The 144,179-nt window shown below is 38.2% G+C and overlaps 5 protein-coding genes across 9 annotated transcripts; 3 read left to right on the forward strand and 2 right to left on the reverse strand.

Annotated features, from left to right (window-relative positions):
- Positions 1–455: 455 nt before the first annotated feature.
- Positions 456–25,054, forward strand: rheb (Ras homolog, mTORC1 binding). Its single transcript, XM_053493656.1, has 8 exons — positions 456–752; positions 9,210–9,281; positions 12,156–12,223; positions 12,916–12,998; positions 16,031–16,087; positions 16,228–16,275; positions 22,783–22,864; positions 24,717–25,054. The coding sequence occupies exons 1-8, from the start codon at positions 701–703 to the stop codon at positions 24,807–24,809; spliced, it is 555 nt and encodes a 184-aa protein (XP_053349631.1). The 5' UTR covers positions 456–700; the 3' UTR covers positions 24,810–25,054.
- A 3,693-nt stretch (positions 25,055–28,747) lies between these two features.
- On the forward strand, positions 28,748–31,279 carry crygn2 (crystallin, gamma N2). Its single transcript, XM_053495249.1, has 4 exons — positions 28,748–28,825; positions 29,367–29,615; positions 29,833–29,978; positions 30,999–31,279. Exons 1-4 carry the CDS (start codon positions 28,805–28,807, stop codon positions 31,132–31,134), a joined length of 552 nt encoding a protein of 183 aa, XP_053351224.1. The 5' UTR covers positions 28,748–28,804; the 3' UTR covers positions 31,135–31,279.
- Positions 31,280–31,523: 244 nt separating this feature from the next.
- Positions 31,524–43,372, reverse strand: nub1 (negative regulator of ubiquitin-like proteins 1). Of its 3 annotated transcripts, none has more exons than XM_053495202.1 (15): positions 43,286–43,372; positions 42,873–43,012; positions 40,783–40,938; positions 40,628–40,692; positions 40,463–40,527; positions 40,219–40,386; positions 39,511–39,599; positions 38,978–39,084; positions 38,680–38,866; positions 35,750–35,857; positions 35,455–35,607; positions 34,672–34,818; positions 34,450–34,527; positions 34,115–34,292; positions 31,524–32,263 (listed from the first exon to the last, which is right to left on the reverse strand). In XM_053495202.1, the coding sequence occupies exons 2-15, from the start codon at positions 42,987–42,989 to the stop codon at positions 32,103–32,105; spliced, it is 1,779 nt and encodes a 592-aa protein (XP_053351177.1). In that variant the 5' UTR covers positions 42,990–43,012; positions 43,286–43,372; the 3' UTR covers positions 31,524–32,102. The 3 variants fall into 3 exon arrangements, with proteins under 3 accessions (XP_053351177.1, XP_053351178.1, XP_053351176.1); XM_053495203.1 differs by lacking the exon at positions 43,286–43,372 and adding an exon at positions 43,242–43,260; XM_053495201.1 differs by lacking the exon at positions 43,286–43,372 and having other exon boundaries at positions 42,873–43,279.
- Positions 43,373–45,263: 1,891 nt separating this feature from the next.
- On the reverse strand, positions 45,264–52,084 carry LOC128520567 (uncharacterized protein C9orf152-like). The gene is made up of 4 exons (XM_053494863.1): positions 52,060–52,084; positions 51,419–51,482; positions 50,230–50,536; positions 45,264–46,761 (listed from the first exon to the last, which is right to left on the reverse strand). The coding sequence occupies exons 3-4, from the start codon at positions 50,465–50,467 to the stop codon at positions 46,226–46,228; spliced, it is 774 nt and encodes a 257-aa protein (XP_053350838.1). The 5' UTR covers positions 50,468–50,536; positions 51,419–51,482; positions 52,060–52,084; the 3' UTR covers positions 45,264–46,225.
- A 5,496-nt stretch (positions 52,085–57,580) lies between these two features.
- xylb (xylulokinase homolog (H. influenzae)) lies at positions 57,581–115,825 on the forward strand. Of its 3 annotated transcripts, XM_053493740.1 has the most exons (19): positions 57,581–57,681; positions 59,102–59,184; positions 59,287–59,356; positions 59,532–59,612; positions 59,695–59,781; positions 60,986–61,114; positions 61,224–61,289; positions 61,593–61,665; positions 62,651–62,769; positions 62,976–63,057; positions 66,672–66,712; positions 68,281–68,396; positions 74,985–75,100; positions 75,370–75,443; positions 79,642–79,738; positions 91,144–91,202; positions 95,790–95,877; positions 106,313–106,407; positions 115,153–115,825. In XM_053493740.1, the coding sequence occupies exons 1-19, from the start codon at positions 57,628–57,630 to the stop codon at positions 115,219–115,221; spliced, it is 1,599 nt and encodes a 532-aa protein (XP_053349715.1). In that variant the 5' UTR covers positions 57,581–57,627; the 3' UTR covers positions 115,222–115,825. The 3 variants fall into 3 exon arrangements, 2 of the variants coding, with proteins under 2 accessions (XP_053349715.1, XP_053349716.1); XR_008357881.1 differs by lacking the exon at positions 95,790–95,877 and having other exon boundaries at positions 115,153–115,167; XM_053493741.1 differs by lacking the exons at positions 91,144–91,202; positions 95,790–95,877; positions 106,313–106,407; positions 115,153–115,825 and adding an exon at positions 82,641–82,943.
- The last annotated feature ends 28,354 nt before the right edge of the window (positions 115,826–144,179 follow it).

Here is a 144,179-nt window from a genome sequence, read left to right on the forward strand (position 1 = left end):
TATTTTGACGTTTTAAGTAAACTCCATAATATTTTACACAATTACAGGTAAAATAATTAATATTTGTGTGATAGCAATCGACTCGTCAGGACAGTGAAGGGTTAAACTGCACTCAATGACCCTAACACTGCACAGGATTGGGAGCTCATTTTGGACTATGTCACAAGGTAAATATTTTAATATTTACTGCAGAATCAAATGCTTTGTTTACAACATAAGTACATTTTCTATCCATATCAACAACAATGATAATAAAAAGAATACTAAAAATGAGGTGTACGTTTATTGATGTACAGGCTACTGTAGTGTATCAATGACAACTCCGAGCGGCCAATGAGGTTGTCGCTAATGGAACCGAGGAGAGGGCCTGGTCCAATCGTGGCGCGAGGAGCGCAGAAAATCCCGCCTCTCAGGGTTCACGCAACCAATCAGACAGCGGCTTTCGTGAATAATTCACACTGGACTGCTCTGGGCAGTGACGCAGAGAAGGATACAGATGCTCGGGCACTTTTTGACGTTAAACTGTTAGAAATCCGCACCGCTCGGACGAAGCTCTGGTTGTTGTAGTTTTTTTTTTTTCCCTTTAACGTTAGGCGACATCGACGTGTCAGCCTGAGTAAATGTAAAAGCGTGCGCTGGTCAGGCGAAAGCGCTTCTTTATGTCGATAGTGGTGTGGTGTCGCTGATTAGGAGAATAAAGATGCCGCAGCCCAAATCTCGAAAAATCGCCGTGCTGGGCTACAGATCCGTGGGTAAGTGGAGAGCAAGGCGTCTGCTGTCTTGTGTCCGACGCCCTGCATCGGCTCTGCCCTGGGCTTAGCTGGAGGGCTAACGTCGCTAATTGTCAGTTGGGTTTTGCTAACGTTGGCTTACGCACCGCTTAATCGTGTCTGCAGTGTGTGAGCGCGCGCAAGTGTGTGTGTGTGTCCTCATTGATTCAGTGTGAAAGAGTTGTATGGCTCTCGTGACATGCTCTTACACACCGAACTAGCCATCTTTACCATATTTATTCACTTTATCTTTTTAATGCATATATACAATGATTTCAATCATTTAATCAGTTTGGTTAGTTGTATGCGTATGCGCGCGCTCGCTCGCTCGTGCGAGCGTGTAAATGGTACATTCCTAAAATAACTTCCAAGGATGCCATGATGTTGGTGACCTTGCATGAAAATGTTATTGTGCTTTCCTTCTTTTCTTTTCTATAAACCTGTGTATTTGTGCCAACACGCACCTGTGTAGCTCCTATCAGACATATATTATTCTCAACAAAGCAATATACTGTAGATTTAAAAACATATTTATGTACTATATATAGGCACAGTGGTGTAGTGGTTAGTATTGTGGCCTTGCACCTCAGGGTCTAGGGTTCGATTTCTCCCTCAGGTCAGAAGTTTGCATATTCTTCCTGTGCTTGGTGAGTTTCCTCCCATAATCCAAAGACATGCAGATTAGTTCAACTGGTGTTGCACCTAAATTGTATCTAGCGTGTGAATGTTGCTCGAAGGTCCTACTACAGTTGTAAAATGGGAATAAATACAACGGTAATCACTATTGGCTTCCACTAGTTGGACTCCAGAGGTCTCTAAATAGTGTGTGTATGTGTAATATATACACTCTCAATCCTGTAAAAGTTGCCGTAAACAAATGCTGATGTAACTTTTAATAATTCCTGCAGAAGGCATCACTGCAAGTAAAGTTGCAGCTCTCAGGGATAAAGTTAATTCAGAGTGTAACTGAATAGCATGACTAGGTTAGCTTTAATTCCACTCAAGCACGAGGTTTGTTTAGCTTCAGGGGTTATTTAGGTATAAAACTCATGAAAAGTTACCAGATGATGTCATGGATCATTTGCATATTCATAAAATTATGATAATATGCCTTTTTAAAACATTTTTTGAGTTTTATCAGAATAGAAGATGCACACACATTCTAAAGCAATTTACACACCCAATTGATAGAGCAATAACATTTCTGTCAAGAGCAAAATACGCATATAGTAGTTAACTGAGAAATAGCCATGATCTAAATGGTTATAAATAGAGTATTGTGCTTTTATAAGTTTATCCAGAAAATGACATATAAAAGATTGTAGGTGCTAGGGTGCATACAGTAGCCACCTTACAGCTCAAGGGTACTGGTTTTGATTAAGATAAGTATCTTACAGCAAATTATTTTGTTCACATATCTTGGTTGGGAAACTGGGGTCAGAGCACAGGGTCAGCCAGTATACAGCGGAGCACATGATAATATGTGCGTTTACATAACTTTTCTGACATGTGCAAAGTCGTCGTGCTTGCTGTGAAGCGTTTAATCTGATGCAAACATAACCGAAGAAAGAGAAAAAGTATTTGAGTTTAAGTTAGGCTTCCTATCTTTTGATAATCCTATTATCTGTGTTATGATTAGTTACAAGAATTCAGTCTTATCTATGATTGGTTAGAAGCTTCACGATGTATGAAATGGCGAGCCAATCAGTGCTTCTTCCCCAGCCATAGACTAAGTGGATAAGAGTAAAGACCGGTGGGAGAGAGTTGTTCTTACAGACATTGCAGATCACTAACGAAAGCTAAAATCCCTTCCTGAAAAACTCGACGGGTCACTTAATACGCAAACGGGGCAAACATTAGTTTGTATGTTTGTTGCAATTGCATGGCCAGTTGTGGCCTGTTCTCTTGTTACTCCACGACTAATCAAGCAGATAAATGGCCTGGTCGTGGTTTGGAGTGTTACATTTGCATTTGGTACCTGTTCATTCAAACTCTTAACATGGGGTCCAAAGAGGTGTGTATGCAAGTGAAGGAAGCTATTATTAGGCCGAAAAGAATCCCAAAATTAATTAATTGGTAAGCTCAGCAACAGTCGAAAGATCTGGAGGATTAAAGTGGATGTCTACTTAATGTTGTCCATGGTAAAGAAGGACCCTTTCACAACATCTAGTCCAGTCAACATCACTTTTGAAGAGGTAGGCGTGTCATTGTCGACGTCTACAGCCAAGAGACGGCATTATGACTTAAATACACAAGCTTCACGAGAAGGTGCAAACCACTAGTAATGCTCAAAAACAGGATGCCAGATTAGACTTTACCAGAAAACTCGCCAGATTCTGTGGCCTGAGGAAATTAAAACCAACTTGTACAAATATGATGGTAAGAGAAGAGAATGGAGATAAAAAGCAACAGCTCATGACCAAAAACATAATACGTCAACTGACAAAAATGTGCATGGCTGCCAATGTAACCGGGTCACTGGTGTTTATTGATGGCCAGACTGCTGATGATGGTAGTGGAAAGAATTCTGAGGTGTATAGGGCTACACTTTCTGCTCTGATTCAGCCAAATGCTGCACAGTTGATAGGATGCCACTTCATTTTGCTGATGCATAATGACTCAAAACATACCACGAAAGCTACCCAAGAGTTTCTCAAGGCAAAGGCATTATTTGGTTATTTTTCACTGGCCACTTCAGTCACCTGATCTCAACCCCATCTCCACATATTATTCAGTAGCTAAATATCGGGAATGACTGCAGTCAGGGCTATACATTTTGCAATAAAGGTAAGTTGGCATTAGGCTTCTGTACACTACCATGTTGAATTTGAAATGAAGCACTCAATATGTAAGTTAAGCACATATTTATGTTAATTTGTTCCATTATTTATGAACATGCCAAAGTGGGTGTGAATAAAAATGGCTGTCATTACTGAATGGTTAATGCCACAATTTGACTATAAGCTCTGCTTTGCTCACACCTATTTTATAATTCAATAATAGATTTATATTCCCATATTTATTTTATATGTATTTATTATAATTCCCAATATTTAGACTTTGAATTGATTATCAAAGGTTTACACCACGCCTTTTTTCCAGTTAAAATTCATGTAGATTGGGTCAGATCAGGTCAAACTGCTCCGACTGAAGTGTTCACATGATGCGTTTTTATTTTAACAGAACTGTTTTTCTATCAGTAGTGGAAAATTAGGGGCTATGAAATGCACCCTGTTCAAAAGTCGGAAGCTTTGTCACCATGCTGTTTCTGGTAAGGTTTTGTGTCGACAACACCATTGAAGCTCATTGAGTATTTTCTGGCATATGATCTGTCACACGCAGGGTGATGTGTGGGTTGTTGGCATCAGAATCAGTTCTGTAACAGGACAAATACATTTTGGATAGGAAAAATACATTTTGACCATTTCCATCCATATACATCCAACAACATACTTATAAACAGGATGACACACATCTGTTTGTCATTCATTTGTTTGATTATTTATATATTTATTAACTTCATTACCCACTGTTCCTGCTTGGGGTGCAGTGTATCACAAGGTGTGAGGTCTGTAATAGGATGCCAAATGCGAACACACTCGCACACTCACCTGAAACCTGCAGATTAGCGATTCTAGCTGCTAGTATATTTTTGGGTGGTTGGAGGAAACTGGAGAACCTGAACGAAACCCACAGAGAAAATCTCTGAAACTCCATACCAACGTAAGTGGAGCTAAAAATTAATTTGGAGGAAATGGAGCTGGGAGATTTGTGATGTGTGGGGCAGTCAAGGGAAAACCCTGCACACTGTTGAGTTCCTCAGCAAGAAGAAACTATAGTTGTCCTGTGAAGCATAGCAAAGCACCTCATTTTATCTGTATAATTTTTCCTTCCATACTGACTAATGTCCCAGTCCCAGTTATATAGAGACAACCCCACACAGTATGGTGCTGCCACCACCATGTCTGACTGTACAGACGGTTATAATAGGGTGATGTGCAGTTCCTGGTTTCCTGATTCCAAATAGTTTAATTGTTGTGTCATCAGGCCAGAGATTTTTGTTTCTCGTGGTCTTGGAGAGTCCTTCAGGTGCTTTTTGGCAAACACTCAGCCAGCTGTCATGTGCCTTTTAATGAGAAATGGTTTCTGTCTGGCCAGGCCTGATTGTTGAAGTGCTGCAGTGTCCTTCTGCACGTTTCTCCCATCTCCACAAGGAGACTCAGGGTTTCATTTATAGTGACCCCTAGGTTCTTGGTTTCCTCTCTGACTATGGCCCTTCATCCCTGATCACTCAGCTTAGCTTGGGTGGTCAGTTGGTTGTTCCAAATCTTTTCCATTTGAGAATGATGGAGGCTGTCGTGGTCCTGGGTGCCTTCAAGGCTCCAGAAAGTTTCTTGTATCCTTCCCAAGATTTGTGTCTTGACACATTTCTGTCTTATTAGTCTACAGATAATTATTTCGACCTCATGGATTTGTTTTCACCCTGACATACACAATCTACCATCAGACCTTATATCAACAGGTGTATGCCTTTCCTAATTACGTCCAATGAAGTCAGTAAGGCACAGGGGGACTCCAGTCAAGTTGTAAAAGCATCTCAAGGGCCGCTATAGGAGTAGGATGAGCTCAATTGCAAGTCTCGTAACTAAGGGTCTTAATATTTATGTAAATGGGATTTTTCAATCTTTATTTTTTTTTAATAAATTAACAAAACACTCCACACTCCTGTTTTTACTTTGTAATTGTGAAGTATTGCTTGTGGAATGATCAGGGGAAAAATATACATGAATATATGTTGTGTGTGTAACTTTCCATCGGCACTGTATATGCAGCACGGTCGCATTGCACCTTCAGGTCTTGGGTTTGAGTCAGGTCTGTGTGCATGGAGTTTGCATTTTCTCTCCATGCTTGGTGGGTTTTGCCCAGGGTTCACAGTTTCCTCCCACAGGCTAAATACCTGCAGACTAGGCTCATTGGCGTTCCCAAATTTCCTGTAGTGTGTGTGTGTGAATGTTGATCATGGCTGTACAAATGGGAATAAATACAGTGGTCATCATTGGCATTAACACTTCCTAGATGGATGGATGGATGGATGGATGGAAGTGGACTAAGTCCACATGTAGAAATGTAAACACCTATGCGGAAAAAAACAACAACAAAAAAACACCTTCATGAGCTTTACAAGTGATATTGAGTTCTGATGTAAGTCCCTTGTAAATGTTAGGATTAAGAGCTCAGTGGATCAATATGTTTAACAAAAAGCCCCAAATCAAATGCTTGGACTGTACTACTTCTTAAAATACATTGAAACTGTGTGTGTATGTTGTATATTACACACATCCAGAACTTCTGTAGTCCAACTAGGGACCGTGGAGTCCAGTGGTGACCATTGTATTGGTTTTCATTTTGTGGGACCGTAGTAGGACCTCTGGTCAACATTCACACACTTTCACACACTATAGGCAATTTTACTAACCACTAAGCCACCATGCCACTTACTGTATGTACACACTCATACAAATATATATATATATATATATATATATATATATATATATATATATAATATGTATGTTGTCGGTAGTCTTTCGGCTGCTCCCGCCAAGGGGTCACCGCAGCAGCCCAAGCGATCCGCACAACAACCTGGCACAGGTTTTTTTTTTTTTTACACCGGGTGCCCTTCCTGACACAACCCACACATGCATGCAAACCTTATATCCGGTCAGATCTCTTTTCAGGACTTCAGGTCAGTCCCAGTCACTTCACCACCCAGAAATTCCCACAAGCTGCAGTTGTTTTAGGGGTCTCGACATCGGTAGCTCCATGTGTGTTTGCTTTATTATATGTTCTTTTGTGTAATCTCTCTCCCACATCTGCTCTTTTTCCTGCACCGAGCAGTGAGAGCTCTGTGATCCTCCCTACCCACGCTGTCCCTGCTCCTATTTATAGCTGGAACCACGCATTAATTTCCATGCGTCTTCATTAAACCTGAGAGAGTTCAGAAACGCTCCTGTGTCTGTTTTCTCTGATTATGTTGTGTAAAGCTGTCTTGTGAAACCGTTAAGGCCGAGGCATTATATCAATGAAGTTACATAAGGAATTGTAGTATGTGAATCAAGCTTTTGTTTTAAAGGAGCAGTGTGGCATTTCTGAAGACGTCCTCTATCCGACATGTAAAGCACATTTGTGGAGCGTGTTGCATTTCTCTTGTTTACAGTACCTTACCTGTTTTACTTGTTGTGGTCAAACATACTTGTATGATACAGGATGTGAGGAAAGGGTGAGGCCAAGCATCACATCCTTTTAAATCACACTTTATACGTTTTTATTTTCTTTTAAATCAGTATATAAAGTAAAGCTTTGTGATGATCATTTCAAATGCACACATTTATTCTTTACTTGATGATCTACCTTTCTCAGTAAATACATTATTTTGGATAACATTGGATAAAAGTTGTGACACCAGTTTTCCATTATGTTTTAAATTCTCTTCAAGGCCTATAGCACATTGTGCCTTTTAAGCTCTGAAATATCTGGAGGTTGATCGCGGTTATATAACCCGCTAATAGATTCCAGCAGCATCCATTCGGACGAAGGGTGAAAATTAGCGTCGTCTTTCACTGAGCAGTGTGTTCCTGTGCGAGTAGTCACGTCGTCCTTTGGGCTTTTCCCGCTGAATGAGGGCTCGCATTTTACACATGCCGGCGGGATTGAGCGGTTGTTATAGCAACAGGCTGCGGTACATGTCAGCCCACACGCTCGGACATCTCGTGCTGCTGCTGCTGCTACTCCAGCTTTACACATCTTTACTACATACATACAAAAATAATAATAATATTAATCAGTTGTGCTAATATCAGGGCACTAGAATTTTAGATTTATGCAAATTTCACACATTTTTCTTAACCAATTGTTACAGGTTTGTTAATTAACATTTTCTACAGCCACAATCCAAACAAATTAGTTATTACTAATTACTCAAAGTTACCCGTATTACTCTCTGGACACGAGGCACCAGGGGACACCCTGGACGGGGTGCCAAGCCATTGCAGAAAACACAAGCACACACTCGCCGTGGAAAATTTGGAAACGCCATTTAGCCTGCCCTGCATGTTTTAGGACTGTGGGAGGAAACCAGATAAAAATGCACCAAACAAATAGAGAACATGTAAACTTCATGCACACAGATCTGAGCTGGGAATTAAATCCCGACCCTAGAATGAACTCCAGGCTTACTGAGACCATGGACAGGATAAGCTATGACACCAAGCCACCTAGAGATAAATGACTTAAACCCCAATAGCGAACAGAATATTAAATAAATAAGTAAAACACACGCACACACACACACAATAATATTAATAATGCTGTGGGATCATCGTTCATCTGTGATCCATCAGATCTCTTCCCATAGTTTGGCACGCACATGAATCACGGATTATATTGCAAAGTTTAATCATGGTGATGTGAAAGAGTTTTACTGTCCCTGTGCGCGCTTATATTTAGCCTTTATCACTGAACGAAAAGCTTATTTCTTTGCAAATTATTTTTCCGCCCGCTCAGACACTCATTCATGCATGCTCACATGCTCTATACTCTATGCTAAATAGCTAATGCTAATTATCTGCTCAAATATAATCAATTCCAGAGCTCATTCTGTGACTCAACAATTTCTGCATTCTTTCGCTAATTTTCCTTTCACTAAAATTAGCTCTATTTTGATCGGACATCGGATCGGATTTTGAGCCAAAGGTAATCAACATTACTGGAAAACACTCAATCTGGCAACACTGCTCGCTTAACTTTTCACATCCTGACTAAACTACCAAAACCAACGTCCTTTTAACAGTAATAAATGAGAAACTGACTTGGGAGATTTGTGATGCGTTACACTGCTAAATTGTTTAAAAAAATACTTAAAATACTCTTGCCTCTTTGTTGTCTTTCAAAATTGAGACTGCTGATACTGAACATCGCCTGAAATGCAAATGTAACCTCTTGTAGAGTACATGTTAATGGATATGTGTGCTATTGAGCAATATTATTATTCTAAATACATTATCGGTTTATACAATTTTATTCAGTTACATTTTTGTCTGCAATTAATTGATCAACAGTTTAATCGTTAACCTTTCTGTCCAGAATATATTATTTTAAACAGTTGTCTGATTCTGATTATATAATGTTCATATACATATGCTGTACCAATTTTGTAATGTCCTGTTAACATCTCGCTGAGTTTGTATGGGAACATGGCTGGGGTGCAGTAAGAAGTGGGTCAGTAATATACTGATATAGTATGAGCAGCGCTTGACATTTTTGTGGGCGTACATGAGCTGTAAATACTTCCTCTTTATGCCATGAGTACTGTAATGGATGCATGCAGTTAATATAATGCTGTCTATCATTTTCACATTTTTTTTTTTCTTCTTTTTGCAGGGAAGTCCTCTTTGACAATACAGTTTGTGGAAGGCCAGTTCGTGGACTCGTACGACCCGACTATAGAAAACAGTAAGTGCATTTCAGATCAATCCAGCAGACTGAGATGGAGTCAGAGGACAGAGAGCGGCCCTGTCGAGCGATTGCTCCCTGCTTCATTGTGTGTGTGTGTGTGTGTGTGTGTGTGTCCTATTAGTAGAATAAGATAATTAGACCTCATTTCTCTCCTTCAGCTGTCTGGTTTGATTTGTGTGCGAGCCTGTACAGAGGCTTTGGAGAGGCAGCAGGTAGATTTCTGTTCTCCGTTGCTGCAGTGTGAAGACGACGGCAGTGTGACACTCGGCTCTGTCAGAATCAGCACTTCTACTCCTCATTAGTGAGCAGGGAGGACGCTTACACAGCCGGCGATTTGCATGCAGTTCAGCGGCGGTACGGCAAGAGCCTGCCAAAGCACTACTCATCGCTGACACCTCGACTTTCAAAAGCCGTCTCGTATCTACGTACGCCACAGGCGTCGTCTTTTCACTGACATTTTTATTCAGCGTAGAACAACTGTAACAGAGCAGACAGAGAAACCAAGAGCCTACAGCGTGTTGTGTTGAGTTACTCGATACGAGTAGTGCGGTTTAGTAGGTTTCCTCCAAAAGGAAAAAACATCAGATTTATTTGTATTTACTTATATTTTTACAGCTTATTAAAGTTCTTTTGAAGTGTGCAGTAAATCTTATAAATCTTCTTCAGAGGCTGTCCATTTTGACTTTTTCACAAGAGTGACGCATTAGTATCAGGTGGCATATTTCCCTCTTATTAGCTTTACTTGTGTATTTTTACTGTTAATGTCGTGCTGGCTGACTCATCATGGATCTTTAACATCAGCCAGGACACAAATTGTTTTCTAACTAATGCTCAGTGCCAGTATCTGTGGTGTCGGTTGCTAAGAGGATGTCAGTAGGGGATCAGTGTCAGGTGCTGGCCAGTAAACAAAGCCTTGGTATCTTGACAAAAAAAATGAAAGAGGGAAAAAAAAACCTCTTTGGGCTCAGAGACAATGTATTCCGTATAGATCTGTGAAAAAGCCTTAAAAAATAAACTTGGTTCCGGTTTGATTTGAATGCCAGTGAACACATATAAGTCAAACTGACATCTTTGTGGCACCAGGGCGGCTCTTGCCCCTCAGGGCATGGTTACAGGGTTTTCCCATGGGTGCTCTAATGGATTGGGATATGGGAAGTTTGGAGGGCTGGTCACCAACTTTGGGCTCTTTGCAAACATTACTTCTCTTCATAATAAAACCTCGATTCTCCAAAACTGCAATAACAAGGGCGATCTAAAGAAAAACTCCCAATTAAATCCAAATGAAAACGAGTCCAACAGATTCTGCAGGAGTGTATCGGAGGCGTGAACCCCATTCTTCTAAAAGACAGTCCCTTTGGTGCTGGTGGCAGTTGAGAGCGCTGTCTTATACTGGACACGAATCAAATCAGCTAAAATAAAACAAAAGAGACAACACGCTGTAGGCTCTCGGTTTCTCTGTTTGCTCTGTTACAGTTGTTCTATGTGCAAAACTAAATCGCAGGAACACTGAATTACCCCCTGAGAATAGCAGTAGCGCTAGTTAATTGTGAGCTCACATATGTGGAAGAGGGCAGATTAGCCTGTGTAGGACGCTGCACACCAAAATAACAAAGTAGCCGGGTGTCAGAATTTAGCTAGCTGTTCTAGATGTCCTTTGGGTGTTCAGTCAGGTTCAGTCAGGTTACAGGGAAAGTAGAAGCATGCAGACAATCCATCAATAACTGACTGAATAATAAATCTTGCGTATTAGAGTTATTTTTTTGCAGGGTGTGTTGCTGGGATTTTAGATGTATGTGTGCATGAATAGCTTAATAAAACCTGGGTTTTTCTCCTCGAAGTCTCAATGTCAGATTCTTTCGTTCGTGTGTGGTGGCGGTAGTGTAGAGGACAGAAAAAGAGAATTTACAGTTGTGCTAAAAGAGCCATTTGAAATTTTTAGAGCCCTTGGCTGCTTGTTGTGAGCTTTAGCCCTAATGTTTTACTGATGCTCTTCGGATAGAGCAGTTAATTGTCCTTTATCTGTTCCATGCCTCCAAGCCTTGACACACTCTCCCTGTTCATTCCACGCTCGTTTGGAAGGTGGAGTAACTTTATTACTGTTGAGGAATGACCTCCTCCTCTCCTTCCTTGGTGATTTTATTTGCTTGTTTGACTTTGCGAGAGGAGGAGGAGGAGGAGGAGGAATAGAAGAAGAAAGAGGGTGGTAGAAAAGGTGCTTTGCTCTCAATGCGTCTGGATGCTTGAGTAATAGTTCTAGGCGTGCCGGCTCCGTGCTGAGCTATTTTCTTTCTCGACTCAGCGGCTCCGCTGTCCTCGGGGATCGCCCGTGTCCTCAAATTGCTGTGTGTAACTGTGTCTTAGATTTTAAGCCCCGTGAGAGTCAGGCTGCAGTGAGGTGCTGCACTCTTGCCGAGGGATTATCATCTCGGTGTCAGCGTGTATCAGTGCCAAACTTGCATTTACCTCGCTCGTACACCCGTTCTGTAAAATCTAGATATATTTTTTTTTTTGTAATACATCCTCATTTCCATTTTAAGTCTGATGTCTTGACAAATCAGCTTCTCTGCCTCGGGTCCTCAGCCTCTGTGACAGCTGCAGTCATAAATCGTGACTGTGTTGTGAGTTTGGGCGTCAGTTACAGAGAGCCCATAGAGGAAGTGAATGTTTTGAAACGCTGCTGGTCTGATACTGTTCTCTGCTCTCCTCGACGCCCAACCACACACACACCCCCCTTCCCATTTGTCCTTGTATTGATTCTCCCTGGAGTAGAAGCTGAGGCCTGCAGCGTGTTCAATCCTCTCATTCACTCACGCACACATTTCTATTTTTCTGCACCCACTGACACTTTTTGTTTTTTTCTTTTCTCTGCAGCATTTACTAAGATGATTACAGTCAATGGCCAAGAGTACCATCTGCAGCTGGTCGACACAGCAGGGCAGGTAGAACACAAGCACACACACGTGTGTATATATATATATACACTCACTCAAACACACAATTAGGCGCGGTTGCGCTGCAATAGAAGTAGCACAAGTGAGCGAGGGCGCACCTGGTCACTCCACAGTCTGTTATTCATAGCAAGTGCACGCTGTGACCCTTACATTCATAGCTTACATTAAAAGCAGGATTTTATGGTTTTGTTCTTTTTTTCTTTTTTTTTTTTGCTTTTCTGACACCTTCTCAAAGTCAGAAGGTCAGGTGATGAGACGATGATACTGAATTGCCCATTTTTAAGGTACTGAATGCAGGATGATTAGGAGAATTATTTATTATATATTTTCTTACTAAAAACACACATTTTCCAGTGTGAGTAGGTCAATGATGCAGGCAGGAGCCAGTGACATAGTTGGGAAGAAAATGTCTGGATGTGTACAAGCTCTGTGCATATGCACTGCGCTGCAGTGAGGGAGGATGAGCTCCATCTTGTACAATGATGTCGGTGATTTCCCAACCGCATCTTCATCCAGGCCTTTTATTCACAACACAGTATAAGAACAGCTATAAGGCTATAAAGTGATAACATCCTAGTGTTGGAATTGTATATATCCTGCAGAAAGCACAGATTTTTATTATGATTGCTGTTCCTGTGATGTTATGATTTACAGATTTTATTTTATTTTTCTCACCACAGGATGAGTACTCTATTTTCCCTCAGACTTATTCCATAGACATCAATGGTTACATCTTGGTGTATTCTGTTACGTCAAATAAAAGGTAGGTCGAAATACTATTTCTTATGTATTTTAACAGCTGTATGAAATTAAGGTGTACACATCGGTGAAATCGTAGATGTGAAAATCATGGCCTTATACTTGGAGGTTTTTTCCCCTCTTGTTTACATGGGTAGACAAATCAATAGCCAAATCAGTGATGCCTGGGATAGTCAGACTCTGTGTCTGGGTTTATTTTTTTTCATTTGCTCTTTTTTTAAGCATAACTTACTGCAATTGCTCCATACATTTCTATTAATATAATTTTCTCTACATAAAGAGCTCTTGCGCATGACGTCACATCTGATCCAGATCCAAACCAGCTGCCATTTAAATGTGCAGTTTTATGAACGACATGAAATCCGGTTATAAAAATGCTCATTGCTGAACAGTTGGTTTGCACGGGGATGCAACAAACTAACAGGCTTTAAGATCTTCCCAATAACAACAAGAAAAGAGATTTGTGATCATCACCCATCCTGTGAAAAGACAAGGTTAATCCTGGTCAAAGATGGCGCTAAATTCATGGGGTAAATTGGGCTAGGCTATCTGTTTTCATTAGCGTTATTAAACTTCTTAAAACATTTAGTTCGCATTTCCTATTATTTTAATTAGGTGTTTCCTCGAACCAAATTTTTTTCCTAGTTTCAAAACTTCCGCCCAACGGAAGTGCCAAAACTTACAGTTCCTTAAATCTCCACTGGGGGCTAGCTACCAAAGTGAGACAATCCACATAGATCCTCATGTTAAAATGTCCATCTTTACAAGGGAAATAAACATTTACAGTCTTGCACAATAAATTGTTTTAGATTTTCTATTCAACAACTGCACAGGGTTACATTTTAATGTACGCTTAATTATATTAAGTCATAAAATTATGCATAATTAGGAGTGTGACCAATTTAAGTGACAGCTGCATTGCATCACTTTAGCTAAACATCTTACTGGAATTGTTTTCATTTAACCTAATGCAAGAACTGTAGAAGTCGGCGCAGGACGAAGTGTAGGGTAAAGATGGAGTTCAGTCAAATGCAAATATTAGCATATACTGTGAATTAACAATAGCCACCATTTAACCGCATTGTAGTTATGCTAGCTAACCTGTGGTAACTGAGTTAAGTAGGAGTGTTTAAACCAACAGCCAGGCTGGCCATTTGCCCATGTAAAGATCAACCCCGGGGTGTCAGCTCCAGACAAGATGGCGACAACCAAGGCTCCCACAATTTCGCCTTATAACCACCATTTAGAAAACCTATGGGTAAGGGTTTGTCCTGTTCTTTTAATACAGCCTATGGCCTGTTACTTGTGAAACAGCACAGATACCAAAGTAACAATTGGATGGCAAGCTAGGGAGAGAAATGGACCAGAAACTGACATGTTTAAAAGCGGAACGTGAATTGTGCTGATCTGCTTAAACATTATTTCTGTTATCTGGTCTCTCGTCATGCCTTTAGTAAAATCTGTGAGGGTAAATTTAGAGAGTGATTCATCATTGCTTGGCTTGCCGGTTTCGTCTATGGCTGGCATGATTGCCTGAGAAAATGGCGGATGTTTTAATTGTGACTCACATAGCTGTAGAAATACTTATACTAGTAATTGTGATTTGTAAAATATTGCATGGATCTGAGAGAATCCTTATACAATCACCATGCAAGGATACGAGAACTGACAAGTCAAGTAGAATACTAAAGAGTGCAATGCAAAAACTGTTATAAGACTCTAATGCTGGCATAACACACACTGCTTTTTTACACAGTTATTTAGTCTTGCCGGTATTTATAACATGGTGTCACATACTTTAGAGGTTTGATTCGTCCATCCCTGGGCTGTTCAAAAACCTATGCTGTGGGAGGAGATGCATGGATATTTTTGAAGATTTAGTAGGAGGATTGAAATGTTATGCTTCACAGGTGTTATCCTCTTCTCCTGAAATTTTTACTTCATCATGAGCACTAATCGAGAATCAAACTTTGTCAAGATACTGATTTAATCACAGCACTTAGAGTGAAGCCCTAGTGGCAACATGAATAGCCTTTAGAGTCAGACCCTTTCAGGCTCAATGCACTGACTTCCTCAACTCCAGCTCCAAAACTCAATCAGAACAAAAAGTTCGAAAATGAGCTCAGAGCTGGTAACTCCGACACTGCTTTCAGTCATCAGTAGATGAAGTTAATCGTTTAGCCACTTAGTGCCATGCTTCTTGTGCAGTAGATATCAGAGGTGCTTAAGCATCATCAGACATCCCACAGAACCAAAATGCTCAAATGGTCAATCTTTCAGTTAGGACTATATTTTTATCATTTTAAAGGTTCAATCTAAATGATTAGGTTTCTGGATGGGATTATAAATGTTGGATTTATTACTCAATAAATCCAGGTATACCAAAGGACAGACAGTTAGCTAAAGTTTCATGAATACCTTTTAAAAAGGAAGGCAATAGGAAGCTTCTTTAAGCTTCTTTTAGCAATTCTTTATTGCTAAAAAGCTCTTTTTCCCCTGAAGTATTTGGAAGACCCCTAGTCTCTGGAACGACTGCTTTTGACATAAAACTGTCACATAACCCAGTCGCTTTGTCTCCCCTGGGCTTGTGTAATGAAGTCAAAGTTTTTCGTAGAGGAATGAAAAAATGACAGAACCCTGTTGCATGAATATGAGAACTGCAGAAACGTTAAACGGTATTAAATCATAAAGGTTTACTTCCTTCTGCAGGATGTTATTGTTGGATTTATGATTCGATGCTTATGTAAACAGGCTAACGCTAATACTTTTTTTACTTCCAGATATTCCTGATTTTATTGAGATCAGTTAGACATTAACAATGAGGCCAATTTCATCCATATTAGTGCAGAGCAGCATAAAGCCATGCATTAAGCAATAAGCACGATTGTTCTCATTGTGGAATTAAACACACAAGGGATTATTCAGGACCGTTGGATCATTTTGGAAGAACTCTCCCTAACAGGGATCTATGGCTTTCTGAATGTTTTCTGAAGAACCCCTGATTATTATACAAGTCATTTTTTCTTTCTCTTGCAGTTTTGAAGTAGTAAAAGTTATTCATGAAAAATTGCTGGATATGGTGGGAAAAGTGCAGTAAGTATATATTATTTTTCCTAGTAGTCATGTGACCTGCATCGGCGTAATAAAGACAATTGTCCTAGTTTCTTTTTAAGGTTTTGACATCATGAAGACTGATGAATACTAATATCATGCTCCTACTATCTTTCACACAGAGTACCAATTATGCTGGTGGGAAATAAAAAAGATCTCCATATGGAGCGGTAAGTAGTGCATGTGTTGTATTACAGGGAGTGCACAGTTATCCTGATATGATACTCTATTCACTGCCAGCTCGAATGGCCTAACCTAAAAACCTGTAATATAGTGACTGGCCCAATGAAAATACAAGTCACACCCACCGATCCTTTGTTAGACCACCTTTAACTTTTACTAAGACACATTTACAGCACAGTGGCATTGTTTTGATTACATTATGCAAGATCACAACATTTATTTCTGTTCATTGATGCTTGACTGGGATCTTGTGTTAATGACAGGAGAGTTGGACCACTACAATACGTCTTCTCCAGCATAGTCTCATCTCATAGTCTTTGGGTGAGGTTAAGGTCAGGACTTTGTGGTTACCGGTTCATGTGTGAAACACACTTTTATCATTTGAGTCCTGGAATTTGTCTGTGTCATCAGGAAAAAAACAAAAACATGCATCCGTAGATGTGATGCCCTGGTCATTCAGTACAATCAGGTTATCAGCTGACTTCATTTTATAACGTTGTTGAGCCTAGACTTGACCAACTAAAGCAAACTAAGATCGTAAAACTGCCTCCAGAGGCTCTTACAGTGGCCACTATGCTGATGATGGGTGCATCACGTCATGTGCTTCCCTTCGTACCCTGATGCACCCATCACTCCAGGTTTGGGTCACTCTGAGCTCATCAAGCCACATGACCTTTTTCAGATGCTCCAAAGCCCCATCTTTACACTCCCTAGCAAACTGAAGACTTTTTCTCATGAGTCTAATTAACAAGTGGCCGCACAGCTGTTTAGTCCCAGTGCTGTGAGTTCTCATCACATTGTGTGCATATAGAACCGCTTTTACTTTCACTATTAAACATAGCTGTGATTTTTACCGCTCTGTTAGACAGTTCTAAACCTAATTGCAGTTATTTCTGTAATCACCTTAGTTGTTGTCTTTTCTTAGTGCTCACCATCAAAAAATAGTCATATGATTTCCTCAATACTGATCGCAGTATATGAAGCACTGCATGGTTGTTTAAGAAATAAGAAGCTACGCAATGCAATAGCTAAAGTTAATGCCAGCTGAGACATATTAACCACTGCAGTAATTATACAGATAAATGCTCTTTTAACTATATTTGCTTAATTAAAGTCAAACAGCGACTTTATTGGCTAGGCAGTATATGTCCTGGTGTGATGTATAGACAGTAAGCTCATCTCGTAATGTGTAATGTAACTGCTGTATGTTGGCTATTAGTATTCATTGGGTTGATTTGGGTAATTTGCTTTAGGTATATTTGATACAATAATTTAGTGTGCATGAGAGATGAGAACTTGATAAAGTGTCTGTTTTTTTGTACCATGCACGTGAGCTGCTTCTGCAATCGAACCGGAAGTAGAACCGTGGTCCGTTCGTCAGGGACTACTTGTAGCGTAATTTTTTTCATCTGTAAACGAGGATTGGGAAACGGGCAATATTTTCGACAGCCTTGTTTTTTGTTTACCCTATTTGGGCTTTATTAATTTGTCTCTCATAAATAATGTGTTGCATTCGTGCTGATAGAACATACAGCTATTAAGTGTACTTTTTTACCTTGAATCTCAATCTAGCAATGTGTGTGTATTAATGTGCAGTATTTAAATGAATTCAGTTTAAATTTGTCAAGGTTCTGCTAATTAAACTTTCATGCTTATAAATTGCGGATAAACAGCTACTGTGAATGAATCACGGTAATAAATATTACCTTTTAACGCATAACTACTGGTGCTTTTGTTTCACGGTGGCTCTTCATGGTTTTGAATACTTGAAATATTAGTTTTGAATCACAATAAATAATTGTATGCGTTTTGTCCAGTCGTTTAATTTATTTATTTTTATCATTCATTTTAAAATTATGTTTTTTTATTTACTAATCAAGTCTATGAAAATGTGTGAAAACTCTCCACTGTCTTAATAAGCTGCCATCAGGTTTAATATATTATACACAAATGCATAGCTGCATTAAAAGATCTAAACTAAAAGCCACCAGTTTCTGAAAAACAGCCACGTCATTCATGCTATCAACCCCATGAGAAGAAGTCATGCACTTTTTCTTCACTTGTGTCCTCCCGTCTTCCACCATAACTGTTCGGTTTCTCATCAGCATACAGTTACATATAATATGGGTAAAAGGAATAAATAGGTCAATCTGAGTCATGGCTTCAGCGCTCGGAGCACACAGAGAAACACGCTGTGATGGTGCGCAATCAGCCAAGGAAAGATTTGCCGCATGATATTGCTGCATTGCTGCATGATATTCCGTATATTAGAGGGCTTTGTAAAGCTTTGTGTAGATCATGACCTTACTAAGGAAAGAGTTAAACGATTGTCTATTGAACATTCCATAAAGCTGAACTACAACATGGGCACAAACAGGAATTAAATTTGATGTTGCTTTGGCCATGCATGCCGTTCGAAAGGCTATGAAATCATGGGTAAAAAAATTTCCCCTCATTTAAGCAGACCGTTTCAGGCCAGGTTTGAGTCATCCAGGGTTTAGACAGTGGTGAAAACCTTACACCATGTTCCACACAAACTCAAACACTTCTCAGCATATCTGCCTGTGATTTCTTTTTTAGATACTGTTTACATTCCACTGCATTCATTTTTTCCCCCTTTCCTTTATTTCACACACAGTACGTGTAGCGCTTAGTATGATAAATAAGGGTCAAGCTTTTGCTGTAACACAGATCTCTAATGATGGTGTATTTAAGGGAAGGTAGTGCTGCAGTTGTGTAGTCAGCACCTACACCCCAGACACTCAAAAGCCTGACTGTCAGGATTTACATCCGTAATTCAACCTACAGTAATATCAGTGCAGAGGTCAGTGTTCAGTCATTTGCAGCTACTTTTGAAAAATGTGATGCACCAAAGGGTTTGTTTGGTGAAACAGGCTTAAAATGGATTTCAAGTTATTTTTGGTCTAGAGCTCAGAGTGCTGTAAAAGGCACTTATATAGATAAAGGTCTGTTTAGATCGTTTTGCATAATGCCTGGGGATTCTTACTGCAGTTCAAGGCAGCATGCTGTGAAAGGCACTTTACGCCCGCGCATAAGATTTGAAGATGTCCACTTACCACACATTCAGAGAAATATGAACGCTATAGTTGTTTAAAAATTGAAATGATTTGAATGAGTAATGTTATGTAATGTGACATTCTTGGAGGAGAGTGAGAGATTAAAGAGCTGACAGCTGCTCCTCTGCTTTGCTTCCTTTGTGGACATGGATACAGATCAGTGCGAGTGAAAAGGACAAGGTAGTTTAACTGGGTAAATGTGTCCCTCAGGATCCTGTAAATGATGGACTGAGAAACCAAGTTGCAGTGTGAGACTGGCTTGGAGCAAAACTGGCCAACGTTTGTATTTGTAAAAAAAAAAATGGTGTTTTTTATTTTTTTATTTTACAGGCCTAGCTAGAAAACTCCAAGAGGTGAACACCAATGAGACTAAACTCTGATATTGTAATGGAAAATCATTTATTTTTATTGAAAACTTCAGGCTTGAGGTAATTATTTCTTAAAAGTGTTAGAAATATTGTACAGCAGAATGGTTGAAGATAGGGATGTTATTGATTAACAACCAATCAATTAATAAGTAAAAAAAATACCCATAGGGTTTGTATTGCATTTTTTTTCATATTTACCTCACATCTATTAACTTGTACACCACAAGAGGGCAGACTTGCAGTTTAGGTGATGTGCAGTATTTGCGGTAAAGGTAGTTCTCAAATTACGAACGAGTTTTGTTCAGAGAGCACGCTCACAAGTCCAATTTGTTCTTAAGTCCAACAGAGTAAGTCTTGTACATCTTTGATACGAATATACAGTGGAACCTAATTTGCATAATTCGTTCCAGATGTGGGCTTGTATTCCAAAACACTCATAAACCAAGGTGAATTTTTCCATAAGAAATAGTAAAAACTTAAATTATTTGTTTCACAAAAAACAAACAAATTAACCTGCACTTTACCTTTAAAAAAAAGTTTTAAAAAAATCCAGACAGACGAGTGTTTCCGTTTATGCGCGCAGGCGCTGTTTGTGTCTGTTTAAGTGTGTGTGTGTGTGTGCTGTATGTGTGTGAATCTAAAGTAAGAGGACAGAAGGAATCAGCCCTCCCCATCTCCCCCTTCTCATCTTACAATAAACTTCTCTTCTCTCTAATTTGAATTTCACACACACACATTAATTGAAAGACTTTTTGTCTGAAAAATTAACTAGGAACATCACTGATGGGGGTAAAGGCGAGAGTGTGTATGTGTGTGAAAGGGCACGGTATCAAAATATGAGCACGCACACATGACAGGCTGAAATAGAGAGGGAGAAAATGGATCTTTAACCTCTCTAACTGGACTTTCTCTTGTTGTACACGCGCACTGTACACACACGCTTAGGTACTCGTAAACCAAGACTTGCTTGTTTTTTTAAAGTCAAAATTTATTAAAAATCATTGCTCGTCTTGCGGAACACTCGCAAACTGTGTTACTCGAATCCGAGGTTTCACTATACATTGTAAACCATACCAATTTACTTGACTAAATTTGTCCCTTTTCTCCCCACACTGCCATCATGTGGCCAGAAACTGTAATCACGCCTAAGGAAATTTGAAGTTTGTTTGTATTTGCGGAAATTTATAACTTGTAATGTTCGTAGGTCAGAGACTACCTGTAGTGTCTTTTTTTTTTTTTTTTTGTAAATGAAGATCGGGAAACAGCCAGTATTTTCAATAGCCTTGTTTTTATTTAACCTATCTGGGCTTTGTTAATTTGTCTTGTATGAATAATCTGTTTCATTTGTGCTGCTAGGAAATACAGCTGTTGGGGGAAAAAATGTGCATCTTGTTAGTGTTAATTGTTGAAGTTTCATCGATTATTTCTCGTTAATGTGTTTAACCATCGTTTAGGAAAAATGTTTATGATCTGAGATCATAGTTTAAGGTAAGGGTAAAAGGCTGCTGACTAGTGAAGTTGCTCAATCTGCAGTTAAACCGTAAAGGAAGTGTGTGTATGCGTTATCTATAAGCCATATAAGATCAATAGTGCCATTAGTGGTCTGTCAATAGGCATAGGCAGTCTCCCCCACACACACTGATACACTCAGCTTTATCTGGTCTCCAATCTTCAATCCAACTTCCAGCTGAGCATCCACACCCGCTTCTACACTCACAGAGATGTTACAGAACACTACTTCCTATTTCTTTATTAATATGTTACAATTCAATACGTACATCTGCAATTCACAACCACTTCACACACAAAAACAAGCTAAACTACTGGACTGTGTATTTATTTCTTAAAATAATGAATAAGAAAAGACGAAGATGCTTACACTCATTTAACTGTGCTCAGAACAATCTGACCATTCTTAGTATTCTGATGAGCATGCTTGATTTAACATCCTTTACAGGATCTAATTAGTAGGAAGTAGGAATGTACAGTTTAGATTCCCAGTTGGTTTAAAGCTTGTTGAACCGGGAAGAATGCATTCCTCTTACTAAGGAAATGTGTAGGTTAGAATAAAAATGTTTATTCTTCAGTTTTTTCACATGAAGCAAGTAAAACGTATGTGACTGGCTTCATCAATTCATATGACATTAGAGGAACTGCACTGAACTTTGGAAAATAGAGAGCTTCATTGTTAATTCCAGTTATATAGTGGTGGACAAAAAAAGGGAAATTCAGTGTTAGTGACTTTGTGATCTTTTTTTTAAAATAATGACAATCAATATAATAAGAATAATTAATATTTTATGCAATTAAAATTGCGATACAAAAATCAGTATTTAGTATGAAGTTCTTTATTCTTCAAAACCTGCTGGAGTCCCAGAGTACTAAACACGTCTTCAGTACTCTGGTGTCACTAATTCAGTCCATGTCTGCGTAATTGCTTCCTGGAGATCGTGTGCATGGTTTTATTCCTGCCTTCTTCACCATTGTCCAACAACTTTCTTTTGGGTTTACTTATAAAGATGACCCAGGCCATGGCTCCAGAAGCTGAATAATGGTGATGCAGGGAGAGCTATACAGTAATACATAGCATATACTTTCTTAATACTTTTGGCCATCACTATACAGTGTATAAGTATATAAGTAAAGCACAAAAGAAAGTAGCATTTGCTCTACAATCCCTAATATCACAAGTTTGCAACCATTCCTACTAAATGCAGCCAACAATCAGATACTTGAACATAAAGAAGCCATCTGACTGACGTTACAACTAATGCTTGCATCGTGTTTGCTCATATGCGTTGTTGCTTTATACATAGAAGACATTTATTAATCTATTAAAAAACTTGATAATATGTATTAGTTTCCAATCCCTCCCCAAAAAGCTCACAGAATCTCACAGCATTTTCATTCAGAAACTGGGGCAGCTAAGTGCAAATTCATAGAAATATGAATAGCCTGATTTCAGCCTTCAAGATTCTGAATCATTGTGTCCAGGAAAGTGTTCAATAAGTATCAGACTTTTAACCTTCAATAACCTCTCCTCCCTTAGTGTTATCAGCTGCGAAGAAGGAAAAGCGTTGGCAGAATCATGGAACGCAGCATTCATGGAGTCCTCTGCAAAAGAGAACCAGGTAATAAGCCATCTTCAGCACACACACACACACACACACACTGCCATATTTTCCTTTCATTTCTCAGATACCGTTCGCTGGCAGAAATCGGGTTCTTTTAAAGGTTTAAAATTTAACCCAGTTTCAAAGTTTCTGAAAGTATTCCCTCCTTTGCTGTTCTGTTAAAAGTTCATTTGACTTTCAGGTCTGATCTTTCGCTGTGGTCCCAAAAGACACACACACACACACACACACACACACACACACACACACAGATTGAGCAGAGAGCACTGGTGGATTGAGCTCAGCAAGAAGTGGCAGGAACTACTGATTTTTCTGATTCTGAACCAGCGTGAGTTCAGTTCTCTGTGTTTAATGAACGCTTAGTGGCACATCAGTCAAAGCTAAGGGCCCTTCCTGTCGTATGGGGTTCATTTTTTTACAGAAATGACTGGTTGCTATACCGTTGCTATGGCAGTGAGGTCATGTGGTGGCATAATGAGATGCACTGCAGAGGCAGAAGCAGAGAGAGTACCTCGGGGGAGAGTGCGTCTGGCTGTACATCACCCATGAAATGGCTATTAGTGCTTAGGATACTTATATTAGCTTGCATCCTAAATCTGTAGGGATATTGAACGCGTCAAGGCAAAACATATTTCATTCTTTTTAGTGAATTATAGTCATGTATTAAGAATTACACTACATGACTTGCCAAAATAATTACTTTTACGTATATCAAAGCGAATTAACTACACTTGGACATAAAATGGAAAAAAAAAAATGCTTTACGCGTGTACACACACGTAGTCACACTGTTATAGTAAACAGTACATGCATGCACGGATAATGACTATACGAGTGACGTACGCTCGCTGAGAGAGCATTGGAGATGATTATCCACAATCTCACAGCATTTGCTTTGTTGTGATCACGTGACAAAGCGCATATGTACTACAGTACTCGTGTATATCAAGATCTTGTAAAAAAATGTCTTGTCTTGCAGACCAAGCTACTTACAATCCAAGGTTCCACTGTATCTGCTTTTCTGTGTGTGGCAGTATTAGTAACTTTATGCACTTTAATATGTAATTACTGTTTGCACTTAAAAAAAAATTGCCAGCCCTGCAGTTTAGATTCTGTACTGATAATATCCTGTACTTTTTTACATTGTTAAATAAGGCCATTAAAAAAAATGTTTTCATTGCCACTGTTCCCCTGACATCCTTTTAGTTGCTGCATAAGAGTGACGGTGTCTTAATCTCAGTTTGCTCTTTGGGACTGTGGCATTACGAAAACTTAAACATCAGCAGAGTTTCAGATCTCTGAGAGATCATCTGTAGTGTTCTCCTCCTTCTGAGGACCAGAATCTCCCTGGAGAGCTAGTAACTCCACAGAGGGAGACAGTGCAGAGGTTCCTAATTGAATATCAGAGCCCCAGTTTCCATCCAACGGCAAGAAGAGGGTCACGGCGGCTTTGTCTCCGCGCTGGCTGTCGATGAGTCAGACCATAATCACACTACAGTTCATGTTTTCCATTGGTTCCCTTTTGAGATAAATTGCAGACACATGAATGCATTTTTTAACAGGGATGATTAGTTTATATTTAAAATGAAATTGGCATCATAAAGGATTTTGTAAAATTTTCCTTGAAGAGATTTGATGAAGTTTTCTGGGCTTTTTTTAATGAACTCTCAGCCTTTTATTGCTGCTAACCCGGCTGGAGTAAAGCTTTCCAATCACATTTTATGTCCATTTAAAAATGTCTAATGAGTTAGTATAAAGTCATTCATTCATTTTTATAAGCCGAATCTTATTTTTGTTTTGGTTATGTAAAGACATGACTAAGTGCTTCTCTCTGCGTCTCTCTCATCAGACTGCAGTCGAGGTGTTCAGGAGTATAATCCTGGAGGCGGAGAAGATGGACGGCGGAGCCCCACCAGGCCGGACAACCTGCTCGCTGATGTAGATTCGCACTCCCTGCCTGTCCTGACCACTGGAGGACACACATAGACCTTTCTGGAGAATGCTTTTTCAATCAGTCCTTCAGTTAGTTACGGGAACATGGGAATTTTTGGCTTAGATCAGGACGAGGTCAGGGGTTCGAGAATAAGGGTTTGGATTCGGTTTAACAGATAGAGTTAAGCACATCTTGCGATAAATTGTTCACCAGAAAAGTCTGTTTGTAGTCCACTACCACCCCCCCACCCCCCCTCCCCCCCACACACAACCCCCCCCCCCCCCCCCCGCCTCCTTACCACAACACTGGACACTGGGAAATCCCTCTACTTGAAGTGGCTAACTGCCTGTTTTCCTCTATAGAAATGTTGACTTTTCTTTTTAACTTCCTTTTTTTATACTTCATTTCATTTTAATTTTTGTTGTGTATTTAAAAAAAATAATTCCTTTGAAAGATACACTGACTCCTCCTCAGCTGCACTGCTCTCTTTATCCCTCTCTCTGTTTATCGTTTCTCTCTCTCCCTCCAGCCATCCCTTCTTTTCCACTACAAGCAAACCCTTATGAGATACTGAGCCTTACTTTCTCATCTCTCATCTCCCCTCATCTCTTTTCTACCTCCCTCTTTCCTCCCAAACCAATATCAATTTGTATATTGTATTTCTTAAACAGTAATAATGGCCAATAAAGTTTCCAGCATTCGTTCTCCTCTGTAATGAATGATGTTTAACCTTTTTTTTAATTATTATTGTGATCATTAAATGCAGCATTTTGTTTCACTACACCTCAAGTTCTTCCCTGTGCTGGTCTTTTATTTAAAAAAAAAAAAGTTACAGGGTTTAGCCAATAAATCTACTGTAGTTATATTGTTATATAATCTAATCTAATTTTATCAGTGGTGAGTTGGTTTAAGCAATAACATTTAAATTCATAAGGTGCTAAAGAGACTAATTTATTTTAAAAAGCTGGAGGAATCATGTATTTACGTTGTTGTTCCCTCTGTATTGTGTTTTGATTGACTCCGTTTCGATCTAGGATTTCAAATAGTTTGATTCTGGTTTAATAACATTTTGTACCATACCATGTTAAAAACCATCACCCATCCCAATTCTGAATAAATGTTTTGAGTTCTGTACTGTTGGAGCCGAGTCCTTCGCCCTGGAACCTGATACGGTGCGTCGCTTTTTCACTCCAAGCACGTGTAATTCAATAAGACTCTGCAGTGCATAGCAGCTAGTGTTCACGCAGAGTGCAAGGGAGTCCTGTCCACCCTGCCCTACTCCACCCAACACACACACTGCAGTGGTGTAGTTTCATACCACATATATTCTATACAAGAATTCCTATAAGCATTTATTCATTACTATATATCATGGGTGTTTGTGCGTGGTACACTGTGTCCTGTCCAGGGTGTATTCCTGCCTCATGTTTAGTGTTCCTAGGGAAAAAGAGCCCGGAATCAACTGTAACTACACTAACCAGAATAAAGCAATTACAGTATTTAAGATTATTGAATTTATTAATAAGCTATGTTTATACCACCTATTTCTTACTTAGATTTGTTTATCATGGCTAATCAGTGTATACATGTGTGTATACACTGTCGTCGAGGCCAGAAGCGAGGATGCCAGGGCACCAGGATGAGTCAGACAGGTCCAGAGGGCAGAGGGATCACTGGTAGCTCAGGAACGACACGTGTAAACATAACACAATCATGTTAAAAACCACTGACTCACAAATGAAGTGAATAACACTTGATTATCTAGTTACAATGGCACCCATTAAGGGGCCAGAGCATCTTCCAAACATCAGGTCTTACAGGGTGTTCACAGTATGCAGTGGTTCGTGCCAACTAAAAGTGTCCACTGGCAAAAGCAGCTACAGTGGGTTGAGCACATGAGCGTTAAGAAGTGGAAAAAGGTGGCCTGGTCTGATAAATCGTCTTTACTTCTGTATCATATCGATGGCCGTGTGTGTGTCCGTCCCCTTACCTGATGAAGAGATGGCACAAGGATGCACTATGGGAAGAAGGCAAGACGACTGAGGCAGTGTGGTTTCTAATCATCCCATGCACAGCACGACGTTCCATCCGATCCTCCAGCACTGCTCGGCCAGTCCCACATTCTCTCAGAAATCCATCTAGACTCTTTTCTGTTCTGGCACCGAGGTGGTGGCATGAACTTCCTCTAGATGTCCGTACAGCTGAGTCTCTGGTAAACTTTAAACACCCATTTAAGACATATCTATTTCTTCAGTCCTTGGGTTGATCTTTTTCTTCCCTTTTTCAGCAAAATAATGCTGAAACTTTTGTTAAAAGTAAACAAAATTGACAAATACGAACTGAAGAAAAGAATATGTTCTTTAGAACATATAGCATGTCGCCTTGCACCTCCAGGGTCCGGGTTCGATTCCCGGCTAGGCTCGATTCCCGTCTCTGTGTGCATGGAGTTTGCATGTTCTCCCCGTGTTTGGTGGGTTTCCTCCGGGCAGAGGTGTCAAGTAACGAAGTACAAATACGTCGTTACCTTACTTAAGTAGAAATTTTGGGTATCTATACTAAACATACCATTCTGACATGGTCACCTGCACATGACGTCACGTCACACACTCCAGCAAGGACGTTTGAATAAAATAGCATTTTTGGTTGATAAGATTGTGATAAGTAGACGAACATGTCTGTGATAGAGACGCGAAATGTCACAACCAAGCACCAGCAAGGAAGGTAACAGCACCAGGAAGGTAACAGGAATGAGATATATATATATAAAAAAAATTTATTCATCACTTGGATTAATCATTTATTCTGACAGCACTAATGTTTATTGTAGACAACCATACAGGGGTAATTGTTACTAAGCCTGCCCTGGGTACACTAATTTCTAGGATCTAATTTTCGTGTATGTTGCTTGGATGTACATTTACATTCCAATAAAGGTTACCGATGACATGCCCCTGAAGTTTGACTTTTTGTACCATTAAAATACTTATAGGCAACTGGTTCTTATATCTTCTTCTCCATAAAACATGTTAATGCTCAGTAGTACACATATATGGTTCTTTAATGTATTTGCATTGTACTAAAATTGCATTCTTTTTCAAATGCCATATACAGTATGCCAAATCACTATGGCTGTTAAAAAATACATAAAAAAAACGACACCACATTTTTCTTTTTTTTTTTATGAGGTGTTGGTGCAGTATATACAGTAGGCCCGTGGCACAGCCTAAGCTTTTATCCTTAATGCTTTCCCGCCTTATGTTACTTTTACTTTTATACTTTAAGTAGTTTTGAAACCAGTACTACCAGTACGCCTTCAGATGTCTTGTGAAGCTCATACTAGATAATTAATTGAACGTCACATTATTATTTTAAACCGAGCAAAATGAAGATTTGAAATAAGTATGTATATTTAAAAAAAAAAGTAAATAAATAAATAAATGAATAAGCCAACCATCTCCATAAACACAGCATCTGAGAGTTCCTGCAGCTGTTCAAGTGTGTGACGGCAATGGAAATAGAACAAAGTCAAGGAGAGAGGAAAGGTCAAGAGAATTAGAGCTGTGAGCTTTCCTGTTTCTTCTTTTGTTAACACTTCTTCTTTAACATCCCACCACCTGGTTTCCATGGTTACAAAGCGGACATAAACAATCAATTCATAAAGGTCAACAACAACCACAAGTAATAGGATATAGCAAGCAGCATCCTTACAGTCTGCATTGAGAGCTGTAAAGAGAATCCTGGCCTGTGCAAATGGCACAACGTCAAGCGAAGCAGAATCTATTGTTGATCTGGGCTGGGCCAAATCCCAGAATCAGCAGTGCTAAGAGTGAACAGGAAATGTCCACCAAGCAAAAGCCATAAGCCCTCCATTGTGGAGCCTTTGTTGGGCAAACATCGCGATACAGTGAGACACGCGACAACCCGTATATATTGGGGTGTCCAAATTTTTCACCGACGCACTTTCTTACGTGTGGGTCAAGTTGGACGCTATCCAGTGGGAAAAAATGTCACAGTATTCTGGAAAGGTAAGCATCCAGGCCAACCAAGAGCACATACATCCACACACGTGTCTCACACAGCATCCGAACACACCGACTTTTGTGAATCTGGGATTTTGGATTTGGCTGAACGGTTCCTGGAATGATTCACATTTTTCATATTCATGTGGGACGACATTATTGGAAAAATTAATATCATTGTAAAGAAACCGAATAACACATTATTTTCTATTGTGTCCTGATTGTGTTTCTTTCTGATGAGATTTAAAATATATTTTAGTTTTTTTGTACTATATTATATATATTATTATATATAATATAATATTAAATATATTCAACTTTTTTCATGTATGACAACGATTTAACTCCATTCACAATTATTTAGCCAAAAAAAAACTTTGGCTTATATGAGTGTCATACACTTGCATAAAACATTCTGTACAGCTATAAGTTGACTGCACAGTAGGATCATTTAGTTTTTTATTCCTACAATCTGACACTGTAAATGATATTTATATATTTTTTTTCTGACTTTAAATCCACCCTCCTTGCTGCTTCTCCCTCTCAGATCGTGTTTTATGAGGGAAGATGCTTCACTGGCAGGAAGCTGGAGGTGTACGGTGACTGCGATAACTTCCAGGACCGTGGCTTCATGAACAGGGTGAACTCCATCCGTGTGGAGAGCGGAGCCTGGATCTGCTACGACCACCCCGACTTCAAGGGCCAGCAGTACATCCTGGAGCGTGGAGAGTACCCGGAGTTGCCGCGCTGGAACTCCCATAACGACCACAAGGGCTCCTGCAGGCCTGTCAGGATGGTGAGAACTCCAGTGGACTGACTATCACACGCACACACACACAAAACTGCTGAGGTTAAAGCGATGGTGTGCTCTGACAGAGCGACCTTCACGTTCCTTAAATTTCTTCTTTAATACCATTAAAACCATGATTAAAAACAATATTAGTTTCTATATCGTTGTTCTAATTCATCTGGCACGATGTGTTCCACTCTAATGCACTGTTTATGCTGCACAGCATGGAGAGCACTACAGGATCGAGCTGTATGATGGAGGCAACTACTCAGGTCACTGTATGGAGCTGTGTGACGATTGTCCCTTCCTGCAGAGCTGTGGCTACGGCAGGCCCTGTGTCAACTCCGTCAGGGTGTTCGGAGACGGAGCGTAAGTGGCACTTCCTCGTCTTTAACATACACTTAAAGTGACTGATCTGTTATGTTGAATGTCTATTTGTTTTGAGGTACGAGGCTACTGAAATGTTCTGTACGCTTCTGCGTTTCATTCTCTAAATAGCCTGTAATTCATTGCACTCCATTAAACTCTTACAGCCAGATGCAGAAATCTCCCAAGTAATCGATAGGTAAAGTAAATAATGGAAGCTAGTCATTTATTTATTGTCTAAACCATCACAGCACTTTAATTGCACTAATATTTCTATTTAGTAGTCCGATAGACTAAACCTAGATTTAATGCCTTTTTACTATTTTTAAATAATAATGAATTAAATAACACTATGAAATAACACAAATGCAGTATTATGCAGTAACTAGGAATAGCATTAAACAATAAGGTTTTAAATGCTTGGCATCCTATTAACCAGCTTCATGAGGAGCTCTTTTCTCGATATAAGACAAACTCCTTGTCTGCGCAAAACTCACTCATCTTTTATACTGCTTAATCCTGTATTGAGGGTCCCAGGAGGCTTAGGGCACGAGGCGGGGTACACCCTGGACAGGGTGCCAATCCATCGCAGGGCACACATACATATACTTACACACTACGGGCAAATTGGAAACGCCAATTAGCCTAATCTGCAGGTCTTTGGACTGTGGAAGGTAACCAGAGTATCCGGAGGAAACCAAGCACATGCACACACACTGCACACAGAGACGGGAATCGGGCCTGGCCAGGAATCGAACCCGGAGCAACTTATTAAATTAGATATACATTCATACATGCACATTAATTTAAATATTTCTGTGTTTTCCCTTAGAAATCAATTCATATTTTTATTTATAAAAATTTTATAAGCAATCCAGTATCCAAAGCAATAACAGATTCTTTCCTCCACTTATTTATTTTCTTCCTCTTTAGGCTGGTCTTTAAACAGCTTAAACGGTAACCATATTCTTATTTGACCTGAACAATCTTTGCTTCTAACACTATATGTTTTTCTGTGTGAAGCTGGGTGATGTACGAGGAGCCTAACTTCCGTGGCCGTATGTACATCGTAGAGAGAGGAAACTACTGCAGCCACAATGAGTGGCAGGCCCAGACCCCCAACATCCAGTCCATCCGCAGGGTCGTCAACTACTTCTAAATCCTACATCTCTCTTCTCCTGTCCCCTCTTCATTTATACCTCCTTCTGCCAGGGCACAGACTGTTTTAATTCCCACTCATATAATGTGAAATAAGTTAATAATAATTAATAAACTAAGCACTACGACAAAAAAGACAGTATTTAATTAAACGTGTATCTGTGTCTCATTGTGCTGGATTAAATGAAATCATAGGAGCTGTTCCATATTAATACCACTATTTTACAAAATTATTATAACTTAACTTACAGACTTACATTTATAACAGACTCAATAGACTTTGAATAAACGTGATTTGGCTATTTGCAATGAATCAATAATATAATCAGTAAAATAAAATGGTGCTATTTAAATTAGTTTAAATACAATAAAATAAGTCAAGACACAAACTACAGGTCACTAATTAGTTTAATGGAATTAAATGAAAAGAAAATTTAATTCAAAACAATTGAATGGTAATTTCATTTCCAAACTTAATGAAAGCTAATTAAATAAAATTAAATTTAAAGGAGTGAATTGTTTATATTTAACACCATGCTCAGAAAGGCAAAGCTTTTCAATTTATTGCATGATAAACAAAACTTTAACAAAGTTAAAGATTTTCATTTCAACAGAAAACTAATAAAAATGCTCCTGAACACCTGCAATTTTCCAACACAAAACTCAAAAATCCTGCATTTAGCAGTGATAAATCAAATGCTTCATTTAAAAGTAAAGATAACTTCCAATAATAATAAACTATTTTTTTCCCTATTCTTGCAGCATCAATATCAGAAATAAGCTTTTCCTATAAAGTACTGTACAAGAAAAAGTGATCAGATCAAAACAAAAGTGCTTTTAAAATGGCTTCAATTATTGCCTTTTTATCCAGTGCTGATTCAGGCTGAGAGTTCTGATGCTGATGTTAGTGATGACCTTCCTCGCTAAACTGACCCCACGTGACTGGACAAAGCACATTCAAGCAGCATTTCAGCTGGATTGTGCAGAGCTCTTCTCCAGATAAGACTTAATTTGCGCAATGATCTCACTCTCCTCCTCCAGAGTCACATCCAAATAATCCTCTTCATGTCTTGGGATGTACTCCAAAACCTCATTCACCAGCTCAGCATCTGGGGGACTCGACCCGGATGCTGAAAACAGCAGCAGTATGTTTAATCCACAGTTTTAATGAACTTACTAGTCAAATCTGGGGTTTCTAATTAACCGAAACAGGTTTTGGTTAACCTTTTTTATTATTCTTAGGTAGAAATATTCTTAAATTAAATTTTATCCAGGTTTCCCCCCCCCCCCCCCACCTCAATGGAACCCTAAATTTCTTTTGGCCATTTCTTAGCAATTCTATATTACAAACAAGAAATTTCCGTAGTGCTTGGTCAGGAATTAAAGCAGTAATTTCCAAGTAATTGAGTAAAAACCTACAGTAATACCATTGTGGCATTCAAAGAAAAAAAAAAAAAGATGATCACAGGTAAAAACGCTTTCACCGTGGCTCTCACTAATGATCACAGCCATAATTGTATTTCTGGTGTCAAATTTGTGTTAAAAAAAAGGCACAGAGTAGCTTCATTGTCATTTACATTTCCATATATTTACCTTTTTAATTAAATCACTCATAACTGCACTCTTAGAGCAGTTGTTACAGCAGATAATACATGTGGTTCTCAACCCTGGTCCCAGAGGAACCCCTGTCTTACACATTTTAGTGTTTTCTCGGCTCCCAGTACGCATGATCTAACAAATCAGCTAAATTAATTGAAATGGGTATGACAGAGCAGTAAAATGAAAAGAACAGAAGGTTTTCCAGGACCAGGGGTGAGAACCATGGGTCTACATGATTTATTTTGTAAAAAGTCTAACGTCTGGCCCCCAGTTCATTGTCAGGTTAGTGTCTGTAGTATTTTGTCCAACATCTGCATTTTGTTTTTCCCTCCTTTTGTTTCACTAAATTGCCTCTACGAGCAAAGGTGTGTGTGTGTGTTTAAATGTCGGTGTACACGGCGTGCCGCAATGGACTTGTTGTTAATCCAGGGTGTATTCCCACTTCACACCTTAAACCCAGTGTTCCTGGGATACACACCCAACACACTCATTTTTATTTATGGCATTTAGGAGACACCCTTATCCAGAGCAACTTACGGTCATCTAATTATACATCAATCAGCCATAACATTTTGATGACCTATCTGATACCGAGTAGGTCTCCCCCTTTTGCAGTCAAAACAGTGATGCACTGCGGGTTCTGTTTTAAAGACGTTCTGACTAATGTGTCTAGCCATTACATTTTGACCCTTGTGAAAGTTTATCAAATCTTACGTTTGTCCATTTTTTTCTGCATTATGGATAAAATGTTCAGTTGCTGCTTTTTTTTTTTCCCCCACCAACTTGTTATGGCTAGAAAACTGGGTCAGAGCAACACTGACCAAAACTGCAGACTGGTCTTCAGTGGTCAAGACATACAAAAAGAGGTTAAAGAAAGGAAAACAAGTGAACTGACGACAAGGTCATGGGCCAAGGAAGAATCTACCCAATATTACGTGGGTGGTCATAATGTTATAGCTGATCGTTGTACATCAAAGCAGTCGTGGGTTAAGTGTCTTGCTCAAGTGTGGCACCTTGGTGGCGCTGGCGTTTAAACCCGTCACCTTCTTATCCCTAGATACAGATCTGCTTCTTATCCCTAGATACAGATCTGCTACCCCCCCTTCACACCATCCCTGACCAGGTCAAAGTATTTATACAAGTAGAAGGTGAAAGAATGTTACACCAACCCTACCAAGACAAGTTCCTGGTACAAGTAGGCACAAATACAATCTAAATAAAATATTTGTATTAGTCCTTCTCTTTAAATATAAGAATGTTTTCCTGAATCAACCTTTTTTATTTTTGGACACAAGAAAAGTGTTCAGTCAGTAGACTTTAACAAATTGTAATCGATCCCTAAAAATCATTTAATCCATAAAATCGATAAATGGTCTTCTGACCTGTGTCCTCTGATGAGGTGCTAGGCTCTTCTGATGAGGATGACTGAGATGGGGAGCGTAGCTCTGCAGGGATAACACCCTGATAGTCCAGAAGTAGCTGTGTGGCCTGACTGATATCATCTCCCATCAACCTCAGAGCCTCCTCCACTTCCTCCCTCTGGAAGCCCAGGTAAGCAAGCTACACTTGCACAGACAGACAAACAGAGAAATGAGATACTGTACACATAGTGTCTGCAAGGAGAAAAAAATAACCAGAACTTTTAACCAGACAGAGTGGAGAATTAGAAGGAGGTACTGTAGGTAGCCTTTAATCTTTCCTTTGGGGTGTTCATTACCTGATCCACTTTAGTCTGTCTGTCTGAGTCTGGCTGAGCGATCCCAGAGCTGCTTGCTTCAGATGAATCCAACAGATGCTATGAGAAAAAGAGAGAAGGTAAAAATAAAAAATAAAAAAAATCACGAATTGTAAGGTATTGAGAAATACCTTAACCCTAGTATATACACAAAATGTGGTGGTTTTGCTAAGTCATGGATATAATCTGCATGACGTTTCACACCCTATAAGCTTCATCCACATCTCCTCTAGTCTTATGGAGGGCCTGTGCTGCTGCTTTCTTGCTGAAGCCCAGCTCGACGAGGGTGTTGATGGCTTCCAGACGGTGCCTTCTCTTATTTCTCTCCCTCTGCTTTATCTCCTCCCGTTCCTACGAGAGTGCACCATAATTAAGTTTTAATTTGCAGATAGCTTCCTTAACTACAATCTGTACAGACAGCGACAGCTGGTCCAGCATACAGTAATGGGTCTTAGTCAAAACAAGCTAGGAGTGTATAGCATATGATATAAAACAAATTCAAAACATTCATACAGTATGTGTATATAGCATAACCGTTGTATATAATCATCTTTATTATTATACAGCAAAATATACATACTGCTTATTGTATATAATAATCATGTATATATAATTAGGGAAGGGCTATACTCACCCTGAGTTTAATTTAATTGCAGAATGGAAAATTAAGCGGAATTGATCAACCAAGTCATGTTTTGCTTGGGGATCAAATACTTATTTCCCGTACTGAAATGCAACTTAATTTATAACATTTGTATCATGTGCCTTTTCTGGATTTTTGGTTAATATTCTGTCTCAATCCTTTACCATAAACTTATGAAAAAAATTATAGACCCTTCATTTCTTTGTAAGTGGGCAAAAAGAAAAATCTGTAGGGGATCAAATACTTATTTCCCCCACTGTATATATGGGGAGTGAACACAATGGACACTCATGTTCAATTATTTTGTTTGTGTGTGTGTATTGTGTATGTGTGTTTTCTCTGACCTTTGTCCTGCATGTGATGTGGATCACGGCCGCCTCCACATTGCCTCTGCAGGCTCTCAATCCCAGGCGAGCATCCTGCTCTGAGAAGCCCATACTCATCAGCTGGGTCATCTTCTCTGGGTCCAGACACAGTTGATTATAGAGTTCCTCACCCTAGCACAAAGAGCCAGAAACAGTGATGAGCACAGCTTGTCGGAGATCAACAGCTACCCAGCATGCTAGCACAGCCGGGGGCGCCTGAACCAAAGAAAAATAATAAAAAGTAGAAAAAATAAATAATTATAATAATAATAACCTGCTTAAGTTTCTTAGCAGCTTGATCCCCATTGCCATCCAGGTACGCCAGCAGACTCTGAAGGATATACAGCCTGAGAAACAGAACTTCCTCTCCACCTGTATTTCCCTGGAAATCCAAAAAATCCAACATATTAAGAGATGATTTGATCAATGACATTTAAACTCATTTTAGATAATGGGAAATATTACACTTAGTTCAGTGTCATAGTGTAAAATGAATCTCCTAAAGAAGGAGTCAGCCATTCTAAACCAAAACTCTTTTAGTCAAGTTCAGCAAATATCATCTCCTTACAGTCTGCTAGCTGGCTGCTCTTGTGTGTAGGCTAAAACAAATTTTGTGCATCCCTAGCCCTAGTTCTGTAAACAAGAAAACAAAATAGAGCAGACCATGCCACATGACACTACTCAGCAATAAGCTGTGTATGTTTTCCTAGATAATGTTTTAAGTTATTAAAACTTTTAAAAAACAGTTTACTGTTTAGTGTTGCTTCCGTGGAAATGCGGCTCCAACAATGGAGCTTCTGAATTAGTACTGAAGAGTATGTTTTTGTTTGCCAGTTGACTTCATATCTCAAACTTTCTCCAGAATTAATGACTCCTAATAGAAATTTGTTCATTAATGGGAGGGTTGCGTTAGGAAGGGCATCCTTGGCGGGAGCAGATGAAAGAACAACAACATTAATAAGTATTCATTCACTTTAAATAGAACTTATAGATCATAAATGTAAAAAAACAAAAAAAAAAAAAACAGCCTATAATTTCCTAAAAGTGTGGGGGTAATCTTTTTTTTTTTTTTTTTTTTTTTAAAGAAGAAGAAAAAAGACAATTTATAATCGCATAGCTATTTACCCATTACTTCGTTAGAAGTTCTTTGAGAAAAGACATGGTTACAGCTTTTCAATAAAAAATTATTTTACTGCTCTATTATGCTCTCTAGTGGAATAATGGAAATTCTTTCCATTAAATAAAAACACATGATACACACACACATTTGTCACGATATACAAATTAGGGGCAGCAAAGGAGAGGCCATGGAAACGAATATTCAAGCGTTGTTCACTTTAACCTGGTTCTTCTGAACACAGTTATGAGAGTAAGATCTATTTTCATTTCTGTAATTATTCCCCTGAAAAACTGATGCACTTATCCCAGCATTTCACTAGAGCTTGGATACCATTAAGATAGAAAGATTTCCTGCTGCATGTCTGAAAAACTGGTCTCCAAGGAACTTCTTTAATGGCCCGAACATGTGAAAATGGCTTGGAGCGAGGTCAGGACTATGCAGGGGATATAGAAATAACTGTATGGTGGTGATGGTCAATGATTGTGTGCACAGTTCCCACAGACAAATGAATATCATCCACAAGTCAGCAACTAATCATTGATTAATTTTCATGGATCAGACATGCTACTAGCTGAATTTTCATGAGAATGGCTACAGTGGGCCCTCAGCCGCCTTAGCCAGAATCGCCATTCATGAACGTACATGCCTTCTTTAAAACGTTTACACCATACAAATATTTTATTGCGACAGAGCCATACTGTGACCTGTCATCTGTACTTTAAATGTCAACTGGTTATCAGCTGACTTTATCTTACGCCATCATTCACAAGAAATTTCATCACAAGTCACAAGGTTTGATTTGAAAACTCCTTGCAATGTGTAAATCCATCCATCCATCTAGGAACATCTGCAGTCCACCTAGAGGTTGTGGGGGTCAATAATGACCAATGTATTTACTTCCATTCTGTATGACCGCAGTAGGACCTCCGGTCAACGCCAATTGGGAAAACCAATTAGTCTAATTTGCATGTCTTTGGACTGTGTACCCGGAAGAAACCCACCAAGCACAGGGAGAACATGCCAACCCCATGTACACATAACCGACGTGGGAATTGAACCCAGGACCTGGAGGTGCAAGGACAGTGCTAATAACTAAGCCACCGTGCTGCCATTATGTAAATAAAATCCTAAAAACTGCACAGACCACTGTAACAAAAAGTTACACCTTTTGGTGTTAATCCTATGATAGAAAATAGTACTTTAAAAGCTTGTTATTTATATATATTACAAAAATGTTCCCCTGATGTTTCCCTGTAGTGGGCAGAGAATAATAAGAATTAAAACTGCTTATTTAAATTGAATTATTTTATTTAATATACATCTAAGGGCAGGTAATAAAATTAAATGTAAAACATTTTCTTCACACTTCTGAAAATCACCGGTTAATGGTATGTGCAATATAAACTCTTCAGACACAGGACTGTTTTCTTTTTTTTAGAGTAACAATTTTCAGTTATGTGTTATATTGTCATTGATGATGCATCTAAAAGTAGACACACAAATGTCTTTTCACATGGCGACCAGAAAAACTTAACATGAGTACCTGCTCATACTTTGCTGTGCTGCTCAAGTGGGCCAGTTGTTATATATTCTTTTTATTATTATTAATTTTTATTTGGTTCATATACACTGCCTGAAAAAAAAGATGCCAGTTCAGAAGGGTAAAATTATTGCGACGCATCAAAAAAGGAAACAAATAAGGATATTAGAAATGACTTAAACTGGGTTATGAACCCTTCAGTACAGTATCAAAAGCTGGTAATATAGTGCTGAAGAGTGAAATTTGTGGAAGAACTGTGGTTGGAAAAAAAGGAAATCACTTAAACACTTGTTAAAGTTGCATGGTAAATAAAAATAAAAAAAAATCAGGGACACTAAAATGAAGTCAGCTGATGACCTGAATGTACTGAATGACCAGGTTATCACATATATGCCTTTTTTTTCCCTGATGTCACACTTGAACTCATCATCACATTGTGTAACTTTTTTTTTGGGCCAGGCAGAGTATTCAGTTAATATATAGTGTTGTACACTGATCAGCCAGAACATCCTTATGCACTACAGAGAAGACAAAAGATAAAAACCTTGATTTTCAGCAATCTCTGCTGCTCTTCTCCATAACATTTGAGGAAGCAATTCTCAGCTCGCTGCAGTCTCTGTTTGCAATCATTCAGACAGGACAGCGCCTCCAGAGCACGGTAACACCACACGATGTCCAGCTGGAGCACTGCGAAGTTATCCACTGTGTTCAACAGCATAGAACAGCATTTTCTAGAAAAAAAAATGCAATATTTAATACTGAAAAACAGGATCCGTTTGTCAACCCTAACACTAATAGTATATGTGTTTATTTAATTATAAGGTAATGTAAGTGAGCAGTACTCGAACTGTGCATCTGCTTGAAGCAAGTGAGTGACAGCTGCATCGTATTCTTTCTTTTTCATTAAAGCTCTGCCTTTCTCATGGAAGCCCATGGCTAGGATGAGTGCCTAAAAAAAAAAAAACAGAGAAACACACAGCCAAAGCGAATTAGAAAAAAAAACAAAAAAAACAACGTACAGTGAAACCTTGGCTTACGAGCATAATTCGTTCCTGAAGTGGACTTGTGTGATACATGATACTCGGCACTCGTAAACCAAGACTTGCTCGTTTTCCAAGTCAAAATTTAAAAATCTTTGCCGTCTTGCGGAACACTCGCAAACTGCGTTACTCGCAATCCGAGGTTTCACTGTACATATTTCACTACAGTAAAGAACAGTGAGTTCTTAGCTAAAATTATAGAACCTAAACATTTACAGCACTGTTTAAATAGGTTGCAGGAAGGACATTATAATCTATTCTTGTCAGTAAGAGTATTGCCAAACATATTTGTTTAAGGCCACACAGTAAACACAGGACAGCTGAGACCCAGTCACCTTTTTCTCATGGAGAGGGATCGGGATGGGGTTGCCTTTCTGATCTGCAATCTCCAGAAAGGGTGTGGTCGCTGGATCCTCACTACCATCTAAAAAAAAAAAAAAAAAAAAAAAGCCAAGAAGCCAAGTATGTTAATAGACTATACCCTTGTATTTGATTTAGTTTTGTTTAGGTTAATTTATTTATACTCGAAGGTAAATTTGTTTTTGCAGTATTATAATAGTTGTGTCATCCATTCCTGACATACAATTTTAAAACACAGAAAACTTAATACAACGCAACAAAATAAGATTTTATTTAATCTAATTAAAAGACAGAAAGGACAACTGGTGTTGCAGACATTTTACCCTAAAATATACTTTAATGAGCCATTTATGAGTATGAATATCTGAACGGTATAGGGAAAAAATTGTGCTAAAATCACATGGTGACAATATTAATGCTTTTTTTAAGTTGAAATGCAGACTGAAGAATAAATAATTCCCATATATATAATATTATATTAACATTTTTACTGCCTTCAAAATTAAATGTTTTAAAATTTAAGTGACCAATCATTCAGGCTTATACCTTTAATCATAATATCTATAAAATCTATAAATTCCACCACATTAATATAAGAACAACTGCAGACACCACAGTGAATAAGGATACAATAGGAAATCATGAAATGAGAGAACATGACATTGATGTGTTCTCATTCTCACCTCTTTCTGAGAGAATCTCGAAACCTTTTTGAGTTCTCTGCACACTTTCATCATGCGAACGGTTCTTTTGTTCTTCTTCGATCATCGCTTTCTTCCCTTCAGGTTCACTCAACTTCAGCACCATGACTTTACTGTTGTTCTTCACGTTCTGTTCATCGAGTCGTTTTTCTGTAAGATGGGGAAAAAGTTCTCTAAATCTCATGCATCAAGATGCACACATTTATGAGGAAAGCGATATACGCACCTGGAAACAACATTTTCCCGTTCACAATTAGCTTTATGTATTTGAGTTCAAATTCCTCTTTGATCCTAAAAAAGGTCAAATAAAAATACTCATCAGAACACGCAAACATCTATGATTGCTGAAATTAGATATGGCAATGCTTTGTAAAGAGAAAGTTATGCTTACTTATTCATTAGATCCTGAGCGGTAATATCCAGTTTTGTTTCTAAGTAGTTTTTCTTTTTATTTCCCTATGCAATGACACACAGGATATACTATGACATATGGAATTTTATTTCAATTACAACGAACACTTTATACGTTATATTATATCTAATTACCTTTGGTAGAATGATCTCCAGAGTTGCAATATTTGTCTCCCTGTAGGTTTTGTTTCCTTTCCCTTTTTTCACAGCCTGTGATCTTATGGTTTCCAGGGCAATCGCTACTTCATGCTGGGGGAATCCCACCATCTGGGAATATCTAGCAGCAAGCTCCTGGAAAAATATTGCACATAAAAGTGAGTTTGTCCAGTCCAGGAGCACAAGATCATATACGTAGAACTTGCTTAGACAAAAGAAAAATAAATAAATAAATACAAATCAAACAAACAAATTTCATGATTTTTCTTAGACAATTATATATATTAGACAATTAAAAATACAATCAATTAGTAGTTAGTATTATGATACTCCAACATTGTTTCTACACACTTTGCTGTAAATGTACAGTTACAAAGTGTAGCCCATCTGTCATTACGTACAATTTGTCAGTCTCTCCCGGAAATTAATGGAAAGAGACCACGTTAGGACTTCTATTGATGTGGTGTTATTTGAGTGAGTGTTCCTTCATCTTCAGCGCAGTAGTGACACCAAACCGATGATTTATATAGTATATATTATTACAGTATATGTAATCTTTTTGTGTATTGGCACACAAACACACACAGCAGAACTGCTTACACCTCAATTACCCACACCTTATAAATACTCTCACACATATTTATTTTTATTTAGTATTTATTTACTTTTTACTGCTTTATTTGCTTATGTTGTGCAATGAGGGTGGAGATTTTATTGTTGTTGTTTTTTTTGGATTTTATTTCATTCTATATTCGGATTATTGTCTGCTTTTAGGGCGGCATTAGTCGTTAAAGTTGTATTCCCAGACAGGATTGATTCTTGCCTCTCTGTGCATATATAGTTTGCATGTTCTCCCCATGCTTGGTGGGTTTCCACCAGGTACTCCCACAGTCAAAGACATGCAGATTAGGCTAAATGGCATTCCTAAATTGCCCGTAGTGTGTGAATACGCGTTTGAGTTTGTGTATGTGTGTGTGCCCTGCAGTGAATTAACCCAAGGTGTACCGCGCCTTGTGCGCCAAGTCTCCTGGGATAGGCTCCAGGTCCCCTGCAACCCAGTACACAGGATTAAGCAGTTTAGAAGATGAAATGAGATGAGGTGAGATTGACTGCTTTTATAGTCTGTTTCTATATCTGATAAAGCTCCAACCAAAACTATCCAGCCAATAGTAGTGCTTGTGTAGATAGTAACCAACAGCGATCAGTTAACATAAACTCATTCATCTTTTATTTAGAGTATCCTGGCATGATTTGGGGAGCACGGATGGGACAGGAGAACCCAGAGAAGATCCATTTGGATGATACTCCACACAGACAATAACCAGACCCAGGAAACAAACCAAGACACAGGATTTTATGAGACAGCAATTTTATAAACGTAAATGCAGAAGGGAGATGTAGAGTCTATTTCTGTACAATCGCATGGTGGTGTAACAAGTGGACAACACCCACATACTCACACACACACCGCGTGTAAAATCCCCGACAGCACAGTAGTTTCAGTATCATTTCATAGATCATTCAATCCACTGTCTGGAAATTGTTTGGTAACTTTCTAGCAACAGGGCACGGTATGTGAAATGGAGAGGGTTCATCTGCAAAACTACACTGACTGTAAGACGGACAGGAAGCATTGTGCATCGCTCTAAATCCTTTGGCCGAATATTCAGGGGGTAAGAGGTTAGATACTGAGTACAAGTTAAAACATATTAGTGGAAAGTAGACAGATCTGGATTTGGGGCAATACAAACAAACAGGTTGAATTTAAGCAATAAGCAGTTTTATTTATCAGGTATAGAGGTATATCACATTCTGGGTATTAGGTATCTTGCTTTAAAAAACGTTATGATCAGGTGATACTTTTCAGCTAATTAGATGAGCTACAGTACATACAGTGAGTAAAGGTAAACCTTCAAAGTAATATAGATGGTAAAACAGAGAGAGAGAGAGAGAGAGAGAGAGAGTATAAGTCTTGGTAGATGAACTAATTTTAATGTGAACAGGAAATCAGACCCTGCTAACGGTGCATCTGTTTTGACTTTGGGAATTTTCCAGAAATTCTCTCTCACCTGTAGGTGTTCATGACCAGCTTCATGAGTCTCTGTAGTAAACGGCGGAGTCCAGAGCTGAATTTTGTCCTGTTTCAGCATAGTAACGAGCTTCGCCTGGATGTGTTCCTCGTCCATCGTTCACACTGAAGCACCTGTAACTAAATATTCAAGTGAAAACGAAAGCAGTAGTTATTACTGTGCCATCATATCCTGTAGGGACTTGAGGGGAATTCCTGCTCTATTCAGGGCAATAATAATAAACGTTCGCCTAACTGACACTGCTGACTCACGGAGGAGTCAGACAACGTTCGTGATTCGTTTCTTTTGCTAATAAATGCTTAATAACGTGTTCGTCGTTTTACACACTGAATTTTCACCCCCACGTACTGTTAATTATGAAGTTTTTTCCCCTCTCTGTGCCTGTACCTTACCGACTCTGTGTGCGTCACGTGACGTTGTTTTCTCCCGTCTCTACTTCCGGGATGTGTTCACAGCGCGCGCCCACGCACGTAGCTGCGCAGATTCTCGGCGGGGTTTTAAAGCAGGACTGCGCAGCACGATCCTTCCCTGTTTAAATGGGAATATATATATATATATATATATATATATATATATATATTTTTTTTTTTTTTTTTTTAAGTTTTATGACGCACCATCCACCATGATGAGTTGAACATCTTGAAAGACACCAATAGTTTGATGATAAACTGTACTGTATGCACTGAAATGTCCTGGCAGTATATATAGGCTGTAGCTACTGAAATTAATGCAAAACTTAATTAAATTTCTTTTTTTACATAGGTCATTTAGATTATGCTGCATGCTGGCGATTCCCGCCTTGAGGTCTCAGTGTGTGTGAATGGAGGTTCTATCTTCTCCCAGTGCTTGGTGGGTTTCCTCCATGTGCTCTGGCTTCCCACAGTTCAAAGGCAAGCAGATGATGATAACTAGAATTGCTCGCAGTGTGTGTATGAGAGTGTGAGTGTGTTGTACCAGCCTTGTGCCCCAAGGCCCCTGGGATAGGCTCTAGGCCCCCATGACCCTGTGCACAGTATAAGGCGGTACAGGTGATTGCAAGATAATATTGGTAGAGTAACTCTTCCTTTATTAAAGGTATTACTCATATTGGTAGAGTAACTCTTCCTTTATTGAAGGTATTACTCATATTGGTAAAGTAACTCTTCCTTTATTAAAGGTATTACTCAACAAAGTCTCCATCAAAAGCAATGTATTTGTGCCCAACTCTCGAATCCTCTCTAAAAATCCCTTTTGCCATAGTTGATGATCTCACCATACCACTGCACTACAGAGAGGTAATATATTTACAGCACTGACAAGAGCAATGTGCACAGATGGATGAAGAAGTTTAAAGAAGACCTGCACTGAAGACAAACTCCACAATGGGAGACCATCAACTGCGAGGATTCAAGAGCTGGGTTCATCGAAGGTGCAAATGCACAGCTTGTTACATATATTTAAGTAACCTTAATATTTATACAGGGAGATTCCTCACTGAACGTAATGATAGGCTGCGTCATCATAAGCTTTTATTTTACACTGTGATGTAACAGAAGCCAGCCAAAGGCATTGAAGTTAAGTTTATATATACAGCAACAGTACATACGATGGGGAATTAAGACCTGCCGAAACAATGTAATAGTACTCAAAGGTGTCAGGATCTGCCCAAGGGGTAACCTCTAGTTATTCATAAAGATTTTTTTTTGTCTTTACATGCATCACTACACATACCTGATCTTTATGGACGTATAAGTAAAATTTGCACCTAAAATAAAATCCAAATATATACGCAGATAGCATATATTTATAAACGTTGTCCGCACATACACTGTATGTACCAGTATGTTAACATGGCTTTGCATGATATAGATGACATGCAGGAATTTTTATTCATAATTGTAACGTGCCCAAGGTTAGACTTCATATCTACAATACTAGTTGGACCTACCCACCTGCTAGGTTGATATAAAAGTCACATGAATATTGAGCAATCTGTTCAGATTTAGGTTGTGTCCAGTAAATCTGTTTCAGAGTTTAGTACACATATGGACCAGTACCACATACAAACCAAGTAGTCCAGTTGCCATACTTTACCTTCCAAACAACTTAACCTGGACGACTGAGAATCTTCATTGTGATACTCATATGAAATTGGCCAAAATAATCAATTTCCAGAGTAATGTTTGATGTTTGCATGTTTAAATTAGTTAAATAATTACAGTACACTATCAAAGCAGAAGTTATGATTTAGGGCAACTTCAATTTTACATAATTCATGTGCAAATTATGTTCCAGGTCACAGTAGAGCAGATGATTCCCAGTATGAAATGCTTAAATGTGTGAAGTGTTGATAAATATTTGATCACTTGCATAGAAAGAAAAGCCACAAAATCTAATTTCAATTTAATTAAATTCAATAAAAATAAATTATACTCGCAGATATGTGGACATACAGTACACAGGACCCAACTGCATTTCAGTAATGTGATCCATAATCAAACGAGCTAATTATTATTCAGTTCTGTTGACATTGTGACCTTGAGCAAGGAAAACCCTCACTACAGTCGGTTAATATTAACTGCCTAGAGTAAAAAAAAAAAAAGGCACAAGCAAAATGTAAAACATTTTACATTTTTCAGCATGTCTACAGCATATAAGGCTTTCTGGAGGAAATGGGGAATCTCTGATACAAGAAAAGTTTTGCTTAAGTAATATGATGAACATGCATACAAGATATATACAACTCTTCATTCCAAAACATGGTTTATCAGAAGGTGAAGAGGTTAACAATAATTGAACTACCAGGTTGTGATTTTTATTTCCATCCCTTTCTTGATGGCTCTGTGTACACAATACTATTAAGCCAATAAAACACTAAAGCATGGAAGTACTGATCAAGTGAGCAGGTACTTGTGAATAAAAGACAAGATGATTCAGAGAAGTAAATCAGACTCACACACCCCTACAAACACTTGAGTAACAAATCAGCCTTTTTGAATAATAATCCTCTTGCATTAATGCATACTGAATTACTTGTGTAGATGCACATGCACAGTATAATACAACAAGTAAAAATTCTTTACACTGGTTGTTTTGTAATCAGACCACTATTATATTACAGCATATTAAAAATACATGTTTGGGTTATTTTGAAACCTGGAATGAACACATTTAAGTGATGACATCCACTCAGTCATTTTGATGAATGCAAGTAGACACAGGATGTACTATTTTATCGCTACAAGAAAGTTGTTATTGTACATGAAAATAATTTTGAAATGTCTATAAAAGCACTATTGCACAGCTCTTGGTGTTTTATTTTTTCTTGCTTTTTTTGCGTTTAACCCATGTTGTCAGAATGATGAGTAAAGCCCCAGCCTGCGTGCTGCCTCAGACTTCCTGGGACATTTGATCTGGGGGAAAGGGTAGTATGGACTCACGGGGGTATGAGTGGACTGGTAGCTCCCACTGCTCAACTGTCTGGTCAACGCTGCAGGTGCTGAGAACTTCCGGAAACCATCAGATCCACAATCCTCCTGCACTTTTTTGCTGAGATGATGTCTATTGCCATAACCTTCACAGTCTTCAGATAACTGATCACTTGAATCTGTGACCTCCACACTGTGCACGGTGTTATCTGTAGAGATTGATGTTGAGTCTCCAATGCTGGTCTTGTGGTTGCCGAGTTGAGCTTGTTTGGTGTCAGTAATCGAGTAAGTCCTGCGGTACATTCCTAGGTGTGTGCGCCACGTGGCATTGTCTGGGTCCCTGACAAAGTCAAATAGAGGTTCCTGGACAGAATCCTGCCTCGTAAGGGCATGTCGGATCTGTCGCATGGGAACCACATTGACCAGGGATTTGCCGGAGATCTCTTCATTGGTGGATGATGCTGGAGTCAAAAATAAGGTATAGAAAGATGTAATGAGAGGTTAGAGATCAGAATCAACAAGAAATTGTCCTTGGCCTAGAATGTACTGTTCAGTGTACATTTTAAATAGCATACTTTAAATCAATGAAAAGGCAAAGAAGGATTTAAATGCTATTATTATTGCAAGTAAAAGCAATTGGTCAAAGTATGTGTATCAAGATGTTAAACGTACAACAATTAATGAGTGTGGTTATTATAGGTTTTCAGGTTGGCTATGTTTTAGTTTTTATCCCCTACTAATTGTTTGTCTTTTAAACCTTCCATTTTTAGGTCTTTTTTGTAATTGCATGATGCAACTGATGTACATGATCCCATAATAACATGATATGTGCTTAAAATAAATCAAAGTAATTTAACATGCAAGATACTGTATGCTCTCCTAGTTAGCTAATAAGCATAACTGCAATCAATCAATCATCTTCTATACCGCTTTAACCTGTATTCTATTTCACGGGGGGCCTGGAGCCTATCCCAGGAGAATTAGGGCACGAGGCAGGGTACACCTTGGGACAGGGTGCCAATCCATCGCAGGGCACACATATACACTCATTCACACACTACAGGCAATTTGGGAATGCCAATTAGCCTAACCTGCACATCTTTGGACTGTGGGAGGAAACCGGAGTACCCAGAGGAAACCCACCAAGCACGGGGAGAACATGCAAACTCAATCAAATCCGGACTATGGAGGTGCAAGGCAACCACATAACTGCACATGTAGATTTAAACACTGCAATATTTCGGCTATAGCAACATGGCTTAAAGAAACACAATGTTTTGTTTCTTATTTAATCTAAAATAAATTTTCATTTACTTTCTTCCAGGATGCTTTAGACTTTACCATGTGCTATAATGTACAGTATATCCTTCTTTATGGGGGTTTGATCAATATTATGGGTCAGTCCTTCCCACTTCTGTTCCTGCACAGGCTTCCCTACTGCTGTAAACAGAACTGAGACTTAAAAAGTTTCAGAATGTACAGTACACAGCTATTCAACTGTAGCTCATATGCAACTGATATTTATACTGACACTATACAAACAATGAATATCAAAACTCCACACACATCTGTTGTTATGATATAAAAAAAATGTCTTATCATGTCAGTGCATTTTCCACTTTTTAATGAGATATAAATATACCAGCACCATTAAAGTGAAGAAAAAGTCGGGGAAAACAAAAAAGGAAAAGGAAAAACAATTATGACCTGGTTGCATAAGTGTGCACATCCCTTTATAATGGGACTGTCTTCAGAATTAACAAATCACATTCAAACTAGTGGTCAAAAGTAATTATCATAATATCAGTACTCATGTCATTAAGATAGTTATTCCGACTTACCCAAAATAAAGATCAGCTGTGTTTTTGGTTATAAAGGGAACATAAGACGTAGAAAGGAACACTGTGAAGGCCATCATCCACACGCAGAGAAAATGGGGCACCACAGTGAAGTTACCAAGAACAACATGACAAAAAAACTTATCATGGAGGCACTGAAGAGACAACATTAAATGCACTGCAGGAACAATTGGCAAGTAGAGCTAGAAAAACACATTTTAAAACCTAGTGGAAATCCTTCCCAGAAGAGCTGAGGTTATTATAACAACAAAGGGAGATGATAAGTGCATTTAGATACTCAGAATGCATTTATGGGTGTGGGTAGATTTTTGGCTATTGGAATGTACATAATACAACCCCAATCCATGTTGTAAAATGTGTTATATTGTGATAGGGTCAAGGCAGAAATTTGATGCAAATAATATACAAGATAGTTTATCAGCCAATGAATGCAGTAAAGTATGGTGGTGGCAGCATAAGCGGCTGCTTCTTTAGTAATGGAACTTGATTCATCAGAAAATCCTACAATCCTATTGTTAGACATTATTAGGATTATGCCAAATTTCACCTTCCAGCACAAAAAGGAGCCGAAGCACAAATTTTAAATTCAAGTCAAAAACTGACTCAGAGCCCATATCTATGCTATTGTATTGTAAACATGTGGAATGATGTGTAGAGGGCTGTTCCTTTATGATTACATAGATCTAGAGCATTGCTAACTGCCAAATCAAAATGTACTAAGTTGGTAATCTCTTAATTGAAAAGACAAAATGATGTGTGGCGACAGTCTGGCGTAATGGGTCACCACTGTGGCCTACTGAGGATTCAGTTCCCGCCTCAGGTCTGTGTGCGTGGAGTTTGAATGTTCTCCCTGTGCTTGGCGAGTTTCCTCCCACAGTCCAAAGACATACAGTACAGATCAGGTTAATTGCGATTCTAAAAATTGACTTGTGTGTGTGTGTGAGAGTGTGTGTGTGGCCTGCGATGGATTGGCAGCCTATCCAGTGAGTACCACACCTCACGCCCAGAGTCTCCTGGGATAGGCTCCAGGCCGCCAGAACCCTGTACATGATAAGCAGTATAGAAGGTAAACAAATGAATTAATTAATAAATTATGTGCATTACAAGTGCAAAGTGCTTTAACATGCATTCATTTAGGGGTGTGCACACTAATGTTAACAGATTCTTCCTTGCTTTTTCCTATTTGTTTTTCTCTTGAATCAACAGGCATGATGTGCAGACTTTTAGTATCCACTGTATTTCGTCCTGATGCTTGCATTTCTTTATTCTTTTTTATGCAAACTTGTCACGTTTTGCTCTTACTGCTGTTTATATTGGCACCTACACATCAAAGAAAGAGGGAACAATCCTTCAAGAGGACATTCTGAACCTAATGATAAACATTACATTCCTTTAAATGTGTAACTGGGTTAGTCACGAGTGTCTAGTGGCCTGGTCTTCAGGTATGATGTGTGATGTGTGATGGAGTAATGCATAAATGTATGGCAAATACACCAAGCAGGAACAACTCAGACATTTCTTAGGAAAAGTACTTTCTGGACGCCATTGCAGAGGAAAGAAATCTCACTAACAGACCTCTTTCAAAGTAACTAATCTTAAATTTAACTGAACAATGTATAACAGTTGTTATAAAATGCAACATTGTTATACTTTGTTACATTGTAACGTTCTAATCCATTTAAATTTTCATTACAGATAGAAGCTTATGACGTAATCTAACGACACTCGTTACAGCCTGCGGGTTTGAAACGCAGCTGAACACGTTACGGGATAAGATCCGGGTGTTCATCTGAGCACACCGAGTCTCCAAAAAGAAAAGAATATATATATATATATATATATATATATATATATATATATATATATATATATATAATAAACAAAACAAAAAAAAAACACTAAATTGTTTCTTGCTTCAAAATAGTTGAAACAAATGAACAGGATTCTTGATACACGGCTCCAGGAAATGAATCCGCACCTGCTACAATATGTGACACGACAGAAAGTTGCCAGGAGTATTAGTCACTCTTTCAAAAAAAAAAAACACAAAACAAAACTTTTTTTTTTTACCTTTGGCAAAACAAATCACCCTGGTCTCGCGTTTCTGCTTCTCCCTGATGGAGTTGTACTGCTCTTGTAACAGCGCGATGTCCATGCTGCTCGGCTGGGAGACGGCGTCCGTGTGTTCCTCCTGCTCCTGGCTCGCTTCCTCTCGGAACTGCGCCGACTTGAGGAGCCGATCGCACGGACACGGCCAGTGAGGGCAGCACGCAGACGCCATCCTGCCCACCCTGCACCCTGCTCTCATTTCACCACCTCTGATCCACTGCACACCAGCACCAGCACCAGCCCAGCTTGATTTTCACAGCTACCCTGACTGGATCCCCATACAGATACAGATAGAGTGTGCACATTGGCACTGCTGCTGTACAAATATACAGTACTGGCAAATAAAGGAGGGCAATTCAAGGTTGTGCTTTATTTAACAGGATTAAAATCATCACTATGCAAACCTTTATCATCATCAGTATTTGTACTGTCAAGTCTTTAAAGGAAAGCTCCACCCTGACCAAAACAACATTCTTATAAAAAAAAAGTTGTTTGTTTGTTTGGTATTTGGGATTCTGGTGCCAATTTGGAATTTGGTACCGTTTTGTTGTACTTTATTCTTGGCGAAAGTTAGTATATGTGTTACCCTTTCACGTCACATTCAGACATTTTTAGTACGCTTACAGTGGTGTTTATTAGGAGTTCCGGGAGTGGTGTGATTCTACCAGGTGCGTCCCAAAAGCAGCTCTCCACTCCACACTGCTAAATATATATATATGCACATAGTCTATTTGTCATAGAAGCAGCTTGTGAAAGTAGTTACAGCCGCCAATCAGAGAGCACTTTCCCTTATAAACACTCATACCAGGCCAGAAATCAAGGATTTTCAACAACAAAAACACAGCCACAAATATCTCATCTACGTCATTCAAAACAGGACAGACTTAACAGGACACTCTGTCTGTAGGCTACAGCACAACAATGAAATAACTCACTTACTTATTGTCTATACTGTACAGATCTATCCTGTGTACGTGGTTGTGGGGCCCTGGAGTCATTCCCAGGAGATTTAGGGCACAAGACGCGGTACAGCCTCAACAGGGTGCCAATCCATCACAGGGCGCACACACACACTATGGGCATCTTGGAAACACCAGTTTGCAAAATCTTTATGTTTTTGGACTGTGTGAAGAACCTGAAGTAAACCTACCAAGTACAGGAAGAACGTGCAAACTCCATGCACACAAAACCAAGGCTGGAACCGATCCTGGACCCTGGAGAAGCAAGACAACAGTGTTAACCACAACACCACCATGCTGGCACAAAGAGCAGCAAACATAATTCAACCATACAAAAAAAAGATACCATTAAATTAACAAGCCAAATATTAAGGAACCGTCATCCAGCCATCCCTTATTTATACAGCCTTTCCTGTGTAGGGTCACAGGGACGCCTGGAGCCTATCCAAGTGAACTTGGATAGGCTCAAGACACTCTGAACATGGTGCCAAATCAGTGTAGGGCACAAGCACACACACACACACACACACACACATACTGTAATCACACACTACAGGCAATTTGGAAACAGCAGTCAACATACTGTGCACGTCTTTGGATCTTTGGACAGTGGGAGGAAATTGGAGAATCTAGAGGAAACCCACCAACCATGGGGGGAACAGAAAAAAAATATCTAGGAAATATTAGCAATAAATAAAGCCACTCCGTTTCTGAAATGCTAGTATTAAGCCAGGAAGAAGACGTGACAAAACTACAACAGAGAACATAGAATTATGGCTTAATGGTCAGGTTTCCAGTTTTCTCCTAAAAAGAAAAGTGAAACCTCACTCACCATATTGCACTGATATTCAATGTCTTGGATTTTGAGTAAGATCCAGTGTCTAGAAGATAGATAAAAATATCAAACATTGGACTTCAAGTTTCAGAATAAAATACAGCCATGCAAGAGAATTATTCAAAGTTAAAGCAGACTTTGATCAGTCTCTAAGAAATGAGCACATTTCTGTTCATGGGTCCATTAGCATAAAAGCTTGGAACTTTATCTGTTGGAGCACTAATTTTAATTGGTGTTCCTATCAGCAGGTTGCAGGATAAAAATAAGACCGGAATGTCAATGAAGTAAAAAAAAAAAAACACACCATAAGTCGTTAACAGTTCAATGTTTTTTCATTTATTACTTTTTATTACTGTTAACTATCTGTCCAATTTAGATGTTGTCCAGATGCAGATTTAAATCCCTAATGAGCAGGCCAGAGTCAACATTACCATGTGATGATATGAGGAAGAACCTTTGTTAGGAACCAGACTCAAACAAGAACAGTTTTATGTGGATATCTGTTTGAGCTGGTGAGATCATCTTTGGCATATGGTAAATGCTTGTAGGTGGAAATAGTTTCTGAACCTCCAGTACACTGCAATTCAACCTTATAAAAAAAGCTGTTTTTGATCACCAAAGATGAAAATAACTTATAAGCTGATAAAGATGTGTTTATCCTAAGCTGGATTTTCCAGTATGATATATTATAATGGTCTTTATACCTGATTATTATAATGAATTATAGAATAAAATGTCCTTTAAGCTTTAGAGTAGCAGTGTTGACATAGCACTGTTGATGTAATGGGTGAGTCTGACAGTGACAGTTAGGCAATGCCACTTGTTCATATTAAATACAGTTAAAAGTTTGGTTAAAATTTGATCATTTCACATAACTACACATACAGAATTTCCTCTTTGATTGTTTTTTTAGGGGGGGGAACGTACTTCTTCAGAATCCTGTGTTCATGGTGTTTTGCTGTTGAACCCTTATTACAACACGGTGTGATCATTACACCAATTCAGTCAGCAGCCAGGCTCAAAGGTCTGCACCCCTGCTGACATGCTGTAGTACATTTACTTAAAAGTGAATTTATATGAATTTCCAATGACATACGGCAGTGGACAGGTGACAGGTGTTTATTTTTTTTAAGTCTAGACAAATATTGCTATGAATGAAAAATGACAGTGTCAGAAAGATTAGCAAAAAAAAAGAAAACAAACAGCAGAGAGGTAACCATGTTTTTTGATACAAGTGAAACAAATGTACATTACATTACACTCACAAAAATTAGATTGTTTCTATATTAATAGGTTTATTTAATATTCTAGCCCACTTAATTTGCAGTAGCGATGGGGAAAAAAAAAAGTTAAAACAATGTTAGCACATTGTATCTTTCTGCTTTAATAATTTCAAAGTAAGGGCACACAGTGTATGTTAATCTAGGTGATAATATGAGGGGTGTTCAAGTCAAACTGGGATTTTTGATCGTGCAGAGTAAAAACTATTTCTCTATATAATCCCTGCTACACTAATACATTTATCCCAGTGTTTCACTAGTGCTTGGTAACCATCAAGGTAGAAACATTTGGAAATCTCTTAAAGCAAGGTCAGGAATGTATGGAGGATATGGCAATAACTCTATACTGTACATTGTCACGTTTAGTGCTTGTTATTCTCTTAAACAGTTAATAATGAACAGAGTAGGTATAAACGGATCACTTTAGGTTACACATGCAGTTTCAAGGCATAACATGAAAAAATAGATGAAGTTTACATAACTTTTACCAAGGTAGATCATTTTCATACTTTATATGGCCAAATATTAAGTGAATATCTACATAATGAACATCCAACTTCAGAACTATGGGTATTAATACACAAGTGCTCCTCACTCATCTTCTATACCGCTTTATCCTGTATTCAGGGTCACAGGGACCAGGAGCCTATCCCAGGAGGCAGGGTACACCATGGATCCATCGCAGGACACACACATACCCATTCACACACTACAGGCAATTTGAGAACGTCAATTAGCCTAACCTACATGTTTTTGGAATGTGAGAGGAAAGCAGAGTACCCGGAGGAAACCCACCAAGCAAGGGGAGAACCTGCCACCTCCATGCACACAGAGACAGGAATCAAGCCTGGCAGGGAATTGAACCTGGACCCTGGAGGGCCAAAGCAACAGTTCTAACCACTACACCACCGTGCCGCCACAGGTGCTCCTGCTTTGTCTAATTATCTCAACTCCTGTAAAAAAAGATTGAAAAAGATGAAGTGTTTTCAGTGTTGTATTTGAGTTTAAAATAAATGTACTCTTATCTGTTAACACACATCCACTTGCACTTCCGGGAATTGTTAAAGGAAAGTTAAACACAGATTCTACTCAGGAGAAATGTGCTTGTCAGCACTTCTGAGGGGGCACAGTGGTTTAGAGGCAAGCACCATTGACTCCATGGGTGGGGGTTTAAATCTTGTCTCCGGTCTGTGTGCCTGAAGTTTGCATAGTCTCCCCAGTGTTTTGTGGGTTTCCTCCAAAGTCCAAAGATGTGTTGTTTTTTAAATTGTCCATAGTGCATCCCAGTTTGTGTTACAGAAAATAACTCAATTAATATATGAGCTCTTTGGACTGTCAACAGCAATGTTTATTGGTCACAGTCTTAAATAACAGTGTTGTGTGCAGGTTTTTAGATATAGAGGTTAGAGCTATACACTATATAGACAAAATTATTTGGCCAAACCTGTTAATTATTTAAATTCAGGTGTTTCAATCAGGCCCCTTATCCCCAGTGAAGGGCAATCTTAATGCTTCAGCATACCAGGACATCTTCAAGTTCAAATTCAAGTAGGCTTTATTGTCACTTCAACCATATACAGTTAGTACACAGTGAAACGAAACAACGTTCCTCCAGGACCAAGGTGCTACATGCAACATAAACTTACAACATAAATTAACAGAGAAGCTAAACTAGCTAACTAAGAGGTCTAGTTAGCTGGCTAGCAGAGACAAGACAGATAGTCCTAACATAAATTAACAAAAACTAACTAACTAAGGAAGACTATCTACAGGTTTTACAGACAACAGACAACATAAAGTGCACGTGCAAATATGCAAACGAGCAACAACAAAGTGACAGTGCGACAACAACGATATATCAGAACATAAAATATGGTGTTGAGGTAGTAAACACAGCAGCAAGAATTGAGGAATTAGTGCAAAAAGTAATAAATATTGTGCAAGAAAGAGATAAACAGTGAAGCATTTACAGATTTGTGTGTAAAGTAGTTTGGTGGTGTAGGTCAGTGTGTCTGCGCTTGTGTTGATTTGTCAGTCTAGTCTCAAAGTTTTGATGTATTGATGTTTTGATGTAGCTGAGTTAAGCTGAGTCATAATGTTTGTGTGTGTGTGTGTGTGTGTGTGTGTTTGTCAGTTCAGTCCCTTTTTGTTGAGGAGACGGATGGCTTGTGGGAAAAAAGCTGTTGCACAGTTTGGATGTGTGTGCCCGAATGCTTCGGTACCTTTTTCCAGAGGGCAGGAGTGTGAAGTGTGTGTGAGAGGGTGTGTCTGATCAGCCACAATGCTGGTGGCTTTGCGGATGCAGCGTGTGGTGTAGATGTCTTCAATAGAGGGGAGAGAGACCCCGATGATCTTCTCCGCTGTTCTCACTATCCGCTGTAGGGTTTTGCGGTCCGATATGGCACAATTCCCAAACCAGACAATGATGCAGCCGCTTAGGTTGCTCTCGATAGTTCCTCTATAGAAGGTGGTCAGGATCGGTGGTGGAAGCTGGGCCTTTTTCAGTCTTCTCAGAAAGAATAGACGCGGTTCTTGTGCAGGGAGCTGGTGTTGAGGGACCAGCTGAGGTCCTTCTCCAGGTGGACACCGAAGAATTTGGTGTTTTTCAAAATCTCCATAGAGGAGCCGTTGATTCTCTTCTCCTTTGTCTTGTCAACATTCAGAGACAGGTTGTTGTTGTTACACCAGTCCGTTAGCCTCTGCACTTCCTCTCTGTACGCTGACTCGTCGTTCTTGCTAATGAGACCCACCACGGTCGTGTCATCAGCGAACTTAATAATGTGATTCGAACTGTGTGTTGCTACACAGTCGTGAGTCAGCAGTGTGAACAGCAGGGGGCGGAGCACACAGTCTTGTGGGGCCCCAGTGCTCAGTGTGGTGGTGCTTGTGGTGCAGTTCCCGATCCGTACTGACTGAGGCCTTCCGGTCAGAAAGTCTAGGATCCAGTTGCAGAGGGAGGTGTTCAGGCCCAACAGGCTCAGCTTCCCGATCAGTTGTTGGGGGATGATAGTGTTGAATGCTGAGCTGAAATCTATGTACAGCATTCAAACGTATGTGTCCTTCTTGTCCAAGTGTGTGAGGGCAAGATGGAGTGTAGTGGAGATGGCATCGTCCGTTGAGCGGTTAGGACGGTACGCAAATTGCAGTGGGTCCAGTGAGGGGGACAGCAGGGTCTTGATGTGTCTCATGACAAGCCGCTCGAAGCAGTTCATGATGGTGGGTGTAAGTGCAAAGGGACGGTAGTCATTGAGACAGGACACAGTAGACTTCTTGGGCACGCGGACGATGGTGGTGGCTTTGAAGCACGTAGGAACGACGGCGCTGCTCAGAGAGATGTTGAAGATGTCGGTGAGAACATCTGCCAGCTGTTTAGCACATTCTCTGAGCACTCTGCCTGGGATGTTGTCTGGTCCAGCAGCTTTACGTGGGTTGACTCTGCGTAGAGTTTTCCTCACCTCAGCTGTAGTGAGACACAGCACCTTGTCGTTCGGAGAAGGGGTGGTCTTCCTCGCCGCCACGTCGTTCTGCCTGTGGAACCAAGCGTAGAAGTTGTTCAGCGCATTCGGGAGGGAGCCGTCACCGTCACAGGCAGGTGATGTCGTCCTGTAGTCCTGTAGTGAGTGATGGCTTGTAAGCCCTGCCACATGCGCCGTGTGTCGCCGCTGTCTATGAAGTGGTTATGGATTCTCTGGGCGTGTGCGCGCTTCGCCTCTCTGATGGCCCAAAAAAGTTTGGCCCTTGCTCTTCTAAGGGCCCTTGCTCTTCTAACTTGACTGGCCGACACAGAGTGTGTGTTACCTGACCTCAACCCTTTTGAGCACTTTTGTGATAAACTGGAGTAGAGATTGAGACAGGCCTTATTGTCCAATAGAAATCACCTTATAAATGCTCTGGACCCAAATTCACAAAAAAAAAACAAAAAAAAACACGTGGACAGCCTTCCAAGAAGAGTGGGAGCTGATATAGCTGCAAAAGGGAGACCAACTCAATATTAAAATACAGTATATGTATTTGGATATAATGTCATAGCAGGTATGTCCAATGGGTGACGTCACCTAATTATGCACACTACGTTTAGTGTGCATAATAAATAATAAATTAAAGAATATCCGATTTGATCATTGCCGCAAAATAAATATTTTTGATGGCATTTTAATGTTTTAGAAGTTTAAAAGTCTGGTGATGTCACAAAAGTTCGTGTGCTGTCACTTTAAGTGTGTGGTGTGTGTGCGCGCGCATGCATGCATGTGAACTTTTACCATTCTGCAAGACAACACCAGTGCGAATGGCTGAACTAACAGACTCGTACTACTTAGGATTTGACTTTAGCACCCAACAGGTAGTATCAAACTTTATGAATTATTCTTCCTTACTTAAAACGCGTAGCTCGCGCATGCAGGCTATCTAAACCAAATAAAAAGAAAACCATCCGAACGATTTTCTTCCTATCCGTATTCCGGGAAATCCCGCCTTCTCGCCTATGATTGGTCAGAGGGTAACACGTGACACGCGATCAGTCAATCACAACAAGGGGACACATTTTATGTCGTCAGCTGATTTTGATTTTAATTGAAGACAAAATGAATAAAACTTCTGTCTTTTTAGAACATAAGATAAAAAAAAAATCTCAAGCTTTAGCAAGAGCGGACTGCTCACGCCATGACGTCATATGGCTGATGTCATATTGGTCGGTCCTAATAAATCTCTACAATGGTTTAAGCTGTTAGCTAATTTAACACTTCGGGGAGACCAACCGGAATACAGGTGTAGAATAAAGTCTGGAACTGATTGGTAATCTCGATTGACATTTGGGGGATTGATATTAACATGCTGTGCTGCAAAGTGTATAACTTAAATAGCTAAATAGAGACTGTTATTTTATAGTATGTAAAGCTTTAAAAACCTAGAATTCACCAATCAGGATGTACAATCTTACTACTACTACTACTACTAATAATAATAATAATCATAATTCTAATAATAAAAATACTGTGTATGCAAATAAAACCACAAAATAATATTTTATACTTTATGTTTTGCAAGGAGATCACTAAAAAGCCATTTAAAATGAAAGGCAAAGAATGCCGTATGCTACTTTTATAAAGTTTAAGGTATTGTTTACATGAATATTATTTTATTGTGTTAATATTGTTTTCATGCATGCAGAATTTACAAAATGTTTACTTTGATCACATAATATTCGTGAGATTGATCTGGACCCCATCCACCTCATTCCCACCTCACGCCAAGTAATAGCTTGATGGCTGGATCCATGGACATTAATGTTATTTTATTAAAGTGAAGCAATGTACACTAACATTTTCTGTAAATTATTGCTTATTTCTTTTTTGTGCTATCTGATAATTTGGCCAGAGGGGTCCTGGGTCGAGGAGGTTGTCAATCCAGTTAATCAAAAATGTGTTCGATGTGTTTGTGGTCAGGGCTTCAGTTTTTCTCCACCATTCTTGGCACACCATGTCTTTATGGATCTCATTTTGCGCACAGGATCATTGTCAGATTTGGGTCCCTCAGTTATAGTGACGGTGAATCTTAAAGTTGACTTCTGTAGACGAAGAGATTCCATGCAAATGTGTGCGTTCACTTTTGTGGCAACAGTTTTGTTTGATTGTCTACAGGGTGTAATGATCAGGTGTCCACAAACTTCTGGCCACATAAAGTCAAAAAGATATTACGATATTCACCTTTAAACCTATTTGAACTGATATTTGAAACTATTGTCCTTTGCTGTTTTTTTAAAGCTGAAAGTCATTGCTATTGATGGAAAGCTTCAGGTTACTCACCAGAGCAATGTCCAGTTTGACAGTGACCTTCCAGAGTTCAGGTAGTCATGTTTGCCTTGTTGCTCACATCAGAATGAATTCTTTGCCTATAATAGTTACAGTATCGTGTTTAACTATATTTGTTCTGTACTTTTAACATATAGGACTCAGGGGGGAGTCCACATCCACGAGGACAGAGTGACCGTAACCTCTCCAGTGCTCATGTGGGTCAAGGTGGGGCAGCTTTAATGAAGCAGTTTGTTAAATGCATAAGATATATGCATGTACTGTAATATAAAATAGTTAACCTTTCTTTTCCATAATATTGCCCATTGCACATCAGTTCTTTTTTTAACTGTGCAAAGTTGATTTGCTGAGTTAAATAATCAATAAAGATTTGCAACTGCAGGCACTTGACATCCTTCTTGAGAAGATGACGAGTGCTGGATTTGACTTCTCTCGTGTGAAAGCTGTTTCAGGCAGCGGGCAGGTACGTCAAGCTCTTTTTGACTTTATGTACTGAAATACTTTAACAATGAATGAAGCCAATTTTCTCGATGTCTTCACTGAAGCAACATGGCAGTGTGTACTGGAAAAAGGGAGCGAGGAAAACTCTGCAGTGTCTGGATCCGGGAAGATGTTTACACGGCCTGCTGCAGGTACCAGCTGTTTTGATCAGTAACTCCACTGTGGAGATTTAATCTGATTTCCTTTTGAAAATTTTCAAGGGATCATCAATCATCTGTCCTGTCAGTCTTCGTTTATACTGTTACGAAACTGCGGCTGTTTAAGGTTTAAAGTAGGACCTTGTGATCCGGGAACATGTTTAACATGAGAGCAGAGGGCAGAACCTGAGCGAAGATAGAGAATGTAGTGTTAAATTTGGTCTTTTTGTTTGTATGAATAAAAGATGGGTTGTGATATGCATTCAAATTAATATAGATGTTTTTATTTCAAATACATTAAAAAAAATAATATAAACTTGGTAGCTAGGCAAAAAACATAAAGTTAAATCAAAAAAAAAAAACTTGAAATTAAAATTGTATTATTAAATAAAATGCACTTTAATATTTTTTCCCCTGAACATGTAATTGAGTTAAAGTACAAGTACCACTATTTAATTATTAAACTAAAATTATTAATTTAAATAGTACTAGATAAAAGGATTTGGATGTGTATATGAGGGGCGTTCAAGTCAAACCAGGACTTTTGATTGTGCAGAATAACAGAACATAGTTATGAGAGTAAAAACTACAGTACCTTTATTTCTCTATAATCCCCCGCAACACTAATGCACATTAGTGCATGATCAGACGTACACTGGTGCGTGATCAGACGGCCTCCTTCACGTCTGAAACGCTGGCCCACCAGGAACTTCTTTAACGGGCCAAGAATGTGGAAATGGCTGGGAGTGAGGTCAGGACTGTACTGGGAATTTTGGCAATAACTCCCTGACTTGCTGAGTTGCTGTAACGTGCAAATGGTGTTCGCGAATAATTGTGTGTACAGGTGGTGATAAGTTATCTGTCGATTTTCAAGGATCAGTGGGCTCTGCGCCACCGCGGCTGGGAATGTCACTTGACTTGAACGCCCCTCAAAAAAATGATACCAAAATAAATTGTACGTGAACATTTCCAAACACATACTTTTTTTCACAATGCATACATTTTATTAAGGACAACTTTAATCTTATATAAGCTTAGTATTTATCAGGATTTTTGTTAAAGCGATATGAACGCCGGTCTAGAATGTGTTACATCCAACCCTGTGTTTGTCTACACTGGTATCTGCCACTGTATTTCATTTTCAGCTTAGCTTTCATGACATCCTGATCAGTTTAACTGTTTAATGTCTCTATTATAGGATTGTTTTGCTGTCCAGGACAGTCCAGTGTGGATGGACTCCAGTACTGCAGAGCACTGTAAGAACCTTGAGTGTGCAGTAGGTGGTGCTCAACAACTCACTGATATGACTGGGTCCCGGGCCTATGAGGTGAGGATCTCTGTATTCAATACATTGTTTAGAATGTTTCATTCGTCTGATATTAGATTCGATCTGAAATCCTAAACCAGACTTAAACAAAGTGTATTAATGGTTTTAGCGCTTTACTGCAAATCAGATTGCCAAGATCTACCAGTTACAGCAGGACAGATACAATGAGACTGAGGTAAGTGTCTAAAAATTTAAAAATATTATAACTGCATTCACAAATATAGTGTATTTGTATATAGTCTTATATACTGTATATGTATACTGTATGGGGATTTTAAAGGTGGCACAAATGGAACGATTGTGATGGAGACTATGATGAGTGGTACCTCTTTATTGAGGAAGAGTTTCTCTACCACGTGTAATTTGAACAACCCATGTCAGTTATTAATAATTTTATGTCTGTTTTTACATTTCATTTCATACAGCCCTCGTATATATTAAATACAAAACAATTTTTTTTTATATTTGACTATTATAGAGAATCTCTCTGGTTAGTAGCTTTGCTGCATCTCTTTTTCTTGGTGATTATGCAGCTATTGACTACAGTGATGGTAAGTGAATGCAGGACTTTAATAATGATGATAATAATAAAAATTAATAATAATAATTAATATTACTGACCTGTTTTTTTCTACTCACATGCTTATTTTGGAACATTAATGCAATTATTCTTTTTTATACTACATATATTTTCTTGCAAGGTCAGAAATATTTTTTTTACATCTTGATCTGTGTTGCTCAGTTTTCTAGGTCATTATGATTTAATATTTATTTGAATTGGACGTTAAGGTCATGGTGATATGATGAAAAGAAGTTGGAGTGAGAATATTCTGTGCCGTTTTTATCCAGTACATTTCTGATTAGATTGCAGAAGCCTTGTTAGTTTTCCTCTATTTTAATCAGTGCCAGGAGGGAGAAGTGTGACGAGGGGTTCACCAGTGAGACACTAGAGACTCGTCTCATAAATGTTGAATAAATCTCTTACTAAATGTTTTACTAGATGAAAAAGTACATATTTTACTTCTACTATTTTACTACTTTTTAAACAAATGCTTACTATTAGGTTTGGCTTATTTGGAGTATTGATCATACAGCTTCCAGGGAATTAACTGTTACTTTAGAAATAATAATGTGTTAGAACAAGTGCATTGATATAAGCCTGGGATTGAAATGCCAGATGGGGCAGCCAGGACAATTGACAGAGCTGCTCTTGCAGTAAGGAACATTAGTTATTTTTCGTGAACCTTCCTGCCTTATTCTACGAAACCTCTAAATGTTTAAAAAAATTCTAGTTATCCGGTGTGCACCAGAAACTTTTTGCCGTACATCATATTATACTTTTTTTTTTTTGTCCCTTGATATTATTCATCCAGGATTTGGAAGTTTACATGGTTGATCATTGACCTCCTTCTTTTCACTTTATGCATTATTAAAAGAGAAAAACTGATGCAAGCATTTTACTCTGAAAGATTAGTGAGAGGTGTAAGTACGAGTCATTGTTCGGGTGCATACTGTAAGCGTTTGCTCTGATTTAAGGTTCAGGGATGAATTTAATGGACATCTTCAGTAAACAGTGGTCAGACACATGTCTAAGAGCCACTGCACCTCAGCTGGCAGAGAAGCTGGCTAACCCCAAGTCATCCACTACAGTTCTGGTATGATCTTCTTTCTTTGATCATCCTTCTATCGATCGATCAATCCATTTATCTTCGCTATAGTTGTTTATATATGAGCATGCTAAAAGCTGCCTCTGTAGCCTTTGCTGTGCTAGTGTTTTAAAGGTTGTAGCAAAAAGGACATCATTGTATCATATACTGTAAGATTGCTGTTTTTAATATTTAATATTAATTTCTCCTCCTAGGGCTCTCTTTCTCCTTATTTTGTCAAGCGATACGGGATGCCAGAAGATTGTAAAGTGGTGGCTTTCACTGGAGACAATCCTGGTAATGCTAAAATTACTACAGCACAGCATGCTTATTCTGTATTTCTAATTATAATAATATAGAAATATGCAGTATAAGCTTTAATCAGCCTAAACACGATGGAAACATGCTTTTTATCAGACTTCATAATTTTTGGCACCATCAATACATTACAGTACTGTACATGGCCATTTAGGTATAAAAACATCTGACGCCAAAACCATGGGCATTATACTTAAGTTGTTTCCCATTTGCTGCTATAACAGCCTCCATGTCTCTGAGAAGGCTTTCCATTACATTTTGAGTCATGGCTGCAAGGATTAATACTCATTTGGTCACTACTGCATAAGAAGTCAGAACTGAAACATCAGTTTCACGTCCGGTAATACCTTAGTGACCTGGGTGATCTCTAGCAAGACTGCCTGGTATAAAACTGGTGTTCCACTTCATCACAAAAGTATTCAGTGGGGTTGAGTTCAGGCCAGGGTACTGTGTAAGCAAGCTGCAGAAGTTTGCCCACACTGCCTCTCGGTAACTATCTTCAATCTCGCTTTGTGCACAGGGGCATCATCAAGATAGAGTAGGTTTTGGGCTGATAAGTGGGCTGAATGAAGGGAAATTGTAAGGCGATAAGGAATACGAAGCCATTTCCTACAATCATGATTTCGAATTTGTAGCAACAGTTTGGGGAAGATATACATGTGGGTGCATCAGGTGTCCACAAACATTTGGCCGTACAGTGTATGTTTAAAAAAAGTGATGACTAAAGATGATTTAGGTTAAATATCTAAATTACTGGAACTATTAAGAATAACAAAACGTGTTTCATTGTTATTGGCACCCTTTATTTGACCCTTTAAACAACAGTGCAACACTCCTATAATGCTTGATGAGATTGGAGAATGAAGGTGTCTTGGATACTTCTCAATTTATACTGATTGAGAGGTACTTCAGAGTTCTCAGCTCTTTCTTGTGAATACGCATGTTCAGGATTTTACTCTGGTTTAGGTCAGAGGACTGGATGCCTGTTTTTTGTGTTTCTGTGGCTTCGACTGTACAGTGTGTTTTAGATGTTTATTGTTCTGGAAGATACAACTGTAATCCAGTTGTAACCCTCTGGCAGAGGCAGCCAGATGTTTATTTCAAATCTTAAATTCTTCACTGAGATGACTTTTCCTAACTAATTCAGCTCATCATCACCGAACGTGGCGTTCATTCTGGTGCTGATTGTATGTGTGTCTCTTTGCAGAAATTATTTATAATGTGTGGTGGATAAGATCACCTTGTGTTTTAATCAAGCTCTTAGATCAAAATAGCATCCAAAAGAGGAGTGCAAAATACATACACACGTAGTTTCATATTAGGCATAGGATCAGAGCTGTTACTGAATAATGGGAGTATAAACTGGAAAGAACTGCAGTGTATCCCAGATATTTCAAATACAGTAAGATTCTTAGTCACTAGATGGCACTGAAGCTGCATTATACGCCCTGTCCTCCCCAAGCACGTTCTCTTGGAGGCTTCCTGTGAACAGCGTTGCCAGTTTGGGTGGTTTCCCATCCACCAGGGCTGTTTTTTTAATCACATTTGGCTGGTTTAAATGGCCTTGGGCTTGGAATGTAATTTTGGCTGCTTTTGTTGATTTTGTTTCATAAGAATGGAATTTAACACCCCCTCTATATTGTAGTAGTAGGTAGTAGTATTATTATTATTAATAATAAGAAGAAGAAGAATGAGAAGAAGAATCTTAAAGATGTTTAAAACCCAAATTTATTTTTTATAATTAAAGAGGTACATAATCTGTATAGTGATGTTACATTTAAATATGAGTGGCTCTAGGAGGTTTTTTTTTTAATAGTGACGTAGATGGATTTTAACCAGCATGAATGCAGCAGGTAAACCTTGGAGTCTTGGAGAGAGTAGAAGAATGAGGGATGTGATGTAAAGAGGGCATGTTCTCACTTATGGCCAAGCGCCTGACTTTCTCACCTCATTACTCCAGATTTTAATAGGTCCCCCTTCCCTAATTTGCAGTCATAACCATAAAACTAAGCCTTATGCCAGCCGTCATTTGTGTCTAGTCATTATGACAACTTACCCAGACTGCCAAAGAGCTTCACCTGTTTGTGATGGGTGTATTAGTGATGCATGCCATCACTGTGTATTGAAACAATAGTGTGTATTACAGTTACATTTAATTTACATCAAGGCATTTGGTACATATATATATATATATTTTGGTTAATCTTTCGGCTGCTCCCATTAAGTGGTGGCCACAGTGGACCATCTGATCTGCACAACAACTCTGCACAAGTCTGCCGGTGCCCTTTTTGGCGCAACCCTCCCATTTTATTCAGGCACTACATCTACTGGCTGGGGTTTGAGCAATGGCTAGGAATCGAACCAGAGCCTTCCACTTGGCAGGCGAGAAACCTACCACTGAGCCACCAATGGCCCTGCGGATAGATAGATATACACACACACACTATACTTGTATATATATTGGCGTTTCTGCCAAGGACTACCGAACCATTCTGGAGGACCATGTGCACGCAATGGTTCAAAGATTGTATCCTGAAGGCGGTGCCGTGTATCAGGATGATAATGCACCAATTAGTGGTTTGATGAACATGAAAGTGAAGTTGAACATCTCCCATGCCCTGCACAGTCACCAGATCTAAATATTATTATGCCACTTTAGGGTGTTTTGGAGGAGCGAGTCAGGAAACGTTTTTCCTCTACCAGTATCACCTGGGCTCTATTCTGCAAGACGAATGGCTCAAAATCCCTCTGGCCACTGTGCAGGACTTGTATCTGTCATTCTCAAGACGAATTGATGCTGTATTGGTCGCACACTATAGTAATGAATTATGGTCTAAAACTAGGCGTTTGTTTCATTGCCCAACCCCTGTACTGTATATGCGCTATACATACAGTTTGTGTATATATAATGTACAAACATCCTTAAGTATATATTCTATATATACACCATCAGCCATAACATTATGACCTCTGATAGGTGAGCTGTACAACATTGATCACAAACTACACAGAGCAGTAAGCATGGAGGAGGTGATTAATGGATGCAGGGCATTGCTCTTCAAGATGAGTTAAGGCACAGCGACAGCACTTTGAATGCTGGAAGTAAACATCTGTAGTCCAAAATGATTGAACAGCAGCATTCCTGCTTAGGGAATCATCAGTCTCAGATGCAGGAGGTTGCTGTATATAGTGAAAAGAGTAGGTGTAGAGCAAGTAATTAAATTTTTTTTATTTTTTACTAACCAAAATCAGCACTAACTACCTATGAGTAAACATTAACCAAATTTGTTTGGCCAACCAAATTGAACTAAGAAAAAGAATAGTAGCTGTGGTTTGAGCTATAAATCACAGCCCAGCTTACAACAACACTTTGTTTTACAGTACAGAGTCTGCTTGGCAACATCATTACTTTTTTCTGCCTCACCATCAACGATGGAATTGATGGCATTCACTGGGACGTTATCAGTTCCTGTTTGATAATGTTTTATAAAGCAGAGGATTTGGGAAAAGAGCTACATTTGAAAGGAATGAGTAATAAACTTGTGACAGTTTTAAAATAACTCTATTTATGTAATTTGATTTTTCCTTTTCAGGATCCCTAGCAGGAATGCGCCTGCGGGAGGGAGATATAGCGGTAAGCGTCTCCCAACCTCGGAGAGAGATGGACTTTACCTTTATTTGGTTTGGAGAGTGCGTAAGATAATATGTAAAATGCAAATGTTTTAGGAGTACTATTATACTGCATGCTGCACAAAGGAGGGAATATGGGAATAGATGGCCAGCTGCTACCCTTTCAGTTCCTAAAGCTTGCAGTTTATTATTCAGCTCTTCTTCTTAAATAGTATTGCTCAGTAACCACTATGAATTATTCAGTAACAATAGTGATGATAATAGAAAAATGATGTAGTTAGATGAGGGAGGAATTTTCCATACCTACCTCAGTTATATCGAGTCCAAAATACATCACATGGCTAAAAGTATGCGGACACTAAGCCATCACGCCCATATGTAATTCCTCTCCAAACTTTTGCCATAAACTTGTAACGTCAATGCTGTAATATTAAAATTTTGTTTCAGCATGACAATGCCCCTGATTTCCCATTGATGGCCTAGAAAACTGTCCTGCAACACCGATTGTGCACAAAGCCTCATCTGACTTCACTAACGCTCTTTCAGTTGAATCTAGTCAAAGTAAAGAATGGAGGCAGTTTTAGTAGGCAATGGGGAGACTAATTTAGGAACGGGATATTCTAGAAGCACATACACTATAGTGCTTCTTAATAGTCAGTTGTCCACATAACTTTGGTATGTGGACAACTGGTTATACAGTGTATTGACATGGATTTTGCTAACAATTGATGATTTATATTATATATAATGTACAATATTTATATTACATATTTATTATGGGGCATGCTGCTATAGGAAAATAATCTTTAAAAATTATGCATCTTCTTTTTCACTCCTCTAAATGCGCCATTTCAGTGTCTATGTAAATGAGCTACAGCTGAGCCACGTCCCTGCATTAAACAGCAGAGCTGCGCAACAAGTCAGGGGAGGAGATATATGAGGTCACAATTGGGGGGGAAATCTAGTTGGCTTGTTTGAACCCAGGCCAATTGAAAAATGGAAAAAGGACAAAAAGCAGGAAATGTTTCCCCCCCGCCCACATTTCTGTATGTACCCGCACATACTGAGAACCAATCTGAATGTCTAAAAATGACTAAAAAGTGAATTATGCACAATATGCCCCATTGAATTGTTCTATTATATGCTGTTCTGAGCATTGAAAATGTGTAAATGTGATGTGAAATCAGGTTTCTGATGTATCTCTTTTTTTTTTTGTCCCTTAGGCTTTTAAACCACAACTAGGTTTCCACATTTTAGTATGTGTGCCTGGAGGCTCATAATTTATTAGAAATTTATCATATAAATGTCTGATAACATTTTGACATAAGGAATCTGTCAATTTTTCATTTTGTTAAGTGGTCAGGCTTTTTTTTTTTTTTTTTTTTTTTGGTGATGTATTGACACTTTAAACACTCAACCAAGCCAATGTAATTTTCTTCTGCATACAGGTTTACTTCCATATTTTTTTAGGTTTTGCCTCCAAAAGGTCATGAGCAATGTGCCATGTTTATATATCCTAGTAATATAAAAGAGAGAAATCGATTTTTATTTTTTTATATTTCTCTCTTAAAGGTGAGCCTGGGCACGAGTGACACTGTGTTTCTGTGGATCAAAGAGCCCAGGCCTATGGTGGAAGGACACATCTTCTGCAACCCTGTAGACTGTCTATCCTACATGGCTCTGATCTGGTAAAATAATTCTGCATCCAAATTAAGGGAGTCAAAGGTCTGTTTATGATGTGTATATATACAGTACAAAAGCTGATGAGAACAAAAGCTATTCACATTCGCTGATGTTTCACAATGTTAAATGTAACTACAGTAAACTACAATTATGATGTTGATGGTCTTTAATTAGTAACAAAAAATCCTATCTATCCATAATGCACCACCCTGCTCTAGATTAGTTTCCTATAACAGCATGCCCAATGTTTTATTTCTTGCACATACAAATCTCAAACTGATTCTGCTAAGGATAAAAGGTCTTTGAGCCAGCGGATGAAGGCTAAAATGAGCATGATGTGATCTTTTTCTTAATACTGTACCAGTAAGCAGTCAGGCGATTACATTATGTACTAACTAAAGGTTAAGAGGATTTATTAACACCTGTATCAAAAGCATTACCATCATCTAGACAAATGGAAATAAAAGCAAGCGTGGCTTTCTCTACAGTAAATCATGAAATAAAATAAATGGTTTGATTTCAGCAGCTACTCTAAAAGGAAACTGTTTTCAAGTTGATTTGATGATCAAATCTGAGGTTACTGTAAACAATTACCTTTGTGTTCCTTATGTGAGTTGTAGTGTGTGTGCGCTTGTTTTGTGTAGTACTGTGCAAAGGTTTTAGGCAGGTGTGAAAAAATGCTGCAAAATAAGAGTGCTTTAAATTAGAAGTGTTAATAGTTATATATATGTATATATATATATATATATATAAATTAGTGCGTTAACGCATGCGATTAATTTGAAATATTTAACGCATTAAAAAAAATTAACGCAATTAACGCGGTTGCAGTTTTTTATTTCCTGTTGTGGCCGACGTGTGTTCAACGTGCAAAGAAGTATGGATAAGACCAAGGAAGGACTTTTAGACGGAAAGTTTCAGTATAAAACTCTGCCGGATGGTTCTGTGGATAAAACAAAAGTAATCTGTACATTTTGCAAAGCCGAATTTAAATACCAGAGAAGTAATTCGTCTTTGACATATCACTTAAAAGCAAAACACCCCACCAAAACAATCTCTACAGGGCCTCGCCAATGTAAATTGCATTGATTGTTTTGAAATTCAAATGACACAAATGGCACATACCTGTGTTTTTATTTCTGTAATAAATATGGCTTTCAAGCCAACAGTTAATTTGGAGAATATTGATGGTTTATTGCAGGTATGTTGTTTACATGAGAAAATCTGTGTTACAAGTTAAACAAAAATTCCAATAAACAATCATATTTGAATTTAAATAGTTTAATTGTCTTGAGTTTACATTAATTATTTACATTTAAATATCCAAAAAGTTTCAGTCTTTTAATTGTGATTAATCGCGATTAATTGCAAAAAATTTTGCGATTAATTAGTTAATTTTTTTTTATCGATTGACCGCACTAATATATATATATATATAATATATAATATATAATGTTGTATAATATATAATATATAATATATATATATATATATATATATATATATATATATATATTTTATTTCAATCAATTAGCAAAATGGAAAGTAAATAAACAGTAGAGAAATCCAAATCAAATTAACATTTAGTGTGACCACCATTTGCCTGCAAAACCAGAATTTAAATCAATTCAATTAGGTACCCTTGCACATGGTTTTGAATGGAACTCGGCATGTAGGTTGTTCCCAACATCAGATTTTCTGTACATGTAGGCTGCTTCATATCCTTCTGTCTCTGCATGTAATCCCAGACAGACTCGTTGATGTAAAGATAAGTGCTCTATGGGGACAACTATCACCTCCAGGACTCCTTGTGCTCTATGCTGAGGACAGTTCTTAATAACATTGGCTGTATGTCTAATGTTATTATCCTGCTGCAGAATAAAGTTGGGGACAATCGGACGCCTCCTTGATGGCATTGCATGATGGATAGGTATCTGTCTGTATTTCTCAGCATTGAGGACAACATTAATGCTGACTAAATCTCCAACTCCATCCAAGCCAGATATTTCACATTTTGACTCATTAGTCCAGAGCACCTGCTGCCAGTTTCCTGCACACCAATTGTTATGTTTTTCTCCATGGTCGAGAACCTTAACCTTGTGTCCATGTCTGAGGTATGACTTTTGGGTCGCAGTTCCTCCATGAAGACCACTTCTAGCCTGACTTCCCCAGACAGTACATGGGTGTCCCTGGGTTCCACTGATTTCTGCCAGTTCTTTGCTGATGGCACTGTTGCTGGACATCTTCCAATGTCAAAGAAAAGTAAGCCTGATGTGACTTTCATCTGCTGCAATAAGTTTCCTTGGCTGACCACTGTGTCTACGGTATTTAGCATTGCCTGTTTCGTTGTGCTTCTTCGAAATAGCTTTAATAGCACATCTTGAAACTTCAGTCTGCTTTGAAATTGTTGCCTGGGAGAAAACTTGTTACTGCAGAATAACTACCTTGTATGTTGTTGCTGTGCTCAGTCTTGACCTTTCACACGAGTCTTCCACAACCTCATCTTGGTAGCAGAGTTTGGCTGTAACTCATCCTGTTATAAGCCTCCTACACAGCTGTTTCGGTTAATGATGGTATTTCAACCTACATCTGAAATTGATAATCATTAGCACCTGCTTGGAATAATTGGTTAATTATACACATGACTCTGATTCTATAACATCCGAGACTTTGTGCAAAGTGTAAGAATTGATGCTTGTTTGAAGCATAAAGTACACACCAAATACTCAGTTGCTTTAGATTATTTCTTTAAAAAAAAAGTCTTCTGTTCGCTCACTTTGCATTTTCTACATTGATTAAAAGAAACATTTTATTATTCATATTTTTGAAAGCGTAATAAACTTTTGCACAGTCCTGCACATACTGTACACATGCATGCAGTGTGCTAAGAGTACGTGCGAAAATGCTTATAATTTGAGTTCTTTTCTCATTTGGTATAAGATTTTCATTATGAATTATATTATTGACAAGAGCTGGAGTAAAAAATAGAAGCTTTAAAGATTTAAAAAAATTTCAGACTTTCTCTGTGTTCTGAATTTGCTTTAATGACTGTAAGCACTTGAGTTGGCAAGGACTCCAGAAGTTTGTGCAAAACAATATGATTAATTTTAGATTAAATCCATTAAATTATCATCATCATTATCACTTAAATTAGGCATGAGCAAATATCGGAGCTTTTTTATGCAGCAGTTAATATGGTCAATGTCACACCCTCACTTACACATTGTCTATGCTGCTTCATCCTGTATACAGGGTCACGGGGGGGGGTCCTGGAGCATGAGGTGGGGTACACCCTGGATGAAGTGCCAATCCATCGCAGGGCACACACACACACTACGGGCAATTTGGGAATGGAAATTAGCCCAATCTACATGTCTTTGGATTGTGGGAGGACTAGTTCTGGAGAACATGCAAACTCCACGCACACAGACCCGAGGCGGGAATTGAACCCCGATCGTGGAGGTTTAAGCCACCGTGCCACCCAGTGCTTATTTAAATTGGGACATGGAATTAGTGAAAATGTGAAATATTTTATTGTTTTTATATATATATATATATATATATATATATATATACATGTATATGTATATATGTATGTGTGTGAGAGAGAGAAAGAGTGATAAAAAGTAAAAATAGCACAGATTTATTCTTTCCCGGTATAATGGTTATAGGCTCAATGTCTCTTTTCTGAGGACTTTGTAGGCATGCAGCTGCCATGAAACTCAAGTGCTTCCCTCTCCAAATCTATATGAATGGCTGTAGGGAATTATCAAGCTAGCTGCTGATTGAGGCACCGGTAAAGGTCACGCTCATGCTGTCTGGAGAAAAGAGCTCAATATGATAGCTGCCATTCACATATGTAGCCGCAGTCCTTACACTAACTTTTAGAGTTTTTACTGTTTTTGTTGATGTTCTGAAGAAACATTCGGATGTGTTGACATACTATACTCTTCCTGCATAATATTTCAGAATATGAACAATAGCACTGTCGGATATAACTAGATTTCTCTAATTGTGCTGAACCTGCAGTTGGGAAAAGTCAATTTGGTAACTGATTTTCTAGTCATCTTCCACTTTTTATGCCAGTATGGTCTCTCTTTTCCTTTGCACTTTTTCTCTTTGCTTCTTTTTTTTTAATCAGCTCAACTCAAATTACCCTTGAAATTAGCCCATTTCCCTGTCTTTACTTCACGGTCCTGGGCTGTTGACAGTGGGTAATAAAAGCCTATAGAAGCATACTGCTGATTAACTTTTTTTTTTCCCAATGTATGCATTAATGCACTTTTTATGGCCTGCACAAAGGAATAGAGAATGTTTTGTGCCAAATACAAATGAGAAGAATTATTCAGTTATTGATTAATTTATTTGTTCATGCTCAGTCATGAACCAGTGACCCTGGAGCTGTGAGGCAGCAATGCAGCCTGCTGCGCGTCTGTGCCACCCAGTGAGAATAATTAATCAAACATGCCTATTCATACTTTTTAACATTCAGTTTGCTTGAGATTTCTTTCCTTTTTGCATTCCTTTGTGATTTACAGTCAGGTCCATAAATTTTTGGACAGTGACACTTCATTTCTTCTTCATACTACCACATAAGAGTTGATGTAAAGCAGTTATAATGTGTTTTGAAGTGTAGACATTCAGCTTTAATTTATGGGGCTTTAACAGAAACATTGCGTTAATTGTTTAGGAATATACTTAGGGACCTGACTGCATCCTGTGCAAAGCTTTCTGTAAATGTAAAGTAAAACAACAGCTAAATAATAAGTGAAATGAAATACATTAGCTGTTCCATCTGTACATTTTTATTTTCTGCCTAAGTGGGTGACAGTGCTACAGTATGGCCAGTAAAAATGCATCCGTGCACAAACACGAAACTGATTGCAAACATAAGCTTTTTCCTCCAAATACTCCTTATGGGGCATATCTAAATGAAATCAACATGCATAGCTGGCACTAACTGGCTGCACTATTTAGTTTAATTTCCACCTATTTTTGTCCTGATTATTTTGCAATTTTGCATCCCCCAGAAGAGAAAAAATGGTCACAAATATCCATCCATCCATTTGTGTGTAATATATATATATATATTTATATATATATATATATATATATATATACACATGATGTCTGAGTGCTACCATTACACACAATCGGAGTGTGTGGTCAACACACTGCCACTCCTCATGCTGCTCTAATGTCTCAGCAGCCCTCACTTCTGCCTGTCATACATGTATGTGCTGTCACTGTTGAAGCATCACAGTCTGATTCAGGGTTTCATTCGCTCAGTGGATGAACCATCGCTGTAGACGCTCTGCTGTCTGACCGTGGGTTCATTGTTCCTGATTTTAATTTCTTTCTACATTGTAAAGAAACGCTAAAGGCATCCAAAATATGCAATAATCTCCTCCAGTTAATGTTGAGGTGCATCTGCTACTTATGATCTGTAAAGCCTTTATGACAGCACAAATCTAAGGTGCACTTGACAATACTGTTCTTGCAAGAACTATTTCAGAAAGGCTTACCTGAGTCTTAAAATAACAACTGACTGTTTTTGTTGTTACATAATTACCTAATTCCATATGTTATTTCATAGTTTTAAAATCCCCAGTATTGTTGTAGAATGTAGAAAATAAATCACCATACAAAAACAAGTGATCCTAAACTTTAGAGCATGTATGTGTATATGCATGTGTGTATGTTTGTGTGGTCTTAGGCACCATATTATATGCTGTACCAATTTTGTTCTATATGTTTATCATGTCTGCATAATTATGTACAAAATCATTCAGTATTTCCATATATAACTTAAAAAATAATAAATAAATAACATACTATAACAATACAGGAGAATATAAGCATGACTGTAAAGAAAAAAACCATATAGTACAAGACATACCTAAAACTAATAACTTTTTTACTTTTAGTACTGTGCAAAAGTCTTGGGCATATACAAAAATATGGCATAAGCAAAAGATGCTTTTAAAAACATTTTTGCATAAAAGAAACTTCTATAAAGAGCTTAAAATCAGGAGTTTTGGACACAGATTTTTGCAGTTTAAAAAAAAACAGCTGTTAGGTTTTACTGAGCTTGCTGGAGAATATGAGTTCTTCTGGTAACTTTGTCACACTCGCTCCTTTATATTTTTATGCAAATTCCAGGAGCGTAAATGAGGTTTTTTGTTTCCATCTGAAGACTTGTCTGTCTTGTACTATATTTTTTTCTTTACAGCCACGCATATATTCTCCTGTAATGTTATTTATTTATGAATCTTTAAGTTAGGCCTATATATGGAAATACTGAATTATTTTGTACACTACATAATTATGCAGACATGATAAACATGTATAACAAAATATATATACACACACACCTCTCCAACACCAAGTGAATATGTTGTAGGACCAACTTTTCAGCCACATGACTTTTGGGGTATGTCTCTACTAGCTTTGCACATCTACAGAGTGAAACTTTTTTTTACAGAGCCCATTCTTCTTTGCAAAATAGAGAAAGTTGGTTGATATAAGTGCATGTCTCCTATAGATCTATAGACAGCCTCAGGTCTAACCCATCACCTGTTTCTTCTTTTTAGCTATAAAAATGGTTCTCTGACTAGAGAAAGGATCCGTAATGAGTGTGCTAGAGGATCATGGGAAGATTTCTCCACTGCCCTGAGGTCCAGCCCCACAGGGAACAATGGAAACATAGGTGCCTGCCCTTCCACATAATTTGTTTAACTGATTATAAACATCAGTCATTATAAGCGCATCCTATGAGTAATTTGATAAACATGCTTGCTTCGCACATCATTCACTGATTTAATTAAGAACATTTTGTCCAGACGTGGTCATGCCCTGCAGAGCGATGCCACAGTCCCACAGGGGCCATGCTGTGAATAAATGGTGATAAATGAATTAGGTCCAATCAGTTACATTCTCATGCTGTGCTTTTTTTTTTGTTTTTTTGTCACATTTCAGGAATTTATTTTGATGCAGTGGAGATCACACCTTCAGCGGTTGGGATTTACAGATTTGATCAGCATGATAGAAACGTAAGTAGCTTTAAAGGTTAACAGTGTTGTTATATTAAATCATATTATGCGATGTTTCCCCTAGAAAATGTTTCCGGCATGGTGGCAAAAGGATGATAGAGCTTTTGCATGTATGCGCTAAAATCTGGGTCTATTTATTTCTTGCATGGTGTAAGATATTAGCTTGGTAATTTCCATAATTGTACTACAGATGAGTGCTGATTTGGATAGACCAAGCTCTTTAACTTGTAATTTTATTTTCAGCAGCACTTTTTTTTTTTTTTTTTTTACTTTTTTTTTATTCTAAAATTATAGTTTTAGGTTACTTAGGTTTAACATAAACCAAGAAAAGTTTTTACATAAAACAAAATGTGAAAAGGTAGTGCAATGTTGTGTTATTTGGTATTAAAGTGTAACCACATTACAACACCTTAGAATTTTTACAATATATCAAAGTTAAGTTAAAGTTAAGCTTTAAAATTAAGCTGTTAAGCTTTTATTTGTCACATATACAGTACATCTAAAATTCTTGAACTGCCAACCTCCCTTTTAGGAACTTGGTGACTGCCCTGGTAGGTAGAATAATTAGAACTATTTAAATATTATCCTGTCATATAGGCATGGCAGGGGGGCTTGTTGGCATGGCGTGACACTATAATGGTTGCTATACATAATAAACATTAAAGGATAATTTAGTTTGATAATTAGCTGTTCTGTCATTTTGTCTTATTAATTTAAGCCGGGCATGTTTACATTTGTTACAAACGACATCAAGTTGAATATTAATATACTGTATACCAGTCAGAATTAGCCATCTGCTCGCTTTTTATCTAACTACACCAAAGGTCACTTCTTCAAAACTGTGTAAATGTAGGATTTATTCTATATTTATAGATTTTTTTTTCAGTGTTTGTGTGATAATAGTAAGTAGCATTCCAAACCTTTTTAAATTGTGAAAGGAAGATTGAGATTTTCTTCATCTACTTCTAGAAAAACTGATTTGTCTAATTAACACATTTACACATTTATATACGTATAACTTTTATTACAGATATTTATTAATTATGCATCAGCATATTGAAAGCCAAGACTTTTCTAATTTGTAATAAGATCTCCTGCTGTTATAAATTAAAAATGCTGACAATAAAATGGATCTGATCTTGCCGAGCTTCACTAGCAGAAGTCATGACCCTAAAAATGGCTAATAAGCTCCTGTTCCTTGTGTGATTACAGGCAGTTAAATGAGCAGAAATTGAGCTCAGTTTATTACACTGGGCTCAGTTTGCACAATGTTGCTATACTTTAACATGGCATGCTCTTTGTAGATTTTAAACTAGCTAGATTGTTGAGAATCGGAGGGAACACTGGACTAGGACTCATCGTGCAATGTTCATGACATGAAATGTAAAAACCAACGTGAAATAGCAGGACAATGCCTCTTGTCAGTATATGAGTTAGTATGTCACAAATCCCTATAGCTCCTATCAGACAGAAACAAAGATGCATTTGAGTAAGAAGCTATTGTAAAAATAAAAAAAACTTGATAAATACAATATAGATGCACATTACATTAATTAAATCCTTATTAGTGTTTCAGGTTTAAATCAGTTAAACTGTGTTAAGACAAATGACTCATAAACTGTATTGCGATTTGCTGAAATGCATGTGGAGAAGGTGAAATGCCTTGTTGGAAATGTATATTTTTTGGTAGCACGATAAGATTCAGAAACAGGTCATGACATACCTGTGACCACGAGCAAAAGCTGCTAGGCAATTCTCAGGAGCGAAACGTCATCCAGCAACAAGTAGAAACCTGAACCAGTAAAGGAAATGAAAACTTTCACTGGTCACTATGGATGTTCTCCAGCTAGCTGCAAGTAGATTTTATTGCGGACAACAGAAATGGCTACTTCAGTTTAGTTTCCTTCAAAGCCAGTGCTATCTGGATTTATCTAGACATTGCTATAGATCTCATCAGTCTATTTTGAGGACATGAAAAGCCTTGTACTAGATGCTTGTGGAAAAAGCTTCCATGGGCTAACATAAATTTAAACTGATTTAAAAGGATGGCCTTCCTTTCTGTGTTTAGGAGGACACCAAGGATGTCATGATAGTGTCTGATTACTATGATCCAACCGAGATCAGGGTTAATAAAGAGAAGGAGGATGTATTGTCATCATGCCCTTTCAACTACCAAAAGCTATAAAAGGTGTGAATTTGCTGCAACAGATGGGTTGGAAGCGATCACTCCCAGAATCCTTAGAAAAAAAAAAGGTGGTGGAGGCTTATTATCTTTTTCTTGTCTGTAGGATGCTACAAGGCATACATTACTGAAAGAACATACACAGTCAGGTACAAGATTGGCTCCAAAGTGTGGCTAGAGGATCTGGCACAGGATCTTGTTTCCCCAGTGACGGCAAGGAGTGCTCCTCAACCGATAGGAAGCCATATCTGAGCATACCTGGGTGAAACTCCTTCAAAAGAAAAGTGTCAGCAGGGAGTGTGAGCTGCCAAGAAGTGGCACTGATGCACCTGCTGTGCCACCATCTATGTCTGCAGATATACTGTAGTAAAGAGGCTGTACGCATCCTGTGGCAAGCATGTCAGTCAACATCTTCACTGACATGATAATATGACACAGATTACCAGTGTGCACTGAACAAACTGGGATTTAGTTATATAGTTATAGCTGTTGCGTTTTAAAAATAGAACTAGAACTCACCGGAACATTTGTTAAGATTTTCCGTAACTTTAAAGGTTAAGAAATGAAGGTTTTACTGAAAGTTTACTAATTCTGTTAAGCATTTAAGAAAACGCTTAGGTGGATCCCATCAAGGTAAAAGGTTTTCTCAGTATGACACAGCCATGATCAAAACGCCCTGATTCGCGTTTGAAATGCTGGCCTCCCAGGAACTCCTTTAATGACTGAGTTTAAGTACAAGTATGAAGATTTTAATCATTAACTGGAAAATACAAACTACCTAAATGATTGTTAATAAAATGGTACCGAATGGAAGGATTTGGTTGTATAGTGTTCAAGGTAAACTGGGACTTTTGATAGGGCCATATATGAAATACAGTTATTAGAGAAAAGAATTACCTTTATGTTTTCATATACACTCCCCTAATACGTTAGTGCACTAGTGCCTGGACCATCAAGGTAGAAAGCTTTCACAGTACGCCCAAGCTTCTGACTGCTTGCTTACCGTTGCTTAACGTCTGAAATGCTAGCCTCTCAGGAACTCCTTGAATCAGGCATACATGTGGAAATGTCTTGGAGCGAGGTCTGTAGGACAGGACTGTACGCAGGATGTGGCAATAACTCCAAACTGAGTTCCTGTAATGTGCAAGTGGGGCTGGTGAATAATTGATTGTGCAGTTCCAATAGACATACAGTATGTGTCTCTTCCACAAGTTGGCGACAAGTTATTGGTCGATTTTCAAGTCGCTAAATATTCACTGGAACGTCTGCAGTGGGCTCTGAGATTTATAAAATATTTGCAGCGTTCAAGTGTTTTACTGCAGCTAAGAGACTCATCATTGTCCTGTCCTTGAAGCCTTCCCTTTTATCATAAGTCCTGGTTTGACCTAACGCTCCTGGTTTTAATGATACATTGCATATATACTTGTTGTTTTTGTTGCTGTTTGATAAAATCAAAAAAAGTTTTGGAGTTAATAGAATCACTGCAATGTGTGCACCGACTGATTTATTGCTTAATTTAATAACGGATCTTTAATTCTAAAGAAATTCATCATTTAAAATCATATTTAAAGAGATGTGTTAATTCCTGATTTATCATTGTTTATGCGAGGTGCTTTTACTTATCTTTCTCGAAGATTTTTTATTTTTTTTTTCAAGCTTCCATTAGTAGCCTCTGTTCATCTCTACTAATGTTACCCTTGTACTTTCTATGAACTGCTGAGATTATCTGTCTCAGGCTACAAGTTGCCCTTTCTCCACTGATCTGAGACTGCCATCCACTCCTCTGTGTGTAATCCCACCCATTTTCAAACAAGTCTAAAAACTGCCCTTGGATCAGTAAAAACAGGTGGTGCTAAAAAGCAGGATTTAGAGATGCCTCATGGTGTGAGCTGGGGTCACTGCTGCTGTAGAGATTCTCTGTGGGAACACCGGGGCAATGAAAGTGATCTTTGTGGAAGCAAGAATCAGCCCTGTATCCATCCTTAAAGCCTGCCTTTGTGTTCTGGTCCTGCACAGGTATCTGCCTTCACCCCGGAGGTGGAAATTCGAGCCCTGGTTGAAGGACAGTTCCTGGCAAAGAGGGTGCATGCCGAAAAGTTGGGTTATAGGATTAGTAAGTTTTCTCAATCTCCTGCTCGACGTCACATACTGTATGTAATCTGTCGCCTTTCTCCAGAAGTCCTTTTTTTCTTCCTCCTCCTTTTCTTCTTTCCTCCTCATTTCTCTCCACTATCAATCCATCTCACTTTATATAGCTTTGTGGGTCCATTATCCTCTTTATCATTGCACGTATATACAAGCTCTAAAGTTTGAGTCACTGGGTTCTTAGAGGAATTCAGGCTAATTCCACAACTCAAAGCTCTGCTAAGGCTCTGAATGAAGTGACCTTCATTTCTTTATTTCTTTTCATCAAGCGAGCATTATTATTAGTCAATAGTAGTTTTAGTGCCACAATTTTTTTTCACATGTATAAAAAAAAAAAATTCACACACTCATTAGCTTTTACCTTTTCGTGTTGTTATTTTGTTCATTTTTCCCTCCCCTATTATGTCGAAGCAGAAATCACAGCGAGGGTTATTACTTTACAGGTAGGGAAGCTTGCAGGCAGACAGCCGGCGAAACACACACTTTAATTAAAGTGTGATCAGGTGCTGAGAGACAAGAATTCTCTCCCAGTCTCAGAGAGATTGCCCTGAGTGCTACCCAACCTGTTTGCGGTTTGTCCCTGCTGCTGCCGGAGCTGTTTAAAATGCAATCACACCTTCTCCGCCTCACATCTTCTCCGAAATGTAAAGCCGGTCAGCAGCTCGTCGTCAGCAACTTGGGAAAATCTCTCCGAAATTAGAACAGCATTGGCAAGATTTCCAGAAATTAACTTGACTGAAAAAAAAAATCTTTGCAGAAACTTCTTGCTTATTTAAGTTTGATTGACACAGACAAAGCAGACATGCATAAAATCACGGCCTGTCAACGCGATTAGAGGCCATCAATGCATATTATTTCAGAATTGTTCTTCGCTTTCTTATTCAATTCATTTTTATATGCTGCTGATACATGATGATTCAGTTTTTGTTCTGTTTTAAATTATATACCATGCCTTCAGTACATTGCAAGCTCATTTTGAACCCATATGTCCAATGGGTTTCATTTAATGAGAAGAAAATGATTTCCTACTCCCAAGTAGTGTGTCAGTAAAGTGTTCACCCTGTCTTTAGGATACGAGTCAAAATTTCAGCAATGCCACATTTATATGTGCGTGAGACAGTGTAATTGGCCCTGCTTTCTGGGGGGGAGTGATGCCGTTCCTCTGTCCTCTGTCAGTCAGAAGGACACCAGAGAATTAAGCTGTCCTTCTTTCGGTTATGTTTTAGAGGAAGCATGTGTTGACCTTTAACGCCCTGCAGTCGATAGCTATTGTGTTTGGGGAGAATTATTTATTGGCAATTTCCTGTGATTTTATAAGGAAATTAACATTTAATGTTGTCGCTGAAATTGAGCCAAAATTGCTGAAGAGGAAAACTACTTGAGTTAATGAATGACACAAGACAAACTGTCTAAAGGTAAAACATTACAATACATTTTCTAGGTGTTAAGAAGAATAAGAATAAAAAATAATTTTCAATTATTTGTCACATGTACTTTACAGCACAGTGAAATGTCTTCTTCGCATATCCCAATTAGGAAACTGGGGTCAGAGCGCAGGGTCAGCCAGCTTACAGCGCCCCTGGAGCATATAGGGTTAAGGGCCTTGCTCAGGGGCTTAACAGTGGCAACTTGGCGATGCTGGGGCTCGAATCCCCGACCTTCCGATCAGTAACCCAGTAACCCACAGCCATAACCGACTGAGCCACCACTGGTGGCTGGACATCACTGGTGGCTGAGTATTGGACCTCTCAATCCCAAGTGGCATAGTGGTTAGCACTGTTATCTTTGGGTCCCAGGGCCAAGGGTTCGATTCCCTCCTTGTTTTTTTCTGCATGGTGTTTGCATGTTTTCTTCCTGTGCTTAGTGGGTTTCTTCCAGGTACTTTGGTTTCCATAGTTCAAAGACATGCAGATTAGGTTAATTGGTGTTCCCAAATTTCCCCTTGTGTGTGTGCCCTGTGATGGATTGGTACCCTGTCCAGGGTGTCCACACCTCGTGTCCAAAGTCTCCTGAGATCCTGTCCAGGATAAGCAATAGAAGATGAAGATGAAGGGATTTTACATGTCTACAGTCCCATGTTTATAGATTAAGAAATGATTTTCAAGAGAGAGAATTTATTTTCTCTCATTTAAATTAGTTCGTCTGCGATGGATTGGCAGCCTGTCCAGGGTGTACCCCGCCTCATGCCCTAAGTCTCCTAGGATAGGCTCCAGGTCCCTGCGACCCTGAATACAGGATAAAGTGGTATAGAATTTATCCTCAGAGTGAGTGAGTAAAATAGTTCATTTGTCATGTCATTCAGTTTGACCCACTTATTTTTTAAGATAAAACTATTCTACCAAAAAAAAAAAATCTACCAAAATTAATTCTCACTGGAACGAAAGATAAATCACTGATCCCATTTTTTAAATTAATTATTAGATTTTATTAGGTTTATTCTCATGAAGGGTGACAGTACATCTGAACCCATAAAATACGTTGACCTATTTTAGGGGGCTGGTTTTTGAGAACTAAATCATTAATCAGAATGTTGAAGTAGGAAATCAATATCACACAGGCATAAGAATGTATGGAAATGAAATCTCATTCATGTCACATCTATTCCTCATAAAAACTCCTGAGGTGCCCGGTGCTCTGTGCTATACAGTAGTTTATACCCAAGACTGTTTCATATTTATCAGCTTGCAGTGAATTTTTTTTTTCGTCCTATGCTGAATAATAAACCAACTGACCAGCAATCAGGGGATTATTTTTCTCCAAAATGCTGCCAGCAAAAGGCATGTTAGTAAAGGTTTTTTTTCCCTTTTCCATACTAGCAGTTTGTCTATTGATTTATGCTCAGGGTGATTTGACATTTTGCCTTGCTGCAGGGTTTTTATCTGGGGGTGGCAGCAAGCTGAAATCTCTCTGCTGAAGGTCAGCTGGACTCTGACGGGAGCATTTTTGCTAAAACTATTGCTCACTGCTGTCTATTGATGGCTATTAATAATGTACTCTGTGGCTGAGGATTCACTCATAAGTGTTATATGGTGTACGCTTTATAAATTATTCCATAAACAAGGCTTAGAGAGAATTGTCCATCTTTCAGAAAGTAGCATTGTTTTTGACACACCGTACCATATATTAAACATGTTTTATTACTTCGGCTGTATCAGCATGGGACACTGATTGAGAACGACCCATTATGATGGTATCAGTGATGATTAAAAATACAAAAGTGCCATCACTCCTCATATCCTCTGCTTTTTTTTTCCCCCCAGCTTGTTTCTTCACCCCCCTGATGGGGCATATGTGCTGTAAATCCATCTCTTAGTTAAGGGACATTGATTCTCCCTGCAGTCCTGCTGTTGCTGTAAATTATTCACTGTGCTCTTTGATCTGTGCTGGCCACTTACTCAGGAACGAGTGTGTGGCCTCTCTCCATCTCTCTCTCTCTCTCTCTCTCTCATGCCCTCTCCCTTTCATTCTCAAGCATCCACATCCACACACGGGCAGATGTCTGAGCTATATTTGCATGACTGTCAAAACTTCAGTACTGCCATAATCATTAAGATTAATCCGGACAATCATGAAAGCAATGAGATGATTAAACATACAAAATGTTCTCGAGAACAACTGCATACCATAACAATAAAAACCTGACTAAATTACCATTTTTTATCATTTTTATCAATTGAGTGTGTTGACAGTGTCAGTGTCCCTGGTTATCTCATGCTGATACACACACTCATGCTAGCTGACAAAGCTGTGGCAATTTTCTAGAATGATGTAAACTGTAAAAGTAGTTGCAATGTAACAGTTGTCTTTAATATTTAAAAATGTTTTCAGGATATTCTCGGTAATACATTTGCTGTAACCCTGCCATCCCATCCATACAGAGGAAATGTCATTGCTGGATGATGCTAAGTCACATTCCATCGGGTCATTTTCATTTATTTTGTTTTTTAGACCAGATCATAATTTTTTTTATTGGGTAATAAAAAATCAAATATAAAATGATGGCGCAATTACAATAAATTATATTATACATTATATTAAGAATGTATAATATAATTTATTGTAATTGCATCATAGCTATTCGAGCAAATTAAACTGATTTGCATATGGTGGCAATATTATTTACAAATCACAACTTGTTTAAGGTCTAAAATATCCTGAGCGTTTTGACAAAGATGCACCAAAAAATCTAAAACAGCTTTTATTTTGCAAAAATCTGATTTGCATATTAAGAATGAGACCAAGTAATAAATTGTAAAGAAGTTTATCTATGGGACAGTTTTCAGTTTATGCACCAAAAACACCACCCACGCCACCACTATCAGGGGCCCACCTCTCTCACCCGAGGAAGCTGTTTGGGATTGGACCTCTAATACGACTTTAAAAAATAAATAAAAATTTTATAGCAACAGATCTTTAGAGGTGCAAGTCTACAGTTTTCAGGTGCAATTATCCATTGATCTCCACTGAAACTGATTTAAATAAATAAGGCTCTAGAGATTTAGCCACATTTTTGGTTAGTTCAGGAATCTAGTTTAATGCTGCAGTCAAATTACGATTGCCATTCCCCCGTCAGCAACCAGAAACGGCGTAGGCTAACACATGCCTTCTCTGATACCCATGATGCCGCTTACATCTATTTAAACTGTTGCTCATGCATTCCTAGGCAATGGCATGGATGATAGGATATACTGTAGGATGATAGTGGTGTCACTCAGAAACCTGTACTGTACCATGCTATAATTGCGTCTATAGAATAATTTCTAGTAGAGGTTTTATATAAAATATCATTGCTAAAATGCTTCCATCTTATGCACTGAATAATTATTACTATTTATAAATATAGAAATTCAGTGTGATGAAACCATGGCAAAGTTGACTAAATAAAAATCATTTTACATACAGAAATAATTAGTTCTTAAAGATGTTTTTTATTGGTGATTCTAACAACAGTAGACGGTCAATGAGACTCCAAGCCTGTATTTAAGATTGTTGTGCATTTTTAGCAAAGACTGACTTTTTTATTGACACACATTATATTGTGTTGTGATTTAGTTGAAATAGGATACGCATTTGCAAAAGTCAGTTAATCTGTTGTGCTGCATAGACAAACCTGGTTCCAAGTCAGGCAGGCGGCAAGGATTAACGTTATATTTACATCTGCTCCTGTTTTTTTTTTCTCTGCTTCTGTATTCTATTATTGTCAATGTCTTTGCTCTAATCAATGATACAGCGTTCAGTCATAATAACAATGCATTCACCTGGCAGTGTAGCATTTGTTCTATTGTTGGTATTTTTCACATGTATGAGAGAGGCATACACTACTACAAACACACTCACCTGGTATTTGTTCTCACCTAAAGTAGAAGGAAGTAAATAAGAATAACAGAATTTTCATAGCCTGACTAACTGCCTCGTTTTTTTTTTTCTTTCCCCTGTTCATTTCTGTTTTCTGTGTGGGAGAGTGCACTTGGCTTTCCGACCTGAAATCTGGCAGAAATAGAACTGTTTAAGTAGAGGTGTAAAAAAAAACACGAGCAGGAGATTTCACAACCATTCTACAGTAAGCGTGTTCAGTAAATCCCTCATTTGGCCTTACTGTCTCTTTCAGGATATTAACACAGTCAGTCTGTTTTGAAAGATCTTAAAAGCTGTGGGACGTATAAGACATGTTCTCAGTAGGGCCCCTTAATCTATATAAATAAAAGAGAGGTTTTGCCTGTACAAAGGTTTTGTAGAAAGCTTTAGCCTGCACTTTCAATAATATCTTTACGTTTTATACAATGGAGAACCAGAAACCAGTCTCAGAAGAATTTCTGTCTGTATGGCTGCCCGCCCAGCCTGAATTTTATCACAGCATGATGCAAAACTGGCTGAACAGAAGTTAATAAAACTTTGGGTATTTGCCTGAAATTAAACGTGTCATAAATGAAATTAAAACGTTGAGTAAAGGTGAAGTTATGAGCAATTGTGTGCCAGATTATGTCACAGTGTCTAGCATTTTTTTGTCTCCCAATTTAGTGCTTTTTTTCCTCCAGTTGGGTGTGTGTACCGGTCACTACAACGTTATATACCATTGCATGTATGCATGTATGTCTGTTGCCTTTTTAAGGAGTGTTACCCCGCCCTTGGTGCATGCGCTGGAGAGACGTGTGAGAAGACGGAATAGGAGCGTGTGTGCTGCTCTCCTCCCGAAGTGCTTTCTCCTCTTACACTTTCCTTTGATTCTACTCCTGCTTTTGCATCGTGTTTTTTTTTTTGTGACGTTAAGAAAAGCCCTTTTTTTCCCTCTGACTATCCGGCACAAGACGTCACATGTGACAATATACATCACTTAACAGAGTAGTGATGCGCGGGTTGTCTGGTAACTAGCGGACCCTGCGGGTAACCCGCGGGTCGGGTTGGGGCTGGTAAAGAAATTGTTACTTTATTTGCGGGGCGGGTTGGGGCGGGTCATTAAAAACAAAATTAAATTAAAAAAATCCATGTATGTTGCGTGCAATTTCCTATGGCATATAATAAATATTTGGGAATATCTATTTTCATATTTTATTTAGTTCTTTGATAAGGTTACATCACGTGACAATTCACGAAAGCGCCAAGCAGCTACCGCTGCCAGTCACAACAAAAACAAAGAAATAAAAGTGCAGATGGAAGACGAGGTGCGGGAGAAATTGAGGTCGGGAATTTACATCATTAAAAGAAAAAAAGGTCAGGCTGCTAAATCTAATGTTTTAGTATTCTTTTTTTGCACAGCAAACGTAAAAACGCTAAATGAATATTTCCATGTAATAAAAAAAAAATAGTTTAGCCTAGATTACAAACGCTGCTTTGTAAATGTTTAAAATGTGTATCATTATCTTGTTATTAATATGACCTGATTTATCGTTCATATTCATAATCATATGTTGTTGCCAGTTTACAGGGCGATGTTTTCAAGCACTTTCAGGCTGAAATAAAGGCTGTGTTCATTTAAATTACAATGCCTTGTATGTCTATTTAATGGTCGCGGGGAGGGGCGGGTTGTAAAAATAGATACAGTGGTGCAGGGCGGGCAGGGGCGGGCCAAATAATTTTATAAAAGCAGGACCCGCGGGTTGGAAAAATACCTGACCCGCGCATCACTACAACAGAGCTAATCAACAGGATAGTTTACCTTGTATAGACAGAGTATGCAGAAATGACAGTAATGCACCTTAAGGTGCTACAGTTCTCAAGAAACAGAAAGGAAAGCATGACACAGCATGACTTGATCCTAAAAACAGTGGAAGTAGACTATGAAAACTTAACCTTCAGAGATGAATGGACAGATCAATGTATGTTTATTTTTCCTGCGGGAAATTTTAAACCAGTTTGTCTCATATTTTCCGAAACCGTGGCACTAATAAGATGCAGTAATGTTAAGCGCTGCTATGAGATAAATCACAGAACAAACGTTATCAGAACAAACATATCAGCAGCAGTCCGAGGTGAGGGTGTGTAAAATACCCGAACTGAGAGCCCAGTGTTCTGTGCTAAAATGCCTCCCAGGCACGGGTTGCCACCTACAAAAACACTATAAAACATATACAGTACTGTACGTCTATTTAAATAAAATAAAGATTTTGCCTGTACTTTGGTCAGAACTTGTGTTGTGTAAAATTGATGTTATGAACAGTTATGTGCTGGATTCAATAATCTACTGTAAGATAAGATACTAATAAGCTACTTGCTCAATGAAAACACACCTGCACCAATAGATGAATATTTTTACTGGGATTAGTTTTTTCACCACAGAAATAACAGCGCTAAACTAGTATAAGTGAATTTTAACACACTGGACTCATTTTAGGACAAAACCTAATCTTTATCCGATCTACTTATTCGATTTCTCATCTGTGATTCACTCTCCAATTACCGAATGTATTTGGTTGACGACAAAAGAAGTACATCTTAGCGTAAACAAAGCGTAGCAGGGGCCGCCGAGTGGCGCAGTGGAGAACGCGAGTTTGATTCCCGGGTGATGCTGTAACCTCCCGCAGCTGGAGGTCTAGAGAGAGCTGATTGGCCGAGCTCTCAGAGGGGAGGGATGAGAGGTACTTGGTGCTCCCACATTAATTACGGCTCTTAAACCGCATCCGTGAGCAAGTGGGAGCGGGAGGAGCGGACAGTGCTGTTCTCTGAGTGTGTTATGGCGCCCCCAATGGTGCGTGAGCGAGCAGTTCGAAAATATGCGGTCGGCTGGTGTCACGTGGTTTGGAGGAAACACGTGATAGAGTAGTAGTAGTAGTAGTAGCCTTAATGTGGGAGGAATTGGACATGACTAACTGACCACTTCATTCAGAGATAGGTAATTTGTTAGGGAGTTTGTGTCCACTGTAGCCTTCAGAGATTTGTGTTCTTGACTGACAGGACTGCAACTTCATGTGGTCTTCTGATGTTGTAGCTCTTCCACCTCTAGAGTTAACAAGCTGTTTTGGTACATTTCTGCTCACCACGCTAGTAAAGAGTGGTTATTCGAGTTACCAAAGCCTTTCTGTCAGCTCCAACAAGTTTTGTTTTCCGCTTTGTTGTCTTTCCTCAACAAGGTTTGTTGTCTTTTGTTGTCTTTCCACATGCAGAACTGATGCTCACTAGATATTTATTGTTTTCAATACCGTTCATGTTTCAGATGCAAATCAACAGCTTTTGAAATACTCAAACGAACCTGTATAATAAGGACAACCATGCTTTGGCCAAACTGATTGACATCTAATTGTCCTTTATTCTGGTGTTTGATGTAATATTAACTGAAGCTGTTGTCCTGTGTATGTATTTTATGCATATTGCTCCCTGTAACTGAGCCTAGAGAATATTGTTTCTTTTTTAGAAAGCTGTTTAGATAGACAGCTGTAAGCTCCCATAAATGAAAACTGTCCTCCTCAAACTGTACTGTACCGACAGCTGTCTTGTCGGTTTTTTATAAACTGGTCAGCTTTGTCCGAGTTACAGATTGTTCCCATATAAAGTGGAATTGAGATAAAGTGTAATAGTTATAATCAATTAATAAAAAATTAATTACTCAAAGACAAATTGATTACCCATCATGCTTGCCAAGAAAAGCATCCCAGGTCTACAGGGGATTGGGTGCTGATACATTTTATACACCAGCACATTAAATGAAAGATCAAATAAAGCAAAGAATAGGAGGTGCTTTAATTGATTAAATATATTTGCGTATAATAATCTACTCTGTGTAATGCCACAGTCTTACATATAAAGAGTTTTAGTATTGCAATCCATTGAATGAATTTGATGTCTCCACAAGCCTGCACACATGTGGTACTTTATAGATTCCCTTCGATTCCTAAAGATGAGAAAGGCAAAAATAAATGGCTCAGTGCAGCTCCATGCTTACTTTACAGCTCTGTTTGTCAATAGTAATAGCCAAGAGATTATTGACTGTGCACCGCCTGAGGATAGAAAAGATGTCTGCTTTTTTGCTCATAATCAAAAATCACATTTATAGACGTTCTGAATAGAGATATTCAAATGTTCAAGGCTTCCAGCTCTGCAACTACAGTATACTGTATATCATCAAACTGGCTCTTACATTGATGCATATTCATGTTTAGACCAAGTTTAAACAAAGTATAATAGCTTCAACAGTTTCTTTTGTTATATCGGAAAAAAACGTTTTTTATTTTGTTGTTGTTGTATTTTTACAGTACAGTCCTATATACTGTATATGTTCTGTCTTTCTGTTATTCTCAACTCCTACATGGTGGTGGCTTTTTTTTCTTTTCTGTCCTGACCTTTAATGTACATCAGTCATTGGTGGTCAATGAAAGAGCACGAACGCGGCAACAAATCAATCGCGGTTGCGCTTCATTCTTATTGGCACCCCAAGGCTACACTCGTTTATCAGATTTAATACTGCACGGAAAGGGATGATGATAATGCACCGTAAGAGGGAGAAGGGCCATTGTGGGGTTTGTACTATTTGCTGTGTGTGTGTGTGTGTGTGTGTCAAAGTCAGAGGTGATAGAATATCTGAATTTTTTATTCAAATAAAAATGCAGATATTTATTGAAATGCAAACTTTAGAAAAAGTTAAGTTACAAAGCAAACTATATCATGACGCAATGCTGAATCTCAAATCAATCCCTCTCTAACCCCTGATCAAAGGCACTACTTAGTGTGTGGAACAAGGGCTTGTACACCCTAGCGCACTAGCTTCCCATTTCATGCTATTCAACCCTTAAACCCTGAAATTAGCAAATATTTTAAGGTGCAATAAGTGGAAACATAAATTTTGTACATTTTTCAGGACTGTCCACCACCTCCATGGTTTATTTTCCTTAACGTTTGCATACATTTAAAACTACAGTACTTTCAACCCTGTTCATTACACTAATTGTCAGATGCTAATTGTCGGTCTCTGGCTGAGCGCTGGTTCCACCAGTTGCTGGAGGATTTATGTAGGCAAATTAACTGTCCAAAATAAATCCTGTTTGTCGAACTGTTGTATAAGAATTATCACACGTGAGGTCATGCCATGCTTTCGTGCCTATGACTGCATCACAGCTGTGCTGATATTCAGCACAACAGCACTTCCTCTTGTGTGATATTGATTTAAAATGAATAAAGTGTTACGTGAAAAGAAATCCGACTTTGCTCTTCGTTGGTTTCAAGCTTTAGTCAGGGTTATATTTTGATCTTTAGACATAATACTGTAAATCAAGGCTAATTTTAAAACAGTTATGACGTCTCTAAACTGCTGTACAAAATAGAAAGATACCGACTACAGTAAAGTACTGAAATGCTAAGTTACTATATCTGCACATATATAAAAAACATTGCCATTTTCAAAGTGACACTTTCACGCATGCTAAATTGCATTGTGAATGCAAAATGAATCTGTGTGTATTCCCACACTGCCCTGCATTTCGCACATTTAGGTAGAATCAGCCCAAATTGAATATTCATAAAGCTAAATATGCCAAACCAGCCAGACCTGTTTATTTGCTCATCTGAAAGACCCAGTCCTCCAAAGACCCTGTGACTAAAGCAGCTCGCGTGTTATTTTTGAAAGTGTTCTCATGTTTGCATGTGTTTTCACCTTCGCAAACCTTTACTAAATCAGAGCTGGAATTTACTCCAGCAACTTGTGCTGCTGTCAGAGCATTACACGAGCTCTGAATATTCTTCAGGGGTGTGCATGTCCTTTAAGACCACTTAGTGCTATAAATTTAGAGCAAGGTTGTCGTGTCAGCTTATGGAAGAAACAGCGAAGTATATGAAATGTTTAATAGTGTGTGTGTGTGTGTGTGTACGAGTAAACTGTCCAAATGGTGTATCCCTGAGGCATTGTTTTGCATTTTACATTAATTTAATATATATATATTTTACTTGCAGTTCAAGGAACAAGAGTCTTGGCAACAGGAGGGGCCTCGTGTAACAAGGACATACTTCAGGTGAGCAGCAAAACTACAAACAATGGAAAATTGCTTGATGAATGCATGCTTAATATAACCTCACAAAGAATTCTGAATAAACTCTTTGTACGGCCTTCGCAGCACTGCTTTGTTTTCATGAAATTAAACAGAGTTCTTTTAAATGTTTCACACAGTGGTGGTATAATGAGCACAAAAAAAAGTGTGTGTTTCTGTCAGTCTTTATGGTAGAGAATAACAGATGTGAATGCTTGGGTTTGCAGTTCTGATTTTATTTATTTATTTTTTAGAATTTTTTTCTTTGGCTTAATGCATATTCAATGGTATTTTATGTTTCCTGGTTTGGAGTGCAAGAAGGAGACTTGTGGAGCACAGCTAATGCATTATGTTAGTAGAGCATTTCGTCTTGCTTTTGTTTGTGCCTGCTTGACATTATATCAATACAGACAATCTAATATAAAAGACAAGCCACATTCAGTTGGAGTAAAATGCACAGTATGAAAGGAATTCATCAGTTTATGTACTTACTTGGAATAATTTGCTGAATGCCAGTGTAGTGGTTTGCACTTGCACCTTCAGGGTCCGGGTTCGATTCCCGGCCAGGCTCGATTCCCATCTCTGTGTGCATGGAGTTGCATGCTTTCCCCATGCTTGGTGGGTTTCCCCCGGGTACTCCGGTTTTCTCCCAAAGTCCAAAGATCTTCAGATTAGGCCAATTAGTGTTCCCAAATTGCCCGTAGTGTGTTATACAGGATAAAGCGCTATAGACAATGCGATAAGGTTACACAAAATGTAACGCCCTCCACAATTATTGGCACCCTTGGTTAAGATGTTTTCTTGCGCTTCTAAAAAAAATAGTTTTTATTGAGAAGTATAATCTCACACTGACTAAACTTGACCAGTTGGTGTTTTCAGTGCCAAATGCTTAAAAAATTATATTAACAGATATGATGATTTTACACATTGGGAAATCTCAGCCTTTTTGGATTATGTTGTGGCCACAAGATTTAAAAAGGATGAATAATTTCAACAGTAAATTGCATAGTTTCTAATAATGAGTTATTGTAGTGTTTTCAGTAGTTTAAAAAATGCCAGGTGAATAGACTTTACTGATTGTCAATTTCCATACTGTCCCAACTTTTTTGGAATTGGGTTGAAACCCCTGTATGTCAGCATTCCATGTATACTGTAGACTGACCAGCCATAACATTATGACCACCCACCAAATATTTAGTAGGTTCAACTCTTTTACCACCAAAACAGTAATGATCTGTGTGTTCTGACACCTTTTTATTGGAACCAGTATTAGACTTTTCCTACAGTAGGTTACAGTAGCACTTCTATTGCATTGGACTACACAGACCAGGCTTTACTCCCCATGTGCATGAGTGAGCCTTGTCCATGCCTGTTGCCCGTTCACCGAGTTTCCTTCCTTAAATCACTTTCGGTATGTCCTGGCTACTGCAGCCCGCGAACAACACACAGGACCTGCAGTTTTGGAGTTGCTCTAACCCAGTTGTCTAGCTATCACAATTTGGCTCTTTCTCACAGTAGCTATATTTTCAATATACTGTAGCATTACAACAGTAGCTGGAAATGGGTGGGATATACAGTATTAAGCAGCAAAGGCAATTGCAAAACTGCAGCTCTTGTGGGATGTTCTTGGCCTGCAGTGGTCATGACATACCAAAAGTAATTTAAGGAAGGAAAACTGGTGAGGGTGACGGGGCCATGGATGACCATGGCTCACTGATGCACATGGGGAGTGAAGGCTGGCCTGGGTAGTCTGATCCAATAGAAGACCTAGTGTCGCTCAGATGAATGAAAAGGTTAATGCTGGTTGTGATGGAAAGGTGTCAGAACACACAGTGCATCACTGTTATGGTGGCACATGGGGACCTACTCAATATTAGGCAGGTGGTCATAATGTTATGGATGATCAGTATATAACTTGTATGATATGGAGGTACATTACATTAACCCTTAAAATGAAAAACAGATTTAATGCATATGTATTTATTCATAGCCAGCCTCATATACAGCTTTGGGTAAAGATCTTGAGCCAACCCCATTTATTTTATATTTTTCTTTAAAGGAATCTAACTTACAGTACTTGTATTTTTAATGTAGTCTAGTTCTCCACGCTTTCTGAAGGACTTTTTTGGCATTCGTTTTTGGTAAGATTTTGGTTTCCATCTTCAGTCCAGTCCCAGAACCTGAGCAGTTTAAGCCACACAGTGAGTTATTCATTCAAGCATAAAAACATCTTACTCAAGGTATAAGGACAGATGATAAGGCAGGTGATGAGTATACTGAATGCTGAGTGGTTCGAAATAGACGAGAGGGGAAACGAGGTGGCTCCTGAGGTTGTTACATAAAAAATACAACCGGATTTTTTTATTTTACCTTTATGCACTTTGCCTAAAAACTTGTTACCATTTCTCTAATTTAATTTACATTACTTAATTTAATATAATTAAATGAGGCTTAAGCTTTTTGCACATTACATAAAGAAAATATTTTACACTAATACACATTGTTCATGTCCACATTAAGCAAACATGGTTTCAGTTTTCTGTTTGTCTCAATATTTGAAAATGATTTTAATTTGAATTGGGACTTTACACTGAAGTGTGCAAGTGTAACATTAATTTAAAGCTATTTTTATTAACACTAAATAATCCAGCTGGTGATTGCATGCATTTTTCTAGTCAATTATTTCAGTTAGAAAGTTGGCTTCCCTGTTGTTTTTTTGGTCAGTTGCGTATTGTTACATCATGAGTTTGAGTGCTAGCGACCCAACAAAGAGTCTACATTTTATTTCACCATTTCCATTCTAGAAATTGTGTGTCAATGTCGGTTAAAATCAGATTATAATGGGGTAAAAAAACAGAGAAGCCAGAAAATTAGATATATTATAAGAAATGGCTGTTTAAGGCAATCACCTAATCTGAACCCCAGTGAGCAACAAGTAGAAAATGAAAATGGGCACATCATAGCTCTGACTGAGCGACTTACAATTACACTGGATAAAAGCAGCTAAGCAGTTGGGGGTTAAGAGCTTTGCTCAAGGACTCAACAGTGGAAGCTCGGTGCTGCTATGATCCCTGTATATTTCAGAAAATTCTCAGCAAGCAGACTTTTTCAAACTGTATTAATACCCAACGGCACTTCATGCCATTGCTAAGCATGCACATTTTAACTCTGTTTGAATGTGAATTAAAATTCATACTATACAAAATGCATCGTTTGAATACCAGCGCCGTGATGGAGTTACATATCTCAGAGAATCAGGGTGACACGTTCAAGGCTGAGCTTAGGCTGTTATCTATGTGTAAATGGTAGCGTGATGTCTCAATCCAAGGTGTACTGTATTTCCTGCCTTATAGCTGTACAGTATGCAAATATTACAGATCCACTGTGACCCTAAGGAGAATGTAGGGCTTGCAGAACCATAAATTCTTTACTAGTCAACCTGTAAATAAAACCAATTTGTCAACAGTTTTGGGTTATTGCCTTTTTTTTTTAAAGCAGCAGCAGCAGAGATTACCTTAAACCACACGTCAATTAACAGCCAAACCTAGACTACAAATTAGATTTCCAACTTCAGTGTTTTTTCGGCTACACCGTTAACAAGCAAAGACAAAAAACCTTATATTATAAGACACCATGCTGCACTATTTACATACCATTTCATCTCACAGCTTGGTGTAATAACGTTTTCTAGCTTAATAAGAAATGGAGGATCAACACCTACAGAGAAGAGTCGTGTTTAAGACTTGCCTCGGTAGCTTCTAAATATCTGAAGCTGGCACATGCCACTAATCTGACTTTGGACTTGCTGATGGTGATGTGCAACCTGTGTCTCTGAAAGTGCTTTTTAACCACTGAATCTTTTCGTTAAATCTGCATAATGCATTTGAATATAGAATCGGCTTTATCTAGTCTGATTATGTTCAGACTAACAAATTGCATTTAGTCTGCATTCTTTACCACTTGCCACCAGTGGTGATTACTGAATGTATTAATCAACTAGTCTGTGTGCATTTATATCTTGTGCCAAGTATTTTCCACAAAAACCCTCATAAAAATGAATGTTTAGAAGAAGGAGGCTGTTAGAAGCTAATTCTAATTTAATTGTGCATCTATACAACTCATTTATTCATCATTTAAAAAGCTCTTTGTCCAGGCCAGGACTCCAGTCCATCACTGGTCATCACATTTGCTTTCCCGATTTAACTTCTGTACCAGCATCTTGAGAACCTTGAGGAAACCTGGAAGAACCTACAGGAAAATCTATGTAGCTGTGAGGCATTTCTTCCCTGGCATTGTACGTCTCCAAACGCAGTATTATATATTCAAAAGTCTATGATATAGCGCTAAAAAGGACCGTGTCATGTAACATAAAGCATCTCATAGTAAAAGTATGTAACCAAAGGCCTTGTACATCAAGCGTGTCTGCGTACTCGGTAATTCCACTTGGATGTTACTGTATAAGAGGCTTAGGTTTCATTCGTAGTGGCATCATCTTTGAAAATCTGCATTCCACCTTTGTAACTGAGATCATGTCAGGAATATAATCAGCATGACCTCTTCTCAATGACACAGGTTCTGTCTGACGTGTTCAACGCTCCAGTGTTCACCATCGACGTGGCCAACTCTGCCTGTCTCGGCTGCGCCTACAGAGCTGTGCATGGTAGGATCATCTCTTACTAAATATCTGAGCATCATGTTTATCTCTCGAGACCGTACTTATTGAAAATAGTCGGTACAACAGATGCGGCGTAGAAGTCAAATATTTTAACACCTGATCACTACAGCTGAGTAGATAAGTGATTTCAATGCGTGGGTTGATGTTATGAAGATTTTTACAGTTTAATTTCTTAATGGTTTGTCTAACTCATCCTTCATTAGTGCTTATCATCTAATGCTTCTGGGCATCATGCAGCTCTGTGTGTCATACACATGCACGGATTTGTTTCTCGTGAATGCTCGGTTATAATTCACGTTGGGGTGCTCCGCCTTGTCGTGGCCGCACTCCAGACAGACTCATCAATCTGATTAGACTAATATGACTTGGCGAAGTGTGTCGTTTAAAAGCATCAAGCCTGAACGAGCCATTTGGAGCATTCACCAAGATCCACTCAATAGCATGTTATACACCCTATTGCTTAATTGCTATAATGGAACGGAGAGCTTTAAATTCCAGAGTACGACTATAAATAGTCTTTTATTATTTAATCTGTTGTTTGCATGGTTTATTTTTTTTCTTTTTCTTTTCTCTCCTGACAAGGGGTTTGGCAGTGCTTTCAAATTTGCACGTGGTGTTAATGTGTCACCCTAAGCACTCTCACTATTATAAATAAAAGCTTTCCTGAGAATCAGCTTTCACTCTTGCTTTTTGTTCTGTTGGTTTATGAATTCTCCCGAAGCTTTGATTAATTAAAGAGGAAGAGGAGAAACAAGCTGAATTTTTTGATGGGCGAAAATGCCATCCTCTTTCGTAAAGATGCTCTGATCTGATGAAATGAGTGCAATCACTGCGCAGAGCTGGTATGTGTGTATGTGTTTAAGCTAATACAATTAAATATTTACAAGATTCTCATCATCATCATGTCATATTATCTATGTCTTCATCTACTGTATATTTCTTAAACATTTTTTCGAAAATATATTTTCCAACTATTTCATGCTGTGAACCCTTCAAGACTGTGTTCCTGTTTTGCCTATTAGTGTTTTAATTCACATTAGGATTTTTTTCCTTACCTAAATATGCACTCATAATGTTATCAATTATCATTATCACTGGATCATTGATGGAGTTAATCTCTGTGTAACAGATTAAACAATGAAGATATTCCAGCAGTGTAGTGTATGAGTCTACATTTGATCTTTCTGCCATTTATTGCCTTCTTAACCTATTAAAGCCCAGAACAATTGCTCCTTCAAAAGGAAACTACGGGGGATCTAACACTAACCAAAGAGACTGCATGAAACACAGTTTTAAAGACATCACATGCCATTTTCCCTCTATTTCAAGAAATCCATTCAGAACAGATTCATTCTTTTTTTGATAATTTTTTGGCATATTAAATTTTTTGTTATACTTTGAGTTCCGTAACGTGTGCTACCTGGACACGCTACCATTTTCAAAATGATGTCATGGGTGTGCAAATTCACAGATTGTCACGTGACTGAACCGATGTCATGTACTGAACTAGATGTCATGTACGGACTTCATAAGTTCATAAGTTAAAGTCAGGGATAAAGCTGAATAGAAAATGTAAAGGGTTTGTGAAACACACTTTACAGTAAAACATACTTTTTGTATGATTGCCAGCAATTTTACATTTAAAACCCATAAAATACCATCAGTGTCATGATAGTAACTTACAGTATATTAACATATAGTTATTCTACAATATGTTATGCTAACTAATCATCAGATCCTGTAATTTCAAGGTACTGCACTTGTTTGCCTACCATGAAAACAAATGAGACCTCTCTTTTGTGTTTAACCAAATGGCCATTTAGTACCTATTGTAGATTATTTGGTGGGAAATGAACAGTACATGACTATGTGTATTTTCGACAAAGGAAACAAATGGTGTTGTGCTGAAATATTCATCGTGTAACAGAGTGTGGCTCTGCAGTCGATTAATCCAAACAGCTTCCCATGAGCTGCAGCGTCTAACATCCTAATCACCGGTTTCATCAGGCACATATAATTACACGTTACATGACTCACTGTAGTGATTCAGAGCAGTTTTAACACGGTTCTCTGGTATTCAATTAAAATTTGTAAAAGGTCCAGCTAAATTGCTTGCTTACAAACGTCTGGATAAACAACTGACATGATTGAACTGTTACAACCATCACCTTTTCATGCTGAACCTCTAGTGGTTACGTTTAGTCTCATAGGGGAACTTCAGGTTAGCTTTTCTGACTAGTGCCACAGTGAGACACATATGTTGAATGTGATGTGGGGAGGAGGATAAAACCCATACATCATTGTCCATTCTGGTCCTTTTTTTTTTTGCTACTCAGACCAGTAAGTGTCAATAAAATGCATAAAAAATAAATCCCAGAACAGTCTGTGAAAACACTCATCTTTCTGACTTAATGTCCAGGTTCCGTCTCAGACCGAGCCTGATTCGTCAAATTTGAAGTTTTTCATAAATCATTTACAAGACAATTTCCTCTACGCAGTGATGCTGGTATTTTAAATAAAATATATATAGTAAGTTTGAAAAATGTTTAGATCTTTTCGAAAGTAAATTTCTTCACACGACATGGCGAAAAGTATGTGGACCCTTTGATATTGTATCCATAAGTGGTTTTTCCCCAACCTGTTACCACAAAGTGGGAAGCGTACAATTGCTTAGAATGCTTTTGTATTGTGTAGCATTGCAGGCTTATTTCACTAGATCTAAGAGGCCCAAACCTATTCCAGTGTCCTGCACAGAGCCCTGACCTCAACCCCAGTGAACACCTTTAAAGGGAATTGCTTACTAGCTAATGAAGTAATATAGTGGCTAATGTAAGCACAAAATCATACAGGAAATTATTCGGTTTGGTGCACGCTTTGATCCAAATGAATGCAGTGCTACAGTAGGTGACTCTTTCTATTACTTCTCTTAATTTAAATTTACCTTTAATTTAATCCTCAATGAATGCTGTAAAACAGCCTTCCTAACCTGATAAATCCCACTGACGTGTGTTTATCATACAACACTGTGCGTAGATGAAAAAGAAAAAATAACAGTGAGATAGACAGCACATAGCAAAAGATTAAAATATAACATCAAAGATATGGAACTGGATGATTGGATGCTACTTTGTTATTGGTGAACTTTGATTTAAGGTGAGAACATCTGTGGTTGACTTGCTTCATATTTAGAGACATGCACACTAAATGCAAATGCAAAAGAGAAAATTGTGGCATTTGTAGCAAACACTGCAAATAATGAGAACCACTGCCTGCTGTAGGTACAGTACTGTTACTACTATTTTTTCACAACTAAGAACTTTTTAGAAAGGTATGTGCCTGTTATGCATTACCTATGTTTTCAGCAAATGACTATTTGCTAGTTTATACCCAGATTAACTATAACATTAAAGCACGCAACATTAAGCCCAATATTGGCCTAATGTGTGCCTTGTGCCATGTGTCACTGGGACAGCTCTAGCCTTTCAGGCATGAAACCTCTGGATGTGTGCTGTGGTGTCTGGCACCAGGAAGTTAAAGGCTGATCCGTTGGGTGCTATGGAATGTGGGGTGAGGCTTCCATGGTTTTGTGATTTGTTTGTCAGGCGCATTCAATAGGAGCTCAATCGAATTGAGATCTGAGGAATTTGGAAGCCAGGTCAACAACCTTGAACAGTTTGCCTGCTAAGCCTCATATTCGGCAGACTGTGAGGCACTAGGAGTTCTGATACATTTCTATTGTGTCCAGCATTGACTTTTTTTTTTCAGCAGTTTGTGCTACATTGGCTTTTATGTGGGATCAGGGTGATAGTCTGGCCTTTGCTCTCTACATGTATAAATAAGCCTTAGGTGCCCATGATGTCACCAATTTATATACCACTGGTGTATAATTAATAATCAATGCTATTCAATTCACCTGGTGGCGGTATTATTGTTGTGGCTGATCAGTGTATGTTTATAAGTTAAATAAAAACAAAATGTACAGAAACATGACTGTTGCATAACATTACACCCCTAGTAGTGGCATGTCTGTAGTTTCACAAATTCTTGACATTGAGGGGAAAAAAATAGCCTTATGAGACATCAGACAGTGAATTGATATGAACATAGTCTCACTGAGTCTGCCACTGGGTAAAAATTCAGATGGATAATGCATACACTTAATCATTCCTCTTCTGGATCCCTGCTTCAATTTCTTGGCTGGTTTTATCATAGTCCAGCCACATAGAAATGAGACGAGGCTGATGAGGGCCCTAAGGTCGTTAATTAAAAGCTAAAGAAGACCCTTGATTTGAAATGATTGTGACCTACATACATTACATTCAGAATGGTATTTAGGTTTAGGTAACAAAAGTCCACTTTATTATATTCTGCTCTTATTTATTTCTTTTTTCATTTGTGTCATTTAGAGTATTAATTTCTGCTGGGGCCATCAGTAGTGTAGTATAGACATAGCTGTCATAACACTCCACTGCCTCAATATCTCACATAAACCTGTTATGTTTAAAATCAAGAGAAGAACAGCTTGATGTGCTTGACGCACTTTGATACTCTTTCTTGGCTCCGACATACTTGCAAACTGAAAGAGAAGCACATACACACACACATGATGGAGCCTTGAAAGTTTTCTGGTTTACAGAAAAAGAGGTTTGTAAGTACTATGCCACTGTATCACGTGCACCCGTTATATTAAAGGTCATAAGCTGTTTATATGCTGGTAAAATATAAGGAAGTTGTATGGATATCCAGGACAAAAAACTAATAGGAAGTATTACCTTATAACTCCTGGGAAATTTAACATTGTATTAACACAAATATTGTGTTATGTATTACTATATGTTTATATATATATATATATATATATATATATATATATATATATATATGATAATATTATTAATATTATACTAATATAATATACATTATACAGTAGTACATTATATTAATATAATACACATAGTATACATTGCATTGGGCAGCAATTAAGCTCACTCGTCTCTCCAATATCCTTTCCGGCGGTAAAAACGCTATAATATTTTATATATATATATATATATATATATATATATAACATATAAACATACACATATATATACACATATAAATACATATATATATATATATATATATATATATATATATATATATATATATATATATAAATACGTTTATGTATGTATATATACATGTACAGTATATATGTATATATATGTATTTATATGTGTTTATATGTTTATGTATATGTATATACAGTATGTTATATATATATTTATATATATATATATATATATATAATATTGTAGCGTTTTTACCACCGGATCCGGGAAGTTTCCAGGTCATGGACCCAAAATTTCAACGTTTTGGTCCCCGAGCCACTTAGTTATCACTTTTGCCTTATGGCACGGTGCTCCATCAAGCTGTAAAATGCATTGTTCTTTACCAAACTGTTGTTGGATTGTTGGAAGAAGTTGCTGTTGGAGGGTGTTTTGGTACCATTCTTTATTCATGGCTGTGTTTTGGGGCAAAATTGTGAGTGAGCCCACTCCCTTGGATGAGAAACAACCCCACACATGAATGGTCTCAGGATGCTTTACTGTTGGCATGACACAGGACTGATGGTAGCGCTCACCTTTTCTTCTCCGGACGAGCCTTTTTCCAGATGCCCCAAACAATCGGAAAGAGGCTTCATCGAAGGATATGACTTTGCCCCAGTCCTCAGCAGTCCATTCACCATACTTTCTGCAGAAGATCAATCTGTCCCTGATGGTTTTTTTTGGAGAGAAGTGGATTCTTTGCTGCCCTTCTCGACACCAGGCCATCTTCCAAAAGTCTTCGCCTCACTGTGCGTGCAGATGCGCTCACACCTGCCTGCTGCCATTAGTGAGCAAGCTCTGCACCGGTGGCACTCTGATCCCGCAGCTGAATCCTCTTTAGGAGACGATCCTGGTGCTTGCTGGACTTTCTTGGACGCCCTGAAGCCTCCTTAACAAGAATTGAACCTCTTTCCTTGAAGTTCTTGATGATCCTATAAATTATATATATATATATATATATATATATATATGTGTGTGTGTGTGTGTGTGTGTGTGTGTTTGTGTGTCCTAATCTTACTAAAGTCATTAGCCATTACTAAAGTCAGTTGCACAATCCCGGTGCCTAAGACATCACTCAGGATTATACTCATGAAAAGAAATTACTTCTCAGTTGACCTCCTTAAAAAATTTAAGTTTCCCTAAAATAAAGTGAAGGCTTTGATTCGATTCTGTGTGTTGGCAGGCTTTCTTTTAAAAAAGGAAATCAGGGAGATGGTTTGACGTACAGTATGCCTCACTCGCCTTTGAATCTAAACATACTCAACAGTGGCTTAACAACCTGACAAACTCAGCAGTAAGAAATCACAACCAGATGAAAACAAGCACTATTTCAGTTTTAGCCAATTGTTTGGAAAGAGATTAAATTGCTGGGAAGCTGCACAACCGTAACTAAATGAACAGTACTAACAATAACTTGCTTTTATTCTATAGCATTAGCTGCAGGGCCAAGATAAATGAGTCCTAGAGAGGATTTGATTGAATGCAAATTGGATAGGCTGATTAGTCATTGCATTTTTATAACTGTTTCTTTTCTCCACATTTTTAATATGTTGTACATGGACAACATAGGCAGTTGTGATTTCCTAGGGACTTTAAGTAAAAATAAATAATAAGCCTGTCTTCAGTTCATTCAGGGAATGATCTGCTACAGAACAGAGTTCATGGTTCCTTCAGTGGTGGCATAGTATACAGATCCCAAAGAATCCCTAAACCATCTCAGTGTTTGACTAATAGTTTCTTAATGTGAAATTTGTGAGGGTTTTGGCCAGACATAATGAGGGCCACGGAGACCAAAAAAATTCCAGCTTCGGATCAGAGTGCTTTTTGGCAAACTGAAGACCAGCATTCATGTGCTACTTAGTGAATAATTGGAAGGTCAGCAAAGAAACTGTAGTGGAGACTTATGGGCATGGATGCTCTGCCACTTTTTATGCATGAAGATGGCATAATTGATACCTTACACCCAAGGACTGAATTACTGAATTAACTTGTGTGTCGGTTTTCCTCCTAGACTCTCTATAATATAATAGTACAGCGCAGAACAAAATATGCGACAAATACAATTTGAATAAGTACAATTTTAAAAATTGTTTCTCTGAGATTTGTAATGTCAACACTTGTCTCTTAAAAGTGATTTTGTGCATAGTAGCTATTTGCAACAAGTACCCGTGGCTCAAATTCATGCTGTTATGTTGATGCATAGAGTCTACATCACCATTATAGCCTCGCTAATAAATAGGAAGCCATTTTGAATGCAGCCATAGTGTGACAAATATCTCTACGTGCATAATAAGCTGGAGATTTCAGGGTTTAGAGTGTAGCAGGAAATATTGAGATAAATACCATTGCCTACAAAATATTACTGTGAGTAGCCTGGAATTACAGGCCTCATAAACTGTTGTGATGATATTAGGATATTGTCTCCTTGTGATGTTCCTACATAATATAGTTCCACAGCTGATGCTTGCTCTGTCTGTAGAAGCATTAGAAGATAATTGGGCCCGTTAATATTCAAAAGCATGACAATATGACATCATTAATATCAAAATATAGAGCAGTACTGAAGCAATTAAAGTTCGGGTTGTACATCCAGTTGAAGGCATTTGACTGCATATGGCACTACAAAATGAATAACTTGCATTAAATTATCAGCATAGCTAGTTAGTTACATAAGCACACTTAGACCCAATAACAGTATGGTTGCCAGGCTCAAGGACGTCTGAGGAAAAAACTAAACTAATGACTATTCAAGACCAACCTTATTGTAAAAAAAAAAAAAAAAAAAACTATTTGAACTTAACTTCTAAATAATACATAATTACCATTCATTCATCACCATTACCTGTTTAGCAGGGCGGTAGTGACTCCAAAATATATTCCAGAAACCCAGCTCATCATTTGCCAAAGCCAAAATATATTTAATAAGTTACATCAACTGGCAAAACATTGACGTAATTACTTAAGCAATATCACACAAGTGGGAGTGCTGTTATCACTAAATATCACAGCAACCTCAAGTGTGATATTACTTTCATACAACACTTCTACTAACACCGTTTATTATCAACAGATCATGATCAGCACCCATGGAATGCCTCGAAATAGTCAGAACTATTGGATGTAAACAAAACATCCAATCCATAATACTTTTATAACTCAATTCAAAGTAAAAAGCAATGCCCGGCCTAAAGGTCTTGAAGGGAATGTGGATTGTGTAGATGTGAATATTTTACAGCAGGTTGAACTGACTAGACCTTTTGTAGTTTCAGATTTCCAACAGTTTCACAGCAAATTGAGATGACTCCTATTAAGATGTGTTACAAATGGACAGATATTATTTTGTGCATGTTTTCTATGAGTCACAATGGTAATAAAATACCACATACACAAATACCCCCCCCCCTCAAAAAAAACAATTAAAATATTTTTACATATATATATAAGTTTGAATTTTAGTCTACTGCCAATAGTTTTGTCACAATGGATAAATCAATCTGGTTATACTTATATTTGTGCAATTTAAGCATGCCATTTATGATAAATAGTGTGTTTTTTTAATTTTTTTTAGAAAGTTAAATCATGCTATCAGGTCATTCATCAACATCAGCCTTGATCAAGTTTTGAGTCACTAGCAGCATATTAGAATAAGTAGATAAATTTCGTAATCACAAAGATTATTGAAGATCATGAAAAATCTTATAACTAATGCAATAACAGTTCACATTATTCTTCTACTTCTCCTCTCCGGTCTCTTAAGTGTGTTAAAATTATTCTCTGGTTAATTTACTTTCAAAAATATTACAGTAAGTGCGTCAGGGTTTTAATATGCAGCAAAACCAGTGCCAGTAATAGCAGGAGCAAAAGGGGAAAAGAGATATAAGGTTATAAACATAAGGTTGCACTAAAAACTAACTTTAAAAATGGTTACACTAAGTATCGGTCATAGCTTTAAGTATACACTGATAAGCCATTCACGTGGGAGTAGTGATTAGCACTGTCACCTTGCACATCCAGATCCTGGGTCTGATTCTTGTTTCGGGTCTGCGTGCATGGGGTTTGCATGTTCTCCCCATGATTGGTGGGTTCTCTCCAGGTTCTCCGGTTTCCTCTCACAGTCCAAAGTCCTTGCAGATTAGTCAAAGTGGTGTTTCCAAATTTCCTTTAGTGTGTGAATGTGTGTGAAATGTCAGTGTGAATGCTAACCGGATGTCTAACCTCGGTCGTATAAAATGGAAATAAATACAATGTTCATGGTTATGCCTCTGAGGTAGCTCTGAAGCCTTGGGTCGAGCTTCACAGGACCACAGGGGGTGTGCTATGGTGTCTGGCACTGGCGGTGGATCCTTTGCATGCTGTGAATTGCAGGGTGAGATCAGGCTTGTTTGTCATGTGCAACACCTGGCTGCTTTATCGGAATTTGAAGGCCAGGTCAAAGCCTGTGTCAAAGCCTGTGTCTAAGCTTTATATAACAGGCTGTGATGCACTGGGTGTTCTGATACCTTTTGTCAGGTTCAGTGTTTACTTTTTTGGCAGTTTTGTGCTGCATTGGCTTTTAGGTGGGTTCGGGCAGGGTGGGCTGGCCTTTGATCCCCACAAGCATAGATACAGTAGGTCTTGATAATTTTGCCATGTTACTGGTATATAATTGATAATGTTTTATTCAGTTCACATGCCAGTGGTGTTATTGTAATGGCTGATCTGTGTATCAGTACATTGTTAAGTACGGTATTAAATAATACAATATAACTGTTTACGCAACATCTAAATTGCATAATGTCCTATTTCATAGAATGTATAGTGGTCTGCTGCTCCTGAAAGGAAATGAATCGCGGTCCAGCATGACCGAATTAAGCTGTACCTCCACCAGATCAATCTTGTTCCTCGGCCAAGTTTATTCTGCTTCTTTCAGTCATTCGATCCAAATGACATGATGTGCACCCGATTTAGGTTTTCAAGAAACTCCAGTTTGAGCTTCAGCTGTCAGTTGTATATTGGTTACTTGACATGACTTGGCTGGTTGTTTGGCTTTATAAAACATTGACGGGTTATCCCAGGCTTGACTGAAAATGAAGACATTTTCCAGCTCATGGATCAGGCTTCAATTCCACTATTCATCACCATGTAGCCCTGGTTTCCATAAATCCTCACCTCAACTATACTATTTTCCAAAATTCATTTCAGCAACAGCGAGTGGGCTGAGGAAAATTTCTGGATATATCAAAGGTCAACTAATACACAAAGGAAACTGAACATGAAGATACAAGATGTTTGAAAGCCTCTGTGCACTTTTCTGATGCTTTGCTTTTTTGCTGATTTTTTTTCCCCCTTAGGACTAGCTGCTGAAATGGGAATGTCATTCGCAGAGGCAGTGAATGAAGCCCCAGGAGCACAGCTTGCAGTGAGACCAACCCCAGGAGCTGAAAAGGTATGCCAATACATCCAGTATCACACCACAGACCAGCTCAATTGCCATTTTTAGAGCGACAAAAAATTCAAGTCACCTATTGATCCAGTGGGAGAATTTAATTGCATATGTCCTGTTTGAAAGATTGGCTTTCTCTGTCTATGTGCACTTCTTGTTTAATTCACTCCAACAGCTTCATCTACAGTACATAGTGTTTTTCATGATATTATTTTATCTTTTTGGAGGGGTTCCACCATGGCCAGTATATTCTAATCTCGGTGTTGGATGATCATAAATGCATTTTAGCAGCCTTTGAGGGCACATATAATAGAATACATACTAACTGGATTTAATATGTGAGGGTAAGAACATTGATTTGAGCTCATTTACGACTATAGATCCATGTAGAGAGTAAAGCATGCATTTAAAACAGCTTTAAAAAATCATTAAAATGTGATTGAAACACAAAGGTAATGCAAGCTACAAATGTTGGCATTATACTGTATATTCTTTCTTTTATCATAAGACTGTACTGTGTGACATACTGTATATGGTGGTCTGGAACGAACCAGCAAATTATGCTTTGATACGAAAAGGCACCTGGATTTTTTTTATTTGTAAACACCTTTTGAGTCCATTCAACTTTACAAAACACAAAATAAATGCTGTATATTTCACCAGATGAACATTACTAGGGATAAACCGATACTAGTACTAGTGTTTGAGATATATGTACATACAAACAGGTTCTAAAAACTACAGTGTCTAGTCAAAACATAGCCGCTGTTTCAGAAGAGTCAAATTACTGCTTAGCGTCAAGAAAAGAAAACAATTGTAAAATTTTATATACATTTATTTTATAATGACTGGATGAACCCTCCAACACATTATTAAAATCTGGAAGGATAGTACTGAACCAACAAATTCATTGAAGAAATGTTTTTAAAATAATCAAGATTGAAGATCACTTAAAAGCTAGATAAAGACAACTGACAGTAGAAATCATAGTAATACAGAATGTAAAAGTGAAAGTCAAAGCATTTTAGCATTTCCACATACGCACAGTGTGATGAGAAATGGGACACAAACATATTTTTTGGCCATACGAAATCTATTTGTTAGTGAGACTGATCAAAAACAGCTTTAGTTTGATATAAAAGGGTCATGTGGTCTGATGAGTCTAGATTGATGCTATCCCAAAGCAATGTGTGTGTGTGTCATGGTCAAAAATAAAGTGATGCACTTATCATGTCTATTGCACTGTACAAGCCGCTGGAGGCCGTGTTATGATCTGGGATTGCTTCATTTGCTCAGGTTCAGGCAATATGTGGCAATAAAGTGAAGTCAGCTAATGACCTGAATGTACTGAATAACCAGGTCATCACATTTATGGATATTTTTCTACCCCTGATGACATGGGCATATTCCAAATTTCAAATTCGAAATTCAAATTTCAGTGATCATGCACAGCATAAACAGTATTTTAATAATTACAATTTTAAAATTTTATTTTATATTTATAGGGACAGCAACTTAACTATTAATAATATAGCAATTTAAAATAGTAATTTCAAGGATTAGGTGTCTGTGTGTGGGTGTGTCTGTAAAATAAATCAGTGACTTATGTCGTATGATTCATTAAGGATTTATTAATGAATTTTTGCAATTGATGACGATGATGAGAGCAGTAATAATATTAATTCTAATAATGGCATGTTAATGGTTTAACCGCTTCAGTGATTTAATTATATCAGAAATGAACACTTAGCAAAGGCCGGATCGTTAGCAAAGCCTCATTTCAGAACTATAAAGAAAACCACAGACCGATGGTTTTCGTCCTGAAACAGATCTACTGTATTATCACAGTAATAATGACCACAATAATGTTGTTATGCGCACATTACCTTAAATACTACGATGAGCACTGTGCATTAGGCAGTACAGTTTACTTAACATTAATGCTTTGATGACTTCGTATTACTTTTAATTTTTAAACTCTTTGAACTTTTTTTGCACAAGATCTGCAGTGTTTTGCTATTCTGATCATGTTGTTCCTGTTTCCCACGTCTCCTGAGATCTGCCTTGTGATGCCGTTATAATGTCATCTGGTGAATGACTAACATGAACGTTTCTTTTCTTTTCTTTTTTCACTTTTCTGGTGCACAGTGACAGAGGTTAACTTAAACATAAGTCCCATTATTATGCATGAGTTTGCTGCTGACAGCTTAACAGCAGATATTGGACTTGTTTTTACTGCTTTTTGCTGCTCCTTTGTCTTTTTTCATTGCTGGAGGTCAGTCTTTCTGTTAAATAAAGAAGTGTTTCTTTTTTTCTGAGCGCATCAGAAACATAGCGGTCTAATGAGGGATCTTCTTGGATGGTTAGTGTTAACCACAGTGATGTCACTATCACCACAGGTGGGTGGTGGGTAACTTCCCATGTGGGTATCCAAAGGAAGTGTGACTGCTCTGAATTTATATAAGGAGTGAACACGAACAGTCTTCTGCGCTGAACAAAACAATATAGATTGCTCAGTGAAGTTATGCATTTATAAGGATTTTATATAGTATATCTCTTTAAACTTCAACTATTGACATTAAGTAGCTTTACAGATATTTAGATGTAAATGTAAGTTCCAAATAAACAATCCAGCGATAAACAGTGCATACTGTAGTTCTGGCAGGCTCAGCACCAAACATATGGAATACTAGGGTTAGTACCTATTGTTGACGGATAAAGATCTAAAATGTTAAAGCTAAAAATAATCTCTTTAGCTTTAATGTATTGAAGGATTTTATTATTCCAGGTTGAAGCCCACGTACATGTCTGCCTGTCTTTCTGTATGGTGGAACTCTCTAATATCTACAGTAAGATATTAATACAAAGAAATAATATTTTGTAAGATTGAGTATCTTACACCTTGTTTACGCCAAGTTGTACTTTTTTGTCGTCAGCCAAATACACTTTATCCTAACTATTTTTATAGTTGGGTTCTAATTTGACACATAACTGGCCATGACCTCCCTTCAGACAGAAATTCATACAGACAGAACATTTTCTGAGACAGGTTTCAAGTCCTACAATGTATGAAATGTAAAGATATCATTGGCCGAGTTCGGACCAATGTACGGACAAAAACTTTTATTTATGTAGATATCTCTGCAATGGCAAATAAATATTATTTACTTGGCACAAACCATTTCTAGAACTTCACTTGTGCTTAAGATGCAGTTACATGTACATAAAAACACAGTTGGAGATCTGTATACTGTACATGTACACAAACAGTGGGATCCAAAAGTTCATGGCATCTGCTTTTATTATGCATTAATTTTAATGTAATAAAACAATTTTTATTATGGTGTGGGGGCTTGGCTTAGTCGTTAGCACTTTTGCCTAGCGCTGCCATGGTAAGGGTTCGAATTTTGCCACCTGTCTGTGTTAAGATTAAGTTATTTGTCACGTGTATTGTACAGCACAGTGATTTTTTTTTTTGTCCTCATGTCCCAGTTAAGAAGCTGGGGTCAGAGTGCAGGGTATGTCAGGATACTGGAACAAATAGGGTTAAGAGCCTTGCTCAAGGGCTCAACAGTGGCAGTTTGACAGTGCTGGGGCTTGAACCCCTGACCGTCCAATCAGTATCTCAGAGTGTTAACCATTTGAGCAACCACTGCCCTATGTTCTCCTCGTGCTTTGTGGGTTTTCTTCAGGTTCTTCACTTTGCCCCACGGTTCAAAAGTGTCTTGTATAAGTGAATGTTTGCTTGTGTCCTTCAATTGGTTGCCTTGTGCCTGAAGTTCCCTTGGATAGGCTCCAGGCCCCTGTGACCCAACACTGGTGAAAAGGTTTCAAAAATTGCACTTTTTCCTCTGGTAGTAATAAAGTTCTTTGTATCTTGTATGGTAAACATTAATGTCAAATTCAAAGAAAAAAAATGGCATGGAGAAAACTTCCTGAGAAACCTTGAGAGGAACTCAAAAAGCATGCCATTCACTTGAGGCTAACACAAGATTTTGTCTTTATATGAGACATTTTCCGAATACATTTTGTGTATGTCCTTGTAAGAATCACATGAGGACTAATGGGTATAACGATTAGAAGACTTTAAGGTCGACGGTCACCAGGTGCTAATAAACAGAAACACTGAGGAGAAATTATCTCTTTATTACAGTTAAATTATTAATAAATGTGTTGAAATCATGTTATATTGTAAAATTGGAATCCAGGAGTAAGCACAGAACTCTCTTAATGATAACAGCAGCAGTTATCAGTACAAACCTCCAAAACAAGGGTAAGAGTTTTGTTGAAATGCAAATCCGTGTCCCCTTTTCCAGTATGTTGTTAAAAATGAGCAAATTATCTAAAGGGATCATTTTGAAAAATCACAATGGGTAAAATGAATAGGTAGCCAGTGCTGTTTCCAAACCATTTACTCACCTTTATTTATTATTAGGTGCTATTGCACGATTACTCCATGCCATACAGTATATTTTCTTTCCTGTGTTAATCAAGCCTTGTTCCACTTCCTCCAAGTTAGCTGAATAAAAAAATGCCTTCTGGTTCACTGTCTCAAGGGTCCACTTAAAAAAGGTGCCTTTGCTTTCTTTAAATGCAGCTTTGGTTACTGTAATATGACTTTATACTGTATAATTATTACCCGCTTTGAGTGTGCATAGGAGACGAAGTCATCCCTAAGATCTTCAGTGCATCCAAATGCATATGCACTCTTTTTAATTTATTGAAAGTATGCCTTTATACAGTATATATGATGTTTCAAGTAGCTATGTGATTCATAAACACAAAAGAAATTGTACAAAATCCCTGAAAATAATATTAGAGACACTTTTTAAATTTTGGGATGTTGGGCAGAAAGAATACGTTACAGATTATAAATATAGAAAGGCAGGGAGGTCCATGTGTTTCTAAATTTATTGTGAAGATACAGTCAATAGTTCCTCTTCAGAACAAGGTTTGCTGGTTTGTGCACTCTGACTCCGGTGCTGCTGCTGCCCACTGCTGCTGTACACTGATTTGCCACCTTATTGAATCATTAAATGTACAGTTGCTAAGAATATACTGTGCCTCCATGTGGTGCGCATCGTTTAACATGATACATAAATAACAATGTGAGATTCAATCCATGCCTGGATACGATGTGTATGGGGTAGCACTTGGCATTTTCTGCAAGAGGTGTAAATTAGAAATGTTGTTTCCTTGCAGTTCATTGCATCTGCTATGACTCTGTTTATTTTCCTGTTCTAGAGAGGCATAGCCATGTTAGTTCACCCGAGCCTGAACCTGCTCGACGAGCCAGAGAGCGAGGTGGGGGAAAAAAGGGCTCCATTGTTCTCAAGCATTTGATTAATCCTCATAATATCATTACAGACTGTTCTGAAACCTGTGGAGAAAATGAGTTCTGCTGTTATTAATTTGCGTCACTTTGCCGTGTCCTACTTCAGCCCGGCAGCGGAGTCAGTAGAGTGCATGCCACTCCAAGCTCCCTTTTGATGATGGGTCCTCTTTGATATTTAATGGCGTTGTCATTCTCAGTTTCTCTTACACGCTGAAGTCCGGTCAACACGAAACCGAGTGCTGGCTTTTTCAGGAGTCGGAATTCTGACTTCACGCTGGGATGTCAAGGGCTGTGTGAAGAGCTCTCATATTTGATTTTTAGGGAGGAACACACTTCTTAAAAATAGTGGCAGGTTTAAAGAGATTTCTAGTGATTTCCTATTATCTCAGCTCAGTCGTTTGGGGAAGATGCTCAGTTCTTTGCTTTATTTAACATAGAGGAGATGGAGTGTCGGTGGTTGGCTCACATTTGAGCTTCTCTCGGGAGAAAAGCTTATTGTTTATTGCATTTTAAAAAATTGCAGAAATCCATAGAATATAAATATGCCAAAAATAACAAACCTGCTGGTGTTTTTCCTGCACCTTAAAGTTCTGTAAAAGAAAGAATTTGAAAACGTATATACAGTACTGCAAGCCTATTGAGTACACACATGGAGTGAGAGGGAGAGTGACATGAACTTTTATTATGACAAAGACAAATTGTGCGGGTTTAATTCTGGAACTCGGAACACTGTTGGCAATTCTACGCCTAAATCTTCTGGGATCTTGTGCTCTATTCAGTCTCTTAATTGCCCCACTTGAATCAATTATCAGGCCCAATTAATGCTTGTCATCCTGTGCCCAGAGGTATTACGCTTTTCAAAGTTTTAGTAGCACACAGGTGTAGTAAACCTGCAAGTTTTAATGGCACCCCTCTAGCTCGAGAAATCCTTTAGAGATCTTCTTGCCAGCTCCACGCAAACCCAAGCTTGAGTGATTTGCTCAGGGACCCAGTTGTCCAGTAGACTGTGAAAGCAAAACATCCTCTCTGGTTATACAAATGTAAATCGCAGTAGTAATCAAGTAGCCCTCTGGCATGGCGCTTACTGAAAAATGTGAGACTTTCTCTGGCCTTATTAAGATTGACCTCGTTGGATGGGGAGGGAGGGGAAAGGGTCCACACCAATCTTTCACGTTTTAATTGGTATGTGTTTCTCCAGCACGTCTCTGCCTCTTCCTCCATTTCTCCTCCAGTCATGCACCTATCAGGCTTTCATATTGAGGATGCTGTTAGCGTGTAACACGCTGCATATTTCTCGTGCTATGCCCCAGAGATGGGGTGGCAGAGCGTAAAATGGATGGATCATGTCAAGGGGCGGAAAGCAATTTGCCATGGGATGCAGAGGCAGAGCGAGGAAATACACTCTCCCAGAACTCAAATACAGATCCACCTTGGATAGACAAAATGGCTGACCTTGACATATTCATGTGGAGAAGTTTCTTTTATGTCGTTTGGCAATACATATCATTATTTACTGCTTATAAACTGAGTTAGAGAACAAACTTGCCTGGGATCCAAGTTAAAACATTTGTCGCTCTAATATTCTAATACTACGTCTAAAGATAAAAGATGTTTCTATGTTCTAGTAAACTACATTTTTACAATTAATTTCTTATAACACAATTGGGTATTGTGCATCTATGATAATCATTCAACATGTATCAGGATAAACAGTGGTGTTCATGAAGTTCAAGATATTTTAAAGATGCCGTTTTTGTTTCACGTCTTGAGTTTTCCATCTTTCAGATGAAGTTATTTTACTCACACTCTTCTCCCTCTCCTATAGTAAAGAGTATTATTTTAGCTCTGGGGTAGTTTATTAGGGCTCTTTTTCAATATATTTCAATTATTTACTCTCCATGTTTGGAGGGTCCACTTTTATTACTGAAGAGATTTTACAGCACAATCCAAAGCAGGTGTTTTTGCGAGTAAATATGTAGTAGTGTTTTAAATTAAAAGCTCTTTAGTTTCACTGCGAGTAAAATAATGGATGGATAGCTAGCATGAGGAAAAATGTACAGTAATTTTTCTCATTTATTTTATAATTATTATGCTTGTGTTATAATAATCAGACTGCTGTTTGAATGTTTTAATATAGCACGTGCGGATTCCTGGAGTCAAAGGTTTCTTTTTAAAAAAAATTTCATTATTTGATGTCGGGTTTGAATTGAATCTGATAAACAAACTCAGAGTTTTTAACATAAGGTTGGATTTTTTTTTTTTATTAAACAACTCAAGGCTGTTCTACTCCTCTAATGTTCTGTTTTAAATACTGGATAATTAAAAACATTGAAATATTGTCTATTCCAGGCAGATGGTGGTTACTTAGTGCTGTTTTTATTGGTGTGAAATCTAATTAAAATACTCTAATTGATCTTGCACCTCAAATGTACAGGGCATACAGTCACATATTTCTGAAAGGTGATTATAAAACAGAGCTACAGATGACTTAAATTGAAAAGTATGATCTAACACTAATTTATAATCCAGTCTTAGTCTGCTCATAGTCAGTATCCTGTTTACTACAAAAGGATTGTAACTATTTCTCCCACAGAAGTGACTTTCATTGCCTGGCCAAAATAAATAATTCGCACACACTAATATTTCTTTGGACCAATTTTTGCTTTGCTTACTGCATACCTTCACCATAGCAACATTCCATTCCCAGTTGCATTAATTGTGGGCCAAGACAGGAGAGTCGGACCAATCTGTCTTCTCCAGCACATCCCAAAGACTTCCAGGTCAGGACTCTATGTTGGCTAATTCATGTGTCATTCCTCATGCTGATTGATGTGATAACCTGGTCATTCAATACATTCAGGTAGCCTGTTGACTCCATTTTATTGCCACATAACATTGCTGAGCCTAGACCTGACCAACTAAACCAACCCCAGATCATAACACTGCCTCCAGAGGTTTGTGCAGTGGCCACTATGCATGATGAGTACATTGCGTCATGTGCATCCCTTCTTTCCCTGGATCACTCTGAAATAGAGTCAATCTGGACTCATCAGACCACATGACCGTTTTTCATTGCTCAAAAGTCCAATTCTTTGTGCTCTCTAGCAAATTAAAGCCTTTTTCAATTTTTTAAACCTGAAAGGTAAGTGGTTAACCATCAACTTTGCGAAAGAACCAAGGTCAAAAAAGATCATGAATAACAGAGATAACTTTTTTTTTTTTATCGCAATTAAAAAACCTATTCTAGACTTATTTCAGCCCCTTTCCTGTCTATGGTCTAAAAATAGTTTTTATTCGTGCCGCCGAATTCAATTTCTTGTTTCAGGATAATGAAAATCACAACACTGACATATCTGACAATTATAAAGTATGCCTTCGCAATATGAGTGACATCTTATTTCATGTCTCCGTAGGTCTACGGCCCTCTCCTGAAGAGATATGCATATCTGGAAGAGAAGATTCTTAAGCAGACGTCACCGTGATTCAAACTACTCAGGGTTTTAAAGCGTCTCGGAGTTTAATCAGCTCTGAACGGAAAAAGCCTTTAATGTGATTCTGTACGAACAGTGTTGTCTTGGATTTCTGTGTGGAGATGTGCACTGTGTATGTGCACTGATTATGTGACTCACACTGTTCAGTGTTAATTGTGGGCAGGAAGTAGCTCAGTGCGATCATTAATTTGCCCTGACACATCAAGTGTAAATGTTGAACCTTTATTTGTGTAACAGTTATTCTAATATACGCTGTAAAACGAAGCAAAACAATGGCTGATAGGAGCTGTGTGACGTACCGTGAATTATATATATAATATATCCTTGTATGTGTTTCAAAGAGACTTTGACCTAAGGCTGCATTCTATTAATAATAATCCATCTGAGTTCCACACATTCCCACTCGCTGACACCAGTGTGCCTCGGCTGCCGCTTTAAATCAATTGGTCATTAGTCTCCAGCTCCAGCCTTCGCCACTGTTAAATGTGAAGTGTATGATAGTGTGCATGCATTAATTTTGCAGTTCAGCAGAGATATATAATGTATTTAAGGCACCACATCATCCAATTATTAAAACCATCACTTTGCCACTGTTTACACATTTTTGGATCATTCTTTTCACTTTTTTTTAATCCCTAATAGGCGTTTACTGTTAATATTCAGGCATTTACTGTTGACTCATGATAATCTATTAGTGTAACACAGACCCAGCTATCACCAATCAAACGAAACTGATGGCGATATAAAATTGTAAAAGGCGATGACCCAGATACCTCAAGATATTCTTAGTTATGCTGCATGTGTTCTCTCTGCTTTATTCCTCCCTCCAATCTAAATAAAATCAGGATATTAGATTTGCTTTGTGAAACCATTCATCGTAAAGCGATGGGGCATTATGGGTTGTTCTCCTCTATGCAGTATATTATAGTACATAAACCTTAGTAACCAAGGACATTCACTTAGTGTTTACTGTACACTGCACACCTAGGACTTCTCAGAAAGATGCGCCGATTGATTTTTCATTCTAAAATGAGACTCACTGTGTGAACTGTTTTTCTTGTTTATACGCAATCGATAATGTACATGTTCTACTTCTAGACATAAAATTCCCTCAGAAGACTTTGTGCAGTTTTGTGTCTAATCCAGTTAAAGCATCACTGTTCGAGTATCTTCCACTTTTGTATGTTTAAATACGTATTATATGATACTTGAGGTTTTCTTCAGACTGTGTGTGTGTCTTGTCCTTAATAAGTAATCCTGTAGGTTCATGTAAACATGAAGACATAATAAGGAAGCAAAGAGAATGGTAATTATTTTTATTTTGTATTACTGCATGCAGGCAAGCCACCGCAAGCTTTCTGCATGGAGGTGTTTGTTAACAAGGTACCATTTAAGCCAGTAATGAGGTAAATTAAATGTAAATATTGTCTCTGTTTTTCTCTCAGATACATATATACAGTACAGTATGACATCGTTTGCGTTTGTGTATTTGGAACTGTGATGTGTTTAGACGTCTAGACATAAAATGGCAAAAAAAAGGGGATTTGCACTTTAACGCAGCACAAAGAGGTTCTGTAGGTGTTTTTGCTGTTTAGTGCAATTCCAGCTATATCCTGGTTACAGTCACTGTTGTGTAAATTACTATTTTTTTTATTTCCTAGTTTTAGCTGGTTACAGGAGATCACACATGTACATATATACATTAACCTTACAGTATACATTATGTGACTATGATACCTAAATGTTATCTTTCTCTCTTCTCTCTCCCTCTCCCCCTTTTTCCCTGTCTCTCTCTTGCCGCTCCTGCTTGGAGTTCTCGTTGCATGAAGGCCCCTTGTGGTCTATTTGGGATGCGTGTGGGGACGGTTCCATTTTACTGTGAAGATGGTCCTGGTCTTGGCTGATGCAGACAGCTGTTCTTTGAGGACTTGTGACTGCAGGTCCACAATAATTCAGGACTGGAATTTCCTACTGTTTTCTACCGGAGCCTGGACTCCATATTAACTTGAACACATCATCATCTGTTATGTTGAACTTTGAACAGCCTACCACCGTCGTCAGGGACGGTCTGATCATTTTAATTTACACACATGTTCTCACATATTAAACACATTTCCATCATTTTCTTTTGATTTTGTACAGCTGCTTTGAGACAATGACCATCGTTAAAAGCACTACATTTACATTTAGGCATTTGGCAGACGCTCTTATCCAGAGCGATTTACATTTTTATCTCATTATACATCTGAGCAGTTGAGGGTTAAGGGCCTTGCTCAAGGGCCCAACAGTGGCAACTTGGTGGTTGTGGGGTTTGAACCTGGGATCTTCCGAACCGTAGTCCATTGCCTTAACCACTAAACTACCCCTGGCCCACCTATACGAATTGAATTGAATGTATATGATGCGGCATATCCTGTGTCCTCAATGGCGGACTCCTTTTGGCAAGGTGCTGGAAACATTCCATAGAGATTTTTTGTCCATATTGACATGAGAACGTCACATAGTTGCTGCAGATTTGTCGGCTGCACATCCGCGATGCACATCCTATCTCACCCCATTCCAAAGATGCTTTATTGGGTTGAGGTCTGGTGACTGATGAAGTCATTTGAATACCGTGAACTCACAAGTTATCATGTTCATAAAAGTAGTTTGGGATGATTTTTGCTTTGTGCCTTGGTGCACTACGTTGTGGTCATAAAGAGATGGACATGGTCAGCAACGATGCTCATGTATTGCTGTGGCATTTAATTGATCCTCAATGCGAATTGTAGCCTTAGTTTCCTGTTCTTAGCTCACAGGAGTAGTGCCCGTTGTGGTCTTCTGCTGCTGTAGCTCACTTGCTTAAAGGTTTGACATGTTGTGACATTCAGAGATGCTCTTCAGCATACCTCGATTGTAAAAATGTTAACAAATTTAAGATGTTATTTAAATTACTGTTGCCTTTCTATCAGCTTAAACCAGGCTGTCCATTCTCCTCTGACTTCTGGCATAAGCAAGGCACTTTCACGCACATACTGTAACTCACATTTCTCAGACTATTCTCTATAGACCCTGGAAGGTGGTTCAAAATTCTAGCAGATCAGCAGATTCGGAAATACTCAGACCAGCCCATCTGGCACCAACAACAACCATGCCATGTTTAAGGTCACTTAAATCACCTTTCTTCGCCATTTTGATGCTTGGTTCGAACTTCAGCAGATTGTCTTGACCATGTCTACAAGCCTAAATGCACTGAGTCGCTTATACATACTTAGAAATCCTTTTTTTTAATAATGCACAGACACTTTGATTAAAAATTAGACCAAGAATTAGTAATTGTGGGATATGCAAGAATTTGATTGCCCTACTAAATCATGTAGAGCCTGTCGAACTACTTATGTATTTTTAATTATGTTCAAATCAGGGTACTAAGATGGCCATTCCAAAAGCTTCAGCTTGCGCTTCTTGATGGATGTCAAAGTGGATTTTAAGGTTTGTTTTTGGATCCTTGTTCTATTTTTTTTTTTCAGCTTTAGGTTCTTAACTAAAGTGTCGCATTTGCTTTCAAAATTTTAACTGCAGAAGTGTTTAACCCTTAACCACTGCTATTTCAGACAGAGAAACCCATGAGATTGAGATGGGTTTGATACCTTTTAATAGATGTAAGTATCAGTTACTTCGTATTACTTCATATTGTCTGCCGGCTACTTGGAGAAGCACATGATAGAACAATCTTTAAAGAGTAAGAGAATGTATTCTGCTATTCTGGTCTTTTTATTACTAATTACTCCTCCTTTTTACTTTACATACATAAAAAAACATTGTTGCACACAGTATAACCAGAGATGTATAGAAATGGCATGTTTCCTGTTTGGAATTTCTTCCTAACGATCTGAGCCTCTCTGAGCCTTGTCTTTCAAAATTGAGGCAGCAACTTTCTTATGGACGAATCAGTCAGTGAGTTAGACAATAGACATGAAGCTTTCACTGCTGTCACTGGTCTTTCTGTCACAGATGGTGTGTGTTGCCAATTGTGGTCCCACTGTGAAACTGTAGCAGATGCAGTTGTCACTGTGGATCTGCCATTTAGAGCGAATAGAAAGACTTCTTTATCAATATGAAAGCAAATCACAAAATGTAACAATCAGAATTTATAAAATTATGAAACACCATAAGCTGTACGTGCAGCAGTCACTTTTCAACTGGCAAATCATTTCACCCAAGGGACTTGTACATGAGACACGGTGCAATACACAGGTTATGCATCTTGTTCATTTACCTAAAATGACCTTCAAAATTCGGCTTAGTGGCTCAACTTCAGAATTTTATATCTGTACAAGATTATGGATGGTTTAAAACCGAGTCGTAGGCTTGTAGCAAAAGGCTTCCATCAGAGAGCCGCTCAATGGTCTCAGCTAAATGTGGATGGAAAAAACTCTTTTACACACAATGCCGTCAAACAACTGCCTGCATTAAACAGCATATACACAATACTGTGCATCATTATATAATCATATGAATAGCTCCACCACCACTTCACCATCTGCACCAGCCAATCATAATCAATCACTTTGCCACAATTTATGCAGCCTGCATATACCAGTGTGTGACACCAAGCCATCTTTTTCCAATTTAAGCTTGAAATGGACGCGTTTTCTTGGCAGGTTCTTTCTGATAATATATTTTAGAAAGTATCTGCCAATAGAACAGGGATATTTCAAGGCTAAAACGAGTAAAAATGTCTAATAATCATTCTTCTTCTATCGCAATCTCAGTGTGAGATATTGGATAAACGCTCTTATGCTTAGATTTAGTGATGCGAGCGTAGTGTATGTTGTGGAAATAATAAACAGACTAAACAAAGTGACAGTGATCTGGACATATTTCATGATTAATGTGGCAATCAAAGCAAAGCAGACCGCAAACTGTGCTCTGCTTAAATCAGTAGGGGTACAAAAGTAGTGGCATCATCTTCCTACAGTGCATGCAATCTGATAAAAAACATCTTAATGTGTGTACTTAGTATTTTATTACAAAGCGCTTGACTAACTGACCTGAGCATGCAGATTAGAATCAGTTGGTGTGGTTATTAAAACTGGGAAGGAATTGCCCTGAATTATGTATACACAGAGGTCTTCTTCATCGCTTACGAGTCAAAGCACAATTTGTGCCACTCATTTTAAATGATCACAGATATAATCGGTAAAATCCTTATTATAAAAGTGAGTTTAAGTTTTGAGGAACATGAACTAAGCTGAAAAAATAGAGTCCTCTGGTGGTTTAATAATTGAATAGGTTACTTGTTTCAGCATCATCAAAAAGTATAAAGAAGGGGAAAAAATCACATCCTCTAAAAAAATGGTATTTCCTGAATGCATCCCTTTTGAAGGTATTTGCATATTTGTGACAGATGCATATTTTTGCAGGCACATGTGCTCACCTTGTCTCGCCGCATGTGCCAGTTTACAGCTGTGCGAGGATCAGTTAAATACTGACGCTCGAGAACCTTCTTTAGATGAGGTACGTTTGAAATGTGTGCCAAAGTGAGAGTAGAGGTAGAACTCCGAGATCATCCATAAAATAAAAATAAAAAAACCACACACACACTTCATTAATTCATAGCATCACTCTTTGGCACACACTTTCACTCCTCCTGTATTTCTGTTAATTAATATGCAGTCATGGCTTGACACATCTGACTGGCGGCTTGATATTTATGACGATGCATGGCAATTACCAGAAAGTCCAAATTGACACGTTAGATGCTCATTTATGGCAAAGCTAACGATTGCTGAACCATTTCTCTTTGGTATCCTTAGCAACAAGCGCCTAAAATAGTACAAACGATGATCCGTCATGACATTGTCATTCGGGAACTTTCCATCACCATGTCTGAACTGGTGAATCACGCACGCGGCCGTAACGCTAGGTGAACAAGGCAGACAATAAATGAAATGAAGCCTCGACACTGGATGTTGTTTTACGTCATGTCAGCAGAGTTTAGCATCAAATATGGATTTTTGCATCCCCAGAAAAAATAATTACAGGATCTCATGACAAGTGGAAGAGCTGATAAAACAGTATTGAGGTTGAAGGAAACAGGCTGAAACATGAGCGCAGGGTTTGTGTTGGTTGTCAGCTTGTGGTTGTGAAGGATTAGTGGCTGGGATTCAGAAGCAGTCTCTCAGGCCTGAGTTTACTGGCACTTAGCCACATAACGTAGCAGCTTCCAGTCATGGGAACAAAGATGCTGCACATCAAAGATGGAAAACAATAGTGACAGATCCCCCAGTGCGAGGTCCTTCAGGATCAAGCACACTGCAGAGGGGAGATAGATGAGAGCAGTCTTTTAATCTTTTATTTCAGTTATTTTGTTCCACTCTGTATAACACACAAAAGACACTCTGCAATGTTTCAGGTTCCCTCTGAGGATGTGACTTTTAACCTTTCTCACCTCTTATAAGAAGAAGTGCGACGCAGCACTGCTACCTTTATTAATGAAGCTCTTCATTTGCTTCTTTTTACCAGGTTTGAAGTAGCATGTCAGGATCAGGAAATCTGTCATTAAGGCTTGAACTACAATCTACATGCAAACGGGCAAAACAAATTGGTGCTGGTTTTATGTCAAATGATAATTTTAAATGTGTCACAAAAATAGTCATTTTTCAGCATTATACTGTCTCGCTTCAAACAATAATAAGTAAATAACAATGCAAATTATTTATATTTCTTCATGAGCATTAATACGAAAATTGGTATATTATGACCTCAACAAATTGAGGTTGCTATGATATATATATATATTCATGTTACAATATCTTAACAATTTTGCATTTTAGAATAATACACTTTTTTCGATAACTAAGATCACTGAAAGATTTGAATTCAAAAAGGTTACGGACACTACATAAGAGGACATGAAATTGTATTTAGCAAATGTGTTTCTTTTTGTTTTGTGTATGCGTATTCACCCAAAACAGAGCATGGAAAGCATTAAGTAATATGAAAAATGGTGTTAAATTACCCTATCCGAAAATTCACTTTTTCACCTCAGTGAGACATGTTTCAGCACCAATACCATGTTTTGGCTGAAAAGTAGTTGAAGGCTAGCAAGGAGATCAGCCTCCATCCTGTCAAACAAGTATAATAGCATCTCAAAAAAAAAAAAAAAGTGAAAAACACACACACACACACATCAATCAGCTATAACCCGGACTTTATTGTTGTGTACATTGGGTTTTCTCCTTACTCTTTTTCTTTATTAGCATCTAATAACCATGAACCTAAAATCTTCAAACTAAAAGAAGTTTGAATGGACCTCATATGAGGATCGTACATGGATATATAGACAATATAGCTGGGGGAAAATGTCATGTCCACATAAGGATATTTGAGTCTTAAGAGGTTAAAACCACCTGCCTGGTTCTCCTAGTGCCACTTAATTATCAGCTCTTTCCCATCGAGCTACCAAAGCAGCCCTGACTCACTGAGATATGGACTCCATGAGACCTTTAAAGGTGTGCTGTGGTATCAGGCACCAAGACCTGAGCAGCAGATCGTTAAAATCCTGTAAGTTTCGATATGGGGCTTTCATGGATCAGACTTGTTTTCCAGCACATCTCACAGATGCTCAGTTGGATTGAGATCTGAGAAATCTGAAGGCCAATTGAACACCTTGAACTCTGTCATGTTCTTCGAACCATTCTTGATTTTTTTTGTGTGTGTGTGTGTATGACAGGGAGCATTATCCAAAAGAAAAAGGCCACTATTTTTTGGAAATACTGTTGCCATGAAGGGGTGTACTTAGTCTGAAACAATGTTTAGGTAAGTAAACATATTTAAGTTTAATTACAATAATTTGTTTCATTGGTTTATTTAAATTAAAGAAAAGATGTTAAATAATGACACTAATTATTGTGTAATGTATTCACTACTTACCTCCAGATCCTAACAGGACTCATTATGCGTTTATTAAAGGCAGAGGCATAATCCTAGTATTAGGGATATAACTATGCAATATGGCAAAAGGCCTTTTTACAACATTTTTTGATTCGTTTTTTTTTTTTTTTTTTTTTTAATATGATAGTATTGAAATATGCGAAAATGTTGATACATTTAAATATGTCATTTAATATAACATCAGGGTTCAAAACTATACAACACACAGTTCAAAATATTTTGACAAGTGCACAATATATATTTTTGGAGTGAAAGCAGACAAGGACATTTGCAATGAAAAAAAGCAAAAGCAAAGCTTTCATCAGGTTCATCGAGTCTGTCGGAGAATGTGCATGCTCAAGTACCCTGAATAATCATGTAATCCCATCCTCAGCATGTTCCCTTGGTGCATCCATCCACCTCTGCATGGAAGCAATTCTCCTTAGGCATGAACTCAAAGCAACCAATTTTCCATGCATTACAGCCCAACATGGGCAAGTATTTTCCCCTAGAGGTAAAAAATAAAGAGTGCTGTAATCATTGCCATAGCCACAAAGATTTCTCATGCTTGCTTTAAGCATATCAGTCAAGCAAACTGCATCGCTCGGGCCTCTTTCTTCTGCTTGTTTCTCCTGTCAGGTTTGTCAGCCTACTCATGCAGCCATGGTCAAATCACAGATATCTCCATTAACCTCATACATTGACTGCTTAGTGCTAAGATCAAAAGTGCTGAGGTCTGTTCTTTAATTATAGGATGGTTTTATATTTACACCTCAGAGTTGATAAGTTCCTCCCAATTATTATTCGAGTCTAAATGACTGGATCCAATAATTTTAAATTTCTCCAAGTTGCATCCAAATCCAATCTTTAGAACTCACTGTTCACACTGTTATTTGAAACTGATCAGATTGCATTTATCTCTGTTCAGACTGGCAGCCAACACATGTTAAGCTATCTGCATCGGTTGCTATGGTAACAGTGCCAGAGAGGGGGAACGGTAAACTGTATGTAATGACAGACAGATAACAACAAAATGGAAAATGGAGATAAAGTATCACATCCCTCTCAAAGTGTTTTTAGACATTTCACTTTGTCCTCCATCCAGGGACTACCATTCTCCATTTCCATCTTTATTTCCTTCAGCGTCTTCACACTTGGCTTTTAACCATGGATACCTGTCCATAACACATGGACTTCCACATCACTTCGTGAATCCGATTTGAGTGGGTAGAGCGTACAGACTGAGACGGATCTTTAGGAATCCAATTTGAATCTGATTTCACAGTTCTGTTTGTAAAATCAATGTGTTTTGTTGTGCAAAATTAATGTGTTTGTACATGAAAGCAATTTGATTCAAAACTAATTCCAGTCTAGATATGGCAAACATTTAAGTGGATGTTGAACACTCTGACCAGAGGATAAGAAAGAAAGAGGTACTTTTTAAAATATGATTATACCTAAGTGTAATTACTTTAATTACTGAAGCAAAACGGCAAGAAATACAAGCAATTAAATGATTAATAAATAATCAAAACATTACTTTGACGCCACCTGGAAAAATAAAAAGGATGAATAAATTAATGATGGTTGGATAGATGGATGGATAGATGGATGAGTGGAATAATAAAACTCATGAGCATATTGTACCTGCTTTCTAAAGCATTTCATCACTCCACCTAAGGATTTACCGCAGGTGGTCATCATTTATTTTGGTGATCCCACAAGGGGGTGAAGTCAGGAGAATCATGCTGCTCAGGCGTGAAGTAGTGGCACAGATGGTTGGGTCTGCAGGAGTCAAACACAGTGCAACTCTGTACTGTTAGACACTCTGACCTTATAGCTGCTGGATGTCGGATTTTGCCCTCTCTGGTAGAAAATTGTGAAGGATGAATATTTTGTAAAATGCATCGTGCTGCATCTTGATAATTTCACAGGGGCACTTTGCCTCTTAGTATATATCCATCCGTAATTCAAACAGGGGAGTAAATAGGCACTAAATCAGATGCCTAAATAGCATTGACATCCTTACCAGGCTAACAGACTACATAGTGGTTTAGGTGGTGTCCCAAATATTGTCCACTGTTAGCACACTGATTTGGACTAGTGATGGGTCGTTCATGAATGATTCATTCTTTTTAAACGAGTCTTAGAAGAACGAGTAGTCTCGGAGAGTGATTGGTTCATTTTCTACTGGGTGCGCATGCCCAAAGCATCTCAAAACGTCCATAGGTTATGTACAGAAAACAGAAATGAGTAGTTACCTTTGAGTCTTTGTTCCGAATCATTCTATGTTTCATTCATAGACACTATGAGTGCAGTACACAGGAAACAGAATTGAACGGTTCTCCTCAATGAGTTTTCTACTCCTAGTCGTTCGTTATTTTGTCACGTGACTCCCATAGACACTATGCAGTGCAATAGACTCAAAAGAATGAACGATTTAGACTGGAAGATATGAGAGGTGAGCTACTCATTCGGTTTGTTCTTAGCCGCTTGTACAATTTTCATCATTGAAACTGAAAAACAAAATTTGTGTATGTAAACGTCTTGGTGGTCTGTTTATTAAAAATGTAACATTTTATTTTATTTCTGATCAAAAGAATGAAATGAACTAAATGACGTAAAAAAAAAGGTTTGTTCATCCAGGGATGAACGAGATTCAAAGAACGTCACCAGTCTGGACTTCACTGATGACCTCGGTCTGCTCAAGGAACATCAGAAGACACCACAAAGTGCCACAACTAACTTGACAAAAAACAAACTTCAGGATAAACAAAGAAAAACAGAAGATAGTTGTACCACTGTTGCTCAAGGATGTGTTAAGTTTCACATGCTTTAACAGTGAAATATTCTAGAAATTTGATATCCAGGGGTTGACATCACTGGAAAAGCAGCAGCCATCTTTAGGGAGATGAACAGTAACTATTCCTTTACATATTTTTTTTTCTTGAAGATTAAGCTTTATAAGTTTACCTCTAGGCATCAGCTAGCATCAACAAGAAGCTGGTTGTCTACCTGTAATGAGATGGCATTCCTCGCTACCAAATGTCAATCAGGATGCTCCAGAAACATATTCATCCAACACCATGTGAAGACCTCGGTTGAAATCTTAAAGAGAACTTCCAGGCCAATAAACAAACTGGCATTAGGGGATCAGTGTCTAAGTCAGTGCTTAAGCAAACTGACTCAAATAAAGAAAATTGAATCATACATTATTAAATAAACGACAGACATGAAAGAAAGCAAAGTAAAAGTCTAAGTCAGCTGTCTCTCATCCAATTTTGCAGATTTTTTAATTCCTAAGGTTTAGAAAAGCACATCAGAATTATCTTACCAAAACAGTTTTGTCAAAATTACACACACCAAAAGTAAACAGGTGTATTCATCAAGTCAAAAATACAGATGAAAAAAGCATTCATTATTCCCTGAAGATAAATCAATGCTGTAAATTTACTGTATCATTTCAAAGCTCCATATCAGATGAGAAAACAAATAAAAGTCATATCTGTTCAGCGATGAAATTCTATTAAGCCTAAATCAATATTACTCTTACAATATACTAGCAGGCGGCATGTTGGCTTAGTGGTTAGCACTGTCGCCCTGCACCTCCAGGGTCTGGGTTCGATTCCCATCTCCGTGTGCATGGAGTTTGCATGTTCTCCCTGTGTTTGGTGAGGTTCTTTGTGCAGTCCAAAGACATGCAGATTAAGCTAATTGGCGTTCTTAAATTGCTCTCTTCAAATCTCACTCTCTCTCATCCCTGATTTGCTGAAGCGTCAAAGTTTAGAGCTTTCTTTACAGCATAATGAGGTTTAGAAGATCCACATTTTATATAACAGTTTGCCTTATGCTCTTATTTGATACAACTGAGAAGATAATAATATAGTGCCAGGGTCATGGGTGCGTAGTGGTTAGTACTGTCGCCTCGCACCTCAGTAGTTGGGCGTTCTCGAATCTCGAATACCAGTAAGAGTAATTGAATGTGTGTATTTGCTTGTGTTTTGTCGTGGGTTGGCACCATATCCAGGGGTGAACATTGCCTTCTGTCCAAGGGTAAACAGTGTAGGTATTGGATGGATAGATGGATAATCAAGTGCCCTGCACAAAAAGGGGGTGTTCAATGGTGACGTAATTGGAATTGCACCTTAATATGCAAAAGCTTTCAGGCTTCAGATGGTTCCTCTCTTTTTTTAGGAGTGCGTGTGGGGCTGTATGGGCTCCAGATGTCCCTCTGTGCATTACTTAACCATGACACCCTCTGCTACCTCCATAAACAATAAAGGCTTTTAATATGGTTTCCGCATCAGTGAAACCAGGTGTTGTTTCTTGCATCTGTGGATGTTATTTTTTTTATCTTTGGCAAAACCTTATCTCGTTAACCTGGTCTGTAAATACAGAGAACAAAGCATTGAGTACTTGAAAAAGGTGCCCTTTCTGCTACACTTTTGTCCACATGTCAATGATCACACCTCTGTGTCAAAAGAAGAATTCAAATACAAATATGAAATGACAATAGTAAAGGTTAAAAGCTAAATATGGAGATAGTGTGCTGTGTTTATGGATAATTATGCGACCCCCCCCCCCACACACACACACACTTTTATGAGCATATTGCAGCTTAGTTGCAGTAACTGTGTAAAAGTTGAACAGTAAATAATGCGTGATGAAACAGAGTGAGCGCAATAGGGATATGAAGCAGGTACTTGGGACAAACCTAATAAGTAAAGCACGCATTGATATATTGAATGTGAAGATCCAGAGATCCTTGGTTATCTGGAGCAGAGAAGGAGGGAATAAACAAACATCTGCGCATGTATTCGTTGCAAGGTAGCATTAATCTCACCCATAACCACTAACTTTAAGCATTGTATCTGCAGCTACTGGAGGGGAAGCAACAGACTGTGCTTTGACCCTATACAGTAGTGCTGCACATCAAACACATGTCTTATTCCATATGGCAATTATTTTTGACAGGATGAATAATCTATACAGGGTTACATTTTTAAAAATGGTATTGAATTAAATTTACATAACCACAGCTTTAACTTAATATGCTAGTTTTGCTTGACATTTTCTTCTTAGTACATTTGAGCACAGAGACTTTTTAAAAATATATTTATGTGTAGGATTTGGTGACTGATTGGCATGATTGAGCATCAGATACCAGTTCTTTATTAAAAGAAGTTTAACCTTTTGTGGTCTTTGTCTGTAGTCCATTCACCTGCTCTAAGATGCTTTTCTGCTTACCACGATTGTAAAATAGTGAATATTTGACTTTGCCTTCCTGTTGTTGTATCCTCAGACCTGTCTGCTGATTCCACCGCTGTCTACACTCATTCAATGTTTAAATCATAATAATAGATAACTCTATTAATCACTCGTTTCTAAAATACTCAAATCAGCTTGTTTAGTATGCTGTACTGTATATGCCATCCAATGAGGATAATACAACGTCACAAAGATTAAAATATTTGTTGATATGAACATTAACTGACATTGACCTGTATCTGCATGCTCACTGAGAACAAATTGTTGAGTGAGTTTCTTTTGAGTGTTATTGGTTATTAATAGATTAAAGGCAAAGACAAAAAATCATCAGTGTAAAAAATAAATAAAAAATCCACAAAATATGATGACTTGGACCAACAAGTTGAGAAACCTGGTCTGAGAACCATTAGGAATATAATAGAATGTGCAGAGCTTCCAATACAAGGTTGTCTCAGGGTTACAAAGGTGAGTTCTTTTGGCACAATTGTGTTGAAATTGGAGTTTTTGTTATCTCTAATGCTGTGTTGATCATTACTGTTTACTTATCTATCGTGTTGATCATTATTGTTTACTTACTTATCTATATATCCATCTATTTATTTATCTGTCTATCTATCTACAGTATATATGTCATTTTTCCTCTCTCTAGGCATTTCTGCATCATCTGCTTTCATATGATTTGTTCTATGGACATTGCAGATGACAGCGCTGCCAGTGAGGGTTTTCATCACTAAACCATCACAGTGAGAGCCCTGTGTGCATGTGTGTGTGCGCACGTGCATGTGTGTGTGTGTGTATACTCTCCAGGTAACGCAGCTCATTGTTCTCTCCTCAGATCGGATTTATTAAATGATATTCCTGCTGATTCTCGTGTTAATCCCTGCACTGCTTGCAAGGTCATTTGGATTCAGAGGTGTCATTGGCAGAGCAGCAGACCTATTTCTCAGCCCTCATATTATAACGTTTATATTCATACACACCGTTCCATTACCTCAATTAGTTTTATAGGAGAACAAATGATGGTGAGGACTGGGGAGTGTTCCTGCAGAGCAGAGCGTGTGATTTGTAGGGTAGACTCAGGTGGGTGAATGCACTGGTAGGTGAACCCTAGGGGTAGTGCGGAGATTGAGATTGATTATGAACATAGCCAACTGCATTTTAACAGCCATACTGCAGCTACTGGAGGGAAGGCAACAGACTGTGCTTTGGCCTCATGGTACCGCACATCAAACACACATCTTATGCCTTGTGGCAATTATTTTTAACAGGACAAATAATCTGAATATGCTTCAGATTGAATCTTTTTTATTATGATTTTTAAAATTGAATCTAATTAAAAAGAAATAAATAAAAGGTGTTGAATTATTTTGACATAACTGCAGCTTTAAAAGCAGTGGCAGTTTATAGATATTTATACAGTATGGTGAACTCTTTACATATATATATATATATATATATATATATATATATAATTGTTGTTTTTTTTATAAAAAAAAATTTATATTAGATGATAGATAAATTCTTTTGTAAGAGACTTTATCTATCTTTTATGGAAATAGTCTCCAGAGTCCAGAGTGTTTTGTATTAGTCAGTACTTTTTTCACCACAAGAAAAGTTTGCGCTTTTATTTTTTTCTGTGTAACAAGGTTTTTTTTTATCTTCATTTCATTTCAACAGACAGAAAGAAAAGGCCAGTGGGAAAATGAGTGTTTATAAGATATATAAAAGATCCCTGTAATACAGTATGTAATTTAAAGCATATTAATTTAGGGTCATCGCAAACTTTGGATCTGCAACGTGTAAGTTCGATTCCCTGGTGATGCTGTAACCTCTTACAGCTGGAGGTCTAGAGAGCGCTGATTGGCCGAGCTCTCTCAGAGATAAGGGCTTATCCCCACATTAATCACAGCTCTACAGCCGATCAGGGGAGTCTGTGAGCCACGCAAGCGGAAGGAGCGGATAACGCTGTCCTCCGAGTGTATTACGCCGCCCCCAACAGTGCGTGAGCGAGCAGTTCGAAAAGATGTGGCCGGCTTGGTTCGGAGGAAACACATGATGGTCTTCGGCCTTTAAGACTGAGTAATAGTAGTAGCCTTAATGTGGGAGCCCCCTAGTGACGGGGGGGAAAGGGATACAACTAAAGAAGGGAGAAAATCGGGGCGGGGTAATTAGAAAAAAAAAAAAAGATCTGCAACATGCACATGAATGATTTTTTCCCCTGATTTATTGCTATAAAAATGATTCAATTTAATATTCTTATATCCATGCTAAATTCTGTGGTTCTGTGTTTAGCAGAGACTCTGCAGCATTTCAGGATTGAGCTTTTTTTGTAGTATTTAAGGGCAAAAAAATAAGTCAGGTTTTAAACTATCCACTAGAGTAGTAGAGCATAAGGTCTGTGCTCGAGGGCCCAAAGTGTTTCTGCACAAACATTGAGGTAAAAGAAGATAAATTGTATGTCATGTCCATCAATTTCCAACTGCAAGATATTGCAGTTATTCATCCTCGTAGACTAAAGCTGTAAACACATAAGTACTTGAACATGCCAGAAGGCCACATGCCTACTGAGAATGCTAGGAATTTGTTAACATTATATACATATACGTGCTTTTGCTCTGAGTCAAACAAGCAAGCATCAGTAGCGGACACACATTCACTTTTCTAATGCTTGTACTGAAAAAGAAGGAAATGCACTAGAATGGTCATTTGTCAGATTCCTGCTTCTCATTTCCCCCAAAAACTTGATCTCTAAAGGCCTACACCCACTCCAGCTACTGCTGGGCAGAAAGCACTAACACTAAAACTTTTATTACTTTTCCTGGCCACCGCACTGCGGTGCCACTGCTGCTCGTTCACGAGCCCCTCTTTTGATTACTGAAAAGACTGTGCCTTTTGTACCTCCAGATTACATCATGCTAATTAGACCTTCTTCAGTGCTCGTTTTCCCCTCTGAAGCCCCCATGGACATCCATTCAAGGTAATTAATATGCACCTTAATTGACTTACATGGGTAATTGTGCCCTTAATTTATGTGGTTCCAATTCAGAGTTGCAGTACCTGAGGTGTTTTTTGGAGGGGGTGGGGGTGAGCTCTTCTCCCATTAGCCTGCAAGAGACACCACTCACACTCGGCAGCGGAAAGTGTCTCCTGAAAACTGTGGTCATCTTTAAAGCTGCAGAATTTCAAAATCAGTTTCAGAATAATACAGGTAGGTTAAAGAAATGTATTCAGTCACATGCTGCTGCTTTCTTGTATACGTGTGGCTCTCATATTAAAGTGACCTACAGCTATCAGAGCATCAGCCAGGAACAAAACTCAAGTATAGGGGTAGGTCTATGACTTAGTGACATTTATTCCTATATGTTTAGCTTTGCTTTTTTAAAACATTGAAATAAAAAAAAAAATCCATGCATTTACCCATTTAAAAAAAACAAGAGTTTGGTGGATTTTTTTTGTACACTAAAATTAGCAAATACACTAAATGTGGACATTAAACACGTTTTAATATTTCACTTTAAATTAGCCTAATCAGTTAATATGACATCAAAAAAAAATTAGGACTAGCCTGATTTTCTTTTTTGCATGACCATCAAGAAATTCTAATGATGCAGTGTGCTGGTTAAGATCGTGGAACATAGGGCTCTTACAAAGATTTCAGCAGGTACGTGAATAGGTTCACAGAACAGCATGAGGTAAGTGTTCCTATATGGAATAGGGTGTTTCAAGAATGAGATTCAAGCATAAGAATACAGTACATTCACACATTACTGAAAACACAATATGAAAAAAACAATGGTGTTTGTCTTGGGTATTTAACAGAACTCACACTCAGTCAATGTTTTAACCATATAACTCTATTACTTTATTGTTTCTTAAATACTCAAATCAGCCTGTTTTAGCATTATATAACCATAACACATAGTCACTGAGATTAAAATAGTTTTTTGATATAAACATTAAATTAAGGTTTAACTGAAACCAAAAAATCACTAGTGTAAAAAAAAAAAATCGCATAAAATACGATGACCTTGTAGATCAACAAGTTGAGGAACCTGGTTTGAGAGCCATTAGAAATATGATGGAACTTGCAGAACCTCTAGACCCCAATGACACTTTTATGGACTTCCAACACAAAATTGTTTCAATGTTACAGCCTTCTCCAGGCTTCATGGAGGAATTTTTGCCTCTCGTTTTTGGGAAGTTTTTGGCTTTTATTTTCAGTCCTGTCCCTGTACCTGAGCAGTTTCACATGAATGTGTTTTATTTATTAAGCCACAGAGTGACCTATGAATCATTCATGCATGAGTTTCATCTAACTTAAGGCATGAACCAGTGAGAAACAGGAGCAGATGATGATAGATGATGAGGCCGGTGATCAGTATACTGGTGATGCTGAATGCTGAGAGGTTGGAACAGACGAGAGGGGAAATAAGGTTGTTATAGAAATAGCAATTTGTAAAAAATAAAAATAAAAAATCTTCAGCCACTTTGCAGCCTGTTGAAGTAAAACAATCCCATATATTTAATTTAATCTGAATAATTAAATGTAATATGAAAAATCAGTTATGGCTCAAGACTTTTGCACAGTTCTGCATGCATTTGTTGTGAACATTGTCTATAAGCAAAATAGTTGTTACATTGCATATAGTATATACTGTACTGAATGTAAATGCTACCCCAGTTGTGGAATCACCTATAGGTATTGTATTTAAATCATAAAGATTCATGAAACTGAGAGAAATGAAAGTCTCAAAACATTTGTGTTGGACCCAAAGCAAAAAAACAAAAAAAATACCCATAAACATACAGTAACTGTTCCACAGGGTGTGCTGTGGCAGTGTGTTTATGCCTTATTTGCACAAGAAGGAAAACACGTGGTTAAAATAACTGAGTTTTGATAAATAAATAAATGAAATAACTATGATTTAATAATAAAAAAGCCTGATTTAATGCAAGTTTGAGATCTTACTGCACAAGCTTTCCAGATGCTTTATGCTGATTATAATGTAATGCTCCATTGGATTGATGTTGGCATTGCAACAAAATTACAGGATGCAATTAAATAGCTGTCTTTGTTTTTGTTTTTTTTGGAGGAAATGGTTCTATCAACACTGAAAGGTAACATGAAATTTGAGAGCTATGACTGCCTGAATTCACAGAGGTTCTCATAGTTGTGTCTCATTGTGTAGAAAAGCCGGTAGCATGCAGGCATTCCAAAGGAGTAATCACTGTAAAATGTCAATGATGTAGTTAGCTAGTAATTGACATTTGATATCGACCACATTGTTATTAGAAATATCGATCACCATGATGTCATTTCGCATTGTGTCTCCCTCTCCTGAACTCTGCTGCTTGAGTTCTGCGGATAAAATCATAGAATTTAGCTCACTGAAAAAGCTTGTTGAACATAAGTAGTGAAAATAGATTGAACCGTGTAATGATAAAAATGTTTTAAATCAATTGTAGAGTTAAAGGACTAAAATAAACATTGCACAGGCTTTGTCTTTATCCAGACCCCTCTTTCGAACGCGAGCTCAGCTTACTGCCTGTGTGTAGTTTCTCATGTTCTCATAGTGTATGTGTGGGTTTACTCTGGCGTCTCCTGTTTCCTGACACCCACCAAAATCATAGTGGTAGGCAGATGGCTACACTGAAGTGCCCCTGGGAGTGAATCAATGTCTGAGAGTGTGTGTGTGTGTGTGTGTGTGTGTTCGTGCGTGCGTGCGTGTGTGTGTGTGTGATGAAACGGTCTCCCATTCAGGGTGTATTCTCAGCCCACGCTCTGTGCTCCCATGACAGGTTTTGAATTCACCACAACTCTGACCAAAATAAAGTGCTTACTGAAGGAATGAAACAAACAACATATATATTATAATAACAATATATTAATGAGTATACAATATACAATATATTAATTAGTTTTTTTTTTTTAATCTATACAAGATTATAAGATGAGAAGGCTCAGGTACATGTTGTGCACTCATTCAAGTATATGTGTTTGTGAGAATATTGGGATGTCAAGGTCAAAAATATAAGTATGAACCATAATTAGTTTTGACATCATTTATTTATGGCTATTTCTCTGAGAAAATCTGTGCTGACATGATCAGGCCTCATTAACCTTATGTTTGAATGTTTTTCTAGTAAAAACAGAATTTCAATCATCTTCAGAGAACAGTGTCAATAAAGGTGAATAAGGTGTATCATTATTATATATAGTGGATATGTTGTCCTAAAACTCAATAATAATTTTTATTAACTTGATTAAGGGAGGGCGGCACGGTGGTGTAGTGTTTAGCACTGTCGCCTTGCACCTCCAGGGTCCGGGTTCGATTCCTGGCCTGACTTGATTCCCGGCTCTGTGTGCATGGAGTTTGCATGTTTTCCTCGTGTTTGGTGGGTTTCCCCTGGGTACTCCGTTTTCCTCCCACAGTCCAAATATGTGTAGATTAGGCTAATTGGCGTTTCCAAAATTGCCTGTAGTGCCTGCAGTGCCCTGCAATGGATTGGCACCCTGTCCAGGGTGTTTCCCACCTCGTGCCCTAAGCCTCCTGAGATAGGCTCCAGGTCCCCGCGACCATGAATACAGGATAAAGCGGTACAGAAGATGAGTGGGTGAGTGAGTTGATTAAGGGATGGACAAAAATTTTATACCCCTACTTCATTACTATAATTAATTATGATTTTGTGGGTATTTTAATTTTTACATTAAATATAAAAATTTGTACTTGTCCCTTTATCCATTCATACATCCATGGTCTAAAGCGTTTATCCTGTGTAGGGTCGCAGGTGGCCTAGAGCCTATCCCAGGGAACTCAGGGCACAAGGTGGAATACAACCTGGGTTAGATTACCCACCCAGGGTACAAAGACATACTCACACACTATGAGCAATATGGAAAATCCAATCAGTCTACACCAGATGTCTTTGGACTGTAGGAGGAAACCAGAGTACCTAGGGGAAACCCAGAAAGCACAGGAAGAAACATTCAAACTCCACACACACAAACTGGAGGTGAGATTTTAAACCCCCAACTGTGGAGGTGTGAGGCAACAGTGCAGAACACTGAGACGCCGTGGTGTCTTCTTGCACTTTTTATGTTGTACGTTTTTTTATTTAACCTTCAAAGTACTTATTACAAATCACCAAGGTATTTTCTTCTTTAATCCTGCCAAAAACTATGAACTGTAAGGTACATATCAGTGGAATGGGCTTGGTTCAGAATACAGTGATGAAGTCAAGCTCATCAGCAAAGAAAAAAAAAACATGCATTTGAAGATGAAAAAGCCACCAAACTGCAGTGTCAGCCTGGAGCACGCGTACCGCGGCCCGGCTCAGGAATACTTATGTTTAGTGTTATGGAGTAAGCAAAGACTTGTATAAAATTAGGCATCTTCTTTGACTCTCTAGACAAAATGAACTTATGAAAAAAGATGCTTAGGCATGTTTAGCTAATTTAGTAATGGTAATATACGGTTACAGCATATGTAACTAAAGCTAAGCTAAAGCTCTGTTACATAAGCAGTACTACCTGCTTCCTGTTCAGGGAACTTCCCCTGACAAACATTTACACTACTGAACAGTAATGTTGAATATACCGTATATTGAAACAAAAAGTGATATATATATATATATATATATATATATATATATATATATATATATATATAATAATGACCAGCACTGTATGTGTATATATACTTAGCAAAAAAAGGAAACGCCCCTTTTTCAGGACTGTGTATTTCAACAATAATGTTGTAAAAATCCAAATAACTTTACAGATCTTCATTGTAAAGGGTTTAAACAATGTTTTCCATGCATGTTCAATTAACCATAATCAATTAATTAGCATGCACCTGTGGAATGGTCATTAAGACCTTAACAGCTTACAGAAAGTAGGCATTTAAGGTCACAGTTTTAAAAACGCAGGACACTAAAGACACTTGTCTACCGACTGTGAAAAACACCCAAAGAAAGATGCCCAGGGTCCCTGCTCATCTGCGTGAACGTGCATTAGGCATGCTGCAGGGAGGCATGAGGACTGCTGATGTGGCTAGGGCAATAAATCGGCATGTCCGCACTGTGAGACGCCTAAGACGGCGCTACAGGGAGACAGGAAGGACAGCTGATCATCCTCGCAGTGGAAGACCACGTGTAACAACACCTGCACAGGATGGGTACATCCGAATATCACACCTGCGTGACGGGTACAGAATGGCCACAACAACTGCCCGAGTCACACCAGGAACACACAATCCCTCCATCAGTGCTCAGACTGTCCTCAATAGGCAGTCCATGAGGAGGAGATGCACTGCAGGACTTCAAGCAGCTGGTGGCCACACCAGATACTGACTGGTACTTTTGATTTTGAGCCTCCCTTCATTCAGGGACACATTGTGAAACATTTTTAGTTTATGTCTTATTGTGTTCATACAAATATTTACACATTAAGTTTACTGAAAGTAAAAACAGTTGAAAGTCAGAAGACGTTTCTTTTTTTGCTGAGTATATATATATATATATATATATATATATATATATATATATATATATATATATATATATACACTTGCTCTTGATATAATATATCTATCTGTGTAATTTTGAGTTCCATCTGCACTTTTGTGTTTGTCTTGTGTTATTTGTAAAAATTAATGTCTCTTATGATAGTATTCATTTCCATGTTTTGTTTGATAGTCTGGTGTTAATTAATGCACGTCTTTGCATTTTATAGTTATTTATTTTCAAGTTCAGTCAAAGTGTCAATTATCATTTTATTTGATGAATTGGTGCATCAGCTGTGCTTGCGACAGGGCTTTTGGGGCATTCTGGATGAATCAGTGTCACCCACAGTGCTGATGCAGCATGTGGCATTGTCAGTGTGACAAAGAGAGAAGTGAGGCATGTCACTGTGCAGAGATGTTCGCTCCTCCGGTCATACACATAAAGAAGTCTGGAAGCTGTGAGCATAAACAACTCTGTCAGGGGTTTAATCCAGGTTCTTACACGCTTGGTTCTGCTTTGCGCTCATAAAAGAGGAGAAGTGTAAAAGAGGACTTTTAAAAAGTAGAAGTGTATCCATCCTACACACACTGGTCAGTTTTCTTGGAAAGTATCTCCTCCAGGACTCCCGTGACTGTACACAACGTAAGCAGTACAGATAATGGATGGAAGAGTAGGCAGTTATTCGATCTGTCCTGAAAAAACAGATGTCATTCTGAAAATTGGAAATTTAAACCATACATTCTTAAATCTGGACACAATTGATTTTACAGGAAGGTGTGTGGAGGTGGTTTCATTACCCCTCATTATCTGATTTCAGAAGACATCAGGAGTCTTTTTAGTGATTGAAATGGGGAAAGTATGGACCAGAAGCTTGATAATGGCAGAGACTGCTGTGTCCCAGATACCTGCTGAAGTGGAAAACACTGAGGAAATAAAGATCCATCGCTTTCTACCTGCCTATGTGAGTTCGCAATCACAATGTACTCTCTCTCCTTTTGTATGTGTGTGTGTGTGTGTGTGTATTAGTGTATGCGTGCAATGGATTGCCATCCCATCCCAGCCGCATGCCCAGTGTTACCAGGATACACTCCAAATCCATAGTGACCCTGACCAGGATAAAGCACTTGCTGAAGAGAAATGAAATGAAATGAGCAAATTAATTATCCAGTAGAGTCAATGCAATTTTAATGGAGTGTGACAGTGCAAATGTATCTGCATATGTGTGTAAAGAGACGAAGCAGCGGTGCAGCCATGTTGGACGGAGTTTGTGTGGTTTGGCTCGGTGACTCACTCACAGGTGGGTCTGATATTTAACTCTGAGAATATACAAAAGCCTTTTGATCTCTGACTCCAGGCTCTCTAGAGGAGGCAGGAGGGGTGGGGAGTGGAAGTGCAATAGCCAGCAGGGTTACTCCTTCTGTGTGGGTGGTGTACACAGCGGGTGTCAGTGTATATGAAAGACAGGGACTAGTGACACAGCGAATGCATGTGATCAGTGAGACAGAACCACATGGGAGAAAGACAAATGAGATAGAGAGAAATAGTAACAGAAAGTGGTCGTGCATCTGTGGAGACACAGAGACCGAGAGAGAGAGAGAGAGAGAATGAAATGCTGCAGGTAGAGTGCAAAAGAGGAGGACGAAACAGAAATAAAGGGACGAAGTGAAAGATGGAAGGAAACAAATACTTGAAATTGCTGGTTGCGTCTATAGGGAAATGAAAAAGTTACCTTGAATAAAACATGGCACTGGAGTCATGGGAGAAGGCCAAGAATAGTGCTCCATTATTGTTTGCGTGTAGGCAGTTGCAGTTGACACACACACACGCACACATATACAGTATATATACATGCAGTCATACACATACACACTCCTAGCTCATTTTTCACCGGTGCTCCTACATGGGAACACACACTTTGATATTAAATATACATGTACTCAATAACATAAATCCAATATGTGAAATTGCATCTTGCTAAATTTACACGTAATCAATATAAGTCCTGGCTTGTGCATGGGTAGCGTGTAACGTTTGTCAGAGGGACTTTATCTAATTAATTTTATACAATGTATGAACGCAGTAGCTCTGAATGTACTAAAAAAAAACTATGCATGTTTAAGCGGGACATGTTATATAAGTGATTATGGTCTTTATTCTAGTAATACTCACCCTTTCCAACTATTGAACTGCCGCTATGTTGAGAGAAGCGCAATCATGCCTTTCATCTCTTTTCCATCTCATTTTAATGATATAATGTCTTCTCTGCGCTTTTACAGAGGAATCACATTCATTCTGCATCTTAAGTTCCCCATATATGGGTGCTATGACAAAAAACTATGAAAGACTATGAAAAAAAAATTTGATTTGTGACTGTCTATCTCACCGTGTTACACCATGAAAAACACATGCAACGTTATATGAATGTGTGATCACATGGTAAAAGAATTATTCATGTGTGAGAATACTTTTGATACAAAAAATAATTTTGATACAAAAAAAAAGAAGAAATTGTAATAAAAAGTTACAAAGAAAAATACAATAATGTACACTACTGTATGTGTTCTACACTGAATGTAGAAATGTGTGAAATATAACATGTGATCTGAGCGTATTATGGCACATTATGGTTTCTAGTCCAAATCCAGAATTGGAGGTGGTAGGAAAATGAGGTGGTAGTATTAAGGGTACACCATTTGATGTGTCCATCACATTGTCGAGATATATTAGCATTATATTAGCATTTCAACGACCTAGGTTTTGGATTCTCCTTGTGCCATTGTGGAGTGGCATTACCACGGATTGGACTTCTTTGTCCAGCGCCTCCCAGAGATGGTCAATCGAACTGGGATCTGGCGACTTCGTGCGCACTGGTCTGTGGTGCATTGGGTGTTCTGGTGCATTTCTATTGTCGCCATCATAGATTTTTGTGAGATGTGAGATTTGTGGTGCATGGAGCTGTTTGAGCTGGCCTTTGGTCCCCTCGGATATAGGGGTTAATGCTATGGCTGAACGGTATAAATTAAAATGCTTTATGGTATAAAAATTGACTTTAAGTCTTGTCTTAATTAACTTTTACTGCAATACTTTGAGAGTACATTCTATTTAAAAGATAATCATAAAGGTACAAAAATATGTAGGAACCAGGAACAAGGAAAGATTGATTTTATTGTCAGGATTTTCCTTTTTCTACCATTTCTTTTTTCCTTAAAATTCTGTATAATAATAAACAATATAAAAATGTTGATTTTTGAAATGCGTTTTACATATTTTGTTACAACAAGTTTTTGTTTTTTTAAACCAAATTTAAGGCATGTCTGAGTCTCCTGGGATCAGATCCCCTACTTATTCTCTCTCTTTGCTTGTGCCACTCTTTCACTCTTGCTCAACCACTCTCCATCTTCCACCCTCTCTTGCGTCGGAGCCAAACACACACATGCTGAGTATTTGAAGCACTGCTACTATTTGTTTGTAGTCATCACTGGCAGGGGTGAGAAAGCAGCAACGAGATAGTAAAAGAGAGATGCCTTATTTGCTCAGAGCTGAGCTCAGTAGTGCACTAAATTTCTAAGTGTACCACTGGAGCAGACCATCAAGGGCAAGATGAAGTGCTCAATTAGCAACTCCTGCTCTGTCACTTCTACCATGTGCCCTTTTATTTCCAGATCTGACACCACGTTTCCTACTTGTCTATTGAATTGGAGAGCTTTTTTTTTTTCCATTTCTTATTTATGTAAGATATTAAATCAAAGTGTTTCTCCACCAAAACCCTTCATAATGAATCTCAGGATCACCCTGAAGCACCACTGAAAGGCCAGGCACATTTGCATTCTGCTATTTTAGTGTGGAATGTAGGAATAATCGATTTTTACATTGATAATTCATGCCTATGCATGAAGCTGTAACTCATGCCATGCCATGCATCATGTATTATTATGCAAGGGCATAGGCAAATAAATTGTATGTAATAAGTATTTTTACTACCCCTGTGCCACATAGAAGTGTGTCCTTCTCTTGACAGTTTAAGTCACTCAGGATTTATCATCATTCTTTCAGCGGTCAGCTCTATGCACCATCTCACTGACAAGGCCATCGTGGGGTTAGAAGAACTTTGTGTATGTGTTGTGTGTAAAGGCCTGAATATGGATGGTAGAGATGGTAAAGGTAGTTAGTCAGTGCAGCTTTGGTGGTTCAGTGATCCAGGCATTACCAGCTACAGAATTAAATGTGTTCCTGATTTGCATAAACTAATTATCACACACTTTATGATTCAAAACAAAATGGAGTGTAGAGGCCTATTATGTGCATCAGAGCTTTGATCACATTATAGCCTTTATGGGTGGTGATTTCTGTTAGTGTTTAGAGGCTGGGCAAGAAAACTACATGATGGTTTTAATAATGCGGAAAAGTATGCCGGGCTATAAGCTATTATTCTGCTAGGAATATAAATGCGTGGAGCCTTCGGAAAAACATCTTCGTTTTGGCCAAATGCATTTTAATGAATCACAAGTAATTAATTAACGGAATGCATGAATTGTAGATTAGCCACCATGGTGAATTAGGCTACAGCGTTATAATGCAATTTTATCACAATAATGACTTTTTGATTTAGAGGCACAATAACAAATTGCTGTAGTTTTCCTGGAAGTAAACTGTGATGATGAGTGCACAGCTGTACACCCGCTTTACAAAGCGATTGGCCTATCAGCTAAGTGTTGTGCTTTGCTCTAAACTTGAAAGTTTGATGCCTTTTAAATAAGGTTATATTAACGTTTTTAAATTAAGAGTTTTGTTATAAATAACCTTGTGTGTCAGGGCATAATATTTTACCGAAAGGAATAAAATTTTAACAATTCGGATGTCAAACAATTTTCAATAGCTAAGATGCTATTTTATGCAGCATGCTACTTTGTTACTGTTCATAAGTTTTCTCATGAAATATGAAGTATGAAGTAATTATCTGTACTTTATGTCACCTGATGCTATTGACTTCTATCAGCATTCTACTGACAACAATTTAATGCTAGATGCTAGTAAGAGGTAAGAAGGGTAATTTTTATTTTATATAACAAGACCTTTAATTTTTTCCTAGACCTTCCGCAGTAGACTTCCAAACCTTTCACCTCAATCTCTCTAAGCTCAGAGTTTAGCTAGTTAGCTTTCGAAAAAGCAGGAGAAGTAAACCTGGTTAATCCTGTTTATCACTATAGCAGCTGGTAGACAATACAACTGAAAAAAAAGACCTTCACTCTCAGTTTTATTTGGCTATTATTCCCATTATAAGTTAAATATTAAGGTCCAAGTAAACACACCTGCTGAAATTTATCAGATATTGCAGTAATTATTGTAATGTAATAGTACGATGTATAAAAATTGTAACCCATACCCCTCAACCCCCCAGGTAGACCTTGGTTCAAAGTGGACAATTCTCTTTGTCTGAGACATTCTTATACTTTATACATTTTGTATATTTAGCTATTTTAAATTCATTCATTCCACGGTTCATTGCTGTTTATTAAACAGTCCAACTACATTAGAGTTTTATGGCGGGTTCTTTATTAATCCATTATTCAAACAGCCCTTTTTAGGAAATCAAGTTCTCCTTTTATCATTCAATTTACAGAAATGCTGTTCAACCACATTATCAGCAGAGGACAATACAAGTTTTGTTTTCAATTTTTATTTTTTATTGCACTATAATAAAAATTATATTCTGATACAGTGCTGAATATTGTACTCTTATCATATACATTTGCTGGCTGACATCCATGTCTATGCATTACAACTAAAGCAAGAGCTTATGTATTTTGAAAAAAAAAAAAAGAATGTTTTCCTGGACTTGTTTTCTACTACGCACACATCTTCAGATAAGTGATAAATAATCTGTGTCCAAGTCAAACCAGTTAAACGGATATTATTATTATTTCTATAACAAAGGAAAACATACTTCTTTTAGTACCTACAGTACATGCTTAGACATGACATTCAGTTCATAATTCAATTAATGTTCTTTTTTAAACAATTCATTATCAAACTGTTATATTTTTTTATTGACGGATGAATAGCTGAGAATCACAGAGAACTCCTGAGTATGACTACAGAGAAGTGATGATGCCATAGATCAAAGTGGGAAAATGGCACAAATGTAGGCAGAAAGTAAACAAAGACACAGTACAAGATTGTACAGAATACATACGAAATAATCGGTGATAAGACTTAAGTGTAATACAAACTCGTATGAAAGGTCACAATTCAATTCAATTCAATTTTATTTGTATAGCGCCTTTAACAATTGTCATTGTCGCAAAGCAGCTTGACACAATCAAAAAAACTATTTGAGTTTGTATGAGATGTGAATGTGTATGAATCACAATGACTGTCCCTGATGAGCAAGCCGAGGACGACGGCGACAATGGCACAGAAAAACTCCCTGAGATGGTAATAGGAAGAAACCTTGAGAGGAACTCAACAGGGAACTCATCCTTATTTGGGTAAAACGAATTGGAGGGATTGATCTGCATCATACTGTGCGAGAATGGAAGTTCAGTATAACAGGAGATGTGTTCAAATTAAAATGTCCAGTTCGTTATTGGAGGCCCGGGTAGACTGTAGGAAACTCCACTCCTGAAGTATCGTGTGACTGAAGTCAGAAGTCCTCAGAGAACAGCTGCATCAGGCGAGGACAGGACCATCTTCGTGAAAAAGTTGAACCGTTCCCAGTTACCACACGCATCCCAGGCAGACCACACGGGGCATCCATGCGACGAGATCTCCAATCAGAAGCAGGACACCAGGACAAGTCAGACAGGTCCAGAGGGCAGAGAAGGTCTGGATCACTGGCAGCTCAGGAGGAACATGTATAGCTTGACAGAGAGACAAGGAGAGGGAAATAGAGAGAGCAAGAGAGAGGAGAGAGCAGAAGAGATGGAGAGATGGCAGTTAGGTATGGTCACAGTTACACAATGTATAAGGTGAATGTATATTTAGTGCAGAGTGCAAGCTGGGACTCCGGCAGGACTAACTATACCAGCATAACTTAAAGGGAGAGCCAGAAGGAAACACAGACATGAGGGCTCCCTGAGATATAAAGCAACCAATCACTTTATCGTCAACAAACCTGAGTGACCAATGAGAGTGAGGAGGACAGCATCTAAACATACAGTTCACCATAATACTCTACGACCATGAGTCCCCCAGATCTGCTCCTTTACCTAAGGCAAATCTATTTGGGTAGATTTACAAAAATCTATTTACAAAAATGC

Source organism: Clarias gariepinus, chromosome 4, assembly GCF_024256425.1.
Source record: "Clarias gariepinus isolate MV-2021 ecotype Netherlands chromosome 4, CGAR_prim_01v2, whole genome shotgun sequence".
In the NCBI taxonomy this organism is placed as follows: domain Eukaryota; kingdom Metazoa; phylum Chordata; class Actinopteri; order Siluriformes; family Clariidae; genus Clarias; species Clarias gariepinus.

Bases quoted from the DNA above. Each gene is read 5' to 3' on its own strand.
- rheb (XM_053493656.1), top strand. From the start codon at position 701: ATGCCGCAGCCCAAATCTCGAAAAATCGCCGTGCTGGGCTACAGATCC. The intron at 16,088-16,227 runs GTAAGTATATAT...TCTTTCACACAG, and splicing joins GATATGGTGGGAAAAGTGCA to AGTACCAATTATGCTGGTGG. The intron at 22,865-24,716 runs GTAATAAGCCAT...CTCTCTCATCAG, and splicing joins CCTCTGCAAAAGAGAACCAG to ACTGCAGTCGAGGTGTTCAG.
- crygn2 (XM_053495249.1), top strand. From the start codon at position 28,805: ATGTCACAGTATTCTGGAAAG. The intron at 29,616-29,832 runs GTGAGAACTCCA...TATGCTGCACAG, and splicing joins CCTGCAGGCCTGTCAGGATG to CATGGAGAGCACTACAGGAT. The intron at 29,979-30,998 runs GTAAGTGGCACT...TTCTGTGTGAAG, and splicing joins AGGGTGTTCGGAGACGGAGC to CTGGGTGATGTACGAGGAGC.
- nub1 (XM_053495202.1), bottom strand. From the start codon at position 42,989: ATGGACGAGGAACACATCCAGGCGAAGCTCGTTACTATGCTGAAACAG. The intron at 38,867-38,977 runs GTACTGCTCACT...TTTTTTTTCTAG, and splicing joins CAAGCAGATGCACAGTTCGA to AAAATGCTGTTCTATGCTGT. The intron at 35,858-38,679 runs GTTTTTATCTTT...TTGGATTTCCAG, and splicing joins AGAGATTGCTGAAAATCAAG to GGAAATACAGGTGGAGAGGA.
- LOC128520567 (XM_053494863.1), bottom strand. From the start codon at position 50,467: ATGAGAGCAGGGTGCAGGGTGGGCAGGATGGCGTCTGCGTGCTGCCCT. The intron at 46,762-50,229 runs GTAAAAAAAAAA...TTTTGACTCCAG, and splicing joins GGTGATTTGTTTTGCCAAAG to CATCATCCACCAATGAAGAG.
- xylb (XM_053493740.1), top strand. From the start codon at position 57,628: ATGGCTGAACTAACAGACTCGTACTACTTAGGATTTGACTTTAGCACC. The intron at 91,203-95,789 runs GTGAGCAGCAAA...TCAATGACACAG, and splicing joins GTAACAAGGACATACTTCAG to GTTCTGTCTGACGTGTTCAA. The intron at 95,878-106,312 runs GTAGGATCATCT...TTTCCCCCTTAG, and splicing joins CGCCTACAGAGCTGTGCATG to GACTAGCTGCTGAAATGGGA.